Raw genomic sequence first — 121,896 nt, 5'->3', positions numbered from 1 at the left:
TTTGGGAAGCAAAAAGTGAGTGAGGTGGAAATTCTCCGAACAGTCATGGAATGAGGCTGCCCCCCACCTCCCACTACTACAACGTTCTATCTCCACCCTAAAGTAAGTCATGGGACAATCATGTATTCATTGATAGAATCATTTCGCTAGGCAATTCATTCTATTAGGTAAACATCAGCTCACAGACCCAGTACCAGAATGATTTTGCAGAATGAGAATGCTGAGGAGAACTGTCACATTTTAATTGCATGAGGCTTCAGCATGGAGATGACTGTGTTCTCCCAAGGCACGTCACTGAGTACCAGGAACATCCTCCAACGTGGACAAGAACTACACATGCTCCTTTCAGTCTCTGCAAAGCAGGTTCCCTCTGCATAGGCCAACACTATTTCTTTTTGTTACTTATTTCCCTTCTTTTCCTTGGCTTCCATTTCCATGCAGCTTCTTTCCATGCACTTGCTCCTCCTTCTAAATAATCCTGATGCTTATCTCTGTAGGGGCCATGAAACCAGAAAATCGCCATGGGGGCAAAGTGCATGTTATGATTGAACTGTCAGTTGTAAGTTTCCTTCCTCTTAGATAATAGCTGTGCACTGAACAATCTCACAGATTTCATAGAATTGGAGCCAGACGATTTGTGTATAAGGCATATTGTGAAAGCAAAGACATTTCTTCCTCCCAAAGACACCCTGGTTTTGGAAGGCCTGCCCACTGCTCCACCTGCATGCTGGCTCATGGAGAGCAGTCAAGGCATATTCTTTTTTCTTTACTGTGGAAGAATCTTCATTTTTACAAAACAAAGCCAGGCCCAGCATGGTAGCCTAGAGTCCTCACTTGCACAGGCCAGGATCTCATATGGGTGCTGGCTCTAATCCCAGTGGTCCACTTCACTTCCCATCCAGCACCCTGTATGTGGCCTGGGAAGCAGTCGAACATGGCCTAAAGCCTTGGGACCCTGCATGCACATGGGAGACCTAGAAGAAGCTCCTGGCTCCTGGTTTCAGATCGGCTCAGATCTGGGCATTGTGGTCACTTTGAGACTGAATCATTGAACAGAAGATCTCTGTCTTTCCTCCTCTCTGTTTATTTGCCTTGTCAATAAAGGAGGCTGAATGTGACTTCTCTCCTTAACTACTCCATTCCTGCAGATTCAGCAATAAAAAAAAAAAAAAAGAGAGAACGTGGAAATTGTGATCTCACCCATTGTCCTGTAGCCCTTGACCCTATTCATCCTAATCACCTATGTAAAAAATCACCAAAAATGAAAATAAATAAAAATCCAAAACTAGGAGAAGATGACAAAGGAAAGCTTTGCTGAGATGTTATCCTGAACTCACAATCTTTGCTTTCAGAATTTGTAATATATCACACCATTCTCTTCTGGCCTATAGTCTCCTGTGAGAGATCAGCTATGAATTTAATTGCACTTCCTCTATATGTCAATTGATCTTTTTTTTTTTTTTCTTGACTGCATTGAAGGATTTCTTCTTTGTGTTCCATTGACTAGAGCTTGATTATCTTGCATTGTGGTCAAGATTAGTTTTGATCAAAACACCTGTAGGGTGTTCTGGGACCTTTCTCGATGTTAATGTCTATTCTTTTTGCAGTTTATGAAATTTCTCATTTGCTATTTCATTGAATTTGCTGTTTAAAATAGATTTATTTTATGTTTATTGGGAAGTCAAATATATAGAGCAGGAGAGTCAGAGGAAGATCTTCTGCCTGTTGACTCACTTCCCAAGCATCAGTGATGGCAGAAGCTGAGTTGATTTGAAAACAGGAGCCAGGAGCCTCTTCTAGGTCTCCAGTCTGGGTACAGCATAGCATGGTTTGGGCCATCCTTCACTGTTTTCCAAGGACACAAGCCAGGAGCTGTAGGGTAAGTCAGGTCGTGGGTATTAGAACTAGTGTCCTATGAGTTCTTGATGCATGAAAAATGATGATTCTGAACGCTAGACTACCATGCCAGGCGCATTGAATTCATTTCTTTGATAAAGATTTATTTATTTTTGTTACAAAGTCACATATACAGAGAGGAAGAGAGACAGAGAGGAAGATCTTTCGTCTGATGATTCACTTCACAAGTGAGTGCAACAACTGGAGCTGAGTCAATCCATAGCCAGGAGCCAGGTGTTTCTTCTGGGTCTCCCACATGGCTGCAGTGTATTAGAGATTTGGGCTGTCTTCGACTGCTTACCCATGCCACAAGCAGAGAGCCGAATGGGATGTGGAGCTGCCAGGATTAGAACCAGCACCCACACGGGACCCCGGGCGCCACCAAGATGAGGAACCCAGCTGTTAGCACATGCTGCTTGGCCCATTGAATGCATTTTTAAGCAGAACTTCTCTTTCTGCACCTTCTAGGATTTCTATAACTCTTCTATGTGGGCCTTTTAATAGTGTGTCTTACTTCTTAAACACCTTTTCTCCTTTTATAACTTTATCCAGCTCTGCTTCCACCTTTTAATTGTTTTCCCATTGTAATAAGAAATATCTTTGAACTCTGAGATTATTCTTCTGCCACTGTCATTCTGTAGGCCCATTTTCTCAATGTAGTCCTCAGTTATCACGGAGGGAGCTAAAGGCTTTTCTTCCTTGGCAGGGGAGTCTTCAGTTATCTATGTTGTGATTTGGTCTCTGCTTTTACTCTTGAGCATTGTACTTCTCATTAGCTGATTCTTTTGCTTTTTTGTATATATTTTTTGAAAATTTTGAATTTTGTGGTTCAATATTGTATAGACTGGGATTCTACCACACAGCACAACAAAAGCTTCCCCATAATTCCATAATTATGTCATAATTCCATCAGTCTCTTATTGAAGTGTGCCCAAGCATTGCTGGTGCAGACAATGTCAAACAGTTCAGCAACCCATTGTCTACATATTTCCAACAATTTTATTGGGAGCCCACCTTTTGTTTGGAGGCAGGAATGAATGTTGCATTGTTCCCCTCATTTCCATAAATGAGAAGCCATAAAACAAAGTCAAATACTGGTATGAATTAGAATAACAGCAACCAGGAATCACCACAGCAATTACAACACCATGAAAAAACCACCACTGATTAAACAACACAAGTGTGACAAAACAAACCAACCAACAAACAAACAAACAAAAAAACCGCGAAAGTCTCTTATGGCCCAGCAGCGTGGCCTAGGGGCTAAAGTCCTCACCGTGAGTGTGCCCGGGATCTCATATGACCAACGGTTCTAATTCCGGCAGCTCCACTTCCCATCCAGCTCCCTGTTTGTGGCCTGCAAAAGCAGTCAAGCATAGCCCAAAACTTTGGGATCCTGCACCCATGTGGGAGACATGGAGGAGGTTCCTGGCTCCTGGCTCTGGATCAGCACAGCATTGGCCCTTGAACTCACTTGGGGAATGAATCATCAGACGGAAGATCTTCCTCAATATCTCTGCTCCTCTTTGTATATCTGACTTTGCAATAAAAATTAACCAATCTTTATCAAAAATAAGTCTCTTGGGAAAAATGATGCCACCATGTAATCCACGAGGCAGTGAGGAATTCAAATAAAGGAAAGAATGTATTTGGGATAATGAAACTGAAATCTAAAACATCAAAAGATGGGATGCAACAAAAATAAATAAATAAATAAATAAATAAAACAGTCAAAACTAACAAACTAACAAACAAATAAAACCCAGTATGGATCAGGTCACTGAAGTTATACTTTCCATGATGGCTTCTTTTTTATTTATTTACTAATTTTGATTCATTTATTATATTGTATTATGTGACACAGTTTCATAGGTACTTGGATTCTCCTCACCACTCCCCAAACCCTCCAACCATGGTGGATTCCTACACCTTGTTGCATAACCACAGTTCAAGTTCAGTTGAGATTCTCCCATTTGCAAGCATATACCAATCATTGAGTCCAGCATCTTATTGTCCAGTCAGGAAAAGAATGTATCTGGGATAAATGTAACTGAGTTCTAAAATATTAAAAGATGGGATGCAGCAAAAAAATATAAATAAAATAGTCAAAAACTAACAAACTAACAAACACATAAAAACCAGTATGGATCAGGTCATTGAAGTTATACTTTCCATGATGGTTTCTTAATATTAATGAGAACTATGTATTTGCTCTTCTGGGATTGATATATTTGACTGAGCATAATGGACTCTCCTTGGGACCACCTGGTTGTAAATGGCATAATTTTGTTCTTCTTAATAGATAATACTATTTCATGGAGTAGAAGTAGCACACCTTCTTTAACTGTTCTTCTTTGGGAGCACATCTGGATTGTTTCCATGTCTTTGCCAGTGTAGATTTTGCTTCTGCAAATATAGGCCTATAGATCCCCTTCACATATACAGATTTCATCCCTATTGGGTATATTCGTAGGAGCAGGAGAACTGTATCATATGGCAGACTTGCTTACAATTCTCCCAGCACTCTCTATACTGATTTCCACAATGGTTGCATTAGCCTACACTGCCACCAGCAGTGAAAGAGACTACCTTTCTCCCCACATCTTTGCCAGCAGGTATTGTTACTTGAGTTCTGAGTGTAGGCCAGTCTCACTGGAGTTAGCTGGTACTTCAACATGGCTTTCAATTAGATCTCTCTGATGGCTTGAGAGCCTGAGTATCTTTTTATATGTCAGTTAGCCATTTGAGTCTGTTCTATTGAAAAATGTCTGCTCAATCCTTTGCCCATTTCTTTACAGGCTTGTTTGCTTGTTTGCTTTTTATTGTCTCTGGGATTCTGTAGCCCTTTGTAAATCCTGGATATTAGTCTCCTATCACTTGTGTGGTGTGCAAATATTTCTCTGTTTCTGTTGGTTACTTCCTCCCTTTGATAATTGTCTCCTTTGCTGCACAGAAATTTTTTAGTTTGATGTAGTCCCATTTAAGGCATTTAAGGTTGCTCTCTTCTATGTTAAAGGGATCTGTACTTACAATTTCTTTCTCAGCCTTGAAATTGTTTGCGTACACAGTACCATTGACTTGTGCTCAGTATTTGTGTATCCTGTTAGTCTGCCAAAATCTCTAATGAGCTCCAACAGTCTCTTGACTGAGTCTTTGGTTCTCGTATGTAGAGAATCATGTAGTCTTCAAGTAGCAACAATTTCAGTTCCTCATTTCCAGTTTGGATTCCTTTAATTCTGTTCTTTCTTGCCTGATGGCTCTGGTAAGGACTTCCAATACTATGGTGAAGAGTAGTGGTGACAGATGTCATCCCTGTCTAATTCTTGATTTTAGTGGATAGGTTTCCAATCTTTCTCCATTTAGTATGATGCTGGCATTGGTTTTCTCGTATATTGCTTTGATTGTGTTGTGGAATGTTCCTTCTATGTCTGTCTTACTTAGGAGTTTCAGCATGAAGTGTGTTGGATTTTATCCAATGCCTTCTTTGCATCTGTTGAGAAGATCATATGGTTTTTATTTTTAATTTGTGTATGTGCTGTATCATATTTATTGATTTGTGGATGTTGAACCATCCCATATGGTCCAGGTGAATGATCTGATGTGTCATTGGATCTGGTTGGCTAGCATTTTGTTGAGGATCTCTGAATCTATGTTCATCAAGGATATCGGTCTGTAGTTCTCTTTTTCTGTTGTTTCTCTCTCTGGCTTTGGTGTTAAAGTGATATTGGATTCATAGAAAGAGTTTGGAAGACTTGCCTCTCTTTCTATTATTTGGAAAATCTTGTGGAGAATTGAGGAAAGTTCATCTTGAAACATTTGTTAGAGTTCAACAGTAAAGCCATCTGGTATAGGACATTTCTTGGTTGGAAGGGCTTTAATTACTGACGCAATTTCAATGCAATGGGATAGATCTACTTAGGTTGTTAATTGCTTCTTGATTCAGTTTTGTTGGATTGTATGTGTCCAAAGATCTATCCATCTCTTTTAGATCTTGTGATTTGCTGCATATAGTTGCTTGTAATAGTTCCTGATGGGCTAGTGGGGAGTCTGTTTTGTTAAGTTTCTCAAAGAACCAGCTCTTTGATTCATTGTCTTATGTCTAGTTCTTTTATCTCTTGTTTGTTTATTCCTTCCCTTATTTTGTTGTGTTTTTTTTTTTCTTGCTTCTAATATCAGGATTGAGTTGCTGTTGTTTTTCTAGCTTCTTGAACTGTAAGGTTAGACGATCTATTTGATGCTTTTCTAGTTTCTTGACATAAGCACTGATTGAAATGAACTTTTCTCTTAGCAACACATTGATTTCCCTTTGATTTCCTCACTAACCAACTACTCATTTAATAACATATTATTTAGTGTGCATGTGTTAGCAAGTCTTGTTTGGTGTTTTGAATTCTTAGTTTCTAGCTTCAGTCGAAGATTGTCTGAGAAGATGCTTGGTATAAGTTTAATTTTTAAAATTTGCCGAGGCTTATTTTGTGGCATGAAACATGGTCAATTCTGGAGACAGTTCCATGCTCTGAATAAAAAAAAGGCTTATTCTCTGTCTGTATGATGGATTGTTTGAGAGATATAAGCTAAGTCCATTTGCTTTAAAGTTTGGGTGCGTTCTGCTATTTCTTTCCTTAGTTTCTGTCTCCTTGATCTGTTCATTGATGCTAATGGGGTATTAAGATCCCCCACTATGATCATCTTGGAGTCTGTTTCTTCCATTAAAGCCATTAATATTCATTTCACATAGCTAGATGCTCTGGCATTTGGCACATATACATTTGTTATGATGATCTTCTTGCCGAATGGATCCTTGGATCATTATGTGTTGTCCATCTTTATGTCTTTAATGTTCTTCACATCAAAACCTATGTCGTCGGACACAAGAATGGCTACCCCTGCGTATTTTTCCTTATGATTCACTTACAATATTTTCTCCCATCCTTTCACTTTCAATTGCCTCTGATCTTTGTTGGTGAGATGTGTCTCTTGTGAGCAGCAGATTGATGTATTTTGTTTTTTGATCTGGTCCTCTAATCTATGCCATTTGACTGATGAGTTTAAGCCATTTAAGTTCAGCGTTATTATGGTAAGGGGCAGTTTGGTCCTGTCATTTTACCGATGGGTTGTTCCTTGAGTGAGTCTTCTGTTAGCCTTTTAGTGGGATGTTCTCCACATTTGCTTTTGCATTTTGTAGTTGCTTTCCCCTTTTGACTTTCATGGGAACTTCTTTGAGTATCATTTGTGGGACATGTTTAGAAGAGGCAAATTCTTGAAGTTTTTCTTTATTGTGGAAGAATTTTATTTCATTTTCAAAGACAAAGGAAAACTTTACAGGGTACATTATTCTGGGCTGAACTTGTTTGCTTTTAGAATCTGGAATATGTCATTCCATTCTCTTCTGGCCTGTAGTGTTTGCCCTGTGAGGTCAGCTGTGCTGATTGATTGATTGTGCTTCCTGTATAGGTCACTTCATTTCTTTAAAGGTGAACACTTAAGGATTTTTTCCTTTTTGTTCAAATGAAGAGAGCACGATTTTCATGTATTGGTGTGAAGTTCATTTTTAATCAACCCTGTTGAGAGTTTGGTGACCCTCCTGTATATTGTTTTCCAATTCTGTCTCCAGATTAGGTTAGTTTCCCTTTATCATTTCATTAAATACAGCTTGAATCCCAACTTCTCCTTCTGTGCCTTCTGGAACTCCCATAACTCTCATGTTGGGCCTTTTAATCATGTCTTTTAATTATTGAATACTTGTTTTAGCTTGACCCATCTCTGCTTCCAGGTTTTTTTTTTTTTATTATTTCTTCATGGTGACAGAAAATATCTTCCAATTCTAACATTCTTTCTTCTGCTTCATTCTTTCTATTTTTGATACTCTCCACTTTACTTTTAATTTGCTCCACTGTGTTCTTATTTTAATACATTGCCATTATTTCCTGTATAACATATTCCTTAAATTCCTTGAACTCTTGTATGTCCTTCTCATTGTTGGTCAGGCATTTTATAATGAGCTCTCTCTTGTCTTCCTCAGTTATCTTTGTGGGTAGTAGAGGCTTTTGCTCCTTTGCTGGAGAGTGTTCAGTAACATTCACAGTGCCTCTGTCTTTTCTTCTGTCTTTTGCCATTGCCATTCTGGTTGGTAGGTTCTTCTCCTTAATGCAGATTCCTAAGATGCATTACCTGCATGTCTGAGAGTTGACTTCTATGTTCACTCAGTGCCCAAGATTAGGAAAATGCTAGTTCACCTGAATAACAAACACACACACAAAAGCAAAAAGCAAAAAGCTCTACATGACCTAATTATCTGGTTACAGAAAATGGGTGGACACCACAGTGAGCTCTGTCAGAGATCTGGCACTCCCCGAAGGCCGCCAATGCCATGTACAGGCCGATGCTTGACAAAGGCCAACATGCCCTCTCCTATCAGAGCTCAAGCAGGGCTGATGCCAGCGCCCATGTCAGTGGGGGTATAAAACCGTTGTCTCCATTACCCTGCTTGTCTTTCACTCTTGAGACCCTCTCTTCTCTTGTGCATTCCTCCACCACAAGAGATAGGCCCAGGAACAGACTTCTCTTTGCATAATGAAGGTCTGTTTGTACTTAGTTGGTATTTTCTTTCTTTAGCACATCTAACAGAAAATGTGGAACATCTACTCCACAGAACAATACACAACCACTAAAAAGATTTTGTCATTTTCCCATCTATTGAAGGGCATTGCAATTTCTCATGTTGTTTGGTGTATGAATTCAATTCTACCACATTTTAATGTTATTTGGATAGCCATCTTCAAAGCTATTTTGCTAGCTTTATGATTTATGGTTTCCGAAGTGCTAGAGAATATGCTGAGACTCAGGTTAACATTGGGAAAAACTGCTTAATATTCTTCCAAACCAGCAAACTATTACATGTTCCACCAGCAATGAGTGAGAATTTCTATTTCTGTCATGCTTTATTGAAGTTTTAATTTGTGTTAGGAGTGCTCTTGACTCTTTTGATTGGTGTGCGTTACTGCTGTATTTTCTGTGTATCTTTTCCTTATGAAAGGATGTTGAATGTTGCTTTATGTCTTTCCTGGAAAGCTGCAAACCTTGTAATTGAGTAGCTGTTTAGATATTTTTTTTCTCTTTTTCATTTGTCTTTTTCAGTGTTGAATGTAAAGTGTTTTTCTTTGTTTCTAAAGTGTAACTTACTTATTTGAAAGCCAGAGATGTCTCTGAAGTACTGCTTCATTCCCCAAATCACTGCAATGTCCAGAGCTGAGCAGTAAGGAGACTGGGGGCCTGGAGCTCCTTGCAGTTTTCTCATGTGGATTTAAGGACACAAGGGCTTGAGTCATCATCTGCTGCCTTCCCATGCTCGTTAGCAGGGATCTGACTCAGAAGTAGAGCAGCAGGACGTGAAAGATGAGGGTTTTCTTTATATGAAAAATCCAAGTAATAGGCAGACCCAAATTGAAATAGGGATGTGAAATGAGAATGAAGGATATTTAATGGCAATGAAGAAATTTTTCACAAAGAGATCTTACAGCAAAAGACAACAGTGACTGAAAAGAATTAAATTTTGCAAGAGGAAGAGATTTTCTTAGTATTTAATATTTACTAATTTGAAAGTCATGGTGAAAACTTCCACAATCTGTCCGTTGTCTTTATTACCGACAAAGTGAGAAGTAACTATACACATTCCACATGCACTGTTCTAAGCCAGCCCTGCTTTACTCATCCCCTAAATGTTAAATGGAGGAAAGTAGTTTCTTTCTGCAAATCAAAGCGCTTGAAAATTCCACTTATCACTTAAGGGATCCATGTGATTTATACTGCAAAATCCTACACTACTTACTGAAAAATAATACTGAAAAAGTAAGGGATCCACATGATACAGACTGCAAAATCATGACAGTATATTATCAAACAAGCATATGAAAGCTCCTGGGACTCTTTAGCCACCTGAATCTAATGTGGATAACACACAAATTATAACTTGGACAATGATTTTATGTTTTGTATCTTGGCAGGGTTTTAAAGAATATGAATAACAACTCAACATTACCTATGGAGCCTCACTAAGTTACTAAACAATCCTGCAAAAGAGTATTCATTCTACCATCACAACAGAATTATTTGAAAGGAAGACACTAGAAATGTGTTCTGTCCAGAAGTTAATGGCTTAGAGATCAGTTACCAATCAAAATAAGCATCTGGCGATATTTAATGTGCGATTAATTTGCCATTAGACAAATTACATCTTTCTTTTTTTATCTCTGTTTGTTTCTGTCATATAAAAGCCACTGGTGAATCTTTCTTTGTCTCATTTGTATCTCTTGCAGAATGCAAACTTTTACTGATTTTCACTGGATCTTACGACATGTGCAAATACTATTGTGTATTTCATTTTCACATATTTCATGGGTTACAACAAATTATTGTTAGAAGAACGTAGTACTAAGTCGTACAGTTCAATTTGAATTCAGATTGTGCAGCTAGTTGAGTTCGGATACAGCACTTTGAATCTCTGCAAGAATTGATCCTATAGCATGGGTCCTGACGATGGATAGTGAAGGTGCCCATTTAAAGTGATATTGCAACCCTTAAGACAACACTCGCTGATACATCGGTCATAATCTTCAATTTCATGAATGCTTTTTCTATTAGTGTTATCTCTTGTTCTGTGGTGCACACACTAACAACCCTGAACTAGTGCCCACACATAGTGAATCAGCTTACAAGTCTACGCTGTGTCTCTGCACCACACAATGACTCCTACACAGTTACTCAAATCATACTCCAGTTTTCTGCCTCACACTTTGAAATCTCAAGGTCAAACAGCCCCTGTGGATACTGAAGGAAGACTGTTCTCAAGTATCATAGGCACCCATCTTATCAGCCTAGTGCACTTCTCTCCATATGACATTTTATGTCTTGACCACAGCAAATGCATTATACTACTAAAACACAAAACTCAAATTCCAAAGATTTTTGAATGTATGAGATGAAAATAGTGAAATTCAATAGGAAATAGGTTAAGAAATGGGTAAGAAACACAGCTTTGTGTATGTTTACATACCTTTGTATATATATATATATACAAATAGCATAAAATAGAGAGCACTTGTAGAAATTTTAACAGTAATGATGAAACATTCCAGAGAGAAAGGCATCTGTGTAGTAGAGATTATCACACAAGACACACTGGAATGAAGTTGGGTAAAATTTATAAACACCTGAATAATGATATAAACTAACAAAAGTGAAACCAAACGATGTAAGGTGCATGCCAAATATACCAAATGACCTTTTCCATCTGTGACTGCTCATATCCAGTCAAGTGCATCAAGAGAATGACCATCCTCTTTCTGTCTTCAATTCCTAAGCTCCCAGTGAATTTCATCTCTAACCTGGCTGCTGCTGACGTTTTGACTATCCCTGGAGTTTGGATGGCATGCCTGTTTGTTGACTGCCACATGTATATCTGATTTCTGCTGTGCTGCTGTGCTCTTGTCACTTCCGCTGTATGCAGGGGATTCCAGGTATTCCACTGCTCTTGGCCAGATTTCTTTTCCTGGAATCTGCCCTTTGTGATTCACCCCCACTAATGATTCTCCTTCAGTTAAACCTGTCTGCACCTTAGACTGTCATCTTTCCCCTTCATTACTTAGACTCTGGAAAAAACAAAATCCAGCTCAAAAATTACACCCCACATCTATGGCAGCCAGTTGAATGCAAAAAGAAAACACAATGAAAATCAGGTAGGAAAATAATCCAAAATGATCAGCAACTTGAGGAAATGACCAGTACCTATTCTGACACAAGTAATAATTAACCAAGTGCTGCACTCAACAATGCAGAATTACAATCATTTCGCGAGAAGAATGTGAGAAGAAATTCTCCCTGATCAATGTGCAAAGGACACAAATTAGGTACTGAAATGCTTATGGAAAAATGATAATATCAGATTGCTAGTTTTCAATAATAAACCCATATGTAAATGGCCTTTGCAGTCTTAAACCAAAAGATTATACTTACCTAACGTATTAAATAATAAGACAGTCCATTTGCTGTCTCTAAGTATTGCAACTCACCAATGGAAATACACAGATACAGAGTGAAATAGTGGTAGAGAAATTCCATGTCAATGGAGGAAAATGGACATCAGTCACTCAGATATCAGAAAAAATCATAGAAGAAACGAAGATGTGTTTCAGTAAAAGATAATGCAATATTCAATATAGAGAAATACTTTTAGAAGGTATATATGGACCAACATCATGGCACCACCTTATTTAAAGCATTTCTTAATACATGAAAAGTAGGACAAGGGATTCAATACAACTATAGTCAAACATTTAGATATTTCAGCTTCATCACACACACACACACACACACACACACACATCAAAAACCAGAGAAATAGTATATACTATGGAAAAAGATACCTAAGACTGTGAAAACTGGACTGGACTGATCATAGGGGTCATCATCCCCTGCGGAAGTGGAGGACAAGCAGGGGAGATTTCCCAGAAGCGTTCCTCCCAACTGTTTAGCAGCTTTGAGAGAGTGCAGAGGGAACTGGAGCTGCGCTGTGGGACTGGGGCTCAGAAATCCCCATCTCAGCTCCGAACACTGGACTGGCTGCTAGAGAATCCAGTGGATCCTATTGCTGGGCTCAGCCTGAGCTCCAGAGGCTGGGCAACACTCGGAAGAACCTCACGACCTGGGCAGAAGAGCAAACTAGTAGGGGCACGGCTGCACGCCCTTCACAGCTCTGTGCCTCTCAGGGCTCTGCTTCCACCATTGAGAAAGTGCAACTGAGAAAGTAGCTTCATATAGGTGCCAGGGCTGTGAATTCAAAGCAGTGAACAGCCACTGCCTCAGGCAGAATCCCCTGCTGGGCTCAGTTGGAGAGGCCAAACCAGAGCTGGCTCAGTGGAATGGGCCAGACAGGTTCTCCCAGCAGGACCCTGCTCAAAAAAGCCTGTCTGCCCAGTGGCGGAAGGCGGTGTTGCACCTTTCAGCGGAGCAGCGCTTCTGAGTGGGAATTCTGGAGAGCAAAGTTCGGCAGCGCTGAGGCCAGCAGAAATTTCCCACCCAGCCTGGGGTTGGGGATTTCAAGTTTCAAGCATCAGAGTCCTCTGCTATGCTAACTTCAAGTCCTGAAGGAGAATCTCGGCTTGGCACTGAGGCAGAAACCACCACTGTGCTAGGCTTGTGACCCAGAGCCGACGTGTGGCTCGGCAGAGTGAATCTCAGTGGGGCAACGCCTTGGAATGGGAGCTGTAGGGGGAGGAGCCCAACACTAGGGCTGGCCCACAAAGCCTCCTGACCCAGCTCGGGGCTGTGATCTACAGACCCTGAACAGCAAGTAGCTGGTGACTCAGGCAGTATGCCCTGCCAGTCTCAGCTGGAGACCCCAAACCAGAGCCGGCTCAGTGGAATCGACCTGACAGGCTCTCCCAGTGGCAGCCCGCTCAGAAAAGTCTACCTGCCCTGTGGCAGGAAGCGGTGTTGCACCTCTCAGTGGAGCAGCACTTCTGAGTGGGAATTCCGGAAAGCAGAGTTTGGTGGTGCTGAGGCCCACAGAAATTTCCAACCCAGCCCGGGGTTGGGGATTTCAAGTTTCGAGCAGCAGAGGCACTTATGGTGCTAATCTTAAGCCCTGAAGGAGTGTATCGGCTTGGCACTGAGGCAGAAGTCCTCAGTGGGGCAACGCCTTTGAGAGGGTGCCGCAGCGGAAGGGGCCTGGCACTAGGGCTGGCCCACAAAGCCTTCTGACCCAGCTCAGGGCTGTAGATTACAAACTCTGAGCAGCATGCAGCTGGTGACTCAGGCAGCACCCACTGCTCTACTCAGCTGGAGCCTCAGAGGTGGTGGTGCACGTAGGACAACTCCTAACCAACTAGCTGCAACGGAGCCAGGTGGCAGAAATATAAACCCAGGCACAAACGAAGCAACCCAACAACAACCACACCATCACCTGCTGTCCCCAATAGAGTAAGAAATATAACGCTTATGCCAGCACCCCATACAGCAGCAGCTAGATCACACCTCCTACAGATTACAGCACTGAGGGCAACGGCTGTGGACAAACAAGTCAGACGCTAAAATCCCAAAACAACAAGAAGCAAAAACACAATGAGGAGAAGTATCAGAAAAATGACCCAGAGGAAAGATCAAGCACTCCCTCCTAATACAGCCAAAAACTAATCTCAATATCTGAGATGCAAGATGAAGACATAGATGAAATACCAGATAAGGACTTTAAGAAACTAGTGATGAAATACATCAGAGACAGTGAGAAGTGCTGGGAAGTGTCCAAGGTATTCGAAACCCATGTCACTGCAGAAATAAATCAAGTCAAAAAGGGAATCCTTGATATAGAACACAAAATTGAAAGCCTAACCAACAGAATGAACACAGCAGAGGACAGAATATCAGAACTGGAAGACAATCAGAATGAAAGGCAGCAGCTCATCAAACAGGTGGAGACAAATCTAGAGAAAGCCAATAGGTCCATACAGGAAATGAAAGACAACCTCAAAAAGTCAAATATTAGAATAATAGGCCTTCCTGAAGGAGTGGAAAAGGAGACAGGTTTGCAAAATATGCTCAATGAGATAAGACAGGAGAACTTCCAGAACACGGGAAATATAAATCCAGCTCAAATCCAGGAAGGAAAAAGAACCCCCAGCAGATTCGATCCAAACAGATGCTCACCCAGACCTGTGGTCCTCAAGCTACCTTCAAGTGAATACAAGGAAACTATTCTAAGACAAGTAAGAAAAAAGGATAAGATTACTTTCAGAGGAAGGCAAATCAAAATCACAGCCGACCTATCAGAAGAAACGCTGCAAGCAAGGTGAGAATGGGGTAAAAACTCTCAAATTCTGAAACAAAACAACTGCCAACCAAGAATAATGTACGCAGCAAAGCTCTCATTTGTACTTGGGCCAAACTGGAAACCATAATGCTAAGGGAAATAAACCATACCCAAAAGGTTAGATACCACATGTTTGCCTTAATTTAAGATGATATGATGTTAAGCATAACATGTTATGTTATGGATATTATGTCATATGTAGTATATAAACTAAAATTGAACTGTGAATGGGGGATCACAGAAAGTGGTTAAGAAACTGCATTTATTTTTTTTTAAAAATAAAGCAAACATTTATTAAATTGTGATAAAAACATTCCATCAAATTACAAAACCTGAGTAAGAAAAACAAGCGGCACATGCTTAACTGTAGTTGACATTCAAATAAAATTTGCATTCCCATAATATTATACAGTAATTAGAAAATACCAGCCAAAGTAATATTAGGATACTTTTACTTGCGGTCTCAACAAATTTGAACAGAAGCAAATTTTAACAAAGGTAAATTTTGCAGTAAAACATAGCAGTAGATTAAGGATCTCAACATGTTTATTTTACTGCTATTTGACACTATGATACAAAAATAAGAGGATTTACTTGACATTTCTAATAAATATCTCATGGGCTGTTGTGTGCCTTACTGGTGAAAAGATTTAACTGGCTAATCTCTTCAATCCATTTTGTACATTTAGTAAGCATCAACTCTGCCCTACATAACTCTTAATGCAATTCACAGCACACAAATGGTTATCATATTAAATACATAATCAACTCGGACTTCTGAACAACGAGGAAATTAGTAAACCATCAAATGGACTGCTTACCATACACTTTCCTCATAACTAAATAACACACAAAAAAATCAAAATAAGATTTGTCATCACTCTAAACTATTGCCAGCAACTGACGGAAACTGCCAATTTGCCATATTCATGTTCACAACATGCTAAATATACTCTGTTGTTACTTCATCCATGGAATGCCTACATGCCTAGAACAGAGAATTCTCGCCATCTCTTGCTGTGGGACCTGACTTGCAGCAATCTATATTTTAGATCAGAACTACTTATAAAGAAGTACAATAATTTTAACAGTAACATCAACCATCTTTTCAATAATTCCCATCTTTAACCCTGCATATGCACTTTTACACATACTGATTAGACTAAATGCACAGCTCTTTCAGCTACCTATAAATCATAGCATTTTACAAGGAAAATGACTGACTAATGCAAATTTAACACATCAATCACAGCATGAATAACAACAGCGACAACGTCAATGACAAATTGTAACACCTTTATTAAGTGATGCGTCACTGAATGGGGAGCACATGCTTAACTAAAAGGAAACACAGAAGTCTCTTAGGAACTATGTTTCCATCGCATACTCCATGGGCACTTGGTGATATTATTCTATTCAAAACCAGGTGGCCCCAACTAGAAACTATTATGCTCAGCGAAATGAGTCAATCACAAAAGAATAAATACCATATATTCTCTCATATAAGGAAGCCAACATGGAAAGGTGGAGTTCATCAAGTGTGCATTTATTTTTAATATGTTGACTACTCAATACTATGTCAATTAATTCCATAACGATGTTAATTGTTGCTGATGGTATATTAGTGCTTTTTTTTGACCGGGATGATGCCCTGCTGTCTCTGCCCTCAAACCAGAGAGGGTCTACCCAATAAGTAGTTGGACTTGACTGGACTATAAGATGTTACACTCTATGCTTGGCATATACTTGCAAGAGGGAATTTCAGCTGAACTTGAACTATGGTTATGCAACAAAGTGGAGGAAACCTCCATGGGGAGATTGTGGGGGGAGAATCCTGGATTCTATGTAATTACAACACAATGTAATTAATGAATAAATTTAATTAAAAAAAGAACCAATGAACTCAACCAATGCAAAACAAACAAAAAAAAGAAAAGAAAGTGAAGGGATGGAAAAACCGATTTCATGCCAATGGATGAGAATAACGGCTGACATAGCTGTCCTAATTTCAGATGATTTAAACTTCAAGCTGACAGACATCAAAAAGGACAGAGAAGGACATTATATATTGATGAAGGTATTGATCCACCAGGAAGTAATTACAATCGTGAACATATATACACCTAATTTCAATGCACCTAGCTACGTGAAGCAATTACTTACAGACTTAAGGGAAGACATAGATATACACACAATAATAGTGGGCGATCTTAACACTCCGCTAACAACTATAGACAGATCAACAAAACAAAAACTCAACAAAGAAACAACAGAGCTAATATAAACATTAGAACAACTGGACTTAGTAGACATTTATAGAACTTTTTACCCCATGGCCACAGATGATACATTTTTTTCAGCAGTGCATGGCACCTTCTCCAGGACCGACCACATGATAGGACACAAAGCAAATCTAAATAACTTCAAAAAGATAGGACTCATACCATGTACCCTCTCAGACCACCACGGAATGAAACTGGAAATCAGCAATTCAAAATGCTCAAGGAAATACAGAAACTCTTGGAGGTTGAACAATATGAAATTAAACAAACAAAGGGTCAGGGAAAAAATTAAAGATGAGATAAAAAAATTATGGAATCCAATGAAAACTCTGACACAACATTCCAAAACTTGTGGGACACGGCCAAAGCAGTGGTATGGAATAATTCGTTGCAATTGGAGCTCATGTCAAGGCCCAAGAGAGGCACCAAATACAGGAACTAACCATACACCTCCAGGATTTGGATAAGAAACAGCAGAGAAGGGGCCCACACACAACAGGAAACAAGAAATCATCAAAACAAGGGAGGAAATCAACCAGATAGAAATTTAAGAAAAAACACACACACAAAATCAATGAATCAAAAAGCTGGTTTTTTGAAAAGATAAGCAATATAGACACCCCACTGGCCTGACTGACAAAGAAAAAGCAAGAGAAAGCAAGAATTAACAGCATCAAAGGTGAAAAGGGCAACGTAACAACAGACATTGCAACCATTAAGGACATAATTAGAAATTACTACAAAGCACTGTACTCCAACAAATCAGAAGACCACCAAGAAATGGAAGGTTCTTAGACTCACACCATCTGCCAAAACTTAGCCCAGAGGCAACAAATGAATTGAACAAACCCATAACTGAAGTGGAGATTGAATCAGTGATTAAAGATCTCCCAACAAAGAAAAGCACAGGCCCAGATGGCTTCACTGCAGAATTCTACAAGACATTCCCAACAGAACTGACCCCAATCCTCTACAAACTCTTCAAAACAATAGAAAAGGAAGCAACCCTTCCAAACTCATTCTCTGAAGCCAACATTACCTTAATCCCCAAACCGGACAGAGATCCAACCAAGAAGGAAGACTACAGACCTATCTCTCTGATGAACATTGATGCTAAGATACTCAACAAAATCCTAGCCAATAGAATTCAAAAAATTATCCAACAGATCATTCATCCGGATCAAGTAGGATTCATCCCCGGAATGCAGGTGTGGCTCAACATAAGGAAATCCATAAATGTGATACACCACATCCAAAAACTACAAAACAAGAACCCTATAATAGTATCAATAGATACAGAAAAAGCTTTCAACAAAATCCAACACCACTTCCTGCTAAAAACCCTAACCAAGGTAGGCATAGATGGAAAAATCCACAACATAATTAAAGCAATTTATGAAAAACCCAATGCCAGCATCATACTGAATGGAGAAAAACTGGAACCCTTCCCGCTGAGATCTGGAATAAGACAAGGATGTCCACTTTCTCCACTGCTATTCAACATAGTCCTAGAGGTATTCGCTGAGGCCATAAGAAAAAGAAAAAGAAATCAAAGGAATCCAAATGGGAAATGAAGAAGTCAAGCTTTCACTATACGCAGATGGTATGATTCTTTATATAGAAGAGCCAAGAGGCTCAACACAGAGACTCCTAGAACTTATACGAGAGTTTGGTAGTGTGGCAGGACACAAAATTAACGAACCAAAATCAACAGCCATAGTGTATGCAAACCGCCCCAAGTTGCAAAAGACCTAACCAGCAAGATACCATTCAAAATAACAGAGAAAAGTATGAAGCTTCTGAGAACTAACCTAACCAAAAATGTAGGAGACCTATTTGAGAAAAACTGCAAACCACTTAAATAAGAAATTGAACAAGACCTTGAAAGATGGAGTAACATCCCATGCTCCTGGATAGGTAAAATCAATATCAGTAAAATGTCTATATTGCCAAAGGCAATATATACATTCAGCACAATTCCAATCAAATTGCCAAAAAAAAAAAAAAAAAAAAAAAAATTCTTCATGGAACTGGAAACAATGATCCAAAGGTTCATCTGGAAACACAAAAAACCACGAATAGCCAGAACCATCCTGAAGAACAGGGTTTTAGTAGCGGGAATCACAGTTCCAGACCTCTGGACATACTATAGGGCAGTGGTTATCAAAACAGCCTGGTACTGGCACAAAGGTAGAGAGGAAGATCAATGGAGCAGAATAGAAACACCAGACGGGAACCTGCACAGATACAGCCAAATAATCTTCAACAAAATACAAACAATAGTCCTGGCAAATCAGAAGGTCTGTTCAATAAATGCTGTTGGGACAACTGGTTAATAGCCTGTAGAAACAAAAAGCTAGACCCACATCTCTCAACATACACCAAGATCAAATCTAAATGGATAAAAGATCTAAACCTACATCCAGAAACCTTCAAACTTTTGGAAGAAAATGTTGGAAATACTCTGCAAGATCTAGGGGTAGGTCCCTACCTCCTAAAAAGGACTCGAAAAGCACTAGAAATCAAGACGATTATAAACAAATGGGACCTCATCAAATTAAGAAGCTTCTGTACAGCAAAGGAAACAATCAATAAAGCAAAAAAGCAGTCCACAGAATGGGAGAAGATCTTTGCGCACTACGTAGGTGATAGAGGCCTAATCTCCAGAATATACAAAGAACTACAAAGCAGCCAAAACACCAAAACAAACAAGCCACTCAAGAAATGGGCACGGGAAATGGACAGACAATTCACAAAGCAACAAAGCCAAATGGCAAATAAACATATGAAAAAATGCTCAAGTAACCTGGCAATAAGGGAAATCCAAATTAAAACATCAGTGACGTACCACCTAACACCAGTAACACCGGCCCACGTGAATAAATGCACCAACAACACTTGCTGGCAAAGTTGCTGGGAAAAGGGAACCCTACTCCACTGCTGGTGGGGCTGCAGGCTGGTACAGCCTCTATGGAAATCAGTATGGAGGACATTCAAACAACTCAAAATCAACATACCGTATGATCCAGCAATAGCACTCCTAGGAATATATCCAAAACGCCTGTTTTACAAGAAACCAACATGCACTCCTATGTTCATAGCAGCACAATCAGTAATTGTAAAAACATGGAAGCAGCCAAAATCCCCATCCGCAGAGGACTGGATAAGAAAGCTATGGTTCATCTACTCCAGGGAATACTACTCAGCTATTAAAAAAAACAAAATGCAGTTGTTTGTGGCCAAATGGGCCAAACTGGAAACCATAATGCTAAGGGAAATGTTATGTATGTGATATGTTGTGTATCAACTAAAATTGAAATGTCAATGAGGTGGTCACAGAAGGTGGTTAAGAACTCGCATTTACTTTTAACATATTGGTTACTCAGTACTATGTCACTTAATTCCATAACGATGTAAATTTTTGCTGATGGTATGTTGGGGCTTTTAATTGATCTGGATGATACTCTGCTGGCTCTGTCTTCAGACCAGAGAGGGTATACCTAAGAAGCCGTTGAATTTGACTGGACAATAAGATGCTGGACTCTATGTTTGGTATAAGCTTGCAATGCGGGAATCTCAACTGAACTTGAACTGTGGTTATGCAATAAGGTGGAGGAATCCACCATGGTGGGAGGGTTTGGGGAGGGGAGGAGGGAATCCAAGTACCTATGAAACTGTGTCACATAATACAATGTAATTAATGAATTAAAATAACAATTAAAAAATAACAAAATAAATAAAATAAAATAAACTTGTTACACATAAAAAAAAGGAAAATAATTCCGCTGAAGTTAGCAAATGTTGATATACAAGCAGCCCTATGGCTGTGAAAGAAACTCAATCCAATTCAAGTATGATGAAGAGAGATAAACTCACGAATCATAAAACCAACTCCTTCTAGAAAGTTGGACATGTAGCTAGATGAGCAGACTATGATGAGGACACATGAAACAAACAAAAGCAGGGTTGTACGAGTGCTCCCAAATCTCTCAACGTCTCAGTGAAAGAACAATTGCATGATTCAAAATAGCAACTCTAAGGAAACTCAGTGAGTTATACTACAGAAGGGCAAATAGACAAGAACATCAATCCAAGACATCAATGAAAGATAGTAAGTTGATTAAGCTGATTAGGAATAGCCATAAGATTCAGCAGAAAATAGCCTGTATCAGTGAACATAATAGGATTGGTAGTTTTAGCAGCAGAATCGACAAACTGGATAAATTGCTGCTTGTTAAAATGTCTCCTTCTATCAGTTGTAGCCTCATAGGAACAAAGCTTGATGACTGCCTCAGAAGAATAATATGCTCATAGTTTCAGTACTATATGAAGACTGGTGTTTTAACTATTTATTTATTTATTTATATTGGAAAGGCAGATTTACAGTGTGAAAGAGATTCAGAGTGAAAGATTGACCATCGAATGCTTCAGTCCCAAATAAGCCCCAATATCCAGAGCTGAATCTAGCCAATCTGAAGGCAAGAACTCAAAACTTCTTCCTGATTTCCCACTTGGCAGCAGGGTCACAGGCTTTGGGCCATCCAGTACTGTTTTCCCAGGTCACAGCAGGGTGCTAAGTGGCAATTTCAGCAGCCAGGTCACTAAACAGCATCCATGTGTGATCACAGCACATGCAAAGTATGGTTGTACTAATTGGGCCAACACACCAGATTCAAAGTCAGTTGTCTTTATGTCAATATCCTCAATAATTTAAAAAAATACTCTAGGACTTCTGCGTACCAATTTATAAATACATGGTGTTTCTTAACAGTATTTAAGGTTCCTGCATACTCTTTTTTGAGGTTCTCTGGGCAACACTTCCCTGTAGGCCTTCTAGATGAAGCTTCCATCACAATAAAACAAACTGAAAGGTGTCTTAAGATTATAACTGCTGTTGTCTTGAGAAAGTAGATTCAAACTAAAGCAAGTAAATATTCTATCTCTTGAATATGTGTGTCTTCTGTTTTTAAAATGTTAATTCTTTGTCAACAAGAGAAAGTGACAGAGACAGCATAAAAGAGAGACATATGGGCAACAGTTAAAGGCTGAAAGACTAGATATTCACCTTGCACATGACTCTGAAATCCACACAGGAGCTGCTCCATCTTCTCCTAGCAGGTGGCCAAACTCCAGCTCCCAAGAATTGCAACAAGATCAGGTTGTTCTTCCTCAGCAATCCCTATTTCTCTAACACAGTGATTGTTAAGGAATATCGAGCTAACATCAATGGTGAGATGTTTCTCAGAGACTAGATATTGGACATGAGTGACATGTAACTGGCAATGTGATTCTATGCTGTCCTGCATACTTCTCTTCCTGTTGGAAATAGAGCATGCTGTTCCTATCCACATCACTTCTTGCAGTGAATACCACCAATTTCACTGGAGTGACGAGAAACTTTTGTAAGCTTTTTTTTATTATTATTAATTACGTTGCATCATGTGACACAGATTCATAGGCTCTGGGATTCCCCCATGCCCTCCCCATGCCCTCCTCCTTTGGTGGGTTCCTCCAACTTGTTGCAGTATTACAGTTCAAATTCAGTCAAGATTCTTTCGTTGTAATCATATACCAAGCATAGAGTCCAGCATCTTATTGTCCAGATCAATTCAACAGTTTGTTGGGGAGACCTTCTCTGGTCTGAAGGTAGAACTGGCAGAATATCGTCCTTATCAATTACAAGCCCCAGCACAACATCAACAACATTGTACAACATTATAGAATTAATTGATATAGTATTGAATAATCAATACATTATAACAGTGCAAGTTCTGAACCACCTCCTGTGATTACTTCATTGACACTTCAGCATTTTGTTTGTACTCAGCCCCGGCTGCTATACACTTTAAAGTGTCTATAGGCTACTATTCAGCTGTCTCATGTCTGTTTTCATTTTATAATTTAGCTGTTTATTGTGTTGATGCATAATTTTGCTGAACTTGGTAAATTTTAGCATAGTTTAAAAACTGGCTTATAATTCTAATCAGGCCTTTGTTTACAGTTGAGGTGTAGAACTGTTTTAGTAGGGGTGTGCAGGGAAATAACCCATACCCTAGTGAGGAGTAAGTAATCTTTGCATCCCATCTAGTAAGGTGTATGTGGATCCACGATGATCATATCCTGTTTGGTTCTAAGCTTTCCTTGTATTTTTCTCACTTTCTATTATATTCTATTTGATTGATTGATTGATTGATTGGTTGATTGATTGAATGATTGATTGAATTTTGTGGTGTGAGGCTCCAGGGCAATCCTGAAGGTCATTGCAAGAGAGGGTGGGGATCCAATGTTGGAACTAAGTAAGGACCAAAAGAAGCTCCTCTCTCTAGTCCCAAAGGAACTTTGCTGTTCTTCTGTTTCTGCAAATCACTCAGGACTCCTTGGGTCCTGTTGTTCCAATGACCTTGGGTCTGTTGAGGAAGGAATTTGGCCTGTTCCATCCCATGTGATAGATCCAGATGGGGCTGGGTGACCTTGGAATTCTCAGCCTCAGAAGGTACTCCAATGTCCCATGTGTTCCTAGTCTGTTAGGATGTAGTCCTTGGTGCCCATACTGATAGTCTTTGGTGAGAATCCGAGTCTTCAGGCTTGGGATACAAGCCTCCTCTTGTCCACCTGCTCCGCTCTGGGGTTCCCCCCTGCTCTGTGCATATGACCTCCTGTTAAGAGGTTGTCAGGATTGCTCTTGATTCCCCTATATGTCTTTATAATTTAACTATGGCTTAATGCTGATTTGAGTCTATTGTCTGTGAATGACCTGCTATGTTTCTGATAGGTTATGCTTTATGCCTTCTTCAGACATTCTAAGGAGATGGAAGATTTCCCTGTTTTTCCACCCCATTTCTGAGTAGCTTAGGGTCTTAAAAGTATATTAGGTTTTACAATTCTTTCATGTAGAACATAAGCAATCTGATTCACATTAATTGTATGTTCCTTGATACATCACAATATCGTAATGCATTAGATACACAGACTGCTTGAAGTTAAAATACTATTACAGGGCCTGGTGGCGTTGCCTAGTGGCTAAAGTCCTCACCTTGAACGCCCCTGGATCCCATATGGGCTCCTGTTCTAATGCTGGCCATGCTACTTTCCATCCAACTTCTTCCTTGTGGCCTGGGATAGCAGTTGAGGATGGCCCAAAACTTTAGGACCCTGCACCCATGTGGGAGACAAGCAAGAGGTCGCTGGTTCCCGGCTTTGGATCAGCGCAGCACTGGCCATTGAGCCTACTTGGAAAGTGAATCATCGGACAGAAGATCTTCCTCTCTGTTTCTCCTCCTCTCTGTATATCTCACTTTGCAATAAAAATAAATGAATCTTAAAAAAATTCAAGAGATGAAGCCAAAACAGCACAATTTAAAAACTAATAATCATATTATAATACAGGGGTACCATTTTCTGGATTGACATCCTTTCACCTTATAGTAAGGCAAACATGTGGTATTTAACATTTTGGATTGGCTCATTTCCCTTAGCATAATGGTTTCCAGTTGGACCCATTTGGCCACAAAAAAACCCCGCATTTTGTTTTTTTAATAGTTAAGTAGTATTCACTGGAGTCAATGAGCCATAGATTTCTTATCCAGTCTTCTGTTGATGAGCATTTTGATTGCTTCCACGTTTTTGCAATTATTGATTGTGCTGCTATAAACATAGAGATGCATGTTGGTTTCTTGTGTAGCAAGAGTTTTGGTTATATTCCTACGAGTGCTATTATTAGATCATATGGTATTGTTTGAGTGTTCTCCATACTGATTTCCACAGAGGTTGTACAAGTTTGCAGTTCCACCAGCAGTGGAGTAGGGTTCCCTTTTCCCAACATCCTTACCAGCAAGTGCTGTTGGTGTTTTTTTGTATCTGTTCCATACTTACTGGTGTTAGGTGGTACCCCATTGTTGTCTTAATTTGGATTTCCCTTATTGTCAAGGAACTTGAGCATTTTTTCATGTTTGTTTGGTTACCATTTGGGTTTGTTCCTTTGTGAAACATCTGCCCATTTCTAGAGTGGTTTGTTTGTTTTTCTGTTTTGGTTGTTCTGGAGATCCTTGTATATTCTGGAGATTAGCCCCATATCACCTATGTAGTATGAAAAGGTCTCCCAGTTTTGGGTTGCTTTTTTACTTTGTTGATTGTTTCCCTTGCTGTACAGAAGTTTCTTCGTTTTTTTGAAGTCCCATTTGTTTACTTTGGCCTTGATTGCTAGTGCTTTTGGTGTCCTTTTTAGGAAGTCAGGGCCTACACCTAATCTTGCAATGTGTTTCCAACATTTCCTTCCAAAAGTTCAAAGATTTCTGGGTGTGGGTTTAGGTCTTCTATCCATTTAGATTTGAACTTGGCGCATGGTTAAAAATGTGGGTCTATCTTCTTGTTTCTACAGGCTATCAACCAGTTGTCTCAACATCATTTATTGAAGAGTCCTTCCCATTTGCTTGGATTGTCCTCTGTCTTTTTCTCAAAGATTATTTTCCTGTATCTGTGTGGGTTTCCTTCTGGTGTTTCTATTCTGTACCATTGATCCTCCTCTCTATTTGTGCCAGTACCAGGCTGTTTTGATAACCACTGCCCTATAGTATGTCCAGAGGTCCTGGATTGTGATTCCCCCTATTAAGTTCCTATTTTTCAGAGTGGTTCTAGCTATTCATGGTTTTTTGTGTTTCCAGGTGAACCTTTGTATCATTTTATCCAGTTCAATGTAGACTGTTTTGGGCAATTTGATTGGGATTGTGCTGAATGTATGTATTGCTTTTGGTAGTATAGGCATTTTAATGATATTGAGTTTGCGATCCGAGGAGAATGGGAGGTTGTTTTATCTTTTGAGGTCTTGCTCAATTTCTTTTTTAAGCATTTCATAATTTTCTTCATTAAGGTCTCCTACATTTTTGGTTATATTTATTCCTAGATGATTCATACTTTTCTCTGTTATTTGGAATGGTATCTTGCTAGTTAGATCTTCTTCCATTTTGGGGCTGTTCGTTTACACTATGGCTGTTGATTTTTGTTCATTTATTTTTTACCCTGCCACTTTACCAAATTCTTGCAGAAGTTCTAGGAGTCTCTGTATTGAGTCTCTTGGTTCTTCTATGTAGAAGATCATGTCACCAGCAAACGGTGAAAGCTTGAATTCTTGCTTTCCCATTTGAACGTCCAATTTGGATTCCTTTGATTTCTTTGTCTTGTCTTATGGCCTCTGTGAGTACCTCTACGACTATGTTGAATAGCAGCGGTGATAGTGGACATCCTTGTCTTGTTCCAGATCTCAGTGGGAAGGGATCCAGTTTTTCTCCATTCAGTATGATGCTGGCATTGGGTTTTTCATATATTGCTTTGATTATGTTGTGGATTGCTCCTTCTATGCTTACCCTGGTTAGAATTTTGAACATGAAGTAATGTTGGATTTTGTCAAAGGCTTTTTCTGCATCTATTGCTACTATTGCATGGTTTTTGTTCTTCAGTTTTTGGATGTGGTGTATTACATTTATGGATTTCTGTATGTTGAACATCCCTTCATTCCCAGGATGAAACCTCCCTGGTCTGGGTGAATGATCTGTCTGATGTGCTTTTGAATTTTATTGGCTAGGATTTTGATGAGAATCTGAGCATCAGTTTTGATCAGGGAGATTGGTCTGTAGTTGTCCTTTTGTGTTAATTCTCTATCTGGTTTTGGGATTAAAGTGATGTTGGCTTCATAGATTGAGTTTGTCAGGGTTGCTTCCTTTTCTATTGTTTTGAAGAGTTTGTAGAGGATTGGGGTCAGTTCTGTTTGGAATGTCTTGTAGAATTCTGCAGTGAAGCCATCTGGATCTGGGCTTTTCTTTGTTAGGATATCTTTAATCACTGATTCAATCTCTGCTTCAGATATATGTTTATTCAAATTTTCTGTCGCCTCTCAGGTACATTTTGGTAAGTGATGGGAATCTGGGAACCTTTCCATTTCCTGGTGGTTTTCTGATTTGTTGGAGTACAGTTCTTTGTGGTGATTTCTAAATATTTTCTTAATGGTTGCATTGTCTGTTGTTATATTGCCTTTTTCATCTTTGATGCTGCTAATTCTTGCTTTCTCTTGCTTTGTCTTTGTCAGTCAGGCCAGTGGGGTGTCTATTTTATTTATCTTCTCAAGAAACCAGTTTTTTGATTCATGGATTTTGTGTATAGCTTTTTATTTCTATTTGATTAATTTCCTCCCTTCCTTTGAAAATTTCTTGTTTGCTATTGTTTGTGGCGTCGTTTTGCTGCTGTATTTCCAATTCTTGGAGGTGTGTGCTTAATTCCTGTTTTTGATGTCTTTCTTGGGCCTTGACATGAGCACCAATTGCAATAAGCTTACTGTAACAGTGTTTGGCGGTGTCCCACAAGTTTTGGGCTGCTGTATGTGAGTTTTCAATGATTTCCATAATTTTGTATCTCATCTTTACTTTCTTCTCTAGCCCATCAATCCTTTAATAACATATTATTCCATCACCAAGAGTTTATATATTTCCTGGGGCATTTTGAATTGCTGATTTGCAGTTTCATTCTGTGATGATCTGAGAAGGTACATGGTATGATTCTGATATTTTGAAGGTAATTAGACTTGCTTTGTGTCTTATCATGTTGTCTATGCTGGAGACGGTGACATGCACTGCTGAATAAATTGTGTAATCTGTGGCCTTAGCATGAACTGTTTTGTATATACCTACTAGGTCCAATTGTTCTATTGTTTGTGTGAGCTCTGTAGCTTCTCTGTTGAGCTTTTGTCTCAATGATCTAACTATTGGTGTCAATGAGGTGTTCAGATCTCCCAGGATTATTGCATGTTCATCTCTATCTCCCTTTACGCCTATAAGTAATTGTTTCACATAGCTGGGTGCATCTGGACTTGCAGCATGAATGTTAAGCATGATAATCACTTCCTAATGGATCTTTCCTTTCAACAGTATAAAATGCCTGTGTGTGTCCTTTTTGATGTTTGTCACGTTGAAGTCTATATCACCTGAAATTAGGACCACAACAGCAGCCTTTGTTTCTCATGGGTTGGCATGAAACATCTTTTTTCCATCCCTTCACTTTCAGTTTCTTAGGATCTTTTCTGCTTGGATGCATCTCTGGTAGGCAGCATATCATTAGGTCCTGTTACTGATTCAATCTGTTAATCTATGTCTTTTGACTGATGCATTTAGGCCATTTGTGTTTCGGGTTAATATTTAGTGATTACGATTTTGTCCTGCGTTGTGTGTGTTTTTCAGGTTGTTGGTATCTAATTGTCCTTCCTTGCCTGGACTTTAGTGGGGATGTCTTCCCATTTGCCATCCTTGCTTATGGTTTTCTTTCTTTTTCTCTGGCTGAGGCGCATTTCTAAAGAGATTTTGTAGAGCTGGTTTTGTGCTGGCACATTCTTCTAATTTCTCCTTTCTATGGAAGTATGTAATTTCATTCTCGGATGCAAAGAAGATCTTGACTGAGTACATTTTTTTTTGCTAACAATTGTTCTGTTTCTGGATTTGAAAGACTTTATTCCATTCCCTTCTTGCTTGGAGTGTCTGTTCTAAGAAGTCAGCAGTGATCCTGATGGGCCTGCCTCTAAATGTAAGCTTGCCTTTGCTTCGTGCTAATGTCAGGATTCTCTCTTTGTATTCGTTAGTGGGGAGCTTGATTGCCACATATCTGGGTAAAGATCTTTGTGGGTCAAATCTGTGGGATGTTCTCTGCCCTTCTTGGATTTGGACTTGGCTCATGTTCCAAGTGTTTTGGAAATTCTCCTGTATACTTTTATTGAGCACCGATTGTATGCCTGTCTCTCTTTCTACTCCTACTGGAAGGACTATAGCTCTGATATTTGACTTCTTGATGTTGGCATTCATCTCCTGCATTGCCTCATTGGTTTTGCTCAGTTGTATCTCTAGTTGGTTAATAATCTTCCTGCTTTCATTCTGGGAATCTTCCAATTTGGATATCCTGCCTTCTGCTGCTACAATTCTTTTGGCTAAACTGTCAATTCTGTGCTTCAGGTCAAGGATAGCATTTTTGACTAATTTTGTTTCTGTGATTATGTGGTTTTTGAATTCCTTAATTTCCTCCCATCGTTTCTCATTGTTTCTGAAAAGTGTCATCATTACTTTGCTGAACTCCTTCTCGGATAGGTCTTCAATGTCTTCATCTGTAATCTCTGCGATTGACCAGGCCTTTCAGTGACTTTTTGGGGTGGCTCTGGCTCCTTCCTCTAACTCATTTATTTTTTTGTGACCTCGCCTCATGTCTATGTGATAATGGGCATTGCTGGCTTCTATCGCTTGACCACGCTGCCACCAAGTGATTGACCTGAGGTCTTGCAAACCTAGATTTTTTTTTTTCTTCTTTGTGTCATCTGAATTTCCCTCCCCCTACTTAGGTCTGTGGTTTTGTGGGCTCTTTAAAACTGGCATTTATGTTAGCCTTTTTTCTTTCTTGCAAAGATTTATTTATTTATTTATATTACAAAGTCAGGCATGTAGAGAGAAGAAGGAATACAGAGGAAGATATTCTGTCCGATGATTCACTCCCTAAGTGAGCCGCAATGTCTGGTGCTGTGCCGATCCGAGGCTAGGGAACCAGGATCCTCTTCCGGGTCTTTCATGTGAGTGCAGTGTCCGACTTTTTCAACTGCTGTCCCAGGCCTCAAGCAGGGAGTTGAATGGGAAGTGGAGCTGCCGGGATTAGAGCCGGTGTCCATATGGGATCCTGGTGCATTCAAGGCAAGGACTTTAGTTGCTAGGCCACACCACCGGGCCCTACGGTAGCTTTGAATGTCCCTTCTGTGAACTTCTCATGGCCCTGGGATTGGCACCACCCATTGCTGGGAGCTCCAGCTACCAGAGTTGCCCAGGGTCTTTGTTTCTGTGCCTTCTTGCCCTCTCCGACCTGTCTGCCCAGATCCAAACCTGCCCAGATTCGATTGAATTTCACCGTGTTTTTGTCCCAAGGTCTTTCTGCTATGGGCAGGCACTTCCCTGTGTTGGCAACTCATCTATGTTCGCTCCTGCCGGAGTCCAGCGCCAGCCGAGGTTCGAAACCCGCAACGTGTGCTTGGAGTTGGCGCAAAGAAAGAGACGGACCACCAGAATTCCTTGAAGATAGTGGACACGGCAATAAAACCGTCCGCTTTATTTATACAGAATCAGTTAAACTCTGGCTCAGACTTAGCCTTCTGAATGGGACGTGAGGTCGCTCGGTGAAACAGCACACACCAGCCGAAGGATGCAACAGCAAGAGGTTTTATTTGGTTACCAGCGCTCTGTGGCCGAGGCCAGTTACTCACGCAGGAAGCTAGGCATCGACCCCGAATCATTAGACAGAGGGGTTTTTAAAAGGCTAAGCTAAGGCTAAAATCATGAAACCATAAGCAGGAAGGGTGAACCATTAACATAAGCAGGGAGTGGGAATCATTAACATAAACAGGGAGGGGGCCATGCCATTAGGGGCGGAGGCTAGTTGCAGGTGCCCCTTATCTCTCAGGCCCCCAGGCTCTATCATGAAATGTTTCACTGCCCTTCACTGTCCTTTTACCGCAAGCAGAATACAGAAAGTAAAAAGCAAATTAAATTCTTCTGTCATTTCAATCCTAAATGTCCCTTTTCATTCCCCCCTTTTTTTCTTGTAACTAAATCCCAATCATGGGATTTCAGTATCCACATTATTGGGGCTGATAGACTGATACTGTTGTCATAACATAAGAACATGCACCGCACTAATTCTTTCTCTAATAAAAGCTACTAAACGATTGAGAATAAGGGGTCCAAAAATTAAAAGCATTAATAACCATGGGGACCTGTTAAACCAGGATTCAAATCATCCCTGCTTCTCCTAATGTCTATATAAAAACAGTGTTTCTCTTTAAGAGCAGCACACAGGCCTCCTTACTAAAGAAAGACCAACTCCAGTCCTCTTTTCAGCGATAAGGAGATCAGCTTGAGGCCCTCTTACACAATGGCCAGAGATGCTTCAGGTGGGGAACTGATACGCCAATGTCACCCTTGTCCCTAGGAAGAGACGTGCTCTGGTGAATCCAAGACATGGCGAGGACCCAGAATACCCTAACTGCCTACTACCCAGTCTAACTCCTCTTACATTCTGCCCCCCAGAAGAAATGACCTTAACTGCTGTTAAGGGAGACAGGGACGTCGTTCGTTCTTAACTGCTTCCTGCTGACAGAGGACGGAGTTCAAGGGCAGCAGTTAGGTACTCCTCTGGGGGTCAGTCTAAGGGTCCCCGGTAGAATGCAGAAGTCATCGGAGGTGCCTGGTAGAAGTCATTAGAGGCACCTGGCATGTTGTCTGGGCTCTGGGTGTTTCCTCTTGTTGAAGTCTAGATGACAAAACAAAGGCAATTATAATCTTTTCCAATCTAGTAGGTTGTGAGTTCAGTTAAAAATACTCAGTGAATTTGACAGAACACATGAAACTCCTTATCATTGTAATTAAAGAAAGGCGGAATTTGTCTCCAATCAAACCTAGAATGCATGGCAGAATTCTGGTGGGGCCCCCCTCAGGTTGTGAAACCACCGTAGCACTAATGAGGGGCACAAACCCACATCACTCCACCTCAACAAGGGCCGAGATGACCCTCATTTCAGTTTCCATGCCAAGCAGAGTCCAAAAAGGGCCCTTTCTCATTTCCTCCATGCCTATCTTTTTCCGCAGCCCTAACTCCAGGTCTGTCTGCTGCATGGGGAAGGGAAGGAAGCCCGTGACCATGACTCCCTGAGACAAAGGCCATCCAGATTCCCTTTACATACTTGGCACAGTTACTCCTTCCCTGAAATTCGGCGAATCCAACAGTAGGGAACAGGCAAGTGTTAAATTTTTCTAAAACAATTATACTTTACCAATTGTTGCAAGCCCTAAGAGATTCAGGATGACACACATAACCTAGAATATAAAGCACAGCACTGAAGACATTTTATTGCAAGACCTACTAGTCACAGTGTAGATGGCAAAAGGTTAAAACAGGTTTTCATTTGCAGTAACTCAATAGTTTGTAGCATTCCAACAAGAATTTACAGAACTTTACACACTTTAAGGCAGAGACAAGCAATATACTGGTTATAGTCTAACAAGCTATGCACTTGCAATTCAAGAATACAAGAATCTTAAGTAGGAGAGCAAGCAGATTCCAAACAGTTTGGCAAGGAAGTCATGAGCTCTGCTTTAGAGCACTCGGGGTGTCCTACCCTAGGAAGGCTTAGTTGTGGCACTGGTTGAGTAGTCATAGGCCAACTAACTTATAGGCCACTGGTAGCCACTGTATTTCAAGCTCTTCTTGTTAATAAGGCTTTTTAGATCCACAAGACACTATTTAGAGAAATCTATGAATATTAATAATATATTTTTCTAGTATAACTCTAAAGTTACAGGTCCTGCATGGGAAGTCAGTACGCAGTGACTCCAATGAATTTAATAAATTAGCACTCTTATGTGTGACGTCAGTGATCACCTGAGGCTCCGACACACGATGGTTAGGCTGTGGAAGCCTCTTGAATTCACAGCACTCCCAGTATTCTTAGACAAGGCCACACACAAAGTGGAAGTTCTCTCCTCCATTGAGAGAAGAGCACAACCATCTTCCATGGCTGCTTCTTTGCACTGGGGCATGGACCACAGAGGTCCTTCACGGAGGGACACTCTTTGCAGCAGTGTCCTGGCTTTCCACACCTGATATGCTTGCTCTCTTGCTGGCTCTCTTGTCAGACCAGAATGCCTTTGGGCTGATTCTGAGGCCACTGAGTGCTACTCAAGTTAGTCAGTCTATGAGTCTGCTGTAAGAACCGTTTCCCATGTTGGAGCATTTTAACATTACCTGACATCTGAGTTATCATAGCCATGCATTTTACCACCTAGTTTATGAGGATTTGGCATCCTATGGTGTTTTGAAACTGTGCCCTTAGCAGTAAGTCCATTTGAATGTATGCAGAACTATATAGTTGAACAGACTTCGTAGGTCCTGAGAAAACAGAAACAGACATGACTCTCCAAGAGCTTAATTGTGCATCCATACATTATAAGCATTTTCATCTATAAGTAAATTAAAATAGATGACATAGCTTGTCACATTTAGATAGCACTGTGAAACCAGCTGTGCACCTGTAGAATTTTGTACACTATTGCACCTTTTAGACCTAGGGGCCTAACCATTATGACAACACCACAACCAGATGGTCACTTAGACATTAGGAGGGAAGGCTTGAGGAATTTACATAATAACAACAAGAGGGAGTATACCAACAAACAATGTTTCTCTAGCAGATTCTTTTTCATGGCCTGTTAGTTCCTGTTCCTCTATCTGGAAGAAAAAGCACCTCTTTTTGATCTGTTATCTGAACTGAGGACCCAGGAGTTCCTTTCATGTAAATTTTCACATTAACCATTCCTGGAGCCTTTCTGACAGAATTGCAACTAATCCTGGCTCCTCACTGACAAGGCTTCTACAAGTCATTTCTATAACCAAACTTTTTTACACAACTATCTTTATCAACCAAATATGTAATCTTTGACAAATATTCTTATGCTTTTGAGATTCCTAGGGGCCCATCTAGGAATTCCAAAAATCAGAAGTCAGGTTGATTCAAACAGTAACAGATCAGTTTTTTAATCACCTATAAAATGACCACACAAATATTTCTTTTAAAAAATGCAGCTCTTTTAAACCATGAGAATTTAACAAACAATTAAGTTACCTTACTGAGACACAAAATGTGCATTTCTTTGGTCAATCACCAAAGGCAGATATAACCTTAAACACAGGAATTAGTGCATAATCACATTACTTCTAAGAACTTAACAAATTCAAGGGTTGGAATAACAGAACTTATTGAAATGAAGCTGGATAGACAATTGACAAAGTTACCAATTTGTTTCCATTAACAGTCCTCTAAACTTGAAACTTCCATTGTCAGATATTCAGGAGCACTTCCATAGATGTGCACTTCACAGGCATTTTGCAAACAGATTCAAATGTCAGCATATATTAGACATTAATGTTAAATACATAAACAATGCTATAGCAATATCTTAAAAATTATAGCCAGATTCATACCTGAAATCTCTTGATTTGTACCTCTTTCTTAACATGCTTAAACCTTTAGATATGTTGCTTTACCTATCCCTTTGCATCTTATAATAGTCATACTCCTGTAGGACAAAATATTTTAACAGTGATGTTCTTTTCAATAATTCTCCTACCATAACCTTTTCACCAAGAACACATTCTCAGACTTGCCACCATCCTTCATCTGCCAATTCTTTGGATTTACATTCTGAAACATTTAAAACTCCAAACCAAAACATTTTCTAAACAAAAACAGGTTAAATTTTAAACACAATTGCTTCAGGCAATCTTCAATTCTTTCATATATGGCCAATCAATGAAAACATTTTAAAATGCGAACCCACTTGGACACCAGAAGCAATTACCTCTTTCCAGCTAATTTGGGAACTTTTCCATTTTTAAGAATCCCAATGGCAAGGACAAAGGCCAGGCTCCAAGCATACCCTTCCCTTTCCCAGGGCCTGGAGCATCTTCTTATCTTCCGTTTTATTGAAGTCAAGGATATGTAGAATTCCAGTCTTGGCTATTGTCTTAGGAGGTTGCCTAAGAATTTACTGAACTTAGTTAGCAGGTTAGTCATCAATAAAACACTGTTCTCTGACAAGGGATCAAAGTTCAATTTCAATTCTATTGCTTTAAGGGTTAAATACTTAGAAAATGTACACAGTATAAACAATTTTACCACACATCCTTTAAGAATTTGTTGTCTTCCTGTAAGGCAAAGATTCAGAAAAGATGCTTTTTGCAAATTAGAACACAAATAATCCCACAACTTGGTACAGCTTCATAATTAAGACAACTTGACCAATAGACATAACCACCAGTATATGCATTAGCAGCTTTTGGAACTTTAGCAAGCACCGCTCTAGGTATAAACACTTAGGCCAGATCTGATCAGAGCTAGGATGGCACTATAAACCAGCAGATAGTTAAAACTTCAAGACCAAAAAGCAACAAAAGCAGCAGAAAACATTGCAGAATACTGAGAGCTCATCACTGAAGCCAATTGCGATAACACAGAAAAACCTCGATTCCGCACATGTTATAACCTTACAAATACTCATTTACTTTAATAGAACATATGAAGCAACAAACTTGGCACAATTGTATAACACTGTCACATTATAATTAAATTATCAACAAACAAGTCTTCTTTCGGCCAGCCCACTTTGAAGGTGGGCCATTCCGCAGAGCAGAGTCTGCCAAGATTTTCTTAAACCTGGAGGGAGAGATTATGAGCCCTTAACTTCAGTCCAATGGTTAAGAGTCAAATTAAGGGGTGCTGTCACAGTCTGTCCCATTGTTATCGTCACAATAACACTCAAATAGAGACAATTAACAAAACACACAACCAGAAGCGTCCCCAGAGTTCTTTCCACAACAGAAGAAACACATCAGATGGCTTCGGCCCCCCAGAGACGTGATCAGTCTCAACCAGACATACAGATGTTGAGGCTTGGTCACTCTCACATACAGACGGGGGTGGGGGTAGACTGGCTTTTACAAGCACCACAGACTCAACACGAAAACACAGACAGACAGAAACAACAGAATGCGCGCTAGACAAGAACTCCTCAGGGCCCGATCCAGACTTCTGGGCAGGATTCCACATCTGCCCACGGGCAGGATTCCACGTCTGCCCGGGTAGGATTCCACGTCTACCTCAGTCTTCTGGGCAGGATTCCACGTCTGCCCACGGGCAGGATTCCACGTCTGCCCGGGTAGGATTCCACATCTACCTCAGATGGAGCGTCCTCCACCTTTATTCCAAAACAGTGGAGCATCCTCCACTATCCCTGTCGCGACTCAAAACCACCACAGAACAATAAGACTGCACGAACCACAGACCCACACGAACAGAAAATAAAGCCGGCCTATCTCACCTCCCTTTGTGGCTTAGCTGGTCAACGAGGGACGATCACGAAATTCCCGGCCAACGCACCAAATGTTAAGACCGAGGCCAAACTTGGCCTTCTGAATGGGACGTGAGGTCGCTCGGTGAAACAGCACACACCAGCCGAAGGATGCAACAGCAAGAGGTTTTATTTGGTTACCAGCACGCTGGGGCCGAGGCCAGTTCCTGATGCAGGAAGCTAGGCATCGACCCCGAATCATTAGACAGAGGGGTTTTTAAAAGGCTAAGCTAAGGCTAAAATCATGAAACCATAAGCAGGAAGGGTGAACCATTAACATAGCATGGAGTGGGAATCATTAACATAAACAGGGAGGGGGCCGTGCCATTAGGGGCGGAGGCTAGTTGCAGGTGCCCCTTATCTCTCAGGCCCCCAGGCTCTATCATGAAATGTTTCACTGCCCTTCACTGTCCTTTTACCGCAAGCAGAATACAGAAAGTAAAAAGCAAATTAAATTCTTCTGTCATTTCAATCCTAAATGTCCCTTTTCAGTGGAAATGTAAATTGGATAAGATCTAGAGCCCTAGTCAGCAAGGCCACGCTCTGTGGAAAAAGAAAGCATTCCCTCCTCCAAAAGTTATGAGGAAGCCATGTCCTTCCCATTGGCCTGTAAGGACGTTTTCAAAATCTATGATTAAAGAAACTGTTGTTATATGACCATCTGTAAAGACTAAAGAAGCAGGTTAAGGAAACAAAAAAGGTTAAAAACAAAGGAGTTAAGAAACAAATCTTTTGAAATATAACCAAATGACTTTTAACAAAATGTAAGAGAGGACTTTCAGCTAACTGGTTTGAAATTGAATCTACAAGGGTTAAGAGTGCTATTTGTCTTATCTCAACCTTGGATATTAAAAAAAGTAAGCTGTTTAGAGCTATAAGGAATAATTGCTCACATCTTTGCCAAAAAAGCTCCTTATTCTTATGACATCTCTTTGTAATTAAGGTGGAGCTCAAAGCACAATAAGAAGTAATAATTTTTATACATGAAAAGAGATGGAGCCACTCTAATGACCCTTGTTGCCACAAGCATCCAGTTGGGGTACGAACAGTAGGTAATATAATTAATTGCCAATGAAAATACAAACTTTTAATTAGCATATCCACAATCAATATCAGGTTTTAAGTCTGTTACTCTTCTACAGGCACAGCTTGGGTAAGATAATGCTCTCTTATGAACCTCTGATTGTTCAAGACCCAAGACTGGCCCCGCCAGGAGTTTCCTGACCATAGGCGCTGGCCATCAGGATCAATTTTAGATTTACATTTACATATGATGCTTAAGTCTTATCTTAGGGCATTGATCCTTAGCAGTATGGGTGCCACATTTTTGAGCTAAAAGAGATGCTGTTCGGCATTCTTTTGGAAGGTGGCTGGGTTTCCCACAATTAAAACTCTTAGCATTCATTTGCTTTTGAATAGCATTGGCTTGAAACCCTGCAAGGTGAGCAGGATGCCTGAAACAGCCCCTGCTACCACAGGTTAGATAACCCACAACTTGTTCACCAGACTTCTGGGCCTTTGGTTTCTTACAATCCTTCCACGTATGTCCCAATTTGCCACAATTATGACATTTAAATCTATTTTGCTTTAACCCACTGCTTAAGGTAGCACTCAACATTTTAGTTTTGTACCTTTCAGAGACAATATCCATACATGACCCTATTACTTGGGGGGCCCAGGACTGGGCCCTCCCGTTTCCCTGCTTCTGACCCTGTACAGACGGATTACTCAATTTAGATCGACTGCGAGGCAATAGAACTGTTCCATTCTTGTGGAATTTAGACTGACAAGCCTTCTGCCAATGAAATCCCTTCTCACACCGTGGACAGACAGTGCGAGGAATATTTAAATTGGGTCTAGCAATGTCCCTACAAGTTTCTTCCTGTTTGAAATTTTGAGATGAGTTTCTGGCAGGACAACTGTGGCTAAAATGCCCTACTCCACCACAAGAATAGCAGTTGTTTCTTTTTTTACGTCTTTGATTGCCTCTTATGTTCTTTAAAATCTGAATCGCAGTTTGACCTTGAAGAGCTGCAGCAATAGTTAATCCTTGAACGTAAGATGGAGTTACCTCAGCACAAGCTTGAACATAGTCTGACAACTTTCCTTTCCTTCTCACTGGCTGAATTAAGGTTTGGCAAGTTGGAGTAGCATTTTCAAAAGCTGACTGTTTAACTATAAGATCTGTAGCTGTAGTGTTAATTACTGTCTGGCTCACCGCTTCTGTGAGTCGAGCTACACAATCTTCAAAAGGCTCCTCAGGCTTCTGTTTAATATTTATAAAACCTGAAGACTTTTGATCTGGAGAAGGCAGGCATTTCCATGCTCCTATTGCCATGGAGGAGATAAGCTGTAGAGTCTCCTTAGGCAGAGTAAGTTGTTCTGAAATGCCAAGATGAGTGCCCTGTCCTAAAAGCATGTCTAAGGTAAAAGTAGGTTTGCCACACCTCGCAGATCCCTGAGACTTTACTTCTGCCTTAGCTAGTTCCTCATACTCCATTTTCCACACAAGGAAGTCTCCTCCTGTGAGGCAAGCCTTGGCAGTCTGAAACCAATCATAAGGAGTCATCCACTTTGCTGCTAGTCCCTCCACCATAGTCATCGTGTACGGGGAGTTTGGCCCGTAGTCAGAGACAGCGTGCTTTAGTTCTTTAATAAGCTTATAAGGCAGTGGTTCCCATTCAGGTTCATCCCATTCGTAGATAACAGGAAAACAGAAAAAATCACCTTCCTTATGTGCCTGCTGCATAACACCCCTAAAACCAATCTTTGCTGGGTCTGGTCTAGCTGGAAAAGGCTCACAAGGTTTAGCAGAACTAGCTGGAAAAGGCTCACAAGGCTTAGTAGAATACCTTGGAGTTTTATCATCCACAGCAGGAAGCCATATCTCATGCAGTTCAACATTTGGTTCTTCCTCACAATCCTCAACTCTTGATCTAGATATTTCTGGTTTCAAAAGACCTTCCTCCTCATCTGTTAAATCCTCCTGCTCATTTTTGCAACACTTTACATTATCCTCAGGACGAACACTTTCCATTGAACCATAAGTGGAGCCTCCCTTCTTGTGTTTAATCAAGGGAGTATGCTCCTGAGGTGGAGCCGTCGGGAGAGATGGGGCATAGGCATCTGTCCCCATATCCAGTGCTTGTCTCAATATTGTCCAAATACCATATGCTGAGGAAGGCATCTCAGCCACCCCATGGTTCTGATACCACCTTTTCATGTCATGTCCTACCTGATCCCATGTTCGTAAATCTAAAGTTCCCTCCTCCGGGAACGAGGGACTAATTGTCCGTATAAACTTTAAGAATCCAGAAACCTTTTTTTGGCTAATCTTAACTCCTCTCTTTTGTAAAGTATGCTTAACGATATCAGCGTATAAGCTGCTGTCGCTGGATGCACTCTGTCCCATTTTTACTTTATAGCAACAGAGGGTACAACACTTCTCAAAAACTGTTCTGACTATTCACCCCTTCTAACCTGACCTCTGTCAGTGGGCCTGCAGCGCCCTAGGTGAAATCCTATCCACCCCGCAAAGAGAAAGAAAAGACCTACCTTCGTCGGGTCACTCACGTTGGGCGCCACTTGCCGGAGTCCAGCTCCAGCCGAGGTTCAAAACCCGCGAAGTGTGCGTGGAGTCGGCGCAAAGAAAGAGACGGACCACCAGAATTCCTTGAAGATAGTGGACACGGCAATAAAGCTGTCCGATTTATTTATACAGAATCAGTTAAACTCTGGCTCAGACTTTTTACGTCATGATTAAATGGGTTTTGCTAAAGATAATTCTGCCATTTGTCTCACCTAAGGCAGGATCATACCTTTTGAATCAACTAAGAGAGGAAATGTGAAACAGGAGGCGAGATCCAAAGATCAGAGAAGGGAAAGAATGGGTTTCCCCCACACCTGGGAAGTTAGCACCCTTGATTAGCATACCGTCAATAGGAGAGGAAGAGCTGTAAACAAGTCCCTGGCGCCTGGGGATGGGACACCTTTGACTAATACATCAATGGGAGAGGAAAGGCTGTAAACAAGTCCCCAGCGCCTGGGGACCGGACACCTTTAATTAACATAGCAATGGTGGCAGCCGTAGCAGTAGTAGGTAAAAAACCTTTATGCTAGAAGCAAATATCAATAACATCAACTTCCAAGCTAGCACAGATACCATACATCAACTGTTAACTCCGCAGGGGCAGACGGTGCCTAGGCAGATTACTGAAAACTCAGTGGGGAAGTCCGGTGTCCCGCAATGGAAAGCGGGCTGCATTCAGGTGATCAAAACGACATACCACCGGAGCCCTGCTCGGCGGGGAGTTCCTTTGCGGCCTTGCCTGCAATGGAAGCAATGTTTCTCACACCTTCCTGTTTTTCTACATCCATCACACGGACCCCGGCACGCTCCCAGAATTTCGCTCACCCGATTTGGCCTCCTGCTAAGGGTGGACATTTCCCTGTATTAGCAACTCACCAGGGTTTGCTCCCCAAATATCACTCGCCAATTTCACTTGAGTCTCTGCAGCTCGGGGCTCCCTCTTTGTCCTTCTCATGTTTCTGATCCCAGTATTTTGCGTTCTTATTTCTGCTGTGTGCTGCCTTTTTCAGTCCAGGGGATAGTGGGGAATTTCTCATAGTGTTCCCCAAGGTTCTTTTCCTCTCGGGCTCACTTCAGACTGCTCCTGTCCCTGAATTTTAGAACCCTCGGTTACATCAGTCTCAAGCTTCCAGTTCCAATGAAAGCTCCCAGTTCCACGAAACTGTATCACATAATACAATGTAATCAATGAATAAAAAAAATAAAATATTAAAAAAAGAGAAATCGCATTTATTTTTTAACATGTTGGCTGCTCAATACTACGTCAATTAATTCCATAATGATGTTAATTGTTGCTGATAATATGTTAGTGGTTTTATTTGACTGGGATGATACTCTGTTGGCTATGCCCTCAGACCAGAGAGTGTCTTCCCAATCAGTAGTTGGACTTGACTGGACTATCAGATGTTGGACTCTATGCTTAGCATATGCTTGCTAAGAGGGTATCTCACTGAACTTGAACTATGGTTATGCAACAGGGTGGAGGAACCCACCATGGGGGGAGGATATGGGGAGTTGGGGGGGAGAATCCCAGTTCCTGCGAAATTACAACACAATGTAATGAATGAATAAATTTAATAAAATAAAATAAACCAAATCCCTTTGGTGCATGCTAGGTGGACTTATGTTTCAGTGACACACTTTCAAGTAATTTGTATTCCATGTAATTTACCTTGGCCAAAGCTTTTCTTTCATTAACAATCTGTTGACTTTGAAATAAGTTTTACGCTACGTAAGTGTAAGTGTAAGTGTAAGGAAGTGAGAGAGATTATTTTGTCTGGTTTATACTCTCCAAAATATTTAATGGTTAGGGTTGCAAAAGTCAAAGTAGAAGATGTGTTATAACCTTTATTCCAGTTACAAGTTCCTAATAATAATTAGCTAGGCAAAGGCAAGTGAAATAACCCATAACTGGCACTGCACAGCAGATCTGCACTGCAATGCCTCAATCGATTACAGAATTCTTAGTGCAGTGGTTGAGTGTCTGTGCAAAAAGGGGGTGAAGCTGTGTCAAGGTGGTTAGAGAGACACCCACCAGACCCTGCCAAACTGCTGGCAGCTACCCTAGGTCCTGCCAAACAAGGGAGCTGTTCTCTTCACACCTTTGAAGTTGCTGTGTTATCCAAACCTACTGCATGGAGCCCAGCAACTAAATCAGCCTATACTAAAATTCTACAAAAGAAGGCTATTCTCACTTTAATCTAAGTCTATCTTCCAGTTTCCTTTGACAATCTCCATCAGTTAACTCCTATTGTTACATATGAGAAGTCTGTGTGTAAGTGTTTCAATGTATGTCGTGAGGTCGTGCTTGTTGTTGGAATGCATCCAACAAGGTAAATCGGGGGTGACAGATTCAAGGTTGGGAATGTGTCAAAAAGAGTATCTAGGAACAGGAGGAACAGGGCCTCTCACCCAGCATACATGGTACCACCACTGAGTCCTCCAAGGTGTTTTCATCCACTCCTTGAGGAAAGGCGAACATCTGTGGTCAGTCTAATCAGTTAACCAAGGTCAGATGGTACTCTTTATCTCTTCTGCAGTTTAATAGTGCTTTGACAAAGCTCCCTTGTTAATTTTCTTTGAACTTCCTGCTTACATTCATGATCTAATTCTGAGTTGTGTTTGAGTTATTGCTTTATAAGTATGTAGGAACTGAAACCCTGAAAATAAATCTTGATAGCTCTCCAGGCAAAGACCCCTGCCCCTTTCTTTTTGATTGTTCTTCTCCCCAATGACGCACAAGGCAAACTTGCAGCATTTGTTGAGATTTTTACAGTCATCAGGAATAGGTCAGTCATTTGTGTGAGAAAGAAACTCAAACTCAAACTTCCTCATGAACAGCAGGAAATATGTTTCTTGGCCATCACCTATTCCTTTCTAGGGTGCACAACTGTAAAAATGTGGATCCAAAGAGGTATAAGGCAAGATAAGAATTCCAGTAGAGCATGTCATTGATCCAGGAATTTCACTGAGATATGTCTTTCCCTATTTTTCTATTAAAGACAAAATTTTAAAAGAACATATATGTTTAACATGCTAAATAATTTATTTCAATGTAAGGAGAAATGTATCAGAATAAGATGATAGGATAACTCAAGTTTGGATTCACTTTTTATATATACTCAATTAGGTGTCAACTTCTCTTCCATCTGTGTAGTTAAATTATCCTATCCAAATTTCAAAGGCAATTCCGAAAGTTTAGTATTTGTTTTTTCAGAATATTCTGTTGCAAATATGTGGAATACTAATATGCAGTGACACAGAAGAAAAAATGAGAAAATAGTTCTCCTCTCAATTTTCAAATCTCCAGCATACACCTGACCTTGCATATATTACAAGACTATAATGTCAAGAAAAACTAAAAATTCAAGAGACTTATTCCATGAAGATTGCAGCATTCCTTTATTGACCATAGGATGAAATGTACATTTGACTCAGATTACAGGAAAATGCCAAGTCCTTTATCATCAATATATCACAGGTTAATATGTGGGGAATTCTGGTTAGATTACTTGCCATACACAAGGGAAATTAGGCCAGATTAAATTAACTTTACTCACAACTGATGCAGTGATTTGTCAGCATTGTAAATCTTACGTCTCTGATAATTTTCTAATTTGGATGAGGAGATTGTCTTCTTTACCAAATTATGTGGGCTACAGTTTGAATTGTTCTTTGGAACAATCTGCTGAATCAGTCTCACAGCGTCATTCTTTCTGTTTCCATGTTGGTGGTTCAAATAAAAACAAGATATCATTTTAACATGTAAACCTTGGCATGTGGTTTCAGCTGCACATGGCCTTATAATGAATTCAGTAACAATCAATGTCCTACATCATGTGGGTAACACTGAACTGCAAAAAAGTGCTTCCTCACAACTCAGAATTGATGTTCAGGGACTCGAAGAGCAGTTAAAGGGAAAAGCCAGATGTACTGAGCTTTCCTTCTTTAGGAAATTCACAAAGTGCTAGAAAATCACTTTTCTTTACAAAATTAGCAAGATTTGAGAGCATGATTCATTCTGTTTATAATCCTGCTTTGTTTTTTTAAGAAATGTGCACAAGCATCTAATAAATGTATTGCTTTTCTTCTGTTGCTGCTGTTGCAGATGCTTTATTTGAGAAGCTCATATACACTTGATACATGCAGACTCACGCTCAATTAATCACGTTCCAATATTTTCTTGCATTCTCTCAATTTCTTCTTCCCTTAAATAGTTGTTCAATATTTATATATGTTACAATATGTACTATATAATTAAAAATACATATACCTTTAATATGTATACATATATACACATATAATGGATATGTGTAATGTATATGCATAATGTATGTATAATATATGTATATATGTATGTTATGTGTATATATGTATATATGTATGTGATGTGTGTATAATATATACATATAACGTATATGCATGATGTATATGTATGACGCATATGTGTGTATATATATATATATATATATATATATATATATATATATATATATATATATATATATATATAAAATATATATAACTCATATGGACCAGTAGGAGATAGTGTTACTTTGGTGTGCCCTGGTTTATTCAGGAGAAACCACCTCTTTGAGATCAGCAGGGATTGTAGTGGCTGTGGTGCACACCTAGTTCTACAAGAGCACTGCTAGATGATTGTATTATAAGGATAATGCATGTCCCTCACTGACTTTGAGCCCAGTTTCTTGGGCACAAACTACGAAGGCAGGCCATTCATAACTGGCGTTGGGAACACCACTCCTCACCCTGCAAGTGGGGCAGATTCACAGAAACGAGAGAATTCCCAACATTTTGTGACTGTTGGAGTCTTCTATGCAAAGACTATGGGAATGCTGTGACTGCATGACAGTGTATGGTGTAAAGCTGGGTCTTCGGGCATTCAACATGTCTGAGATCAAGGCTAAAAGATCTCTATGTATCCAAGGTGGATCATTGCAGGGCTCTGCACTTACAGGCCTACACTGAGGTTCTCTGTGCTGCAAGTGCTGACAGTTGTAGCCACTATGGGCTAATCATGGCTGTTGCTCTTCTGGAAAGAGAGGATGTGATACTGTGATTATGCCTTGATAATTCCCTCGATCGATACACCCCCAGATCTTCACTGAAGAAGTCAAGCAACCAAGTCACAGAGAGTAGTTCAAAGATAAAAGCCATCAGAGGAAAAACCAAAAAGTACTTCTAGATATGCCTAAAACTAAATACAGAAATACAAGAAACAAAAACACAGAAGTGAGTAAGACTCCCTAAAAGGAACACAGCGATTCTTCAAAACTAGAATATTAAAAGAGACATGAAATGCCTGATAGGGTCCCATTCACAAAGCTGAGAGAACTCTGTAAATACCTCGAAAAAAACTTAACCATGGAATTAAGGGATCTTTACAAAGCAAATTTTACAAACTAGGCACTGATTTTTTATTTAACCTCAGAGTTTGTTAGACTTTAATCTAATGTTTCGTGCTTTGCTAAGATTTTCCTATATATTATCACCCTAGACAGAAGATCATCTCGACAACAAAGGATCCTAAGGTGTTCTTCAAGTATACTATAAGATGATCTGATAGAAACCCACAGCATGCTTTCATATCTTTCTGAAATATTTGCCATAGAGTTTAGCTTATTGGCTGTGAGAAATCTGAGTGGAGAACATTTTACATTTCTCAGACTCATTCAACTATGTCATGAATCAGAGTAACTAGCAGAATTGAACTTACTCAAAACACACTTACAAGTCATTCCACTTTACAAGAAACCTAATTTTTTCAGATTTATCCCCCTATTTGTATGTCTGAGTAACAGAGCAAAGACCTGTTGGCTCTAAATTTTTTAGTCTTCAAACTAAACCAAAACGTGGGTCCTCAAGATCCTGCATACTGCTACACACTCCTAGGGATGAAGCGAGAATCTAACACACAGCAGCCTCTCAAAAACGCAGACAATTCTGGAGGGATAAATGACTCTATTAAATAAAAATTAACATATGAGGAAGTAGGGGGGATAAAAGTAAAATAAAAAAGGTGAAATATTCTGTAAGTTGTTGGCCTGATCCTCACTGACAGGGTAACCAAAATGAGATTGAAATAAAGTAAAGCAGAATTAACATGAATAATTGTCAGATGAATGTTGTAATTCTGGATTCAGAATTTTTCTTCAGAAAGTTCCTATGTTAGGAAAACAGTGGATCATTTTAAATGATATGTTATATGAATACATATAACAGAAGCACAGAAATGCTGCAATTTAAAATACTGCATAAATTACATGTACTTATGGTTTTGCCAGGAAAAAATCTCAATAAAAATTAAATGTTTAAAGTATAAAATATAAATACATAATTAAAAATACATAGATATACTATACAAGATATAACATGTATTATAATATAGTATTTATAATGGTTCCTTTTAAGGCATTGTTTATATTAAATTGTCAGGATATACTGAAATAGCAGAGTAATGAACTTAATGACTATTTTGTAAGGACAACACTATTGTGATGATAGAGGCGAAAATAGGCTGTGGAGTACGGGTAAGAGGGAAGGTAAATGCTAGAGCCTATGGAACTGCATCACAAAAAAAAATTAAACTGCATTTTTTAAAATTTGTGTATGGAAATAAATCTATCAGGTTGCTTCTCCCAGGAGTGGATATGGTACTGCAATGTGTCTATTGGGCTGCCTCTAAGAATACGCAAATCACCAGGGACAGACGTGTGTAAAGATGACCACAGCTGGCCCCACTTTGAGAGATGGGAGATCTACTCTGTGTGTTCCTCCAAAGGAAAACCAGAGATGGGCATCTGCAGTCAGCCCTGCAGTTGTTCTGTGACCTGCTCAATGCAGACCTGTTCTCCCTGTAGCTGAGCTTCTGTGTGGCACTATTTCACTCTTAAAATATGTGCAACATCCACAGCTACGATATGCCAAAGGCTGGAATCAGGATTCCATTTACATTTCTCAGGCAGGTGACAGACATCTAGACTCAGGAGCCACCACCTGCTGCCTCCCAGTTTATGTGTTAGTAGTTATGTTGAAGCAGGATCAGAGAGAAACTACTATCCCTTCACACAAGGACATCCTCCCTTCCAGTCCAAGTGCATGTCCTCTCTTGTTAATAATTGGTTGTAGGATGTTAATGCACGGTATTACTCTATCCATTATGCTCCACTTGGCATGACTCAACACTGTGTGGGAATATGACAAAGCATCTATAGAAAATGTGAAATGACATATGTATCTCCAGGGCCAGGTCTGGCATCGGTAAAGCATCACCCAGAATCCTAGAATTTCATTTGGGACATGATTGGAGTCTTGGTGCTCCTCTTCTGATCAAGCTTCCTGCTAATGTGACAGAATAGTGGACGAGAGCCAATGTGCTCTGGCACCTACACACCTGCAGGGAACATCATAATGGCCTACTCCTGGCTTTTGCAGCAATTTCGGGCTGAATCAGCAGATGAGAGACCTACTTTCCTCTATCCTACCCCAGACTGTCTATTCCTTCCCACTCTCCCTTTCTCCAAACCTACCTTATTCTTTCTCCTCCCTTTCCAGTCCCCACGTTACTCCTTCTAATAAAAATAAATGGCTTTAAATAATACACAGATTCAAAAATATATGGCAGCATAAAATAAAAAGCTTTCAGCTCCATTCCCAATGACATTATTTTTCTATACTCTTACACAGATATGCCATAATTGGTGCACCTGCTCACCCACTGGCAAACCCTAGCAGAGTGTCCCTCTTTTTGTTGCAATGGATAGGGCTTTTATATGGATATGCATGCACATGGTTGAGTATAGCAAGCAACTTAGCAAGCACTGTATAACACAATTTAGCAAGTTCTCAGAAAAGAGTGATCCCATCACCCACAAACATTGTAATCATCTTAGTTTGAGCACACAGCATGGCATTTATACACACAGAAAACTGCATGAGAATGTGTTTCTCAGGAAGTAAGCATTCTCACAAAGCAAGAAGTTACTGTATTGGGCTAGACCTGATTTGGTAATTACGTAGATTAAAGACAGCTGGAAAACAAGGGTATATATATATATATATATATATATATATATATATATATATATATATATATATATATATATATATATACATATATGATATATATATCTTTTTTAAAGATATTTTCATTGGAAAATCAGATATACAGAGAGATGAAGAGACTGGGGAGAAGATCATCGGTTCACTGATTCACTCCCTAAGCAGCTGCAATGTCTGGAGCTAAAGCAACCCGAAGCAAGCAGCCCGGAGCTTCTTCCAGGTCTCCCCCATAGATGAAGGGTCCCACATCTTTCAAATGCCTTGCCATGCTACAAGCAGGGAGCTGGGTGAGAAGCAGGGCCACTGGGATTAGAAATGGTGCCCAAATGGACTCCCAGTGTAGGTCAGAGATGAATTTCTGGTGATTCCCAGCAATAGTAAGCATAAATATTAAGGCAAGAGAAAAAAAAAAACAAGAAAATTAAACCTAATGTACTTGTAAGGCCCCATGATACTTGGAAAAGGGGAGGGAGAACAGAGAAATCTACATCACCCTAGAAGGTGTGAGGCAGACGGGAAATATAACCTATCAGGATCATAACTGGTAACTCATAGAAACAGATTCGAATTAGCATTAGACAATAGTAAATACACAAAGGCATATGGGGGAATCAGGAGTAATCCTAACAACCTCTTAACAGGAGGGCATATGCATAGAGCAGGGGGGCCTTAGAGTGGTCAGGCGGACAGGAGGAGGCTTTTATACCAACCCTTAATACTCCCAGATACTCACCAAGGACTATCAGTACCAAGGAGCACCGAGGACTACATCCCTACTGCCAAGGAGACCATGAGGAAATGGAGTGCCTTCGGAGACCAAGAACTCTGAGGTCAACCACCCCCATTTGGATCTACCACATGGGATGGAAGAAGCCCAAGTCCTGCCTTGCAGGATCCAAGGTCATCGGAACAACAACCAGGAACCCTGAGTGGTCCACAGACACAGAAGAACAGTAAACTTTCTTCGGGACGAGGGAGAGGAGCTTTCTCTGGTCCTTGCCTGCTTCCAACTTTGGGTCCCCACCCTCTCTCGTAATAACCATCAGGAGGGCTCCAGAAACCACTCAAAACAAACACACAAACAAACCAACAAACCAAACTACAATAGATAGAGAACAACAAGGAAAGCTTAGAAACAGACAGGAAATGGTTAGCATGGATGCACTTATAACTCACTGTGTGGGACACAAAGTTTAGTTACTCCTCACTAGAGTATGGAACATTTCTCTGCACACCCCTGCTAAACATGCTCACCTAAATTGTTGAAATATATCCAGTTAGAATTATAGAGTTAGACACCTGAAAAACAGCCAGGTTCAGCGAAAACATGCTTCAATGCTATAAACTGCTAAAGACTAAAATTAAAATAGGCATGAGACAGCTGAATAGCAATCTAAGCCATTTTAAGGTGTATAGAACACAGTTGAATGTAAACCAAAATTGAAATGTCTATGAAGAAGCCACAGGATGTGGTTGAGAACCTGCATTTTCCTATTAACATATTGATTAACCAATACCATGTCAATTAATGCCATAATGTTGTAAATGATTGGAAATATTATGTTGTGGCTTTTAATTGATTGCGATGATACCCTGCTGGCTCTAACTTCAGACAAGAGATGGTCTCACCAAGAAACCATTGAACTTACCAGGACAATAAGATGCTGCAATTTATGATTGGTCAAAACTTCCAATGAAAGAATCACAACTGAATTGGAACTATGGAAATGCAACAAGGAGGAGCAATCCACCGTGGGGGGAGGGTTTGGGGAGGGGCAGGGAAAAATCCCAGTGCATAAAAAAAAATGTATCACATAATGCAATGTAATTAATTAAAAAAAAAAGAAAATGAAATAAAAATATGTTTTTTAAAAAATTAGCATTTGTTATATTTCTCTATGCTCATTGTGACATTTAATACATCTCTTGAATTTACTTGTTCTCTTCCGCTGAACACTTTTGTGGTTATTCAAGGCAAAGACATTCAAATTTGTATCTTTCTCTAAGTTGACGTTATTTTTTTCTGTCACTAATACTTTATCTTCCCCTTCAGCTATACCCTCAAGTATTAAATATATGTATTTCCTGTTTTGATTCTGTACTGGAAAGTTCTCCCTTATTCTGCTTCACTTTTTGTCATTTTTCTCCTAGCAATACAATTTCCTTTCTTTATCAGTTTCATTTTTAATGAATTGATTCATCAGGGTTAGCAAAGGTACACATTCACTACAACACAGACCTGGCAATGTGATATTAACAACAGAAAATAGACTCCACAACTCACAGGTACAATCATAATGCTATAACTAATGGCTTAGGACTTGAAAATGAGACCAATACCACTGCCAGAGCAATACAAGTGAGAGCTATCACCGCACACTCCTAGGAAGTAACACATGCACAGTCTCCAGAATTCAAGGAAACAAGATACATCTAATCCCAAGGTTCAAAGGGAAAGTCCCTACCTCATAGCCCTGCCGCCAATAAAAGAATTAACACATTGCCCCTAGCCTTTCAGAAAGCAGTACACATGGAGAGGTGCTGAACACCAAAGAATATGCATTAGTTCAGATACTGACATTTCAGAAAATAGCACACATATACACCTTGAACTCCCAGGAACCATCACACACATAGACACTGGCACACCCAGAAACAGCCCACATGTGCTTCAGCATACCCAGGACACAATACACAACATGGATTTTGACTTTTCAGGACACAGTTGCTTCTGCCTGGAGTTGAGCTATTGAAAACAAGTCTGGCTTTGGTTCCAGAAAGGCCCAGCATAAATGCAGCATCCTGAAGTTGAAGCTTGACTTGAGCTTGACTCTTGGAGGTCTTACTATTCCCTGAGTAGGACACAGATGTGCTGTGCACAGGGCCAGGACTTGGGTGGGAGTAAACTCAGCTCCACCCAAACCAACAGGACCCAAGGCTGAGGTAACCATGACTGATAGTCGTGGCTCCTTCCTCTGTCGTGCACCATCAGTTCTTAGATTGCCAACCAGCACTACTACTTTCATCATAGCATCATCAGAAAGCAGTACCATACAGAATATTCACACTTCATACTGGCATTTTCTGTAATCCCAGACGTGTCACAGGAGGGGACAACAATGGTTAACAGCACTTGGGAGAGCAGGAATAATAGACCAGAGCCCAGGCCGTGACATTGTAGTGTGACCCCTTTCTCCTTAGCCTGTGCCACAGGCCCCTTCACCCTGAGCACCTACCAATCTCCTCAGGGTGATAGAGTATGGGTCCTTTGTAGTTGAGAGACGATGTCCACTAGCCTGAGAGAGCCCTTTGGCCTCGAGCCTGGTGTGCTGCAATAACCCCCACCCAGCATGTCACCAATCACAGAGTTGCCCTTTGAATAAAGTCCAGGGCCAGTCCTAAACTGCCCAACTTGAGAGATCCCAAGCCTCATTCACACAAATGCTTAGCCTCAAATAATGCATACACTTACCCAGGATTAGGTAACCTCAAAATACCAAAGGCACATACTCTTCAGTCAGGCTCATAAGCTTCCCATCTTAGACTCCAACCCTGTTTCACCTGAGACCGCAAATTTTATCCACCTCTGGGGAAGCCCATCATTCTCAGTACAAACCTGAAGGTCTACAAGTTGACATGCTTGGCCCCCTCCTCACCCCCAAGGAGCCCTGAATTCCAGTATTCCATTAACTGCCTGTCTGCCCCACATTCTGGTTTCCATGACGATGCACCTCTCTTTGTTGAGACAGCAGATGTCTAGAGCTGTAGGAATTCAGTGAGGGCAGAGCCTGCCTGTTGATCACTATCTTGCTGGTGCCACAGCCCATGGCTGGGTTCCTGGTTTTCAGACCTAGCTCACAGCAAGCCCCTGCATCTTCCTTCTCTCAGAATTCTTGCTTGATGACAGACTCAGAGGAGTTGGAGTGGGATATCAGAATCACATGTGTCAAGGTTCCTGCCAAAGCAAGCTTGGACACACCCAGCTTCAGCACTGGGAAATCTGGAGGTGAGAGCCTTGGGCACAGTGCTGTGTTAGTGAGGTAGGCACAGAAGGTTCAGGACAGATGTTTAGCATTGGCAGAATAGACAACTGTATTTAGACCAGAGGACATGGCTGATACCTTGTTCTTCTGTAGCCACTGTGATTACACAGCAACCTCTCATGTCTTCTAACATTCCAAGATGCCTTCAAAAATGTTTCCATGTAGTTCTCCAAGGAATAGTGTGCAAAGATTGGCAAGTCAGAGCAGACCTACTTTCAAAAATGAAGTGGAAATATAGCATGCAAGTCACACAGACCTATGCAGCATCAGCCCATTGTGCCTGTGTGTTTTCCCTCCCCTTGTCCCACCTGTTCAGGGATGAATATGGACAAGGATGTTTGTGTTCTGACTATGCAGACCTCTCACCTGTACTCAATACTCCCAGTCCATCCTGGGAGTGCTATGAATCGCTTTGCCTTCCACTTCTTCTTCTAGGTGTATTGCCTAAAGGGAAGATTTTGCTTTAATCTAACTCTGAGAGCCCCCTCAACTGGCTTTCTTATGAGTGCTGGCACTCACAGCCCCTGGACAACACTGATGCTTTTGAGAATAGAGACCTAGTCAAGAAAGTGAGGGCCAGGAGAAATAAGCAGCAACTGAAAACCATTCTTGGCATCAAACTCAGCAATAATTGATTAACACCATTTACTCTCTTGAAAACAGTGCCCATCAGAGGCTGCTGACATAAGATCCTAGAACAGTAACTATGCTATTAATCAGAGAAAAAGTGGAAAATGTATGAACAGTTGACACTTAACATGAACTAACTAATTCAAGACAGTAGTACAACCAAGCTTGTACATAAGTGGTTTGTGTATGTTGTTCAAAGTCAGAGACAGGGAGCGAAAAAGAGACAGAGAGATCTACCCATTTATTCACTCCCTAGTCTGTGCAGATGAACCTGGTCAACATTAGAGACCGGAAGCTTTCATTTGGGTAGAAGAATCCCAAGTATTAGGGCCATTACTTCCTGCTTCCCCAATTGCACCACCAGGTGATGAAGTGAAAATGACAGGTGGAACTGAAACCAGTGCTCAAGAATGGGGTTGCTGATGTTGTAGACTACTCAAACTGCAGCCCAACAATTCATTGGAAGTGTTGACTTTCTTTCTTTCTGATGACTATGCTATTTTTTTAATTAAGTCTCACAGGTTGTTAATGGAATTTTCAGGGTTTTCCATGTGTAAGCTCATGCCAAATGCAAATGTAGAAAACATGTTGCTTCATTTCCAAATTGGAGAAGCTATTTCCTCACCTCATTGTTCTGTCTAGGAAAAGTTTCAGATCAAATAATAATAGCAAGTATGTAGAAACCATTCCCTGTTTCTGATCTTAGAGAAATTATTTTCAATTTCTAAAAACTAACTATGCAATTAATTACAGATTTTTCCGTATGATTTTTATTTTCTTATCAAGGAAATTTCTTTCTGTTCCTAAATTGTTCATCAGTTACATTCTGAAAATCAAATTACTTTATTTAATTGAACACAATAGACATAAGTCAGAGTGGAGGTGGAAATGAAGGATTTCTTTTGTTTTTTGGGTCTGTTTTAAAGATAAAAATCTTCAACACATACACATACATCTTAGTGATAGTTAGAAGATATTTTCATGTCACATCTGGATCACAGGTAGAATCCCTACTCTCTGATCCAAAATTCTTTTCTGCTAAAAGTTTGCAAAGTTTTGAAATATTTATCAATGCTTTCTTGTCACCTTCTAGTCAAACCTCGTCGCATGACCTGCAAAAAGAAACACACCAGACAGCAGAAGGTGAGTAGCTCTTAAAACCCTTTCATTAAAAGAAAATAATAATAAATCGATAAATAATGATCCTCTTAAGTCCCCCACAGGTAAGAGAAGAAAGGACACCGTATACTATTAACTGTCTTCTTCCTCTCATGATCTTTCATAATAGCTAACATGATCAGGAACCTTAAGCAAGACAAGCCAAATAATCGCTACTTCTTGTGTTGTTTTCACGGTATTTCAGACTTTGTAAGGTTTATCATCAACACACACAGTTAAACCTTCCAACAACCCTATGAATCAGTTACTGAAATACACTCCTTTAAACGTTGAGGAATGTGAGGTATAGTACTGTTAAGTGTTTGAGATAAGAGTGGGTGTCCACACCTTCATAGGGACTTTATTTAGAGCAGAGAAAGTCTGCAAGGGCCTAGTGTCTAAATCCTCACCTTGCACACTCCGAGGTCCCATGTGGAAGCCAGTTCATTTCCCAGCTGTTCCACTTCCCATCCAGTTCCCTGCTGATGGCCTGGGAAAGCAGTGTAGGATGGCCCAAAGACTTATGACATTGGCACCACGTGGGAGACCTAGAGGAGGCTCCTGGTTCTGGGCTTCAGATCAGCCTGGCTCTGGCTCTAGCCATCACTTGGGAATGATCCAGTGGACTGATAATAGTTGTCTCTCTTTCCCTCTGGAAATGTTCCTTACGAATTAACATGAAATCTTACTGGAGAGAGAGAGAACCTCCAAGCCTGAAGACTCCAGGCTTTAATGCTGAGAATGTATCAAACAGGCAGTAACTTAAACTTCCCTCTGTGTTCACTCATACATTAAACAGAATTGTATCTTGAACTCATGTCCTCATGCTTGTAGGACAAAACAACATCCTCTTTCTCTGGGTACTAAGTACGCAGTCCTTCCAATGTTTGCAATTATTTTTGTTTCCTGTTGCTTCGACAATACAACGTGACTTTTGAGTGTCCAGTTGATTACAAATATTTCTCCAAAATTTTGGCAGAGTTTGGGTCATGAAGAACTTCCCCAAATTTTCTGGAAAATTCATTCAACATTTTCTGATAAAACAGAAAAGCAAGTCCAAGGAATTCTAAAGATATATATATATCTTATACATATCTGCTATATGTATCATATATATGATATATGTATGTATGACTTGGGTTTCAGCTATAAAAACATGGTAAACTGGTCGTAGCACTATAGATATTACTAAATCAAATTAATGAGTATGTAATATCTCAAAATGAACTTTAGCTACATGTATGCCAATTTACAGGTCAACAAGAGTAGCTGTGGAGAAGTATCTAACAGTACATCTGGGTTCAAGCCAATTGATATAGGCACCAGCTTATCCAATCCCCAAATCAATTAAGCTCAGGATATTGTCCTTTTCAGCTTTTATCACCATCTTAATTTTTGAACAATTATCTGATTTCACCTCTTTCTAACCTCATGTATGCCACCAAATTCTCCAGTTGTATTTCATCCTGTCTGTGCTTTCCTATATTTTCCCTTCACGGTCCACAGGTTGATAAGACATACATTCCTAAAGAAGCCCTACCAACCTGCTTTCATTAATATTGTCCTCCAGATTATCTTTCTAAATGTTATCCTCTTTTCCACTTTCATTTGTGCAGAGGAAATTGAAAACCATCTAGAGAGAAACAGGCTCAAATGATGTGATCTATCCCCAAATACACTAGAAACACAGACACTGCTTTTCCCTTCAGTATTCAATCACCTCATATGTTCCCTTGTTTGCTGATACTTTAAAGAATGCCATGTACCTGAAAACACTTTGCAATCCCAAAGGACAAATGCACTGAACAATGAGTTTAAAAAAATGTTACTTTCTCATTAAAGGGAAAGTCCAGCGGGCCTTTACATAATGAAATCAGTACGAAGGAATCATCAGGAACTGCAAATTTACTAAACACAACTGGCTCAAAGAAGGGCCGGAAAGCAGTGTTCCATCCTAAGGAATCAAACAGCTCAGGACAGCACTCTACACAAAAACTTGGTAAGAAAATAATTTCAGGAGCTGTCTCTCTAGGCCTACTAGGAAGCCCAAGGAAGGTGAAGCTTGATGAGGATGGTCAAGCTGTGAGGGATGCAATTGCATGCTTGGGTCACACTCAACACAAAACAAATAGAGCCTCTAGAAACATGATTATATTTTAAGCTCTTTGGGGATGATCTAAAAAAAAAAGGGTGGGATCAGGTTACTTAGCCTATATGCAGACACTTCATGGAGAGGAAGTCAGTTGTTCTAGGAGTGAAGATACTAGTTAATATGCCTGTTTCCCATGGCAGAGTGCCTGGGTTCCAGAACTGACCCTATCTCTGACTCTAGCAAATTGTTGATATACAACTTAGTAACACTTGGTGAGGAGATAAGTGATTGAGGTCTTACAACCCCCTGGGAAAACTGAATAAAACTTTCTGATCTGAGACTGATTTGGGTGCTATCCAGGTTACTCAAAAAGTGAACCTACCCACCTCTCTCTGCCTTCTGTATACTCTGATTCTCTCAACTGCTGTGTCAATCTCTAGATGTGTCTTTCTTTGCTGTTTAAAGAAACAGATATTCAAACTTCAGGGGAAATGAATTAAAACCAGAGATTGTAATGAAAAACAAATGTCCATGCAGTTTTTCCTTGTCTTGAAAGCCCTTTATTTTATTTGAAACATTAAACCCAAAAGAACTGATAACTTCACTGACTTAGTCTCTCCATCTCAGAACTCAGAAGAAAGGATGAGAATGAAGAATTTCAGATGTACAACTTGAAAGGAAGAAAGAGTCAGACATACAAAGAGTTCAGTGAGACTGAGTTCAGTGAGACTGTGTAAGTGACCCTTTGGCACATCCACAAAGAAAAATCCCATAGTCTGAATTGAAATTCCACTTGTAATTTGGTCTTACATCATTCTGTCTTCTGGTAACTTGGGGTGCAAGACTGAGACTGAGTGATGTGAACACTTGGCTGCTTCTGATGCTCTCTATAGCCAGCAATGTTTGGTATATGTTCCTCATCCCTTCCACTCTCATCTCCAGATTGTGAGAAGTGTCAGATCTGCTTCCTGAAGAGCTGTGCTGCTCATGGACCCCCCGTGTTTCTAAAGGACAATCCAGTGGAAAAGGGACATCCTAGTCGTGCTCTCCTCAGTGTGCCCACTGGACTTCGAGTTGGCCCATTGAGCATTCCGGAAGCTGGGCTTGGAGTATTTAATGAAGCATCTGAACTGCCTTTGGGGCTGCACTTTGGTCCTTTTGAGGGCAAGATCACAGAAGTGGAAGAGGAAGCTGACAGTGGGTACAGCTGGCAGGTAAGAAGCACATCCCTTTCCAGTCTGATGGCTTTTCACCTGCCTAGCATGAGACTGGTTCATGTGTCCTTCTACACATTATGGCATGAGTTGAGCCAACATGATCAGCCAGGCTGTAAAGATTAGCATAGGGCTCGGCGTCGTGGCCTTGTGGCTAAAGTCCTCACTTTGAAACTGCTGGGATCAAAACTGGGCACTCTTTCTAATCCCAGCAGTTCCACTTGCCATCCAGCTCCCTGCTTGTGGCCTAGGATAGCAGTTGAGGACAGCCCACACCTTGGCACCCTGCATCTGCATGGGAGACGCCAAAGAGTTTCCTGGTTCCCAGCTTCGGATCGGCACAGTACCGGCTGCTGTGGTTAGTTGGGGGAGTGGCTCATCAGATGGTAGACCTTCCAATCTCTCTCTCTGTCTCCTCTTCTCTGTACATCTGACTTTGTAATAAAAATAAATAATTCCAAAAAATAAATAAATATTAGCCTAGAGAAAATCACTGGGCTGTTAACAATACAGCAGTGGCAATCTCCTCTATGGGCTTCTACTGTAGGGAAATAAACCAGAATAAATGTGTACCAACACTATGTAAAGTCTCAACATGTGTTGGAGTCATGTAATGTCACAGAACATGAGGATAGAGTTGTTAATAATTCTGCTGAACTACACCCATTTCAGAAATGTATTAACCTATTTTTTTGAAACTCAGATAGCCAAGGGCAGGAACAGCTATGAATACGTGGATGGAAAGGATACTTCTTTGTCCAACTGGATGAGGTAAGAGCCATGGCATGTTACAACTATACAGGATATTTCTCCCCAAGACAAGATCACTTTCCTTTCTCCTTTACTTTCCTCCGTGAATTTTGCATCATATGTCCTCTTTCATGTTTATTCTAATGACCTGTGAATGTCATGACCTGTTTCTAAAAGCATATTCTATATAACTAGTATTTCTTTTTTTTTTTATTCATTAATTACATTGCATTATGTGACACAGTTTCATAGGTACTTGGATTCTCCCCACTCCTCCCCAAACCCTCCCACCATAGTGGATTCCTCCACATTTTGCATAACCACAGTTCAAGTTCAGTTGAGATTCCTCCATTGCAAGCATATACCAAACATAGAAACCCACATCTTATTGTCCAGCCAAGTTCAACGGCTTCTTAGGCATACCCTCTCTGGACTGAAGGCAGAGCCAGCAGAGTATCATCCCAATCAATTAAAAGCCAGGGAACTTGAGCATTTTTTCGTATGTTTATTTGCCATTTGGATTTGTTCTTTTGTGAAGTGTCTGTCCATTTCCCATGCCCATTTCTTGAGTGGCTTGTTTGTTTTGACATTTTGGTTGTTTTGTAGCTTGTCAGGAGCCGTGCACTATAGCCACACTGAAGCCATTTTGAATATAGACCTATGGGACACTGGAAACCCCCGGTTGGCTAGATGCTTGGGAAAGAAGTTATGAAACTAATCACACGCTTAGCTTCAATTGTTCCTAGCAACTGTTTCAGAATGTGATTGATGCTGTACTTACCAACTTCTTGTTACTGATTACCTACGCTATTGTCGATATGTTGGTTACTATTGTTGATATGGTGGCTGCTCAAGAACAATCGGTCTTGAGACCATGGCTTGTGTCCCAGTTTTTCTTTCCCTGAGCCTTAGTTACTGAATAATATAAAAACCCTCAGTTGAAATCAATAAACTGACAGCTTGATCAGACCTACTGTCTTGCTGTCCATTCTTCGTGTCTCTTGTCCCTTCATTCTCTCCTAGGTGACTGCGACCCCGTTGACTGTCCTGCTGGACAGGACAGTAGCTCTTTGTATATTCTATCACCTAAGTAGTGCGTGAATATCTTCTCCCATTCTGTGGGTTACTTTGTTACTTTGTTGATTATTTCCCTTGCTGTACAGAAGCTTCTTAGTTTGATGAAATCCCATTTGTTTATTCTGGTCTTGATTGCTATTGCCTTTGGTGTCCTTTTTAGGAAGTATAGACCTAACCCCAGATCTTGCAGAGTATTTCCAACCTTTTCTTCCAAAGGTTTGAAGGTTTCTTGATGTAGGTTTAGATCTGTTATCCATTTAGATTTGATCTTAGTGTATGGTGAGAGTGTACAGTGAGAGCTTGACTTGTTTCCCATTTGGATTCCTCTGATTGCTTTTTCTTGTCTTATGGCCTCAGCGAGTTCCTCTAGGACTATGTTGAATAGTATTGGAGGAAGTGGGCATCCCTGTCTTGTTCCAGATCTCAATGGGAAGGGTTTCAGTGTTTCTCCATTCAGTATGATGCTGGCGTTGGGTTTTTCATATATCGCTTTGATTATGTTGTGGTTTATTCCATCAATGCCTACCTTGGTAAGGGTTTTTAGCAGGAAGTGGAGTTAGATTATGTCAAAAGCTTTTTCTGCGTCTATTGATACGATCATGTGATTCTTGTTTTTCAGTTTTTGGATGTGGTGTATCACATATATGGATTTCCGGATGTTGAACCATTCCTGCATTCCAGGGATGAATCCTACCTAACCTGAATGAATGATCTGTCCGATGTGTTTTTGAAGTCTATTTTCTAGGATTTTGTTGAGAATCTTAGCATCAATATTCATCAAAGAGATAGGTTGTAGTTTTCCTTCTCTGTGGGTTCTCTGTCTGGTTTTCGGATTAAGTTAATGTTGACTTCATAGAACGAGTTTGTCAGGGTTGCTTCCTTTACTATTGTTTTGAAGAGTTTGTAGAGGATTGGGGTTAGTTGTGTTCGGAATGTTTTGTAGAATTCTGTAGCGTTTTCGTCAGGACCTGGCTTTTCTTTGTTGGGAGATCTTTAATCACTGATTCAATCTCCGCTTCGGTTATGGGTTTGTTCAGTTCGTTTGCTGCCTCTGGGCTAAGTCTTGGCAGGTGGTGTGAGCCTAAGAACTTTTCCATTTCTTGTTGGTCTTCTGATTTGTTAGAGTACAGCGCTTTGTAGTAATTTCTAATTATGTCCTTAATGGTTGTGGTGTCTGTTGTTATGTTGCCTTTTTCATCTTTGATGCTATTAATTCTTGCTTTCTTACCATAACATAAATCACTATGCTTAATAAACAGAACACAAAGATGGGCCTTGAGGAATCTAGATCAACTGGGGCCATTAGACTCACTCTTTCTCTAATTAGCATTGATTAAGCCCTTCCAGTGTCAAAAATTTCTTAAATACATGGAGATTCCATGTAATTGGTGCCTGGCAGTAATGTTTCTTAGTCTTTTGACAATTATACACTGTCAGAACAACTTCAGACATAAGACCTTCAATCGATGAGACAGTGAAAGATAAAAAAAAAAAACGAGTAAACAGCTGGGTTCTGGGGACAGACATTGACAAGCAGTGGGCTAAGGCAGTGACTGTGAAGCCTGCATTCCAAGTACTGGTTGCTTTTCTGCCAAACCAGTGGCTTCCCCATGCATCCAGGGAAGTTTTGGAGAATGTCCTCAATCTTTGACCTCTGTGCCCACATGGAAGACCTGGTTGAAGCTCCTGCCTGCCACTGTGTCCTTTCTGTGTCCCCATTCCACCCGTTCTCCTGGCATCTCTGTCTTTTTCCCCTTGTCCTCTTTGTTTCTCTGCTTCTCAAATAAAAATAAAACACTAAACTTTATCAATTAAGCAAAACAAAATCAAACCTGGGATGTGGATGAGAAAGAAAGCTGCATCTGGACAAGGGTTTCTGTGAGCAGTTCTGTGAGAGGATAAGAAACAATGAAGACTCCTCTACATTTCTGGATCTGGATCTTGGACTCCCAAGATTCAGGAGAAAGGTCCAAGAGAAAGAACTCCAAAGGATTGCCTTTGGGAAAGCTGAGGTGTGGAGCATGTGTGGAAAGCTAGATGTAAGGAGTGTGTCCACTCATCCAATTCTGTAGCAGAAAACTGAATGAAATTTGGAGTTTAGGGAAACTCTGTGTGCTTCATGGCAGTCAAGGTGGGAGTAAGGTGGGCTTGAGTTTTGAGGATGACTAGTGAGGAAGGAAGGAAGAAAGCATACTTATCACAATGAACACTGTATCTACAACTTGCACCTGGGAATTCAGTGATCTCATGAGAGAGGTATATGTTTGCAGGGAGAGCTTTTGCAGAATTGGGATTCAAGCAGGGTGGAGGCTATTACAGAACAGACGAGATTTGAACGTGACAGAGCATGCAAACTCAGCATTGATCTCCACCCCAGGTATGTGAACTGTGCCCGCAATGATAAGGAGCAGAATTTGGTGGCCTTCCAGTACCACAGGCAGATATTTTACTGCACCTGCCAGGTCATCAAACCAGGCTGTGAGCTGCTAATATGGTATGGGGATGAGTATGGCCAGAAGCTGGGTATCAAGGGAAGCAACGAGAAGAAAAAGAAGGGAAGAAAAAGGAAGAGCTCACAACAGTGAGAGGTAAGTAGCACTGTTGTGTTGAAATAAGCAAAGGAGTCCCCTTGGGAATATTTGTGATTCAACTCTAAGGAGTCAAATGTATTGTAAGTGCTGCCAAAGTTCAATTCAAATGTGATTTCCATTTAGCAAAAACAAAGACTTACTTATCAAATAAAAGGAAGAGTTATAAGAGACTCAAGCACAGAGATAGAGAGAGAGAGATAGAAAGGAGAGATCACCACCTACTGTTTTATTCCCCAAAAGCTGCACTAGGGCATAGTATGGCATCCTATGTCTAAGGTCCTCACCTCGGACATGCTGGGATCCCATGTGGACACCGGTTCATGTCCTGACTGCTCCAAATCCCTTCCAGAATCCTGTTTGTGGTCTGGGAAAGCACGTGAGGATGGCTTCAAGCCTTGGGATCCTACACACACATGGGGGACCCTGCATGAAGTTCCTGGCTCAAGACTTTGAATGGACACATCTCTGGTTATTGTGGCCACTGGGGAGTGAATCAAAAGGCAGAAGATTTCCTCTCTGTCTCTACACCAATCATGTATCTGCATATGATATATATAAATATGTAATATAATATATATGTATATATATATTTACATATATAAATGCAATTAGATTTAATGCTGCACCTGCCAAAACTATCTCTGGCTTGAGCCAGGAGTCTGGAATGCATCTAGGTCTCCCATGTATTTCAGCACTTGAACCATCTTGTGCTCTTTCCCTGGGTACAGTAACACACAGGAGATTGAACATGGAGCAACCAGAGCTCAATCTAATGCTTCTACGGCATGCTAGTGTCATAGTCAGTGACTTAAACCAGTGTAACCAAATCCTGACCCATTTTTTATGTCTTTGACTCCTGGGAACAATTGATACCGTTTTCATTTAGTTCTTTTATTTGTTAAATACTTGGTGCACAAAAGTATCCCACAACACCCCCTTTGGAGAGGGCCCAACACAAAAAACTAGTTCTTGGTCACTTTGCAGCTCTTCTACTATGGAAGTTCCCTCTGGATCATGAACAGTTTATTTTACATTTTTTCCATGCTCCCTGCATCCTCCAAAAAAAAAGCCATAAGTTTCTATTTAGTCATTGTTTCAATGGGATGTTGTCATGTGAATTTTGTGCTTAAGACTGTCCATGGAAATGGAGATTTGCTGAATAATACAATTGGGTGAAATATGAGTATGAGCACAGCCAAGTATTTCAGAATAGTTCTGGTTTTCATGTCTGTTTGCCTCGTTAGAAACACCTTTCTATTTACTTGAAAAGCTACAAACAGGGAAGAGAGAAATCCATTACCTGCTGGCTCATTTCCCAAATAGCCCCAACAACAAGGGCTGGACGAGATTTAGGTCAGGGCCAAAGAATTTCTTTCAGGTTTTGCACATAGTGGCATCTACAAACTAAGGCCATAGTCTGCTGTTTTCCCAGATGTACTCTCAGGGGGGTTGCTCAGAAGCAGCATAGCTACGAGTCCAGCAATCATATATACAGGCTGGCAGCACTGCAGTCTGAAGCTTAACGCACCTCACCACCACGCTGTTTTCCCCCATCTAGATTTTCCTGAGTGAAAAAGACTCTTGTGGAGATTTGGGTCATCTCACTGAGGTTGATAGAGTCTTATGTGTAAACCTATCAGAGGGCAGTGGGTATCTGAAATTGGGTTCAGAGAGCTAGTCAGTCAATGGATGGAGTAATCTTTGAAGTGGGAAGGTCCAATGCATGGAAAATAGGCAAACGCTGAGATTGGTCAATTCAGAGAGGCATGACACCTGACGATAGTCTTTCACATGATTTGTGTGACAGGGAGGAAAAGCAATCCTTGGCGTAGGCATGAGTCAGTGGTAGTTAGGTTGTCTCAGACTCAGGAACGGGCATTACTGTCCCTTGCCTAGCCAGAGCAGTAACACAAAACATGAAGTTGCACTTATTTTCGGTTGAGAAACACAGATCTACTCATAGGTGCTCATCTTAAACAAAATGTGTCTTCCAAAATTGTGGATCTCCTGTTGTGTGGCCTCTTCCTTCATAGAGCTCTTCCTGTTCATAAAGAGTGTCAAGAAGGAAATTCTACCCTGAGTGATCAGAGTTCTTTTCAACACAAAAAGATAGCCTCAAGTAACTTTTCAGACAAAGTGCCAGGGATCCAAGTGAAATCTTTGGGGGATAGAGAAGTACAGGGAAACATGAATGAAGAGGACATCCTCAACAGATGTGGTAGAGGTCCCTGACGTCTAAACTATGAAGGTAGTCTAAGAGTGAAACTACAGAATGGTAGTTGGGTTGCATTGGACTGGTTCATTTGTGAAAAGATCTGCTGATACAGACCTTTTGGATTTCTAAAGCTGTCATAGAAATTAAAAAAAAAAAAAGAAGATAATTGACGTATCACACAGGATCACTTGGTGGATGCCAGCTGTTGCTAGCACATGAGGAACAAATAGTAGGACAGGCTTAACCCAAGTGAAAGCAGGTAGCCAGGCTGTTTGTCTGTATCTGTCCTAACCTCAAACCATCTTATTTTGGAAGACACATGTAGTCAGAAATCCATCCTGGTTACCTATGCTCGCTTGTCGTTTTCAGTCACAAGTTCCTCATTTGACATGCCATCCTCAGTTACTGCTGTTGGGACTTCTCAGAAACATCTGCAAGACAGCTCCTGTAACCAAGGAACCATTCTCAAGGGGATGGGCACCATCTGATCCACATAGATGCCATGACACAGTTAAGGACGAGAGGTCCATAAAAATTCCAAACCCATTTCAAAAACAAAAAAGCAGAGGGAGAAATAAGGGCCATTCTTTTTTTCTTCCAGCCTCCACCCAAAAGTCAGTGGAGGCCTCGAGTGAGAGTGAGAAAAAGAGGATGATCCCACAAGAGGCTAGGCAGTGAATGCAGAGGAAGCATTCAAATCTTCTGTGAGAGGTAGCATTCCCAAACAGAGTAGGGACTGAGTATGGCAACTATTTGTAGGGCATCAGTGATATGTCACAGATTATTATCTGTCACCAGAGAGTTTGCAAACTGGGAAGAAACCAAATGAGTGTAAATAATGCAGGCAATGCTTCACACAAAAATCACACCTCACCAGGCACCAAGAGACTCACAAGGGAGAAGCTCTCAATTTGAAGGGAGTGTAGGAGGGTTTTCACACAGAAGTTACATTTCATCACACACCAGAGGACACAGAAGGTAGAAGCCATATGCTTTCAGGGAGTGTGGTTGAGACTACACTCATCAGCTTACTAGAGAACACATGTGGGAGGAAGCAGCGTGTTTGTGGAGAAGGAGAGTGAAAGAGAGATAAAATCATCTAACAGCCAACACAAGCCAGCAGCCTTTAGTTCAGAGAGGTCTTGAGCTATTGGAGTCATGAGTTTCTCCAACAGTGTACAGACTGAAGAAATGTTTAAGCACGTTTCCACTTTCATGAGAAATGACTTAGAGAATCAGAGGAGTGTTGCTGAGATTTTTGGGGGATGTTGACTTGTGACCCTTAGACACATCTTCCACCAACCTGTTTTCTTCATGCTAATGAATGTTGTCTGCATACACACCTGAAGACCAAGTTACATGCCACCACTGCTATTACTGTTTAGGACAGAGGTTCTAGATCAGGTTTCCTTAAGACTTCATGGAGCTGTAAACCTGTATTTCTTTTGAGTATATGAAAATCGGATCTGTTCACGGACTGTGGGAGAGAAACCTGTTGTTAAACAGACACTGGGTTTAGGAGAGGAATCTTATCTCCAGTGAAGCATGATGGCCTCTCTTTGACTTTGGTTCTGATATTGTTGCAAGAAATGGCATCTTCTGGTACCTCCACCTGCTGTTTCCAGGCTCTATAGCCTCAGGGTTGAAGACCAACAGATGTATGGTGCACTTACATGTAGGTGTTTGCATGACTATGTGGGTGTCATGGAAATGTGCACCTGTGTGCATGTCAGGGAATTGTAATGACATATGTATGTATGTGCTTATGATCATGAGTAACACATATTCATGTGTGTTTCTCTCTTATATGCTAATTATAGGAGAAGCCGATGCTCCTGAGACTGCAAGGACCCAGGTAACTATTGCTGCCTGGGTGTGTCTGAGGGTAGAGAATTCATATTGTGTCTGATGGGGCTGGGGAGAAACAGTGAGAAAAGGTCCAAAGTTTCAGGGCCTGACCAATCATGGGTAGACACACTACAATTATGAATCCATCTACACAGATGCTACACCCAGTACAGGGACACCTGTGGCTCCCAGGATGGGCTGCACAGAACTACAGATGAGTTGGTGCCAGTTCCAGGTCTAAGTGGAGAATTTCTCAGGTCGTGCAAGGGCTTGGGAAGCAGTACTCATTTGGCTACCCAGAGAAGCTTTGGACAGTATTACATGGCAGCTTTTCAATGGTTAGGGTGAGAAAATACTTTTGACTTTTGCTGAGACTCGATTTGGGGCATGATACGTGGTCTAATTCTGAAAAGGTTCCAAATGCTGATGAGAAGAGTGTGTAGTTTGTAGATATTAGGTCAAATATTATGCAAACTGTCTGTGAAGTCCCTCTGCTGGATAGCATGATTTGACTTGAATTTAGGTTTATTGGCTTTCTGTCTGGATGATTCATTCTGTGTCATACTGAAGGAACTCTGACACGGAATGTGATGTCTCAATGATTTTTTGTTACCAATATTTATTTGAAATGGATCAGAGGTAGAGCAGCCAGGACTCCAACCCATGCTCATGCAGGATGTGGGCATCACAGGTAATGGCTTAAAGTACAGGTTAAGGTACAGGTAGTGGCCACAGTGCTGACCCCTCCACCAGTGTCTTAACCACTAGAGCAACTGTTACTCATCTGGTACTCATTGATCCTTTGAAGTTCAGTTTAAATATTTGATTAGGGAATTTCTTCTTAAACTGTTGAGGTTTGGACCTTGCCTCTGGACCCATCTAGACATCCATTCACACTTTCATCAAAGTCTGGCTTTTTTCTTTGTAACGTTTAATACAATCATATGTAATAGTAGTGTCATCTGTAGGATTCAGTGTTCTGTGTAATACGGAATATTTCACTTGGCAATCACCACATTATCATGGATCCAGGACCTTTTTTTTCATAGGTTGGTGTTCAATATTCTCTTCTCAGGCAGTTCCTTTAATACACTCATTCATCTTACTAGCTATTCTCAAAGGGCTAGATAGGTGGGGAATTGTAGAGTTTTTGAATCTTGGTGTGGGTGACAGAGGCTGATGGCCAAAGAAGATTAGCATGTTGTTGAGGGGTATGTTCAAGTTGAATCAAAGAAGTGGTTCTTGTGTGTCACCAACTCCATTTGGTTCCTAAACATTACATACCATCACGTTTACTGGCAGCTCCCATACAAATCCAGTTTTGGCAACTCCATGTATAATGTGCCTTGAACGCATAGGGTTGAAATGAAACTTGTTGAGCATCCAAAACACTGTGGCTGCTCATAGGCCATGCTGCCAACTCCACATTCAGTGAGACCATCAGCGTCAAAGCAATTTTCAACTAGCCTTGGATACCAATGCACTGACACCACATACTGTACTCTGTAGGGTCATGTAACATGGGAGGAATTGATTTCAACACCATGATGTCTTTTAGATTTCCTTTCATAGACATTTCCAGGCAAAATCCTGACTGGACAAATTAGGTTTAGGGCTAGTGTTAGGGTTAGGGTCAGGTTGAAGAATAGGTATAGCATTAGGATTAGTGTCAGTGTCAGGGATAAGGTTAGGGTTACTGTTATGGTTATGGTTAGGGTGATGGTCAGGTCAGGGATAGAATTGGATTAAGTTAGGGTCAAGGTCAGGTATAGAATTATGTTAGGGTTAGGATCAGTGTCAGGGATAATGTTAGGGTCATGGTCAGAAACAGGATTAGGGTTAGGTTTATGGCAATGATCAGGTTTTGGAACAGGGCTAGTGTTGCTATTAGAGTCAGGGTCCGGGATAGGATTAGGGTTAGTGTTAAGGTCAGTGTCAGAATAGGGTAAGGGTTAGTTTTAGTGTCAGGGTCAGGTATAGGGTTAGCGTTAGGTTCAGGGTAGTGTCTAGGTTTCATTAGGGGTAGGGATAGGATCAGTGTTAAGATTAGTGTTAGTGTAAAGGTAGAGTCGGGGATAGGGTTAGGGCAAGGTTAGGTTTAAGGATAAGATTAGTGTTAAGGTCAGTGTCCAGTATATACTTAGGGTTAGGGTCCAGCATAGAGTTAGTGATAGGTTCAGGATCAGAGTCAGAAGTAGGTTAGCGTCAAGGTTAGGGTAAGGTTTAGGGTTAGGGTTAGGCTAGGCTGTAGCCCCCACCGATGTGAGTTGGAATTAATGATAGGACTAGCCTGGCCAGGCTAGATCACCCACTGGTAAATCCTGACATGTGGCATGCTGAGCTGCAACTGGGCCACATCACCCAACCAGTACATGTGAATTCTTGGATGGTGATGGGATGGTCGCAATGAGGAGGCTGCCAGCTGCTCCTGCTGGACCACCACTCTCACAGGTGAGCATGAGAGCTGGGATGGAGGTATACCAGGCCAGTCATGGCCAAATCCAATGGCCTACACATGAGCTAGATCAGGGAAAAGTCAGGCTTTCTGGTACATGCATAAGCCAGTGTGGATGTGAATTTATTGGGTTTAGCTATAGCATTAGCTGGCAGATGCTGTCATAGGAGACAAATTCTGTAAGGCACAGGCATGGCTTAGAGTGATGGTGACACCCACTGGCATGAGTGTGGACTGATTGTGGGTCTGGTGAAGCTGGCTTCAATGCCCATCAACATGTATGAGAGCTGAATGGGATATGGGACAGGCGGGACCAGTCTGCTGTATATACTGACAAGCACTGGAACCAGGACAGGGGCAGGCTTGGTGGGGGGTTTTGTGGATTGCTCTGACTAGACTGGCTCACTCTGGCTTACTTGAAGGCTGAGAATGTGGTGGGCAGGATTGGGATGGGCTCCAACACCCACTGAATACAGTAAAACACAAGGCTAGAGAAAGAACTGATCAAGCAATTGAAACTACCAGGGTGAGTGTAGGCTGATTTGGGTGATAAACTGTACAGGAACCTGTGTTGGCAAACACACATAAGAGTCACATCAGGGATGGCCTCAGATGAGGTTTCTTTGGCTATACCTATAAACTGAATTGCTGGACTATGAACCCTAACCATGGAGAGAATTGCAGGTTGCATGGTCTAAGCATGGAGGGCATGCATCATAGTTGGGCTTCCTCAGTTGCTCAGATGGAACAGAGGACAGCATATCCAAATGTACATGGAGGATATGGCAGTACATTGGAGTCTTCAGAACACCTGGTACCATGGCAAAGGACAGAGGTCAGAACAAATTGTTCAGCTGTCCCTACCAATTGTTGGCACTGAAGATTACGGCAGAGACACTAAGGTGGACTATAGCAACAGTGGGTTTGGGAGACACTACATCATGTTTGGATTGGTGACATTGGTAGCAATTCAGGACTGTTGGACTATCAAACCTCTTCACATCCAGAGAGAAGTTCAGTGCCCAAGACATTTTCAGCTACAATTTTAAATAAAGGCAGGGTTGGCACAGATTGCTGAATGTGCATATGACACCTAGAGAACCCAATGTGTTGGTGAATGGAATAATTGTGAAGGAAACACACAGGTGTTTCAGTGGCAGAATTACTCTATTTGTCACTAACATCACATATCATCAGTCTTACAAACGTATCTCCTGGAAACTCTGTTTCGTAACGTTTCATCTTATGCCCTTATAGTGCACTGTATTATAATGGAGCATGTTGAGCATCACACACAAAATTAGGCTGTAGATTCTCACTCAAAATGCTAAGAACTCCAGATCCAGAGAGAATTTCAGTGAACAAAGAGTATTCGGCTATCATTGAAACAACTGCTCTGGCACCAAATATTTTTGAATGCACATGTGACACCAGTGAACTCAGTGTTTGGGTAAACAGCATATTCCCAAAGAAGCACTACAAGTGTTCCAGTGACAGAACTTCATTTGGATCACTAACCTCATGCATCACCAGGTGTGCAAATAGCACTCCCAGAAACCCAGTTTTGTCACTTTTCATCTAATTCTCTAGTGCACAATACATTTAAATGAATCACATTGATCATCCCACAAAAAATAATGTTTTAGATTCTCACTCAACATTCTAAAAATTCCACATCGAGACAAAATCAGTGTTCAAGCGATTTTCAGATACCATAGGAAGCAATTGGTCTGCACCACACACTGTTGAAGGTGCTTTTGGCACCTAGATAACTCAGTGTGTTGATGAATGTCATAGTCCTGAAAGAGCAGCACAGGTCTTCCAGTGCCAAAACTGCTGCATTATTTTTGGTTATACATCACATACCATCAGGCTTATAAGAAGCTCTCCTGGGAAACCAATTCTGTCATTTTTGTCTAAAACCTATAGGACATACTGTATTGAAGTGAAGTAGGTTGAGCAGTTCACGTGCAACTGGGCTCTATAATCTCGCTCAAGGCCAGGCATGTGATACCTCAGGTACCAGGTGTGTTGGTGAATGGCATATTCTCAAAGGTCAGCACAGGTATTCCAGTGGCAGAAATATTCCAGTTGGGTCACTAAATTCACATACTATCAGGCTAAGAAGCAGCTCTCCCCGAATCTCAGTTTTTCCACTTTAAAGTTCAAATAGTGCACTGTATTGAAATGAAACATATTAAGCACCTCCCATATGGCAAGGATGTAGATTCTTGCTCAACATGCTAAGAAGTTCACATCAGAGAGAAATTCAGCATACAAGCGATTTTAGGCTACCCTGGAAAACAACATATCTGGCACAACATACTGCTGAATATTCATATGACATCTAGGCAACAAAGTGTGTTGCTAAATGGCATGGACTAGAAGGAACAGCATTGATGTTCCAGTGGTAGGACTGAAGGAGCTGTGTGCATCAGTGGTCAAGGGAGCGATTAACAAGCTAGAAACAATTGGGTTTGTGTCTAACCTTGACACAAAGTGGTAGACCAAAAGCCACAGTTGTATCTCTCCTTTCTTCCACACCCTTTTAAAAAATAACAGAAGAGAGGGGCCTGGCAGCGTGGCCTAGCAGTTAAGGTCCTCGCCTTGAACAAGCTAGGATCCCGTATGGGCACCGGTTCTAATCCTGGCAGCTCCACTTCCCATAACATAAAAGTTTACAAAAGTTAGTTTGATAGAGAAATAAAGCTGATACACAGAAGAAAAAGGAACAGAAACTTACAGATCTGTCAAATATTTTTTTTAAAGATTTATTTATTTTATTTTTTTAATTCATTAATTACATTGTATTATGTGACACAGTTTCATACGTACTTGGATTCTCCTCACCCCTCCCCAAACCCTCCCACCACGATGGATTCCTCCACCTTGTTGCATAACTACAGTTCAAGTTCAGTTGAGATTCCCCCATTGCAAGCATATAACATGGAGTCCATCCAGCATCTTATTATCCAGACAAGTTCAACGGCTTCTTAAGTATACCTTCTCTGGTCTGAAAACAGAGCCAGCAGAGTATCATCCAGATCAATTAAAAGCTCCAACATACTCTCAGCAAAAATTTACATCATTATGGAATTAATTGACATAGTAATGAGTAACCAATATGGTAAAAGTAAATGCGAGTTCTTAACCACCTTCTGTGACCACCTCATTGACATTTCAATTTTAGTTTATACACAACATATAACATTCATAACATAACATGATATACATAACATCATATCATCTTAAATTAAGGCAAACATGTGGTATTTAACCTTTTGGGATTGGCTCATTTCCCTTAGCATTATGGTTTCCAGTTTGGCCCATTTGGCCACAAACAACTGCATTTTGTTTTTTTTTTAATAGCTGAGTAGTATTCCCTGGAATAGATGAACCATAGCTTTCTTATCCAATCCTCTGCTGATGGACATTTTGGTTGTGTCCATGTTTTTGCAATTACTGATTGTGCTGCTATGAACATAGGAGTGCATGTTGGTTTCTCATAAAAAAAGTGCTCTGGATATCTTCCTAGGAGTGCTATTGCTGGATCATACAGTATGTTGATTTTGAGTTGTTTGAATGTTCTTCATACTGATTTCCATAGAGGCTGTACCAGCCTGCAGCCCCACCAGCAGTGGAGTAGGGTTCCCATTTCCCTGCAACCTCGCCAACAAGTGTTGTTGGTGCTTTTATTCATGTGGGCCAGTCTTACTAGCGTTAGGTGGTGCCTCATTGATGTTTTAATTTGGATTTCCCTTATTGCCAGGTTACTTGAGCATTTTTTCATGTGTTTATTTGCCATTTGGGTTTGTTCCTTTGTGAAGTGTCTGCCCATTTCTTGAGTGGCTTGTTTGTTTTGACATTTTGGTTGTTTTGTAGTTCTTTATATATTCTGGAAATTAGCCTTCCATCACCTACGTAGCGTGCGAAGATCTTCTCCCATTCTGTGGGTTGCTTTTTTATTTTGTTGATTATGTCCCTTGCTGTACAGAAGCTTCTTCATTTGATGAGGTCCCATTTGTTTATTCTGGTCTTGATTGCTAATGGTTTTGGTGTCCTTTTTAGGAATTCGGGACCTAACCCTAGATCTTGCAGAGTATTGCCAACATTTTCTTCCAAAAGTTTGAAGGTTTCTGGATGTAGGTTTAGATCTGTTATCCATCTGGATTTGATCTTAGTATATGGTGAGAGATGTGGGTCTATCTTTTTGTTTCTGCAGGCTATCAACCAGTTGTCCCAAAACCATTTATTGAACAGATGTTCCCATTTGCCTGGGTTGTCGTTTGTCTTTTTATCAAAGCTTATTTGGCTATATCTGTGTGGGTTCCCTTCTGGTGTTTCTATTCTGCTCCATTGATCTTCCTCTCTATCTTTTTGCCAGTACCAGGCTGTTTTGATAACCACTGCCCTGTAGTATGTTCAGAGGACCGGAACTCTGATTCCCCCTGCTAACTTCCTGTTCTTCAGGATGGTTCTAGCTATCCGTGGTTTTTTGTGTTTCCAGATGAACCTTTGGATCATTGTTTCCAGATCTGTGAAGAATGTTTTGGGCAATTTGATTGGGATTGCGTTGAATGTATATATTGCCTTTGGCAGTATAGACATTTTAATGATATTGATTTTACCTGTCCAGGAGCATTGGATGTTACTCCATTCTGTGAGGTCTTGTTCAATTTCTTTTTAAAGTAGTTTGTAGTTCTCTTCAAATAGGTCTCTTACATTTTTGGTTAGATTTATTCCCAGATATTTCATACTTTTCTCTGTTATTTTGAATGGTATCTTGTTGGTTAGATCTTTTTCCATCTTGGGGCTGTTCGCATACACAATGGCTGTTGATTTTTGTTAATTAATTTTGCATGCTGCCACACTACCAAACTCTCGTATAAGTTCTAGCAGTCTCTGTATTGAGTCTCTTGGCTCTTCTACATAAAGAATCATATCATCTGCGTATAGTGAGAGCTTGACTTCTTCGTTTCCCATTTGGATTGCTCTCATTTCTTTTTCTTGTCTTATGGCCTCAGCGAGTACCTCTAGGACTATGTTGAATAGTAGTGGAGAAAGTGGACATCCCTGTCTTGTTCCAGATCTCAGTGGGAAGGGTTCCAATTTTTCTCCATTCAGTATGATGCTGGTGTTGGGTTTTTCATATATGGCTTTAATTATGTTGTGGATTTTTCCATCTATGCCTACCTTGGTTAGAGTTTTTAGTAGGAAGTGGTGTTGGATTTTGTCGAAAGCTTTTTCTGCGTCTATTGATATGATCATGAGATTCTTGTTTTTCAGTTTTTGGATGTGGTGTATCACATTTATGGATTTCCGGCTGTAGAACCACCCGTGCATTTCAGGGATGAATCCTCTTTGATCTGGATGAATGATCTGTCTGATGTTTTTTTGGATTCTATTGGCTAGGATTTTGTTGAGAATCTTAGCATCAATGTTCATCAAAGAGATAGGTCTGTAGTTTTCCTTCTCTGTTAGTTCTCTGTCTGGTTTTCGGATTAAGGTAATGTTGGCTTCATAGAACGAGTTTTGAAGGGTTGCTTCCTTTTATATTGTTTTGAAGGGTTTGTAGAGGATTGGGATTAGTTCTATTCGGAATGTTTTGTAGAATTCTGTAGTGAAGCCATCTGGTCCTGGGCTTTTCTTTGTTGTGAGGTCTTTAATCTCTGATTCAATCTCTGCTTCAGTTATGGGTTTGTTCAGATCGTTTGTGGGTTCTCTGCTAAGTTTTGGCAGGTGGTAGAAGTCTAAGAACTTTTCCATTGCTTGGTGATCTTCTGATTTGTTGGAGTACAGTGCTTTGTAATAATTACTAATATGTTCTTAATGATTGCAGTGTCTGTTGTTATGTTGCCTTTTTCATCTTTGATGCTGTTAATTCTTGCTTTCTCTTGTTTTTTCTTTGTCAGTTGGGCCACTGGGGTGTCTGTCTTGTTTATCTTCTCAAGAAACAGCTTTTTGAATCATTGATTTTGTGTTCAATTTTTTTTTGTATTTCTATCTGATTAATTTCCTCCCTTGTTTTGATGATTTCTTGTTTCCTATTGTGTGTGTGTGTGGGGGGGCTCTTCTGCTGTTGTTTTTCTAATTCCTGTAGATGTGTGTTTAGTTTCTGTATTTGGTGCCTCTCTTGGGCCTTGACATGAGCTCCAATTGCGATGAGTTTACCCCGTAGCACTGCTTTGGCTGTGTCCCATAAGATTTGGAATGTTGTGTCAGAGTTTTCATTGGTTTTCATACATTTTTGATCTCATCTTTAATTTCTTCTCTGATCCATTGTTCATTTAATAGCATATTGTTCAACCTCCAAGATTTTCTGTATTTCCTGGGTCATTTTGAATTGCTGATTTCCAATTTCATTCCGTGGTGGTCTAAGAGGGTACATGGTATGATTCCTATCTTTTTGAAGTTATTTAGATTTGCTTTGTGTCCTATCATGTGGTCGACCCTGGAGAAGGTGCTATGCACTGCTGAAAAAAATGTATAATCTGTGGCCTTAGGGTAAAAAATTCTATAAATGTCTACCAAGTCCAGTTGTTCTATTGTTTATATGAGCTCTGTTGCTTCTTTGTTGAGTTTTTGTTTTGTTGATCTTTCTATTGTTGTTAACGGGGTGTTAAGATCACCCACTATTATTGTGTGCATATCTATGTCTCCCCTTAAGTCTGTAAGTAATTGCTTCACGTAGCTAGGTGCATTGGAATTTGGTGAATATATGCTCACAATGGTAATTACTTCCTGATGGATCAGTCCCTTCATCAATATATAATGTCCTTCCCTGTCCTTTTTGATGTGTGTCAGATTTAAGTCCACATCATCTGAAATTAGGACAGCTACCCCAGCCTTTTTTTCTCATCCATTGGCATGAAATATCTGTTTCCAACCTTCACTTTTAGTTTCTTCGAGTCTTTTCTGGTTAGATGTGTCTCTTGTAGGCAACAAATAGTTGGGTCCTGTTTGATAATCCATTCTGTTAATCTGTGCCTTTTGATTGGTGAGTTCAGGCTACTTGTGTTAAGAGTTAAAATTGAGAGGTTGTGATTTTGCCCTGCCATATTTGTTTTTGTGGGTGTTGATATCTGTGTAATTGCCCTTCCTTGTGTGGACTTTAGTGGGGAGACCTTCCTGTTTGCCATCTTTGCTTATGATTCGCCTCCTTTTTTTCTGCATTTAGTGCATTTCTAAGGAGAACTAGTAGAGCTGGTTTTGTGCTGGCATATTCTTCTAATTTCTCTTTGCCATGAAAGTATCTGATTTCGTTCTCAAATACGAATGAGATCTTTGCTGGGTACAATATTCTTGGTTAACAGTTGTTCTGATTCAGGATTTGGAAGATCTTTGTCCATTCTCTTCTTGCTTGTAAGGTCTCTTCAGAGAAGTCAGCAGTGATTCTGATTGGTTTTCCCCTGTATGTGATCTTTTCTCTAATTTGTACTTGTCTCAGGATTCTTTCTTTGTCTTGGCCCCTAAGTAGCATGATGACCCCTTTTCCTGTATCTTCATGTGTGACATAGGTATTTCAAAATCTTTGTCCCCATTCTCAGACAGCTGCAATTAAGCAGCTGGACTGCTGTGCGTCACCTCGCAGACACAGTTTTGGCAGTTTCAAGGCACTTGCCCTGTGCCACCAGACGCTGGAAACTTGGGTTTGGGGGAGGGGAGGGGAGATGAGCACCAAGTGTGTTCAGGCTCTGTACGTGCCCCTGGGAGCCAACTCCGGAAGCCTCAGACCCCACCACTGCCCCCATCCAACTCACTCAAACATCAGGTTCTTGTAGTCTGCCTCTTCCTCTGGTGGGGACCCTCACTGTGGGTGCGTCACTTGGTGACTGCATTGGGTGCGGGTCCTGGCGGGTCCCAGCAGGTCCTGGCTACTGTGGTGGGTACGTGTCGTGACGTGCATGTTGTGTGTGTGTTTTAGTGATTCTGTGCCAGATTGGGAAAAGTAAAGTAGATCAAGTCCACACAAGATTTCCTATTCCAAGCCTGGGATTTTCTATTCTGTACAGTTTTTGAACTAAGACCATTGTAGAGATGGGTTAACCCTGCCCTCAAATAGCAGTTCCAGAAATAAGTATTTCTAAACCCCTTTTGTATTGGAAGGAGAGAGAAAAGAGGAAGCAAGGATGTTTGAGTTCTTCTGTGTAGAGTCCAGCTCCTACAACATAAGCCTTGTGATAAAATGCTCCAAATAAGGGGTTAGTGATGCTTCTCCTCACATTTGGGCACTGTACTGGTAACCATATGCAAGAGTCAGGTCTGAACTGATACAAATATACAGGAATCAGGAACTTCTTAGAAGTTTCCCGCATGGGGGCTTGGGCCCAAGCACTCAGGCTTTGCTCTGCTGCCTTCCTAGCCCCAAATCAGAGAGCTCCTTTGGAAATGGAGCAGCCAGGACTAGACTCCTGCTCATATGGGATGCCAGCACTACAGTCAAAGGATTCACCTGCTTCTTTGCTGCACCCGTCCCAGATGTCATAATTTCAAATGACTGTGAAATATTCCATAGTGGATAAGAGTCCCATTACTTTCATACTGTCAACTCTTGAGGGACTTCTGGGATCTCTGTCTTAGCTCATATGAATTGATTTGCTAATTCCATGGGATTACAAATAAGCCTTTCATGCCCTGATTTCATTTGGTATAGGTAATGACCATGAGTGGAATGGTTGGATTATTCACTGTTGGTGGGATTGCAAACTAGTCCACAGTTCGGGAGAAGAGTACAAAGTGTGCTGATATCCTAATATAGGCAATGATGTCTTCAATACCAGCATAAATAAAAATCCTTGGGGGGTTATTTATTTTTTGTTTGAAATCTTAATTGCACTACTGGATTTTTCAGTGCCTGGCAAGATTTCTGTGCCTGATTGATTCAAAAAACCTCTTAATGACAGTAGAAATTCTCATATACATTTTTTCATGATTTGAAATACATGAAATATTAAACACCATCTTACAAGAGTGCAAATCTAAATTTTAAGAGGCCAAAATGTAAACCTATTAAAAACTTTACTTGGGAAATGTAAACTTATTAAAAATGTTACAAGAGAATTGAAAAATGCTAGCACGCCTGGAAGTAATTTCAATCATGCATAGCATACATCATTGTATAAGAATTAAGTATAATACTTACATCAAGTACTGGTTTGTTCAGAGACGAAGGAGATGAATTAGTGGTAACATATGAGCAAATGATAGGGGAAGAGACAAAATTTCCCAAAAATTTATATGAATGCAATATTTATAAGAATATAGGTTGATTGAGATAGGTTCTTATCAATATTGAAAAACATTGTTGTGCACGAATAAACAAACTGAAGGATAATGTTGTTATTTAAGAGTACAAACTGCCACAAAGAATGTAAAATTGTGAGATACATGATGAAGCCCTCGGTAGAGAAAAGGTGGCTAATTAAGGGAAAAGTCTCTACTAGTTACCTGGGAGGAAAAGTGACATGTCCCCTGCTGCAGATGGTTGTAGAGGTCACTGGAAGCACAAATGCCCTGCTGCGGGCAAGGCACCACACCAGATGGACACATGACCCAGCAAGGCAAGCTTCCTGTCACATTCAACCCAGACAACTCCCTGGGTTGGTGCCTCTGTGACTTTCCTTGGGATTTGAGGGTTGCAGAGAATTTGATAGCCTCCTGCCTGATGCTTGCAAAGGCTCTGGAGTTGAGTGAGCTGATGCACATGAGGGGTGCTCTCATCCAGGCAACACTGTTGGTGCCTGAGAAGGCATGGTCCCTCAGCCAATCCAAGAAGCTGAGTGGGCAGGGCCCGGGCTGTAGGCGGGTGGCTCGCCGTCACAGTCACAGAACCACTGGATCGCGCTGGAACGTACAGCCCTTGGGATCTCTACAAGCACCCATGGCTGGGCAGGAAACCCACTGAATCGCTTGCACCATCTAGGCCTTGCCTACCAAGCACGCTGCAACAGTAATCCTTGCAGATCTCATCATTGCGGAAGTAGGGGTTCTGCCAGAAGCAAACGCGTATTCTGCAGTGTCCCTGGCCACAGCTCAGCTCCTTGACCTGCCAAGGGGAGCACGGTGAACCCACTGTGCCCAGAGGCACATGCCGCCCCTCTCTCCACACCCCCGGTCACATTCTCAGGATTCCTCCCAGTAAACGTCCAGCCCCGTGATTCACTCTCGCCAACACCCAACCCTTGCACCAGCAGCACACACACACCCGGATCCCCACCTCCAAGCCAACCACGTAGCTCAGCACATCTTCATCCTGCTTGTTGATGAGATTCCTCAGCTCAGGTGGTGTGTAATCCACTTGGGGTCAAGGAGACACCTGAGGCACTACTGAACATGGAGCCTGCAGCAGGCATCACACTGCTTTCCCTTCCACAGCCCCGTGTGCTGCCCAACAGCCTGGACCTCAGCTCACCAGGCCTCTGCTGCCCGCCCTCCCCTCCCACAAGGTACAGCACCAGCAGCCATGCTCAGAATTACAGGGGTTGCACATTCTACTCCCGACAACCCTGATGCTCTGCTCTGGGCCGCAGCCTGAACCTGCGCTTGCCAGGAGCTGCTTTTTCGGTGTCACCTCGGCAGTCCGGCAGCAGTGTGCTTCTGGCTACACCACACCACGGGAGACCCAGCAGAATACTGCCACGTTCCCTTCTCCAGGTCTGGCTAACCACAGGCCTGCACACAGTTTGTGGGCAGGGTCCTGCAGGTCTGCCTCAGCACTCCAGGACCTACTCATGCTCACAGGTTGCCACAAGAGCCGAGCGGAGCTCAGGCTAGCCGAGAGCACCTATGGGGCAGGTGCTCAGCCCCACACCATGCACAGCCCAACACCCATGCAATTCGGACTGCTGGCTGGGTTGCTCTGGGTGGTTAGTGCCTGGCTTCTGGCTCCCTGCCACAGTGGAAGTGACTCATCCAGTCAGGGCCTTGGCCAGAGCTAAGACTATGGAGGACTCTGCTGCCCTCCTGCCACCCATACACTTCCAATACTCCCATCTTTCTCTCTCTCTCTGTTACTCTCTCTCTGTCTCTCTCTCTCTCTGTCACATGCACACACACACACACACTCTGTCAGCCTCTCTCTCCGTGTCACACACAACCCACCACCTCTGCTCTCCTCTGCCAGCAGGGCCAGCATTACACAGCCCCCTGTCCCCAACCCCAAACCCCCAAACTCCCGTGCTGTTGTCATCTTATGAGATGATTTGAAACAGACAAGCGTAGAGAAAGTTCTAAATATATAGCACTATTCAGCCATGATGACATAATAAACCTAAATAGAGAAATAACTGAGGTACTTACATATGAAGGAATTATGACCATTGCCACATAATGCAGCTCAGAGTAGATGGCTTCAATGTGAACTTTTATCATAAATTCCAAGACAAATCAGTAGCAAGTCTTCTTTAGCCATTCCAAAGAATTTTAAGGCACAAATCCTCTCACACTTCTAAGAATGTTGTGCTTAATCACAAAGTGCATTGATTTGCTTAATCACAAAACACAGTGATACTAGAGAGAGACCTATTCCTGATTAACTGATTGCAAAAATCCTCAGGAAAACGCTACTCATCAAATCCCACAGCTCACCATAAGCATCATTATGCTGTGTTTCTTTGATATTGAAAAGCAATAAATGTGACACATGCTATAGCCTATCAAGAAAGGAAAACAATGATAATCTCAGTACACAGAAAAAGCATTTCTTTTTTTAAAAGATTTATTTATTTTTTATTACAAAGTCAGATATACAGAGAGGAGGAGAGACAGGAAGATCTTCTGTCCGATGATTCACTCCCCAAGTGAGCGCAATGGCCGGTGCTGTGCACATCCGAAGCCAGGAACCTGGAACCTCTTCCAGGTCTCCCACGTGGATGCAGGGTCCCAAAGCTTTGGGCCGTCCTCGACTGCCTTCCCAGGCCACAAGCTGGGAGCTGGCTGGGAGGGCCAGGACTTGGGTGCGAGTAAACTCAGCTCCACCCAAACCAACAGGACCCAAGGCTGAGGTAACCATGACTGATAGTCGTGGCTCCTTCCTCTGCCATGCACCACCAGTTCCTAGATTGCCAACCAGCACTACTGCTTTCATCATAGCATCATCGGAAAGCAGTACCATACAGAATATTCACACTTCATACTGGCATTTTCTGTAATCCCAGACGTGTCACAGGAGGGGACAACAATGGTGAACAGCACTTGGGAGAGCAGGAATAATAGACCAGAGCCCAGGCCGTGGCATTGTAGTGTGACCCCTTTCTCCTAGGCCTGTGCCACAGGCCCCTTCACCCTGAGCACCTACCAATCTCCTCAGGGTGATAGAGTATGGGTCCTTTGCAGTTGAAAGGCCATGTCCACTAGCCTGAGAGAGCCCTTTGGCCTCGAGCCTGGTGTGCTGCAATAACCCCCACCCAGCATGTCACCAATCACAGAGTTGCCCTTTGAATAAAGTCCAGGGCCAGTCCTAAACTGCCCAACTTGAGAGATCCCAAGCCTCATTCACACAAATGCTCAGCCTCAAATAATGCATACACTTACCCAGGATTCAGTAACCTCAAAGTACCAAAGGCACATACTCTTCAGTCAGGCTCATAAGCTTCCCATCTTAGACTCCAACCCTGTTTCACCTGAGACCGCAAACTTTATCCACCTCTGGGGAAGCCCATCATTCTCAGTACAAACCTGAAGGTCTGCAAGTTGACATGCTTGGCCCCCTCCTCACCCCCAAGGAGCCCTGAATTCCAGTATTCCATTAACTGCCTGTCTGCCCCACATTCTGGTGTCCATGACGATGCACCTCTCTTTGTAGAGACAGCAGATGTCTAGAGCTGTAGGAATTCAGTGAGTGCAGCGCCTGCCTGTTGATTACTATCCTGCTGGTGCCACAGCCCATGGCTGGGTTCCGGGTTTTCAGACCTAGCTCACAGCAAGCCCCTGCATCTTCCCTCTCTCAGAATTCTTGCTTGATACAGACTAAGAGGAGTTGGAGTGGGATATCAGAATCACATGTGTCAAGGTTCCTGCCAAGGCAAGCTTGGACACACCCAGCTTCAGCACTGGGAAATCTGGAGGTGAGAGCCTCGGACACATTGCTGTGTTAATGAGGTTGGCAAGGGAGGTTCAGGACAGACTTTTAGCATTGGCAGAATAGACAACTGTATCGAGACCAGAGGACATGGCTGATACCTTGTTCTTCTGTAGCCACTGTGATTACACAGCAACCTCTCATGTCTTCTAACATTCCAAGATGCCTTCAAAAATGTTTCCATGTAGTTCTCCAAGGAATAGTGTGCAAAGATTGGCAAGTCAGAGCAGACCTACTTTCAAAAATGAAGTGGAAATATAGCATGCAAGTCACACAGACCTATGCAGCATCAGCCCATTGTGACTGTGTGTTTCCCCTCCCCTTGTCCCACCTGTTCAGGGATGAATATGGACAAGGATGTTTGTGTTCTGACTATGCAGACCTCTCACCTGTACTCAATACTCCCAGTCCATCCTGGGAGTGCTATGAATCGCTTTGCCTTCCACTTCTTCTTCTAGGTATATTGCCTAAAGGGAAGATTTTGCTTTAATCTAACTCTGAGAGCCCCCTCATCTGGCTTATGAGTTCTGGCACTCACAGCCCCTGGACAACACTGTTGCTTTTGAGAATAGAGACGCAGTCAAGAAAGTAAGGGCCAGGAGAAATAAGCAGCAACTGAAAACCATTCTTCGGATAAAACTCAGCAATATTTGATTAACACCGTTTACTATCTTGAAAACAGTGCCCATCAGAGGCTGCTGACATAAGATCCTAGAACAGTAACTATGCTATTAATCAGAGAAAAAGTGGAAAATGTATGAACAGTTGACACTTAATATGAACTAACTAATTCAAGACGGAAGTACAACCAAGCTTGTACATAAGTGGTTTGTGCATGTTGTTCAAAGTCAGAGAAAGGGAGAGAAAATGAGACAGAGAGATCTACCCATTTATTCACTCCCTAGTCTGTGCAGATGAACCTGGTCAACATTAGAGACCGGAAGCTTTCATTTGGGTAGAAGAATCCCAAGTATTAGGGCCATTACTTCCTGCTTCCCCAATTGCACCACCAGGTGATGAAGTGAAAGTGACAGGTGGAACTGAAACCAGTGCTTAAGAATGGGGTTGCTCATGTTGTAGACTACTCAAACTGCCGCCCAACAATTCATTGGAAGTGTTGACTTTCTTTCTTTCTGATGACTATGCTAATTTTTTATTAAGCCTCACAGGTTGTTAATGGAATTTTCAGGGTTTTCCATGTGTAAGCTCATGCCAAATGCAAATGTAGAAAACATGTTGCTTCATTTCCAAATTGGAGAAGCTATTTCCTCACCTCATTGTTCTGTCTAGGAAAAGTTTCAGATCAAATAATAGTAGCAAGTATGTAGAAACCATTCCTTGTTTCTGATCTTAGAGAAATTATTTTCAATTTCTAAAAACTAACTATGCAATTAATTACAGATTTTTCCATATAATTTTTACTTTCTTTTCAAGGAAATTTCTTTCTGTTCCTAAATTGTTCATCAGTTACATTCTGAAAATCAAATTACTTTATTTAATTGAACACAATAGACATAAGTCAGAGTGGAGGTGGAAATGAAGGATTTCTTTTGTTTTTTTGGGTCTGTTTTAAAGATAAAAATCTTCAACACATACACATACATCTTAGTGATAGTTAAAAGATATTTTCATGTCACATCTGGATCACAGGTAGAATCACTACTCTCTGATCCAAAGTGCTTTTCTGGTAAGAGTTTGCAAAGTTTTGAAATATTTATCAATGCTTTCATGTCACCTTCTAGTCAAACCTCGTTGCATGACCTGCAAAAAGAAACACACCAGACAGCAGAGGGTGAGTAGCTCTTAAAACCCTTTCACTAAAAGAAAATAATAATAAATCATTAAATAATGATCCTCTTAAGTCCCTCACAGGTAAGAGAAGAAAGGACACCGTATACTATTAACTGTCTTCTTCCTGTCATGGTCTTTCATAATAGCTAACATGATCAGGAACCTTAAACAAGACAAGCCAAATAATCGCTACTTCTTGTGTTGTTTTCACAGTTTTTCAGACGTTGTAAGGTTTATCATCAACACACACAGTTAAACCTTCCAACAACCCTATGAATCAGTTACTGAAATACACTCCTTTAAATGTTGAGGAATGTGAGGTATAGTACTGTTAAGTGTTTGAGATAAGAGTGGATGTCCACACCTTCATAGGGACTTTATTTAGAGCAGAGAAAGTCTGCAAGGGCCTAGTGGCTAAATCCTCACCTTGCACACTCCAAGGTCCCATGTGGAAGCCAGTCCATTTCCCAGCTGTTCCACTTCCCATCCAGTTCCCTGCTGATGGCCTGGGAAAGCAGTGAAGGATGGCCCAAAGCCTTGGGACCATGGCATCACGTTGGGAGACCTGGAGGAGGCTCCTGGTTCTGGGCTTCAGATCAGCCAGGCTCTGGCTGTTGCCGTGACTTTGGAATGATCCAGTGGACTGATAATAGTTGTCTCTCTTTCCCTCTGGAAATGTTCCTTACGAATTAACATGAAATCTTACTGGAGAGAGAGAGAGAGAACCTCCAAGCATGAAGACTCCAGGCTTTGATGCTGAGAATGTATCAAACAGGCAGTAACTTAAACTTCCCTCTGTGTTCACTCATACACTAAACAGAATTGTATCTTGAACTCATGTCCTCATGCTTGTAGGACAAAACAACCTCCTCTTTCTCTGGGTACTAAGTACGCAGTCCTTCCAATGTTTGCAATTATTTTTGTTTCCTGTTGCTTCGACAATACAACGTGACTTTTGAGTGTCCAGTTGATTACAAATATTTCTCCAAAATTTTGGCAGAGTTTGGGTCATGAAGAACTTCCCCAAATTTTCTGGAAAATTCATTCAGCATTTTCTGATAAAACAGAAAAGCAAGTCCAAGGAATTCTAAAGATATATATATCTTATACATATCTGCTATATATATATCATAAGTATGATATATGTATGTATGACTTGGGTTTCAGCTATAAAAACATGGTAAACTGGTCGTAGCACTATAGATATTACTAAATCAAATTAATGAGTATGTAATATCTCAAAATGAACTTTAGCTACACGTATGCCAATTTACAGGTCAGCAAGAGTAGCTGTGGAGAGTATCTAACAGTACACCTGGGTTCAAGCCAATTGATATAGGCACCAGCTTATCCAATCCTCAAATCAATTATGCTCAGGATATTGTCATTTTCAGCTTTTATCACCATCTTACTTTTTAAACAATCATCTGATTTCACCTCTTTCTAACCTCATGTATGCCACCAAATTCTCCAGTTGTATTTCATCCTGTCTGTGCTTTCCTATATTTTTCCTTCACGGTCCACAGGTTGATAAGACATACTTTCCTAAAGAAGCCCTACCAACCTGCTTTCACAAATATTGTCCTCCAGATTATCTTTCTAAATGTTCTCCCCTTTTCCACTTTCATTTGTGCAGAGGAAATTGAAAACCATCTAGAGAGAAACAGGCTCAAATGATGTGATCTATCCCCAAATACACTAAAACATAGACAGTGCTTTTCCCTTCAGTATTCAATCACCTCATATGTTCCTATGTTTGCTGATACTTTAAAGAATGCCATGTACCTGAAAACACTTTGCAATCCCAAAGGACAAATGCACTGAAAAGTGAGTTTTAAAAAAATGTTACTTTCTCATTAAAGGGAAAGTCCAGCGGGCCTTTACATAATGAAATCAGTACGAAGGAATCATCAGGAACAGCAAATTTACTAAACGCAACGCTCAAAGAAGGGCTGGAAAGCAGTGTTCCATCCTAAGGAATCAAACAGCTCAGGACAACACTCTACACAAAAACTTGGTAAGAAAATAATTTCAGGAGCTGTCTCTCTAGGCCCACTAGGAAGCCCAAGGAAGGTGAAGCTTGATGAGGATGGTCAAGCTGTGAGGGATGCAATTGCATGCTTGGGTCACACTCAACACAAAATAGAGCCTCTAGAAGCATGATTACATTTTAAGCTCTTTGGGGATGATCTAAAAAAAACAAGGTGGGATCAGGTTACTTAGCCTATATGCAGACACTTCATGGAGAGGAAGTCAGTTGTTCTAGGAGTGAAGATATTAGTTAATATGCCTGTTTCCCATGGCAGAGTGCTTGAGTTCCAGAACTGACCCTATCTCTGACTCTAGCAAACTGTTGATACACAACTTAGTAACACTTGGTGAGGTGATAAGTGATTGAGGTCTTACAACCCCCTGGGAAAACTGAATAAAGCTTTCTGATCTGAGACTGATTTGGGTGCTATCCAGGTTACTCAAAAAGTGAACCTACCCACCTCTCTCTGCCTTCTGTATGCTCTGATTCTCTCAACTGCTGTGTCAATCTCTAGATGTGTCTTTCTTTGCTGTTTAAATAAACAGATATTCAAACTTCAGGGGAAATGAATTAAAACCAGAGATTGTAATGAAAAACAAATGTCCATGCAGTTTTTCCTTGTCTTGAAAGCCCTTTATTTTATTTGAAACATTAAACCCAAAAGAACTGGTAACTTCACTGACTTAGTCTCTCCATCTCAGAATTCAGAAGAAAGGATGGGAATGAAGAATTTCAGATGTACAACTTGAAAGGAAGAAAGGGTCAGACATACAAAGAGTTCAGTGAGACTGAGGATGATGACTACCTGTGTAAGTGACCCTTTGGCACATCCACAAAGAAAAATCCCATAATCTGAATTGAAATTCCACTTGTAATTTGGTCTTACATCATTCTGTCTTCTGGTAACGTGGGGTGCAAGACTGAGACTGAGTGATGTGAGCACTTGGCTGCTTCTGATGCTCTCTATAGCCAGCAACGTTTGATATATGTTCCTCATCCCTTCCACTCTCATCTCCAGATTGTGAGAAGTGTCAGATCTGCTTCCTGAAGAGCTGTGCTGCTCATGGACCCCCCGTGTTTCTAAAGGACAATCCAGTGGAAAAGGGACATCCTAGTCGTGCTCTCCTCAGTGTGCCCACTGGACTTCGAATGGCCCATCGAGCATTCCGGAAGCTGGGCTTGGAGTATTTAATGAAGCATCTGATCTGCCTTTGGGGCTGCACTTTGGTCCTTTTGAGGGCAAGATCACAGAAGTGGAAGAGGAAGCTGACAATGGGTACAGCTGGCAGGTAAGAAGCACATCCCTTTCCAGTCTGATGGCTTTTCACCTGCCTAGCATGAGACTGGTTCATGTGTCCTTCTACACATTATGGCATGAGTTGAGCCAACATGATCAGCCAGGCTGTAAAGATTAGCATAGGGCTCGGCGTCGTGGCCTTGTGGCTAAAGTCCTCACTTTGAACCTGCTGGGATCAAAACTGGGCACTCTTTCTAATCCCACCAGTTCCACTTGCCATCCAGCTCCCTGCTTGTGGCCTAGGATAGCAGTTGAGGACAACCCACGTCTTGGCACCCTGCATCTGCTTGGGAGACCCCAAAGAGTTTCCTGGTTCCCAGCTTCGGATCGGCACAGTACCGGCTGTTGTGGTTAGTTGGGGGAGTGGCTCATCAGATGGTAGATCTTCCAATCTCTCTCTCTGTCTCCTCTTCTCTGTACATCTGACTTTGTAATAAAAATAAATAATTCCAAAAAATAAATAAATATTAGCCTAGAGAAAATCACTGGGCTGTTAAAAATAAAGCAGTGGCATTCTCCTCTATGGGTTTCTACTGTAGGGAAATAAACCAGAATAAATGTTTTCCAACACTATGTAAAGTCTCAACATGTGTTGGAGTCACGTAATGTCTCAGAACATGAGGATAGAGTTGTTAATAATTCTGCTGAACTACACCCATTTCAGAAATGTATTAACCTATTTGTTTGAAACTCAGATAGCCAAGGGCAGGAACAGCTATGAGTATGTGGATGGAAAGGATACTTCTTTGGCCAACTGGATGAGGTAAGAGCCATGGCATGTTACAACTACACAGGATATTTCTCTCCAAGACAAGATCACTTTCCTTTCTCCTTTACTTTCCTCCGTGAATTTTGCATCATATGTCCTCTTTCATGTTTATTCTAATGACCTGTGAATGTCATGACCTGTTTCTAAAAGCATATTCTATATAAATACTATTTCTTTTTTTTATTCATTAATTACATTGCGTTATGTGACACAGTTTCATAGGTACTTGGATTCTCCCCACTCCTCCCCAAACCCTTCCACCATAGTGGATTCCTCCACATTTTGCATAACCACAGTTCAAGTTCAGTTGAGATTCCTCCATTGCAAGCATATACCAAACATAGAAACCCGCATCTTATTGTCCAGTCAAGTTCAACGGCTTCTTAGGTATATCCTCTCTGGACGGAAGGCAGAGCCAGCAGAGTATCATCCCAATCAATTAAAAGCCAGGGAACTTAAGCATTTTTTCGTATGTTTATTTGCCAGTTGGGTTTGTTCTTTTGTGAAGTGTCTGCCCATTTCCCATGCCCATTTCTTGAGTGGCTTGTTTGTTTTGACATTTTGGTTGTTTTGTAGCTCTTTGTGTATCCTATCACCTATGTAGTGCGTAAATATCTTATCCTATTCTGTGGGTTACTTTGTTACTTTGTTGATTATTTCCCTGCTGTACAGAAGCTTCTTAGTTTGATGAAATCCCATTTGTTTATTCTGGTCTTGGTTGCTATTGCCTTTGGTGTCCTTTTTAGGAAGTATGGACCTACCCCCAGATCTTGCAGAGTATTTCCAACCTTTTCTTCCAAAGGTTTGAAGGTTTCTTGATGTAGGTTTAGATCTGTTATCCATTTAGATTTGATCTTAGTGTATGGTGAGAGGGTACAGTGAGAGCTTGACTTGTTTCCCATTTGGATTCCTCTGATTGCTTTTTCTTGTCTTATGGCCTCAGCGAGTACCTCTAAGACAATGTTGAATAGTATTGGAGGAAGTGAACATCCCTGTCTTGTTCCAGATCTCAATGGGAAGGGTTCCAGTATTTCTCCATTCAGTATGATGCTGGCGTTGTGTTTTTCAGATATTGCTTTGATTATGTTGTGGTTTATTCCATCAATGACTACCTTGGTTAGGGTTTTTAGCAGGAAGTGGTGTTGGATTATGTCGAAAGCTTTTTCTGCGTCTATTGATATTTGTTTTTCAGTTTTTGGATGTGGTGTATCACATATATGGATTTCCGGATGTTGAACCATCCCTGCATTCCAGAGATGAGTCCTACCTAATCTGAATGAATGATCTGTCCGATGTGTTTTTGAATTCTATTTTCTAGGATTTTGTTGAGAATCTTAGCATCAATATTCATCAAAGAGATAGGTCTGTAGTTTTCTTTCTCTGTTGGTTTTCTGTCTGGTTTTCGGATTAAGATAATGTTGACTTCATAGAACGAGTTTGTCAGGGTTGCTTCCTTTTCTATTGTTTTGAAGAGTTTGTAGAGGATTGGGGTTATTCTGTTTGGAATGTTTTGTAGAATTCTGTAGCGTTTTCGTCAGGGCCTGGCTTTTCTTTGATGGGAGATCTTTAATCACTGATTCAATCTCTGCTTCAGTTATGGGTTTGTTCAGTTTGTTTGTTGCCCCTGGGCTAAGTTTTGGCAGGTGGTGTGAGCCTAAGAACTTTTCCATTTCTTGTTGGTCTTCTGATTTGTTGGAGTATAGTGCTTTGTAGTAATTTCTAATTATTTCCTTAATGGTTGTGGTGTCTGTTGTTATGTTGCCTTTTTCATCTTTGATGCTATTAATTCTTGCTTTCTTACCATATCATAAATCACTATGCTTAATAAACAGAACACAAAGATGGGCCTCTGGAATCTAGATCCACTGGGGCCATTAGACTCACTCTTTCTCTAATTAGCATTGATTAAGCCCTTCCAGTGTCAAAAATTTCCATAAATACATGGAGATTCCATAAAATTGGTCCCTGGCAGTAATGTTTCTTAGTCGTTTGACAATTATACAATGTCAGAACAACTTCAGACATAAGACCTTCAATCGATGAGACAGTGAAAGACAGAAAAAAAAAAGAGGAAACAGCCGGGTTCTGGGGACAGGCATTGTCATGCAGTGGGCTAAGGCAGTGACTGTGAAGCCTGCATTCCAAGTACTGGTTGCTTTTCTGCCAAACCAGTGGCTTCCCCATGCATCCAGGGAAGTTTTGGAGAATGTCCTCAATCTTTGACCTCTGTGCCCACATGGAAGACCTGTTTGAAGCTCCTGCTGCCACTGTGTCCTTTCTGTGTCCCCATTCCACCCGTTCTCCTGGCATCTCTGTCTTTTGCCCCTTGTGCTCTATGCTTCTCTGCTTCTCAAATAAAAATAAAAATAAAATACTAAACTTTATCAATTAAGCAAAACAAAATCAAACCTGGGATGTGGATGAGAGAAGAAAGCTGCATCTGGACAAGGGTTTCTGTGAGCAGTTCTGTGAGAGGATAAGAAACAATGAAGACTCCTCTACATTTCTGGATCTGGATCTTGGACTCCCAAAATCCAGGAGAAAGATCCAAGAGAAAGGACTCCAAAGGATTGCCTTTGGGAAAGCTGAGGTGTGGAGCATGTGTGGAAAGCTAGATGTAAGGAGTGTGTCCACTCATCCAATTCTGTAGCAGAAAACTGAATGAAATTTGGAGTTTAGGGAAACTCTGTGTGCTTCATGGCAGTCAAGGTGGGAGTAAGGTCGGCTTGGGTTTTGAGGATGACTAGTGAGGAAGGAAGGAAGAAAGCATACTTATCACAATGAACACTGTATCTACAACTTGTACCTGGGAATTCAGTGATCTCATGAGAGAGGTATATGTTTGCAGGGAGAGCTCTTGCAGAATTGGGATTCAAGCAGGATGGAGGATATTACAGAACACATGAGATGTGAACGTGACAGAGCATGCAAACTCAGGATTTATCTCCACCCCAGGTATGTGAACTGTGCCCGCAATGATGAGGAGCAGAATTTGGTGGCCTTCCAGTACCACAGGCAGATATTTTACCGCACCTGCCAGGTCATCAAACCAGGCTGTGAGCTGCTAATATGGTATGGGGATGAGTATGGCCAGAAGCTGGGTATCAAGGGAAGCAACGAGAAGAAAAAGAAGGGAAGAAAAAGAAAGAGCTCACAACAGTGAGAGGTAAGTAGCACTGTTGTGTTGAAATAAGCAAAGGAGTCCCCTTGGGAATGTTTGTGATTCAACTCTAAGGAGTCAAATGTATTGTAAGTGCTGCCAAAGTTCAATTCAAATGTGATTTCCATTTAGCAAAAACAAAGACTTACTTATCAAATGAAAGGAAGAGTTATAAGAGACTCAAGCACAGAGATAGAGAGAGATAGAAAGGAGAGATCACCACCTACTGTTTTATTCCCCAAAAGCTGCACTAGGGCATAGTATGGCATCCTATGGATAAAGTCCTCACCTTGGACATGCTGGGATCCCATATGGACACCGGTTCATGTCCTGAATGCTCCAAATCCCTTCCAGAATCCTGCTTGTGGTCTGGGAAAGCACGTGAGGATGGCTTCAAGCCTTGGGATCCTACCCCCACATGGGGGACCCTGGAAGAAGTTCCTGGCTCAAGACATTGAATGGACACATCTCTGGTTATTGTGGCCACTGGGGAGTGAATCAAAATACAGAAGATTTCCTCTCTGTCTCTACACCAATCATGTATCTGCATATGATATATATAAATATGTAATATAATATATATGTGTATATATATATATATATATATATATATATATATATATATATATATACACATACATACATACATAAATGCAATTTGATTTAATGCTGCACCTGCTGAAATTATCTCTGGCTTGAGCCAGGAGTCTGGAATGCATCTAGGTCTCCCATGTATTTCAGCATTTGAACCATCTTGTGCTCTTTCCCTGGGTACAGTAACACACAGGAGATTGAGCATGGAGCAACCAGAGCTCAATCTAATGCTTCTACAGCATACTAGTGTCATAGTCAGTGACTTGAACCAGTGTAACCAAATCCTGACCCATTTTTTATGTCTTTGACTCCTGGGAACAATTGATACCGTTTTCATTTAGTTCTTTTATTTGTTAAATACTTGGTGCACAAAAATATCCCACAACACCCCTTTTGGAGAGGGCCCAACACAGAAAACAAGTTCTTGGTCACTTTGCAGCTCTTCTACTATGGAAGTTCCCTCTGGATCATGAACAGTTTATTTTACATTTTCTCCATCCTCTCTGCCTCCCACTCCAAAAAAGCCATATGTTTCTATTTAGTCATTGTTTCAATGGGATGTTGTGATGTGAATTCTGTGCTTAAGACTGTCCCTGGAAATGGAGATTTGCTGAACAATACAATTGAGTGAAATATGAGTATGAGCACAGCCAAGTGTTTCAGATTAGGTCTGGTTTTCATGTCTGTTTGCCTCTTCAGAAAGACTTTTCCATTTACTTGAAAAGCTACAAACAGGAAAGAGAGAAATCCATTATCTGCTGGCTCACTTCCCAAATAGCCCCAACAACCAGGGCTGGACCAGATTTAGGTCAGGGCCAAAGAATTTCTTTCAGGTTTTGCAGGGGTCCGTGCAGTAGGTGTAGATGGCACGAAGGTGTGAAGAGAACAGCTCCCCTGCTTGGCAGGGCCCGGGGGAGCTTCCAGCTGTTTGGCAGGGCCCGGCGGATTTCTCTCTGACCACCTTGATGCAGTCTCACCACCCTTTTGCATGGACACTCAAGCACCCCGCTAAGAATCCTGTAGTCTATTGAGGCATTGTTTGCCCCTGTGAGATGGCTTTGGCAAATAATATCAGCTTGAGAGTTAATGTTACTGATAATGTCTTGGTGAGTGGGCCTTTAACCGCGCACAGGAGTACAATTAAACCCATGCCATTTCTGGACACCTTGTTGTGTACCTACCCATTGTCCTGAAATCTGGCCCAGACATATAGCATGCCTTCTGGGAAATGGCTTAATAGAATTTTACAAACTAACAGAACTGATGGGAGTATGAGTGGAAACTGCTATGGCAAAAAATATATAGTTACTGTGACCTTAAAGGTTAGCCTGTCCTTGCAACTTTTAGAGCATAGAAAATGCAGCTGTTTTAGCCGTTTTTATAAATTTTTTAACTAGAGGAAATATAGGGCAATTCTACTAACATCACAGAGATATACTTTTCATTATTGTTTAATTGTTTATGGGGTTGTAGGGTTTGCAGTTGTAGGCGGATTTAATGTTTGAAACTTTTTGCCTTAGATCCTTATGTTCTTTTCTTTTGATGTACTTTCCCATTATGTGATAGATAAGTTGTGAAAATAAAATATAGTAGGTAGGAATGTTTTACTGATTAGTAGGTAACCATCTGTGCCTCGGCCTTGGAGTTCTGGCTGTCACCTAATGGCTACTTCTGAAGAATGAATAATGGTTTGCTTTAAAGAAACTGATTATAGTAACTTATAAAATTATCTTTAAGAGCACCTGGTTGACCATGAAGTAAAAATTAATTGGACATCTGTGTATGCTGTCTTAGTTCTAAAGTTAAAGATAAAAAATCAAACGTTTGTGCAGAGGCTAGTGATGTGTCTAAGTAAATAAAAAGGACAGCTTCTTTTGGAGAATAAAGCATATAGCAAGAACGCACCAAGTGTCAGTGTCTGTGTCTTTCTTTATCGCCGACGCCACGCACCCTTCCCGAGCTCCGAACTCTCGGCTGGAGCTGGACTCCGGCAAGGTTTCCCACATAGTGGCATCTACAAACTAAGGCCATAGTCTGCTGTTTTCCCAGATGTACTCTCAGGGGGGTTGCTCAGAAGCAGCATAGCTACGAGTCGAGCAATCATATATACAGGCTGGCAGCACTGCAGTCTGAAGCTTAACGCACCTCACCACCACGCTGTTTTCCCCTCGGCTAGATTTTCCTGATGAAAAAAGACTCTTGTGGAGATTTGGGTCATCTCACTGAGATTGATAGAGTCTTATGTGTAAACCTATCAGAGGGCAGTGGGTATCTGAAATTGGGGTCAGAGAGCTAGTCAGTCAATGGATGGAGTAATCTTTGAAGTGGGAAGGCCCAATGCATGGAAAATAGGCAAACGCTGAGATTGGTCAATACAGAGAGGCATGACACCTGACGATAGTCTTTCACATGATTTGTGTGACAGGGAGGAAAAGCAATCCTTGGCGTAGGCATGAGTCAGTGGTAGTTAGGTTGTCTCAGACTCAGGAACGGGCATTACTGTCCCTTGCCTAGCCAGAGCAGTAACACAAAACATCAAGTTGCACTTATTTTGGGTTGAGAAACACAGATCTACTCATAGGTGCTCATCTTAAACAAAATGTGTCTTCCAAATTTGTGGATCTCCTGTTGTGTGGCTTCTTCCTTCATAGAGCTCTTCCTGTTCATAAAGAGTGTCAAGAAGGAAATTCTACCCTGAGTGATCAGAGTTCTTTTCAACACAAAAAGATAGCCTTAAGTAACTTTTCAGACAAAGTGCCAGGGATCCAAGTGAAGGCTTTGGGGGACAGAGAAGTACAGGGAAACATGAATGAAGAGGACATCCTCAACAGATGTGGTAGAGGTCCCTGAGGTCTAAGCTATGAAGGTAGTCTAAGAGTGAAACTACAGAATGGTAGTTGGGTTGCATTGGACTGGTTCATTTGTGAAAAGATCTGCTGATACAGACCTTTTGGATTTCTAAAGCTGTCATAGAAATTAAAAAAAAAAGAAGATAATTGAGGTATCACACAGGATCACTTGGTGGATGCCAGCTGTTGCTAGTACATGAGGAACAAATAGTAGGACAGGCTTAACCCAAGTAAAAGCAGGTAGCCAGGCTGTTTCTCTGTATCTGTCCTAACCTCAAACCATCTTATTTTGGAAGACACAATGTCGTCAGAAATCCATCCTGGTTACCTATGCTCGCTTGTCGTTTTCAGTCACAAGTCCCTCATTTGACATGCCATCCTTAGTTACTGCTCTTAGGACTTCTCAGAAACATCTGCAAGACAGCTCCTGTAACCAGGGAACCATTCTCAAGGGGATGGGCACATTCTGATCCACATAGATGCCATGACACAGTTAAGGACGAGAGGCCCATAAAAATTCCAAACCCATTTCAAAAACAAAAAAGCAGAGGGAGAAATAAGGGCCATTCTTTTTTCTTCCAGCCTCCACCCAAAAGTCAGTGGAGGCCTCGAGTGAGAGTGAGAAAAAGAGGATGATCCCACAAGAGGCTAGGCAGTGAATGCAGAGGAAGCATTCAAATCTTCTGTGAGAGGTAGCATTCCCAAACAGAGTAGGGATTGAGTATGGCAACTGTTTGTAGGGCATCAGTGATATGTCACAGATTATTATCTGTCACCAGAGAGTTTGCAAACTGGGAAGAAACCCAATGAGTGTAAATAATGCAGGCAATGCTTCACACAAAAAATCACACCTCACCAGGCACCAAGAGACTCACAAGGGAGAAGCTCTCAATTTGAAGGGAGTGTAGGAGGGTTTTCACACAGAAGTTACATTTCATCACACACCAGAGGACACAGAGGTACAGGCTATATGTTTGTAGAGAATGTGGTTGAGACTGCACTCATCAGCTTACTAGAGAACACATGTGGGAAGAAGCAGCGTGTTTGTGGAGAAGGAGAGTGAAAGAGAGATAAAATCATCTAAGAGCCAACACAAGCCAGCAGCATTTAGTTCAGAGAGGTCTTGAGCTATTGGAGTCATGAGTTTCTCCCACAGTGTACAGACTGAAGAAATGTTTAAGCACGTTTCCACTTTCATGATGAGAAATGGGTTAGAGAAAGAGAGGAGTGTTGCTGAGATTTTTGGGGGATGTTGACTTGTGACCCTTAGACACATCTTTCACCAACCTGTTTTCTTCATGCTAATGAATGTTGTCTGCATACACACCTGAAGACCAAGTTACATGCCACCACTGCTATTACTGTTTAGGACAGAGGTTCTAGATCAGGTTTCCTTAAGACTTCATGGAGCTGTAAACCTGTATTTCTTTTGAGTATATGAAAGGCGGATCTGTTCACGGACTGTAGGAGAGAAACCTCTTGTTAAACAGACACTGGGTTTAGGAGAGGAATCTTATCTCCAGTGAAGCATGATGGCCTCTCTTTGACTTTGGCTCTGATATTGTTGCAAGAAATGGCATCTTCTGGTACCTCCGCCTGCTGTTTCCAGGCTCTATACCCTCAGGGTTGAAGACCAACAGATGTATGGTGCACTTACATATAGGTGTTTGCACGACTATGTGGGTGTCATGGAGATGTGCACCTGTGTGCGTGTTAGGGAATTGTAATGACATATGTATGTATGTGCCTGTGATAATGAGTAACACATATTCATGTGTGTTTCTCTCTTATATGCTAATTATAGGAGAAGCCGATGCTCCTGAGACTGCAAGGACCCCTGTCACATTTGCTGGCTGGGTGTGTCTGAGGGTAGAGAACTCATATTGTGTCTGATGGGGCTGGGGAGAAACAGTGAGAAAAGGTCCAAAGTTTCAGGGCCTGACCAGTCATGGGTAGACACACTACGATTATGAATCCATCTACACAGATGCTACACCCAGTACAGGGACACCTGTGGCTCCCAGGACGGGCTGCACAGAACTACAGATGAGTTGGTGCCAGTTCCAGGTCTAAGTGGAGAATTTCTCAGGTCGTGCAAGGGCTTGGGAAGCAGTACTTATTAGGCTACCTAGAGAAGCTTTGGACAGTATTACATGGCAGCTTTTCAATGGTTAGGGTGAGAAACTACTTTTCACTTTTGCTGAGACTCGATTTGGGGCATGATACGTGGTCTAATTCTGAAAAGGTTCTAAATGCTGATGAGAAGAGTGTGTAGTTTGTAGATATTAGGTCAAATATTATGCAAACTGTCTGTGAAGCCCATCTGCTGGATAGCACGATTTAACTTAAATTTATGTTTATTGGCTTTCTGTCTGGATGATTCATTCTGTGTCATACTGAAGGAACTCTGATACGGAGTGTGATGTCTCAATGATTTTTTATTACCAATATTTATTCAAAATGGATCAGAGGTAGAGCAGCCAGGACTCCAACCCATGCTCATGCAGGATGTGGGCATCACAGGTAATGGCTTAAAGTACAGGTTAAGGTACAGGTAGTGGCCACAGTGCTGACCCCTCCACCAGTGTCTTAACCACTAGAGCAACTGTTATTCATCTGGTACTCATTGATCCTTTGAAGTTCAGTTTAAATATTTGATTAGGGAATTTCTTCTTAAACTGTTGAGGTTTGGACCTTGCCTCTGGACCCATCTAGACATCCATTCACACTTTCATCAAACTCTGGCTTTTTCCTTTGTAGCGTTTAATACATTCATATGTAATAGTAGTGTCATCTGTAGGATTCAGTGTTCTATGTAATAGGGAATATTTCACTTGGCAATCACCACATTATCATGGACCCAGGACCTTTTTTGTGTAGGTTGGTGTTCAATATTCTCTTCTCAGGCAGTTCCTTTAATACATCCGTTCATCTTACTACCTATTCTCAAAGGGCTACGTAGGTGGGGGAATTGTAGAGTTTTTGAATCTTGGTGTGGGTGACAGAGGCTGATGGCCAAAGAAGATTAGGGTTCAGTGATTTGGGAAGCAAAAGGTGAGTGAGGCGGAAATTCTCCGAACAGTCATGGAATGAGGCTGCCACCCACCTCCCACTACTACAACGTTCTATCTCCACCCTAAAGTAAGTCATGGGACAATAATGTATTCATTGATGGAATCATTTCACTAGGAAATTCATTCTATTAGGTAAACATTAGCTCACAAACCCAGTACCAAATGATTTTGCAGAATGAGAATGCTGAGGAGAACTGTCACATTTTAATTGCATGAGGCTTCAGCATGGAGATGACTGTGTTCTCCCAAGGCACGTCACTGAGTACCAGGAACATCCTCCAACGTGGACAAGAACTACACATGCTCCTTTCAGTCTCTGCAAAGCAGGTTCCCTCTGCATAGGCCAACACTATTTCTTTTTGTTACTTATTTCCCTCCTTTTCCTTGGCTTCCATTTCCATGCAGCTTCTTTCCATGCACTTGCTCCTCCTTCTAAATAATCCTGATGCTCATCTCTGTAGGGGCCATGAAACCCGAAAATCGCCATGGGGGCAAAGTGCATGTTATGATTGAACTGTCAGTTGTAAGTTTCCTTCCTCTTAGCTAACAGCTGTGCACTGAACAATCTCACAAATTTCATAGAATTGGAGCCAGATGATTTGTGCATAAGGCATATTGTGAAAGCAAAGACATTTCTTCCTCCCAAAGACACTCTGGTTTTGGAAGGCCTGCCCACTGCTCCACCTGCATGCTGGCTCATGGAGAGCAGTCAAGGCATATTCTTTTTTCTTTACTGTGAAAGAATCTTCATTTTTACAAAACAAAGCCAGGCCCAGCACAATAGCCTAGAGTCCTCACTTGCACAGGCCAGGATATCATATGGGCGCTGGCTCTAATCCCAGTGGTCCACTTCACTTCCCATCCAGCACCCTGTGTGTGGCCTGGGAAGCAGTTGAGCAAGGCCTAAATCCTTGGGACCCTGCATGCAAATGGGAGACCTAGAAGAAGCTCCTGGCTCCTGGTTTCAGATCGGCTCAGATCTGGGCATTGTGGTCACTTTGAGACTGAATCATTGAACAGAAGATCTCTGTCTTTCCTCCTCTCTGTTTATCTGCCTTGTCAATAAAGAAGGCTGAATGTGACTTCTCTCCTTGACTACTCCCTTCCTGCAGATTCAGCAATAAAAAAAAAAAAGAGAGAATGTAGAAATTGTGATCTCACCCAATGTCCTGTAGCCCTTGACCCTATTCATCCTAATCACCTATGTAAAAAATCACCAAAAATGAAAATAAATAAAAATCCAAAACTAGGAGGAGATGACAAAGGAAAGCTTTGCTGAGATGTTATCCTGAACTCACAATCTTTGCTTTCAGAATTTGGAATATATCACACCATTCTCTTCTGGCCTATAGTCTCCTGTGAGAGATCAGCTATGAATTTAATTGTACTTCCTCTATATGTCAATTGAACTTTTTTTTTTTTTTTCTCGACTGCTTTGAAGGATTTCTTCTTTGTGTTCCATTGACTAGAGCTTGATTATCTTACATTGTGGTCAAGATTAGTTTTGGTCAAAACACCTGTAGGGTGTTCTGTGCCCTTTCTCGATGTTAATGTCTATTCTTTTTGCAGTTTATGAAATTTCTCATTTGTTATTTCATTGAATTTGTTGTTTAAAATAGATTTATTTTATGTTTATTGGGAAGTCAAATATATAGAGCAGGAGAGTCAGAGGAAGATCTTCTGCCTGTTGACTCACTTTCCAAGCATCAGTGATGGCAGGAGCTGAGTTGATTCGAAAACAGGAGCCAGGAGCCTCTTCTAGGTCTCCAGTCTGGGTGCAGCATTGCATGGTTTGGACCATCCTTCACTGTTTTCCAAGGACACGAGCCTAGAGCTGTAGGGTCATGTGTATTAGAACTAGTGTCCTATGAGTTCTTGATGCATGAAAAATGAAGATTCTGAACGCTAGACTACCATGCCAGGCCCATTGAATTCATTTCTTTGATAAAGATTTATTTATTTTTGTTACAAAGTCATATATACAGAGAGGAAGAGAGACAGAGAGGAAGATCTTCCGTCCAATTATTCACTCCACAAGTTAGTGCAACAGCTGGAGCTGAGTCAATCCATAGCCAGGAGCCAGTTGTTTCTTCTGGGTCTCCCACATGGGTACAGGATCCCAGAACTTTGGACTGTGTTCGACTTCTTACCCAGGCCACAAGCAGAGAGCCAGATGGCATGTGGAACTGTCAGGATTAGAACCAGCACCCACACAGGATCCCGGGCACCACCAAGATGAGGAACCCAGCTGTTAGCACATGCTGCTTGGCCCATTGAATGCATTTTTAAACAGAACTTCTCTTTCTGCACCTTCTAGGATTTCTATAACTCTTCTATGTGGTCTTTTTAATACTGTGTCTTACTTCTTAAATACCTTTTCTCCTTTTATAGCTTTACCCAGCTCTGCTTCCACCTTTTAATTGTTTTCCCATTGTAATAAGAAATATCTTTGAACTCTGAGATTATTCTTCTGCCACTGTCATTCTGTAGCCCCATTTTCTCAATGTAGTCCTCAGTTATCACGGAGGGAGCTAAAGGCTTTTCTTCCTTGGCAGGGGAGTCTTCAGTTATCTATGTTGTGATTTGGTCTCTGCTTTTACTCTTGAGCATTGTACTTCTCATTAGCTGATTCTTTTGCTTTTTTGTATATATTTTTATTTTGAAAATTTCAATTTTGTGGTTCAATATTGTATAGACTGGGATTCTACCCCACAGCACAAAAAAAAAACTTCACCATAATTCCATAATTATGTCATAATTCCATCAGTCTCTTATTGAATGTGCCCAAGCTTTGCTGGTACAGACAATGTCAAACAGTTCAGCAACCCATTTTCTACATATTTCCAACAATTTTATGGGGTGTCAACCATTTGTTTGGAAGCAAGAATGAATGTTGCATTGTTCCCCCACATCTGGATATGGTAGGCCCCAGTACTTCATTCCTGTACATTTTCATAAATGAGAAGCCATGAAACAAGATCAAATATTGGTATGAATTAGAATAACAGCAACAGGAATCACCATAGCAATTACAACACCATGGAAAAACCACCACTGATTAAACAACACAAGTATGACAAACAAACAAACAAACAAAAAACCGCAAAAGTCTCTTACGGCCCAGCAGCATGGCCTAGCGGCTAAAGTCCTTACCATGAGCGTGCACAGGATCCCACATGAGCAACGGTTCTATTTTCGGCAGCTCCACTTCCCATCCAGCTTCCTGTTTGTGGCCTGCAAAAGCAGTCAAGGATAGCCCAAAGCTTTGGGATCCTGCACCCATGTGGGTTCTTGGAGGAGGTTCCTGGCTCATGACTCTGGATCAGCACAGCATTGGCCCTTGAGGTCACTTGGGGAGTGAATCATCAGACGGAAGATCTTCCTCAATATCTCTCCTCCTCTTTGTATATCTGACTTTGCAATAAAAGATTAACCAATCTTTATAAAAAAAAATTCTCTTGGGAAAAATGATGCCACCATGTAATCCACGAGGCAGTGAGGAATTCAAAAAAAGGAAAGAATGTATCTGGGATAAATGAAACTGAAATCTAAAACATCAAAAGATGGGATGCAGGAAAAAATAATAAATAAAACAGTCAAATACTAACAAACTAACAAATAAAACCCAGTATGGATCAGGTCATTGAAGTTATGCTTTCCATGATGGTTTCTTTATATTAGCGAGAACATATGTATCTATTCTTTTGGGATTGATACATTTCACTGAGCAAAATGGACCATCCTTGTAACCACCTGGTTGTAAATGGCATAATTTTGTTCTTCTTAATTGATAATACTATTTCATGGAGTAGAAATAGCACAGCTTCTTTAACTGTTCTTCTTTGGGAGCACATCTGGATTGTTTCCATGTCTTTGCTAGTGTAGATTGTGCTTCTGCAAATATAGGCTTATAGATCCTCTTCACATATGCAGGTTTCACTCCTATGAAATGAGTATATTCCTATTGGGTATATTCGTAGGAGCAGGAGAACTGTATCATATGGTAGACTTGTTTACAATTCTCCCAGCACTCTCCATACTGATTTCTACAATGGTTGCATTAGCCTACACTGCCACCAGCAGTGAAGGAGACTACCTTTCTCTCCACATCTTTGCCAGCAGGTATTGTTACTTGAGTTCTGAGTGTAGGCCAGTCTCACTGGAGTTAGCTGGTACTTCAACATGGCTTTCAATTGGATCTCTCTGATGGCTTGAGAGCCTGAGTATCTTTTTATATGTCAGTTAGCCATTTGAGTCTGTTCTATTGAAAAATGTCTGCTCAATCCTTTCCCCATTTCTTGACAGGCTTGATGGCTTGTTTGTTTTTTTTATTGTCCTTAGGATTCTGTGGATATTAGTCTCCTATCACTTGTGTGGTGTGCAAATATTTCTCTGCCTGTGTTGGTTACTTCCTCACATTACTAACTGTCTCCTTTGCTGCACAGAATTATTTTTAGTTTGATGTAGTCCCATTTAAGGCATTTAAGGTCGCTCTCTTCTATGTTAAAGGGATCTGTACTTACAATTTCTTTCTCAGCCTTGAAATTGTTTGCGTACACATTGCCATTTACTTGTGCTCATTAACTGTGTGTCCTGCTACTCTGCCAAAGTTTCTAATGAGTTCCAACAGTCTCTTGACTGAGTCTTTGGTTCTCTTATGTAGAGAATCATGTAGTCTTCAAGTAGCGATAATTTCAGTTCCACACTTCCAATTTGGATTCCTTTAATTCTTTTCTTTCTTGTCTGATGGCTCTGGTAAGGACTTACAATACTATGGTGAAGAGTAGTGGTGATAGATGTCATCTCTGTCTAATTCTTGATTTTAGTGGATAGGCTTCCAATCTTTCTCCATTTAGTATGATGCTCGCATTGGTTTTCTTGTATATGGCTTTGATTTTGTTGTACAATTCTCCTTTGCTGGGAAGTCTTCAGTAACATTCACAGTGCCTCTGTCTTTTCTTCTATCTTTTGCCATTGCCATTCTGGTTGGTAGGTTCTTCTCCTTAATGCAGATTCCTAATATGAATTACCTGCATGTCTGTGAGTTGATTTCTATCTTCAGTCAGTGCCCAAGATTAGGAAAACCCCAGTTCACCTGAATAACAAACACAAAAAAGCAAAAAGCAAAAAACTCTGCATGACCTAATTATCTGGTTACAGAAAATGGGTGGACACCACAGTGAGCTCTGTCAGAGATCTGGCACTCCCCGAAGGTCACCAATGCCAGGTACAGGCCGATGCTTGACAAAGGCCAACATGCCCTCTCCTATCAGAGCTCAAGCAGGGCTGATGCCAGCGCCCATGTCAGTGTGGGTATAAAACCTTTGTCTCCTTACCCTGATTGTCTTTCCCACTTGAGACCCTCTCTTCTCCTGTGCATTCCTCCACCACAAGGGATAGGCCCAGGAACAGACTTCTCTTTGCATAATAAAGGTCTGCTTGAACTTAGTTGGTATTTTCTTTCTTTAGCACATCTAACAGAAAATGTGGAACATCTACTCCACAAAACACTACTTAACCTCTAAAAAGATTTTGTCATTTTCCCATCTATTGAAGGGCATTGCAATTGCTCATGTTGTTTGGTGTATGAATTAAATTCTACCACATTTTAATGTTATTTGGATAGCCATCTTCAAAGCTATTTTTGAAGTTTTATGATTTATGGTTTCCGAAGTGCTAGAGAATATGCTGAGACTCAGGTTAACACTGGGAAAAGCTGCTTAATTTTCTTCCAAACCAGCAAACTATTACATGTTCCACCAGCAATGAGTGAGAATTTCTATTTCCATCATGCTTTATTGAAGTTTTTATTTGTGTTTTGAGTGCTCTTGACTCTTTTCGTTGGTGTGCATTACTGTCATATTTTCTGTGTATCTTTTCCTTATGAAAGAATGTTGAGTGTTGCTTTGTGTCTTTCCTGGAAAGCTGCAAACCTTGTAATTGAGTAGCTGTTTAGATTTTTTTTTCTCTTTTTAATTTGTCTTTTTCAGTGTTGAATGTATAGTTTCTTTCTTTGTTCCTAAAGTGTAATTTACTAATTTGAAAGCCAGAGACGTCTCCGAAGTACTGCTTCATTCCCCAAGTCACTGCAATGTCCAGAGCTGAGCAGTTAGGAGACTGTGATTCCGGAGCTCCTTGCAGTTCTCTCATGTGGATTTAAGGACACAAGGGCTTGAGCCATCATCTGCTGCCTTCCCATGCTCATTAGCAGGGACCTGACTCAGAAGTAGAGCAGCAGGACATAAAAGATGAGAGTTTTCTTTATTTGAAATGTCCAAGTAACAAGCAGACCCAAATTGAAATAGATTGTGGGATGAGAATGAAGGATATTTAATGGCAACGAAGAATTATTTCACAAAGAGATCTTACAGCAAAAGACAACAGTGACTGAAAAAAAAATGAAATTTTGCAAGAGGAAGAGATTATTGTAGTTTTTAATATTTAATTATTATTTTTAATTCATTAATTACATTGTATTATGGGACACAGTTTCATAGGTACTTGGATTCTCCCCACCCCTCCCCAAATCCTCCCACCATGGTGGATTCCTCGACCTTGTGGCATAACAACAGCTCAAATTGAGATTCCCCCATTGCAAGCATATACCAAACATAGAGTCCAGCATCCTATTCTCTACTCAAGTTTAACGGCTTCTTAGGCATACCCTTTCTGGTCTGTAGACAGAGCCAGCAGCATATCATCCCTATCAATTAAAAGCACCAACATACCATCAGCAAAAATTGACATCATTATGGAATTAATTGACATAGTAATGAGTAACCAATATGTTAAAAGTAAATACGAGTTCTTAACCACCTTCTGTGACCACCTCATTGACATATAAATTTTAGTTTATACACCACATGTAACATACATAACATAACATGTTATACATAACTTCGTATCATCTTAAATTAAGGCAAATGTGCTATTTAACCTTTTGGGATTGGCTCATTTCCCTTAGCATTATGGTTTCCAGTTTGTCCCATTTGGCCACAAAGAACAGCATTTTGTGTTTTTTTTTTTTTTAACAGCTGAGGAGTATTTCATCAATGAGGTACCACCCAACGCCAGTAAGACTGGCCCACATGAATAAAAGCAGCAACAACATGTGTTGGCGAGCTTGTGGGGAAAAGGGAACCCTACTCCACTGCTGCTGGGGCTGCAGGCTGGTACAGCCTCTATGGAAATCAGTATGGAGAACATTCAAACAACTCAAAATCAACATATCATATGGTCCAGCAATAGCACTTCTAGGAACACTTGTTTTATGAGAAACCAACATGCACTCCAATGTTCATAGCAGCACAATCAGTAATTGCAAAAAAATGGAAGCAGCCAAAATCCCCATCAGCAGAGGATTGGGTACGAAATCTATTGTAGTATTTAATATTTACTTATTTGAAAGGTATGGTGAAAACTTCCACAATCTGTCTATTGTCTTTACTACTGAGAAAGTGAGAAGGGACTATACACATTCCGCATGTACTGTTCTAAGCCAGCCCAGTTTTACTCATCACCTAAATGTTAAATGGAGGAATGCAGTTTCTTTCTGCAAATCAAAGTGTTTGAAAATTCCATTTATCACTTAAGGGATCCATGTGATTTATACTGCAAAATCATACACTGCTTACTGAAAAATAATACTGAAAAAGTAATTGATCCACTTGATACATACTGCAAAATCATGACAGTATATTATCAAACAAGCATATGAAAACTCCTGGGACTCTTTAGCCACCGGAATCTAATGTGGTTAACACACAAAGTACAACTTGGACAATAACTGTATGTTTTGTATCTTGGCAGGGTTTTAAAGAATATGAGTAACAACTCAACATTACCTGTAGAGCCACACTAAGTTACTAAACAATCCTGCAAAGAGTATTCATTTTGCCAGAATAACAGGATTGTTCCACAGGAAGACATTAGAAATGTTTTCTGTCTAGAAGTTAATGGCTTAGAGAACAGTTACCAATCAAAATAAGCATCTGGCGATATTTAGTGTGTGATTAGCTTGCCGTGAGACAAATTATATCTTTCTTTTTTATCTCTGTTTGTGTCTGTCATATAAAAGCCACTGGTGAATCTTTCTTTGTCTCATTTGTGTCTTTTGCAGAATGCAAACTTTCACTGATTTTCACTGGATCTTACAACTTGTGCAAATAATATTGTGTATTTGATTGGCACATATTTCATGGGTTACAACAAATTATTGTTAGAAGGACGTAGAACTAAGTCATAAAGTTCAGTATGAATTCAGATTTGTGCAGCTAGTTGAGTACGGATACAGCACTTTGCTTCTCTGCAAGAATTGATCCTATAGCATGGGTCCTGACCATGGATAGAGAAGGTGCCCCATTTAGAGTGATATTGCAACCCTTAAGACAACATTCGCTGATACATCAGTCATGAACTTCAGTTTCATGCATGCTTTTTCTATTAATGTTATCTCTTGTCCTATGGTGCACATGCTAACAACCCTGAACTAGTGCCCACACATAGTAAATTGGCTTACAAATCTACGCTGTGACTCTGCACCATACAATGACTCCTACACAGTTACTCAATTCATACTCCAGTTTTCTGCCTCACACTTTGAAATCTCAAGGTCACACAGCCCCTGTGGATACTGTAGGAAGTCTGTTCTCAAGTATCATAGGCACCCATCTTATCAGCCTAGTGCACTTCTCTCAATATGCCATTTTATTCTTGACCACAACAAATGCATTATACTACTAAAACATAAAACTCAAATTCCAAAGATTTTTGAATGTATGAGATGAAAATAGTCAAATTCAATAGGAGATAGATTCAGAAATGGGCAAGAAACACAGATTTGGCTATGTTTACATACCTTTGTATAAATAAATAAATAGCATGAACTAGAGAACACTTGTAGAAATTTTAACAGTAAGGATGAAACATTCCAGAGAGGAAGACATCTGTGTAGTAAAGATTATCACACAAGACACAATGAAATGATGTTGGGCAAAATTTATAAACACCTGAATGATGATATAAACTAACAACAAGTGAAAGCATATGATGTAAGGTGCATGCCAAATATACCAAATGACCTTTTCCATCTGTGACTGGTCATTATCCAGTCAAACGCATCAAGAGAATGACCATTCTCTTTCTGTATTCAATTCCTAAGCTCCCAGTGAATTTCATCTCTAACCTGGCTGCTGCTGATGTTTTGACTATCCCTGGAGTTTAGATGGCATGACTGTTTGTTGACTGCCACATGTATATCTGATTTCTGCTGTGCTGCTGTGCTTTTGTCACTTCCGCTGTATGCAGGGGATTCCAGGTATTCCACTGCTCTTTGCCAGATTTCTTTTCCTGGAATCTGCCCTTTGTGCTTAACCCTCACTAATAATTCTCCTTCAGTTAAACCTGTCTGCACCTTAGACTGTCATCTTTCCCCTTCAATACTTAGATTCTGAAAGAAACAAAATCCAGCTCAAAAATTACACCCCACATCTATGGCAGCCAGTTAAATGCAAAAAGAAAACACAATGAAAATCAGATAGGAAAATAATCCAAAATAATCAGCAACTTCAGGAAATGAGCAGTACCTATTCAGACACAAATAATAATTATCCAAGTGCTGCACTCAACAATGCAGAATTACAATCATTTCGCGAGAAGAATGTGGGAAGAAATTCTCCCTAATCAATGTGCAAAGGACACAAATTAGGTACTGAAATGCTTATGGAAAAATGATAATATCAGATTGTTAGTTTTCAATAATAAATCCATATGCAAATGGCCTTTAAAGTCTTAAACCAAAATATTATACTTAGGTAACATATTCAATAATTATACAGTCCATTTGTTGTCTCTAAATATTGTAACTCACCAATGGAAATACACAGATACAGAATGAAATGGTGGTAGAGAAATTCTATGTCAATGGAGAAAAACGAACATCAGTCATTCAGATATCAGAAAAAAGTCATAGAAGAAATGATGTCATGTTTCAGTAACAGATAATGCAATACTTCAATATAGAGAAATGCTTTTAGAAGGTATATATGGACCCCCATTATGGCATCAACTTATTTAAAGCATCTGTTAATAAATGTAAAGTAGGACAAAGGATTCAATACAACTATAGTTAAACATTTAGATATTTCACCTTCATCAAACCCACCCACCCACACATACTCACACATGAAAAACAAGAGAAATCGCATATACTATGGGAAATGATACCTAAGACTGTAAAAACTGAATTGTAGAATGTTTACTTTGTGACCACCATTAATGAAAAGGAATCAACAGCTAAGGAAAATGTAGAAAGTGTGCAAAGAAAGAGAACTGCAATAACATGATCCAGGAAGAATAACTGGCCATGGCAGATATCAAAAGAAAAACTGAAACATGCCTGGAAGTGAATGAAGATAACAACACAGTAAGTCACAACTTGCAACAAAAAATGAATAAGATAAACTAGTACCTATAGTGATAATCAGAAAAGTAACAAATAAATGATCTCTTAATGCCACATAAACCTTAATCAAAAGTGCAAATGATGACACTAGACACAATACTATCCCTGATTAACTGAATTGTGAAAATTCTCAACAAGTACTAGCTAATCATATGCCTCATCTACCCACTTAGAACATTACCCACTTAGAGAATGTATGAAAGTTGTGCAGCGATTATTCCTATATAAGATCAATAAATATTACACAAGACTACAACCTATTAAATGAATGAAAACATTGCTTAACTCAATAGACCAAGGAAAACCATTGGTTGTAATATAATAGGCTTTTGTGCTGAAGACATAAAGCAAAGTTGGAAATGTACAATGTTTTTCAAAATGAGCAATGCTTTCTGTCGGAGTCTTCTGTCCCGCAGAAGAATTCACCCCATACTCCAGGCTCTCTTTCTTGAGGAACTTTATTTTTAACCAGTCTGTTTCCCAACTGGCCGACTGGACTTCTACTACCTCCTGTTTTTCTTCCACTGCACTCTGCTTCCTTTCCCAGTCTCCTCGTTGCCCCTAGTCTTCTTCTGTCCGTCCGTCTGTCCAGTCCTGCCCTGTCCTCCATCTCAATCCTTCCGTCCGTCTCCGTCTCTGTCTTCCTGTCCTGTTCCCCTTCTTCCTGAAACCCTAGCGCTAAATACAATCCTAGTCCAATCAGCTTAAAGGTCATTGATGCACGCGGCAGGCACACCAATCATAGCTCTGATCACGCATAGCACATGTGCTAAGCATGCAGCTATGGGCCAATCAGAAGGCACTTCCTGAAACCTGTGTACCGCCAAGCTCCAGGGGAGAGGTCTCAGCGCCATCTTAGGGCACATGTGCAGTGCTCCCAACACTTTCAACACACGTAGCTCAATATCATATTGAATAGGGAAAAATCTGTAGATATATGCTCGGATCCTGAGACAAGGAAAATGCACTCTTTCTTTCCGGTTAGTAAATAGAATCCTGGATATTTTAATCAACGAAATGAAAATCAAGTGGATACAAAGTGTCAAGGCCCAAGAGAAGCGCCAAATACAGGAACTAACCACAAACATCCAGGAATTGGAAAAGCAGCAGCAGATGAGCCCCACACACAACAGGAAACAAGAAATCATCAAAACAAGGGAGGAAATCAACCAGATAGAAATAAAAAAAAACCATACACAAAATCAATGAATCAAAAAGCTGTTTTTTTGAGAAGATAAACAAGATAGACACCCCACTGGCCCTACTGACAAAGAAAAAACAAGAGAAAGCAAGAATTAACAGCATCAAAGATGAAAAAGGCAAATAACAACAGACATTACAACCATTAAGAACATAATTAGAAATTACTACAAAGCACAATACTCCAAAAAATCAGAAGAACACCACGAAATGGAAAAGTTCTTAGACTTCTACCACCTGCCAAAACTTAGCCCAGAGGCAACAAACAAACTGAACAAACCCATAACTGAAGTAGAGATTGAATCAGTAATTAAAGACCTCCCAAAAAAGAAAAGCCCAGGCCCAGATGGCTTCACTACAGAATTCTACAAAACATTCCAAACAGAACTAACCCCAATCCTCTACAAACTCTTCAAAACAATAGAAAAGGAAGCAACCCTTCCAAACTCATTCTATGAAGCCAACATTACCTTAATCCCAAAACCAGACAGAAATCCTACAGAGAAAGAAAACTACAGACCTATCTCTCTGATGAACATTGATGCTAAGATACTCATCAAAATCCTAGCCAATAGAATTCAAAAAATCATCCCACAGATCATTCACCCGGATCAAGTAGGATTCATCCCTGGAATGCAGGGGTGGCTCAACATTCGGAAATCCATCAATGTGATACACCACATCCAAAAACTGCAAAACAAGAATCACATGATACTATCAATAGATGCAGAAAAAGCTTTCAACAAAATCCAGCACAACTTCCTGCTAAAGACCCTAACCAAGGTAGGCATAGATGGAAAAATTAACAATATAATCAAAGCAATATATGAAAAACACAACACCAGCCTCATACTGAATGGAGAAACACTGGAATCCTTCACACTGAAATCTGGAACAAGACAGGGATGTCCACTTTCTCCACTACTATTCAACATAGTCCTAGAGGTACTCGCTGAGGCCATAAGACAAGAAAAAGAAATCAAAGGAATCCAAACGGGAAACGAAGAAGTCAAGCTCTCACTATATGCAGATGACATGATTCTTTATTTGGAAGAGCCAAAAGGCTCAACACAGAGACTACTAGATCTTTTTTTTTTTTAATTAATTAATTAATTTATTTATTTTTTATTGTTAATTATTTTGCATTATGTGACAGTTTCATAGGCTCTGGGAATCCCCCCCCTCCCTCCCCCTCCCCTCCCCCGGTGGATTCCTCCACCTTGATGCAGTATTACAGTTCAAATTCAATCAAGATTCTTTCATTGCAAACATATACCAAGCATAGAGTCCAGCTACTTATTGTCCAGATGGGTTGAACAGTTTCTTGGGGAGGCCTTTTCTGGTCTGAAGTTTGAGCTGGCAGAATATCATCACAGTCAATTAAGAGTCCCAATATAACATCAACAGCAATTTGCAATGTTATGGAATTGACATGGTTTTGAGTAACCAGTGTATTAAAAAGAAAAAAAAAAAAAAAAAGGAAAACAAGTCCTAGCCACAACCTATGATTAGCTCATTGACATTTCAATTTTAGTTCATATACAGGACCGGCTGCTCTATTCCTTAAAATGGCCATAAGGCACCATTCAGCTGTTTCGTGTCCATTTCATCTTAGTATTTAGCCAGTTGTTGTGTTGAAGTAAAATTTTGCTGATCTTGGCAGATTTTAGGATAATCCAGACTGGCTTTTAACTCTAACAAGATATATGTCAACATTTTAGGTGCAGAACATTTTTGGGGGGGGGGGGAGGGTGTGCAGGAAAATCCTCAACACCATGGTGAGGAGTAAAACTAATCTTTGTGACCCACCCAGCGAGGCATGAGCCAATCCATGCCAGCTCTTTCTTTCCTGTCAGATTTCAAGTTCTACTTTCTGTTGTTTATTTATTTTAGGTTTTTTTTTTTTTTTTTTTTTTTTTTTTTTTTTTTTTAGTTTGTATGATTGTTTGCTGTGAGGGATTTTCGAAGCGATCCCGATGGTCATTGCGAGGGAGGGGGGGTCCAGAGGTGGAGCCAGGCTCGGACCAGAGAAAGCTCTCCTCCCTGGTCCCGAAGGACGTTTATTGTTCTTCTGTTTCTGCAGACCACTCAGGGCTTCTGGTTGTCTTTCTCATGACGTTAGTTTCTGCACGGTAGTGTTTGGACTTCTTCCATCCCCTGTGGAAGCTCCGGTTGGGGGTGGGTGACCTCAGAGTACTCGGCCTCCGAGGGCATCCAATTCCCTGTGGCCTCCTTGGCAGTTGGGATATAGTCCTTGTTGCTCATATTAATAGTTTGTGGTGAAGGTCTGGGAGTCTTCATGGTTGGGATCCAAGCTTCCTCCTTACCACCTGCTCCACTCTGAAGTGCTCCCCTGCTCCACGCACATGACCTCCTGTTAAGAGGTTGTCAGGATCGCACCCGATTCCACCCTCATGCATTGGTATAGTAGTTTTATTGTTGTTTAGTGCCGCTTTGAGTCTGTTGTCTATGAATTACCAGATTTGACCTTGATAGGCTGTATTGTACTTTTTTCTCACTCTTTTTATGGTCCTGAAAGATTTCCCTGCACTCCCCCCCATTACAGGTTAACATAGCATATTGAGGATATAGTAGGTTTTACAGTTTTTCGATGTAGATCTTAAGTATTCTGACATTAATTGTTGGTTTATAGATTATATCATGTTATCTTATTGCATTGGATACAGGTTATAAGAGATTGCACTAATATTACATTATACAGGTACTATTTTCCAAGTTGTTCTCTTTTCATCTCAGATTAAGGCAAACATGTGGTATTTAACCTTTTGGGATTGGTTCATTTCTCTTAGCATGATGGATTCCAGTCGGGCCCATTTGTCCACAAAGAACTGCATTTCGTTTTTTTTAATAGCTGAGTAATATTCCATGGAGTAGATGAACCATAGCTTTCTTAGCCAGTCTTCCGCTGATGGGCATTTTGGCTGCTTCCAGGTTTTTGCGATCGTAGATTGTGCTGCTATAAACATAGGCGTGCATGTTGGTTTCTTGAGTAGAAGATGTTTTGGATATATCTTCCTAGGAGTGCTATTGCTGGATCATATGGTATGTTGATTTTCAGTTGTTTGAGTATTCACCAAACTGATTCCCATAGAGGCTGTACAAGTCTGCACTCCCACCAACAGTGGAGAAGGGTTCCCTTTTCCCCACATCCTCGCCAGCAAGTGTTGGTGGTATTATGTATGTGTGCCATCCTTACTGGAGTTAGGTGGTACCTCATTGTTGTCTTCATTTGGATTTCCCTTATTGCCAGGGAACTTGAGTATTTTTTCATATGCTTGTTTGCCATTTGGGTTTGTTCTTTTGTGAAGTGTTTGCCCATTTCCCGTGCCCATTTCTTGAGCAGTTTGTTTGTTCTGGTGTTTTGGTTTCTCTGTAGCTCTTTGTATATTCTGGAGATTAGCCCTCTATCACCTATGTCGTGTGCGAAGATCTTCTCCCATTCTGTGGGTTGCCTTTTTACTTTGTTGATTGTTTCTCTAGCTGTACAGAAGCTTTTTAGTTTGATGAGGTCCCAATTGTTTATTTTGGTCTCGATTTCTACTGCATTTGGAGTCTTTTTTAGGAAGTGAGGGCCTACCCTTAAGTGTTCCAGTGTGTTTCCAACATTTTCTTCCAAAAGTTTGAAGGTTTCTGGATGTAGGTTTAGGTCTTTTATCCATTTAGATTCGATCTTGGTGTATGGTGAGAGATGTGGGTCTATCTTTTTGTTTCTACAGGCTATCAACCAGTTGTCCCAACAGCATTTATTGAACAGACCTTTCCATTTGCTTGGGTTGTTGTCTGTCTTTTTGTCAAAGATTATTTGACTGTATCTGTGTGGATTTCCATCTGTTGTTTCTATTCTGTTCCACTGATCTTCCTCTCTATCTTTGTGCCAGTACCAGGCTGTTTTGATGACCACTGCCCTATAGTATGTCCATAGATCCGGTACTGTGATTCCTCCTGCTAACTTCCTGTTCTTCAGAGTGGTTCTGGCTATTCGTGGTTTTTTGTGTTTCCAGATGAATCTGTGTATCATTTTTTCCAGTTCGATGAGGAATGCTGTGGGTAATTTGATTGATTTGCATTGAATGTATATATTGCTTTTGGTAGTATAGACATTTTGATGATATTAATTTTGCCTATCCAGGAGCATGAGATGTTGTTCCATCTTTCAAGGTCTTGTTCTATTTGTTTTTTGAGTGTTTTGTAATTTTCTTCATAAAGGTCATCTACGCTTTGGTTAAATTTATTCCTAGATATTTCATGCTTTTCTCTGTTATTTTGAATGGTAGGTTGTGGGTTAGATCTTCTTCCATCTTGTGGCCATTTGCATACACCATGGCTATTGATTTTTGTTCATTAATTTTGTATCCTGCCACTCTGCCAAATTCTCGTATGAGTTCTAGGAGTCTTTGTATTGAGTTTTTTGGTTCTTCTATGTAGAGAATCATGTCGTCTGCGAATAGTGAAAGCTTGACTTCTTCATTTCCAATTTGGATTCCTTTGATTTCTTTGTCTTGTCTTATGGCTTCTGCAAGTACCTCTAGGACTATATTGAATAGCAGTGGTGATCGTGGGCAGCCTTGTCTTGTTCCAGATCTCAGTGGGAAGGGATCCAGTTTTTCTCCATTTAGTATGATGCTGGCATTGGGTTTTTCATATATTGCTTTGATTATGTTGTGGATTGTTCCTTCTATCCCCAGCCTGGTTAGGGTTTTTAACATGAAGTGGTGTTGGATTTTGTCGAAGGCTTTTTCTGCATCTATTGATACTATTATATGGTTTTTCTTTTTCAGTTTTTGGATGCGATGTATCACATTTATGGATTTTCTTATGTTGAACCATCCCTGCATTCCCTGGATGAAACCTACTTGGTCTGGATGGATGATCTGTCTGATGTTTTTTTGTATTCTATTGGCTAGGATTTTATTGAGAATCTTGGCGTCAACGTTCATCAGGGAGATCGGTCTGTAGTTTTCCTTCTCTGTTAATTCTCTATTCGGTTTGGGGATTAAGGTGATATTGGCTTCATAGAATGAGTTTGGAAGAACTGCTTCCTTTTCTATTGTTTTGAAGAGCTTGTAAAGGATTGTGGTTAGCTCTGGTTGGAATGTTTTGTAGAATTATGTGGTAAAACCATCTGGACCTGGGCTTTTCTTTGTTGGGAGCTCTTTAATCACTGATTCTATTTCTGATTCAGTAATGGGTTTATTCAGGTCTTCTGTTACTTCTGGAGTGAGTTTTGGTAAGTGGTGGGATTCTAAAAATCTTTCCATTTCCAAGTGGTTATCAGATTTGTTGTCCTATAGTTCTTTGTAATAATTTCTAATTATTTTCTTAATGGTAGTAGTGTCTGTTGTTATGTTGCCTTTTTCATCTTTGATACTGCTAATTCTTGCTTTGCCTTGTTTTTTTTTTTTGTCAGTCGGGCCAGTGGGGTATCTATTTTGTTTATCCTCTCAAAGAACCAGCTTTTTGATTCATTTATTTTCTGAATGGTTTTTTTAATTTCTTTCTGATTTAGTTCTTGTCTTGTTCTGATAATTTCTTGTTTCCTCTTGTTTGTGTGGTCCTTCTGCTGTTGCTTTTCCAGTTCCTGGAGGTGTGTGCTTAATTCCTGCATTTGTTGCCTTTCTTGGGCTTTGACGTGCACGCTAATTGCAACAAACTTACCACGTAACACTGCTTTGTAGGTGTCCCATAAGTTTTGGACATTTGTATCTGGGTTTTCGTTGGTTTCCATAAATTTTTTGATCTCGTCTTTAATTTCTTCTCTAATCCATTGTTCGTTTAGTAGCATATTGTTCAGCCTCCAGGAGTTTACATGTTTCCTGGGACATTTTGAGTTGTTGATTTCCAGTTTGACTCCGTGAGGGTCTGAGAAGGTACATGGTATGATTCTGATATTTCTGTAGTTAGTTGAACTTGCTTTGTGTCCTATTATGTGGTCTATCCTGGAGAAATTGACATGCACTGCTGAGAAGAAGGTGTAGTCTGTGGCCTTAGGATGAAATATTCTATAGATGTCTACTAGGTCCAGTTGTTCTATTGTTTGTGTGAGTTCTGTGGCTTCTCTGTTGAGCTTTTGCTGCGTTGATCTATCTATTGGTGTTAGTGGGGTGTTCAGATCTCCCAGAATTATCGTATGTTCATCTATGTCTCCCTTTAAGTCCAAAAGTAGTTGTTTCACATAGCTGGGTGCATCCGGGCTAGGAGTATATATGTTAAGAATTGCGATTGGTTCTTGTTGGATCCTCCCTTTCAAGAAGATGTAGCGCCCTTCCCTGTCCTTTTTGACATTTGTTACTTTGAAGTCCGTATCATCTGAGAATAGGACTGCCACACCAGCCTTTTTTTCTCATCTATTGGCATGGAATATTTGTTTCCACCCTTTCACTTTTAGTTTCCTGAAGTTTCTTCTGGTTAGATGTGTTTCTTGCAAGCAGCATATAGTTGGGTTCTGATTTTTAACCCAGTCTCCTAATCGGTGCCTTTTCAGTGATGAATTTAAGCCATTTGTGTTGAGGGTTAATATTGAGAAATTATAATTATGCCGTGACATATTCCTGTGTTTTTGAGGTTGTTGGTAATTGATTGTCATTTCCGTGGATGGACTTTATTGCGATCTCCCTGATTGCCATCCTTGCCTATGGCTTGCTTCCTTTTTCTCTGGGAGTAGCGCATTTCTAAGGAGATTTTGTAGAGTTGGTTTTGTGTTGGCATATTCTTCTAATTTCTCTTTTCTGTGGAAGTATCTAGTTTCGTTCTCGTATACAAATGAAATCTTTGCTGGGTAGAGTATTCTTGGTTGACAGTTGTTCTCTTTCAGTACTTGAAAGATTTTGTTCCACTCCCTTCTTGCCTGGAGCATCTGTTCTGAGAAGTTGGCAGTGATTCTGATGGTCCTGCCCCTAAATGTAAGCTTCTCTTTGGATCGTGCTAACCTTAGGATTCTTTCTTTGTATTCATTGGAGGGTAGCTTGATTACCACGTGTCTTGCGGAGGATCGTTTTGGGTCCACCCTGTGGGGAGTCCTCTGGCCTTCCTGAATTTGGATTGGGTTCATGTTCCAGGTATTTTGGAAGTTCTCCTGCATAATTTCCTCAAGTACTGGTTGTATGCCTGTTTCTCTTTCCACTCCTTCTGGGAGCCCCATGATTCTGATATTTGACTTCTTGATGTTGTCATTCATCTCTTGGATCATCTTGGTCGCCTTGTGTAGTTGTGACTCGAGTTGGTTAATAATCTGCCTGCTTTCATTCTGGGAATCTTCTAAGTTGGATATCCTGTCTTCTGCTGCTGTAATTCTGTTGGCTAAGCTCTCAACTTTATTCTTCAAGTCCAGGATCTCGTTTTTGAGTGATTTTGTTTCTGTGATTATATGGTTTTTAAAATCTTTGAGTTCGTTCCATCGTTTTTCATTGTCTCTGAAGAGTTTTACAATTATTTTTCTGAACTCCTTATCAGAGACGTCTTCAATTTCTTCATCTGTAATCTCTGTGATTGACCAGGCTTTATGTTGGCTTTTGGGGTTGGAGGAAGCCGTGTCTAGGTCACTACCTTTCTTACTACGTTTCATATTTGTAGCCTAAGGTGTTGCTGAATTTTCACCCTTGACCTCTGTTGCCACCTAGTGGGTGGCCTGAGGTCTTGCTAGCCTAGGTTTTTGTTTTCCTTCTGCCCAGGGAGTTGTTTTTGTTTCCCTTCTGGGTTTCAGGTTTCAGCGCCTTAGGTTTCAGTGCCTTAGGTTTCAGCGCCTAGGATTTTTTTTTTTTGGTTGTTGTTGTTTTGCTTTGGTTTTTTGTCTGAGGCACGGCTGCTTTCCTTCGGCCTGGGTTGGCCCAGAATTTAGTTTAGCTGTGGTCCTGGGCTACCGCACTTCAGGGTCCTAGCGCCCTTCCAGTACCGTAGCGTTTGTTATGTGGGAATGTGTGTTACTTAGCCGTCCCTGTCTTTGCCTGGGTCCCACCAAGGTCACTAATATCGCCACCAGCGCTAGAGGTTTCAGCACTCCTGCAGTTTCCAGCCGCCATTGGAGGGGCCTTGTGCAACGATCTCCCAAAATTGGCCGTTGAAAACTCCCGCCGGCCTTTCCCCCCTGCTGGGTTCCCAACTCACCCGTTTTCGAGCTGCGGTGAGACTGAGCCGGCTGGTGAGCGCTGCTTCGGTTTATTTGTTGTTATTTTTGGTTGATTCTCCAAATTGCGTGGATCTTGTTGATTCCGCAGTGTCCTGTGGGATTCGCACACCTGTGTATACTATTTTTAACTAGACTTGCTCCTTCTTCTGGCACTTTTTGGCCCTCTCTCTCTGCCTTCCCCTTTACATCAACCCTCCATGGTCGGCCATTTTTTCGCACCCCAACTACTAGATCTTATACGAGAGTTTGGTGGAGTGGCAGGGTACAAAATTAATGAACAAAAATCAACAGCCATAATGTATGCTAATAGCCCCAAATTGGAAAAAGATCTAACCAGCAAGATACCATTAAAAATAACAGGGAAAAGCATTAAGTATCTTGGAATAAACCTAACCAAAAATGTAGGAGACCTATTTGAGGAAAACTACAAACTACTGAAAAAAGAAATTGAACAAGATCTAGAAAGATGGAGTAACATCCCATGCTCCTGGATAGGTAAAATCAATATCATTAAAAAGTCTATATTGCCAAAGGCAATATATACATTCAACGCAATCCCAATCAAATTGCCCAAAACATTGTTCATGGAACTGGAAACAATGATCCAAAGGTTCATCTGGAAGCACAAAAAACCACGAATAGCTAGAACCATCCTGAAGAACAGGAAGTTAGCAGGGGGAATCACAGTCCCGGACCTCTGAGCATATTACAGGGCAGTGGTTATCAAAACAGCGTGGTACTGGCATAAAGATAGATAGGAAGATCAAAGGAGCAGAATAGAAACACCAGACGGGAACCCACACAGATACAGTCAAATAATCTTTGATAAAAGGACAAATAATAATCCTGGCAAATGGGAAGGTCTGTTCAATAAATGCTGTTGGGACAACTGGTTGATAGCCTGTAGAAACAAAAAGATAGACCCACATCTCTCACCATATACTAAGATCAAATCTAAATGGATAAACGATCTAAAACCTGCATCCAGAAACCTTCAAACTTTTGGAAGAAAATGTTGGAAACACACTGCATCACTTAGGAGTAGGCCCTCACTTCCTAAAAAAGACTCCAAATGCAGTAGAAATCGAGACCAAAATAAACAAATGGGACCTCATCAAACTAAGAAGCTTCTGCACAGCAAAGGAAACAATCAATAAAGTAAAAAAGCAACCCACAGAATGGGAGAAGATCTTCGCGCATGACATAGGTGATAGAGGTCTAATCTCCAGAGTATACAAAGAATTGCAAAACAGCCAAAACACCAAAGTAAACAAGCCACTCAAGAAATGGGCACAGGAAATGGGCAGACATTTCACAAAGGAACAATCTTAAATGGCAAACAAGCATATGAAAAAATGCTCAAGCTCCCTGGCAATAAGTGAAATCCAAATTAAAACATCAATGAGATACCACCCAACGCCAGTAAGGGTGGCCCACATGAGAAACAGCAACAACACTTGCTGGCGAGGTTGCGGGGAAAAAGGAACCCTACTCCACTGCCGGTGGGGCTTCAGATTGGTACAGCCTCTATGGCAATCAGTATGGAGAATATTCAAACAACTCAAACTCGACATACCGTATGACTCCTAGGAATATATCCAGAACACTTGTTTTATGAGAAACCAACATGCACTCCTATGTTCATAGCAGCACAATCAGTAATTGCAAAAACATGGAAACAGCCAAAATACCCATCCGCAGAGGATTGGATAAGAAAGCTATGGTTCATCTACTCCATGGAATACTACTCAGCTATTAAAAAAAACAAAATGCAGTTCTTTGTGGCCAAATGGGTCAAACTGGAAACCATAATGCTAAGGGAAATGAACCAACCCCAGAAGGTTAAATACCACATGTTTGCCTTAATTTAATATGATATGATGTTAAGCATATCATGTTATGTTATGGATATTATGTCATTTGTAATATATAAACTAAAATTGAACTGTGAATGCGGGGTCACAGAAAGTGGTTAAGAAATCGCATTTATTTTTAGCATGTTGACTGCTCAATATCATGTCAATTCAATCCATAATGATGTTAATTGTTGCAGATGGTACATTAGTGCTTTTATTTGACCGGGAAGATACTCTGCTGACTCTGCCCTCAGACCAGAGACGGTCTTCCCAATAAGTAGATGGACTTGTCTGGACTATGGGATGTTGGACTCTATGCTTGGCAAATTCTTGCAGAGAGGGAACTTCAACTAAACTTGAACTATGGTTATGCAGCGGGGTGGAGGAACCCACCATGGGGGGAGTGTGGGGGGGAGAATCCCAGATTCTATGTAATTACAACACAATGTAATTAATAAATAAATTTAATTAAAAGAAAAAGAAAATCAAGTGGATACATAGTGTAAGACAGGAAGTCAGGAGAATATTTGGGGCACATCAAACTATTTTCTGCACAAGGAAATACAGACTACCATAAGACTAATACTGGAGCTCACAGGAAAGTTTAGGGGAATTGTTAGGTAGAAAATCATCCCACTGAAGTTAGCAAATGTTGATATACAATCAGCCCTATGACTATGAAAGAAACCCAATCCAATTCAAGTATGATGAAGAGAGATAAACTCACGAATCATAAAATCTTTCTAGAAAGTTGGACATGTAGCTAGATGAGCAGACTATGATGAGGACACATGAAACAAACAAAAGCAGGGTTGCACGAGTGCTCCCAAATCTCTCAATGTCTCAATGAAAGAACAATTGCATGATTCAAAATAGCAACTCTAAGGAAACTCAGTGAGTTACAATACAGAAGGGCAAATAGACAAGAAAATCAATCCAAGATATCAATGAGTGATAGTAAGTTGATTAAGCTGATTAGGAATAGCCATAAGATTCAGCAGAAAATAGCCTCTATCAGTGAACATAATAGGATTGGTAGTTTTAGCAGCAGAATCGACAAACTGGCTAAACTTCTGCTTGTCAAAATGTCTCCTTTTATCAGTTATAGCCTCATAGGAGCAAAGCTTGATGACTGCCTCAGAATAATAATATACTCATAGTTTCAGTAATATATGAAGACTGGTGTGTTCTTTTAACTATTCATTAATTAGGTAATTAATACTGGAAAGGCAGATTTATAGCGAGAAGGAGATTCAGAGTGAAAGATTGAGCATCGAATACTTTAGTCCCAAATAAGCCCCAATATCCAGAGCTGAATCTAGCCAATCTGAAGCCAAGAACTCAAAGCTTCTTCCTGATTTCCCACTTGGGAGCAGGGTCGCAAGCTTTGGGCCATCCAATACTGTTTTCCCAGGTCACAACAGGGTGCTCAGTGGCAATTTCAGCAGCCAGGTCACTAACCAGCATCCATGTGTGATCACAGCACATGCAAAGTATGGTTGTACTAATTGGGCCAACACGCCAGATTCAAAGTCAGTTGTCTTTATGTCAATATCCTCAATAATTTAAAAATACTCTAGGACTTCTGCTTAATGATTTATAAATACATGATATTTCTTAACAGTATTTAAGGCTCCTGCATATTCTTTTTTGAGATTCTCCGGGCAGCACTTCTCTGTAGACCTTCTAGATGAAGCTTTCATCACAATAAAACAAACTAAAAGGAGGCTTAAGATTATAACTGCTGTTGCCTTGAGAAAGTAGATTCAAACTAGAGCAAGTAAATACTCTATCTCTTGAATATGTTTTTAAAATGTTAATTCTTTGTCAACAAGAGAATGTGACAGAGACGGCATAAATGAGGAAAACAATGGCAACAGTTAAAGGATGAAAGACTAGATATTCACCTTGCACATGACACTGAAATCCACATAGGAGCTGCTCCATCTTCTCCTAGCAGGTGGCCAAACTCCAGCTTCCCAAGAATTGCATCAAGATCAGGTTGTTCTTCCTCAGCAATCCCTATTTCTCTAACACAGTGATTGTTAAGGAATATCGAGCTAACATCAATGGTGAGATGTTTCTCAGAGACTAGATATTGGACATGAGTGACAGGTAACTGGCGATGTGATCCTATGCTGTCCTGCATACTTCTCTTCCTGTTGGAAATAGAGCATGCTGTTCCTATCCACATCTCTTCTTGCAGTGAATACCACCAATTTCACTGGAGTGACGGGAAACTTTTGTAAGCTTTTTTTTATTATTATTATTAATTACATTGCATCATGTGACACAGATTCATAGGCTCTGGGATTCCCCCATGCCCTCCCCATGCCCTCCTCCCTTGGTGGGTTCCTCCAACTTGTTGCAGTATTACAGTTCAAATTCAGTCAAGATTCTTTCGTTGTAATCATATACCAAGCATAGAGTCCAGCATCTTTTTGTCCAGATCAATTCCACAGTTTGTTGGGGAGACCTTCTCTGGTCTGAAGCTAGAACTGGCAGAATATCGTCTTGATGAATTAGAAGCCCCAGCACAACATCAACAACACTCTACAACATTATAGAATTAATTGGCATAGTATTGAGTAATCAATACATTATAACAGCACAGGTTCTTAACCACCTCCTGTGATTACTTCACTGTAAAAAGTAGCAAAGACTAACCAATTTGGTAAAAGTAAATGCGAGTTCTTAACCACCTTCTGTGACCACCTCATGGACATTTCAATTTTAGTTTATACACCACATATAACATACATAACATAACATGTTATACATAACATCGTATCATCTTTAATTAGGACAAACGTGCTATTTAACATTTTGGGATTGGCTCATTTCCCTTAGCATTATGGTTTCCAGTTTGGCCCATTTGGCCACAAAGAACTGCATTTTGTGTTTTATTTAATAGCTGAGTAGTATTCCCTGGAGTAGATGAACCATAGCTTTCTTATCCAATCCTCTGCGGATGGGGATTTTGGCTGCTTCCATGTTTTTGCAATTACTGATTGTGCTGCTATGAACATAGGAGTGCATGTTGGTTTCTTGTAAAACAGGCGTTTTGGATATATTCCTAGGGGTGCTATTGCTGGATCATACGCTATGTTGATTTTGAGTTGTTTGAATATTCTCCATACTGATTGACATAGAGGCTGTACCAGCCTGCAGCCCCAGCAGCGGTGGAGTAGGGTTCCCTTTTTCCCGGAACTTTGCCAACAAGAGTTGTTGGTGCTTTTATTTTTTTTTTAATTTTTTTTAAAGATTTTATTCATTTTATTACAGCCAGATATACACAGAGGAGGAGAGACAGAGAGGAAGATCTTCCATCCTATGATTCACTCCCCAACTGAGCCGCAATGGGCCGGTGCGCGCCGATCTGATGCCGGGAACCAGGAACCTCTTCTGGGTCTCCCACGCGGGTGCAGTGTCCCAAAGCTTGAGGCCATCCTCAACTGCTTTCCTAGGCCACAAGCAGGGAGCTGAATGGGTAGTGGAGGTGCCGGGATTAGAACCGGCGCCCATATGGGACCCCGGGGCTTTCAAGGTGAGGACTTTAGTCGGTAGGACACGCCGCCGGGCCCTGTTGGTGCTTTTATTCATGTGGGCCAGTGTTTCTGGTGTTAGATGGTACGTCATTGATGTTTTAATTTGTATTTCCCTTATTGCCAGGGAACTTGAGCATTTTTTCATATGTTTATTGGTTGCCATTTGGCTTTTTGCTTTGTGAAATGTCTGCCCATTTCCATGCCCATTTCTTGAGTGGCTTGTTTGTTTTGGTGTTTGGCTGTTTTGTAGTTCTTTGTATATTCTGCAGATTAGCCCTCTATCACCTACGT

At 40.8% G+C, this 121,896-nt stretch overlaps 1 protein-coding gene and 1 pseudogene across 1 annotated transcript; both read left to right on the top strand.

Annotated features, from left to right (window-relative positions):
• The first annotated feature begins 502 nt into the window (after window positions 1-502).
• LOC131478718 (histone-lysine N-methyltransferase PRDM9-like) lies at window positions 503-63,837 on the top strand (annotated as a pseudogene).
• A 21,552-nt stretch (window positions 63,838-85,389) lies between these two features.
• On the top strand, window positions 85,390-89,822 carry LOC131478751 (histone-lysine N-methyltransferase PRDM7-like; the record flags this gene model as incomplete). Its single annotated transcript, XM_058659319.1, is given in 5 exon segments — window positions 85,390-85,462; window positions 85,672-85,803; window positions 85,806-85,942; window positions 86,646-86,713; window positions 89,675-89,822. Coding segments are annotated over 5 exon segments (558 nt in total), but the record flags the coding sequence as incomplete, so codon positions are not given.
• Window positions 89,823-121,896: the final 32,074 nt, after the last annotated feature.

The sequence above is a fragment of the Ochotona princeps genome, chromosome Y (assembly GCF_030435755.1).
Source record: "Ochotona princeps isolate mOchPri1 chromosome Y, mOchPri1.hap1, whole genome shotgun sequence".
NCBI lineage: Eukaryota > Metazoa > Chordata > Mammalia > Lagomorpha > Ochotonidae > Ochotona > Ochotona princeps.
The sequence above is the reverse complement of the archived record's forward strand: the minus strand, read 5'-3'. Positions and strand labels throughout refer to the sequence as shown.